The 144,179-nt window shown below is 39.3% G+C and overlaps 1 protein-coding gene and 1 pseudogene across 1 annotated transcript; both read left to right on the forward strand.

Annotated features, from left to right (window-relative positions):
- Nucleotides 1-26,964: 26,964 nt before the first annotated feature.
- On the forward strand, nucleotides 26,965-103,604 carry LOC134474320 (neutrophil gelatinase-associated lipocalin-like). Its single transcript, XM_063241886.1, has 9 exons — nucleotides 26,965-27,052; nucleotides 96,077-96,250; nucleotides 99,713-99,871; nucleotides 100,275-100,411; nucleotides 101,750-101,829; nucleotides 102,021-102,140; nucleotides 102,502-102,603; nucleotides 103,228-103,263; nucleotides 103,401-103,604. Exons 3-8 carry the CDS (start codon nucleotides 99,734-99,736, stop codon nucleotides 103,248-103,250), a joined length of 600 nt encoding a protein of 199 aa, XP_063097956.1. The 5' UTR covers nucleotides 26,965-27,052; nucleotides 96,077-96,250; nucleotides 99,713-99,733; the 3' UTR covers nucleotides 103,251-103,263; nucleotides 103,401-103,604.
- On the forward strand, nucleotides 83,210-83,864 carry LOC100722543 (AN1-type zinc finger protein 5-like; annotated as a pseudogene).
- Nucleotides 103,605-144,179: the final 40,575 nt, after the last annotated feature.

Consider the following 144,179-nt stretch of genomic DNA (forward strand, 5'->3'; position numbering starts at 1 on the left):
ACACATACAGAACAATCTTCAGAGCCCTTCTGGGTGGACTTCTTGTGAGAAATGGAACAAGCTTTTAAGAGTATGATCCCAGACTGACATCATTGTTGAAGATAAAAAAGAGATAGTAATCCTTAGGTGCTCACTCTTTTGTTTCTTCACAGTAGTTCACCCTAAGCTGTTGGGTATATTTCAGTTTTTCCTCTTATTTTACTGGGCCAAAACTATTTCTGCAGAGCCTATTTACTCCCTACCCTTCATTTTTAGCATTTGTGAAACTTTGACATTATTTATGCTTGTTTCCTTCAATTCTTTGTCTGGGACATAAAGGACCTAGAAATCATCTCTAAAAGAATGCTTTAGCACACCAAACCCAGGTAACAGTGTGACATCTGTTAGGCTCCCAGGCTCCCAGAAGTTAGGGGCTTACCTTGGCATTATACTCATGACTATGTAGCTGTCATTACCAATCATACTGAAGGTAGTGCTGTACATATCTAACTGGCTTTCTTTTGCATTCTGAATGTCGCTTTCCGCCACACCTATGGCATACCATCTTCCCTGGAACTGCAAGGTTGATGATAGGTAGAGCTTAATGGTGGTCCCAGACCCATCCCTCCCATGATGTCTCTACTGCTTCCTTTGGGCAACGCTTTGGGCTGCGAGTTCCAGGTATGTGGCTACCCTGTGCATTTGATGGGGACTAGGAAACTCCCAGGACTCAGAGTTACCCCAGGTGGGCATTATGCCTGGTTTTCAGGGATGCAATGTCCCTAGGCAAGTGTCTAGTTATCCTTTGTAGCCTTAGTTTTCTCTGTACTGAAGATATCTTGACTAAAAAGCAGTGACCCTAGTCTCTCTGAGGCCTGAATTTCCCACCCAATACTGCCCATGAGTTCCTTTACCTCTCCTCCCTTCCACTCCCTATGGTATTTTCCCCTAGGCACTCTGTAAATATAGTCTTCTAGAGCCCTTACCTGGTCTTGCTTGAAGCCTGGCTGCAGAGGAATTATGTTCAGAGGTGGGTTCACAATGGGCTGCAGAGAAGCATGAGCTTGCAGAGCCCAGAACAGGGAGAGGCCCATCCATGGGAGACCTAGGGCCATGTTTTAGGACAGCTGCTGTGCTGTCAGGTATTGGAGGAGGCAGAATATGATTTCAGTGTCCAAGAGACAGGAACTATTTATGGGCCAGATGGTGTCACACCCACTTGGGGGCTGATCCATCCTTTGCTAAGTAAAGGAAGGTTGAGGCAGTTACTATCAAATCCATCAGAAACATGTGGCCAGGTATCTGCTATTTTCTTCACCTCTGCTCATGATTGTGCAAGTCTGAGAGCAAAGGAGGCCACAGGACCCAAGGACATTGCCAGAGTTTCATAGTCTGCAGGGATAGGGGCTCCCTGTGACTCATCCATACCTTCTCTTTATCTGAAAGGCCCTGTCTATGAGTCTCAGCTGAGTCTGAACAAGCTGTCGTCTCTGATCCTGTGAGCCAAGGGAGGAGGAATTTGGCAGAGAACCCTCTATGTTCTGGCAGAAAACATAGGGTGCCCTGGGCATGGTGGTGCATGCCTGCAATTCCACCCGAGGAAGGTGGATCACTGGCATTTTGAGGTCAGTCTGGACTTACAGAGTGAGCTCAATGCCAGATGGATCTATGTAGGAAAAATATGCCCCAAAACACAAAATGTATGCAGTTTCCTGACATTTTTAGAGGTCAAGGCAATGTAGGGTACAGGCAGTGGAAATTCTGGATAGTAAAAATCAGAGGTTTTGCTTTGGATTCTCTGAGTCTCGATCCTGGCTCTCATAGTAGCTTCAGGCCAAACCCTGGAATAGGCTGAGAAACCTTGAGTGCTTTTACTGCAGCACACACTGTGACACTTCATAGGAGTAGACAACAAAGCATAGCATTCTTACAGCTTTGTCCTCTTCTGTGGCCCCAGGAGGCTGAGACCCAGAGCTACGTACATGGGTCATTGATATGGCCTCTTAAAAGATCTGAGTCCTGAATTTGCAGTCGTAGCTCGCCTCAGCACCCTGGCAGGAGACCATGCAGGGCAGGTGCCTGCTGGGGCAAGGTGGTCTTCATTGTGATGCTATGTTCAGTTGTTACCTTGGGTCAAAGTGATCCAGGATTTGGTCTTGTCCTTGACAGGTCATTCAGGTCAACTCACTGTTTTGGCCACATCCAAAGTACTAATAATGGAGTCCAGAGGCTCATGCCCAGGATCTCAAAAGTGTCCCCAAGGTTGCTGATCCCAGACTTGTTCGTGAGGAACTATGCTTGTTCATGTGGGGCATGGCAAGCACCCCAGAAACAGAGATGGACCCCAGCTCTGTGCAGTGACTGGCTGAGAAGCTAAGCCTTGTAGAAAGCAACTGTCCTGGATGCCAGTCCTGAGGCTGGGCCATGGATTTGCTGTTAGTATATAGGACTACAGGGACCCCTATTGGCACCACCTACCATACTTCTTACGGCAGTTTCTCTGGGATACCTGGCTTGCCTCCTTCTCAAGGTCCCGGGAGACAGCAAAGACCACTCATCACCTTTGCCTCTTCTGAGCTTTCCTTCATGGTCTCCAGCACATCTTCTCTTAGTGATTTCAGAAGCAACACCTGTTGCACAAGTGGGAATCAGCAGACGCATAAGCCTTAGACAAGACATGTAGGGACAGTTTGAGTTGGGCAGAGTCCCATAACTGGCCAAGGACTTGAGAGAGGTATGAAGCTCTCCCAGTTCTGTTTCTTTTCATGTGCTTCTAGGACTGTGTGACTCCACATGGAAAGGACTTGCTGTGCCCTATCTGTGCCCCATGGTGCTGCAGAGGATACAGAGGTCTCAGGCCAGGCAGGGTGCCTAGTGTGAATGGTCTTCAGTGAAACCTTAAAGACAAGGTCTAGTATATGTCCCAGGTCATGACAGGAAGGTGCAGGTGAAATGGAGCACACAGCCTGCTATTTTGGTTCTATTATAGGCAGCTAAGATAGGTAGAAAAATTATAGGCAGTAAGACAATGCTAGAACCCTAATGGAGAGGGAATGAGAACACATCAAATCTGTGGTTGGCTGTGTTGCGTGTTGGGGGCCAGGCCTCAAGGTCAAAACAAAATGACCAGGCCTACATGCCTCCCCAATGGATGAGCACTTAGTATAATTAGTATCACCTGGTCCAATAAAGTCTGCACATACTTTAGTCACTCAGGTATGTGACCAGGACCTCATGACGTATCTCTTCTAAAAAAGGTCATTGCTCTTTCCATATATGTTTGACACATGACTGCTTCCCTATTAGATCAACATTGCCTAAGTGGCTATACTTGCAATCTTATTGATTAACTACAGTTTTGTCCCATGTTGTACCCACCTCATGATTTTGCTTTAGAAAACTTGCTTTCAGAAGTGTGCTCATTGATAATCCACTCAGGCCCCCTCCTGTCTCTCAGGAGATGCTGCTCCCAATAAAGTTTTCCTACTTTTGACCTCTGTTGTTCCTTAGAATCCATTCTTTGATTTTGGGGAACAGGAACTCAGTACATCTGACCACTAGCACATAAGGAGTACATTTCCATTTTCTCATTTGAAGGTACTGTGTTAGTTCCACTTGGCTTCCATTTGTGCAGTCAATCTTATGTTCTACCTACTTGGAGTGGCAGGAGGACAGCAAAATTTGGGCCCTGTCATTTCAGAGAATGGTATCCCATTTAGATCAGCTGACTGTCACTATCTGAAAGTGAAGATCTGGAAGGGACAGGGTTTGTTGATGCTATACTGTGTCTGTGAAGGACGACTGAACTGGAATCCAAGGAATGCATGGAATAGGCATGAGAATTTGGAAAAAATGTGGACCTGGATCCTTCCCTAGGGACCTCCAGTGAGTGAAACACAGTGGGTTGTAATCTCAACCCAAATACTGTGATTCAAACTTTGACCTCCAGAAGTGAAGATTATATATGTATATTGTTGTAAGTGGCTGGTGACAACTTGTTACAGTGACAATTGGAAAGTTATGCTTCCATGCACCAAGGAAACAAGTGCAAAACTGCTTTTATGCCCCATGAGTTTGATCCTGAAAGATTTAGTGGGAGGAAGGGATGATGAGAAGCTGCCTTGCTTGGGTCAAGGTCAGAAGCTGAATCAGCTTCCCAATGTGGATCCCAATGTCCAGGGATGCAAAGCTATACTTCTGTGTCCTGGCCAGCTCGTGGGGCTTTGGTCAGCAGTCACCGAGTACCTTCCTTAGCCTAGAATTCTCTGGGTCAGGCACATCCCACATCACTTGATAGAAGCCCATCTGGCACCAGCCTGGCTCTTTCTTGGTATCTGCCGCATACTCCTGAAACCATCTAGTATTCCTGGGTCTCAGACCTGTCCATTTACCTGGGGGTAGTTGCTTCATTGGACAGAGAACCTCTCTTAGGCTCCATTGTAGTTAGGCCCAGGTTTGGAACTTTGTGTGTTTAGAAAAAACCAATGTATGGAATCTGCTACTCAGGATGGACACTAGTCATCCAGGGGCAGTGGTGGTGGCAGCAGAGTTCACTTTACCTTGTCCCTTCTCTGTTCACTCTAACATCAGGTTGGCTCTGGGGAGAGTCATCCTGGTGTTAGCCTTCCCTTTTCCTTCCTCTCCTTATGAATCACAAGTCAGGGTGGAGTGTATATAGCAAAGTCTCCTGTCTTCATCCTTAAAAAGAAAAAAAGCAGTGGGCATGGTAGGGCATACCTATAATCTCAGACTCTAGGGACTGGAGAAGAGAATGACTCCAGAGAATGACTGTGGCAAGAGAATGACTGTGAGATCCAGGCCAGACTGGGGTTCATTGTGAATGTGAGGCCAATTTGAACAACATAGAAAGGCTCCATTTCAAAGACACAGAGGCAAATATAGAAGAAATTGAAGAAAAAAAAAAGAAATCTTGTACACTAAGAAACTACTACAAAGATAACAGTGCACAACATATTGTTTGTCTATCAGACTGATTTGAAATTATTTTTTCTAATTTTCTTCTTCTCTTTCAAATAAAAGCAAATAAAAGAAAGAAAGAAATGAATGCTTTCCCAAAGAAAGCAGCATAACGAAAGAAAGAAAGAAAGAAAGAAAGAAAGAAAGAAAGAAAGAAAGAAAGAAAGAAAGAAATGCTCTGTTCCCTCAGGCCCTATCTCCCTTTCTGGTTCTTGTAAAGATCAGGGAAGTGTGTAGTGGACATTCTGGAAAGGGAAGGACATGTTTACCGAATTGAGCTCACTTAGCCTAGATCTTGGCCCTCTGCATGTCAGAGGCTAAAGCAAAGTGAAATGCCTTGAGGCCCTCTGTTCGCCCATGGTGGCTCTTGCATTTGCAGGATCAGATAAGACAGAAAGGGACCTTCAGGGACTTGGATCCTCCTGTGAGCCCCACAGCGGGGAGACTCAGTGTCAAGTACCAGGTTCCCAGTGGAGGCCAGATGACCTAGGTGGGTTCTGATGCTGCAGTCCCAGCTCAGCTCAGAGCCTGGCAGGGTGATGATGTGGGGCAGGTACATGTCTAGAGCAAGGTGGAATGTATGGTGCTTCTATGTGCACCAGTTGCTTTGGGTCACAGGGTACTAATATTTGGCCTTGTCTTTAGAATTCATTCAAACCAGCCATTTGTCCCTGTCCATATACTTGAGATGTGTAGCCCAGTGGCTCAAGTATGGATTCTCAGAGGTTTCCCAGAGAGCATTCATCTTAAACTTGTCCTAGAGGGAGCTTATTCCTCAGTGGGGGCATGGCAGAATCTTGTGGAGGCAGCAATAGTGTTGTAGTAAAAATTTTCAAAGAAATAAATTTAATATAGGACACATAATTTATAGAATTATTTTATAATAGTCACCCAAAGAGTTAAATACAGACATGCATGAAAACTGTTCCCAAACTAAGACCCAAGGAATCTAGCTGAGGACCTGAGTCCCACAGCAATGTCCTGCATCATTCTACCAGAAGACCTGGAGCCCATGACAATGCCCCCCTGCTCTGAATCAAACTGGAGGCCTAGAACCCATGACAATAACTCATGCAGATCTGTTTCATGGATCTGTTCAGGAAAGGCCAAAGGTCAGTGGTGAATGCTACAAAGTCTATGCCAGCAGGATGAAGGATCTGTACTCCTAGACTGAGGGTTCTGCACTGGATCCAGGAAATGACACTTGAAGTAAGGACCAGAACTCCTGCCAAAAGAACCACAAACATCCTCAGAAACAGTGAGGTCCCAAGCTCCTCTGATGATCAGAACAGCAAAGTTCATATTATATTAGGAAGCCAGCTTCTCCAGGAGACAAGTTTCTCCAGGAGATTGAGCAGCACAGCACCTTCCCCTCTGATGCCACGGAGCGATGCTCAGTGTAAGGACCAGAACTCCCCCAAAGTGAACTGCAGCCATCCTCAGCAACAACAAGGTCCCAAGTTTCTCTGATGGTGAGAACAGCCACATTCATAGCAGGAAAGAAGTTTGACAAACTGCCAAGAGAACCCATGGCAACAGGAAAACCAACAACATCAGGAGAATCAACAACTCTTCTTCCTCTCCCTCTTACATTGTTGGCAACAATCCCCAGGTAGGCCCCCCAACACCCTGAACCATACGGATTCAGTTCAGCTGGGTGCCACAAGTTGACCACCAGTTGTCAATCCACCACAGATGGACCCCATACCCTGTGCTGAGACCCCCTAAGATGGGACTACTCACATATGGTTTTCCCGTATACCTTATCTTTATATGGGGCTAAAGGGCCCTCACTGGACCTACTCAGCTGCTGACTGAAACTAAGCTTGGTCTCTAGGGTGGTAGTCCCTAAGAGAAGGGGGTTAATAGAGATAGGGTGCAGACTCAGACTTCTCATACCGGGCAGCTCTCCATTGTATATCACCTGCCAATGATGGATGAGGAAAATCCAGGAAGGGATGTGAGTAAAACTGTGGGCACCAGAGCCTGTCACCCTCACAGGCTCCTTTTCCCTCTCTTGTCCCAGCCCAAGATAGCCCACCTTCTTCCCTGTCTGTTAGATTGAAAAGTATCCAAAACAGCACAGGTCTGTAATTTCAGTAGTCTAGAGGTTGAGGCATTAGGACTGCAAGTCGAAGCCCAGCCTGGAAAACTTAGTGAGACCTTTAAAAAAAGTAGCAGAAGGCATAGTGCCATGCAATGGCCATAAATGAGAGAAACACCAAAATAGCCTTGTATAGTGATGTGTCCAATCCCAGGTACCATGTGTGTATGGCCCACGGAGAAACAGAGGAGTTCTTTTCAGAGATGGATTGGGAGGACAGCAGAGGCAATGAGGTTAGATCAGAGTTCTCAGCATGGCTCATCCTCTGAGCACTGAAGCCAGGCCTGTTTCATCTGCACTGGCCTCATCTCCAGCTCTCCCTCCTCATCTCTGTGTTGATCTTTGCTTTCTGATTTCTGGTGACATCTTGATACTGTTTATGATGGACTCCCCAGGTGTAGACTCTGGATTCTTGTGTATGTTGAACAAAGAATTGGAAGCATAGGTGTGAGGTTAATGGAAAAAACAACTAAATTTATTGATGTTTACAGAGATGTGCTCAGGACATTTGGGTTCATGCCAGTCAAAAGGTGGCATTTAGCTGATTATCAAGCATGCAGCTTCCAAGCTTCACCATCAGCCTTCCCATAGCTCTTAGAGTCCTTTCTCTTTCTACTTCTCTGCAGCAAGCAACCAGGATGAACTTGACCTCTCACTAGGTCAGATCAAAAGCTGTTGCTAGTTTATGAAATCCATCAGCAAACTTTCAGAGTCACTAAAACTTTTTCAGCTTTGCTTTGTGTTGCTGAATATCTATAACTGTAAAAAATTTGTGAGCTCAAACAGTACCACCTTCCCCTGTTACTTCTTGAAGGGAATGAATCGTGCCAGGCTTAGCTGTTGAGTTTCCTGAATCTGGGGCCTTGTTGTAGGCAGGCTTGAACGTAGGACTTGGTGGGCTTAGGGAGATGTCTTTATCTCCTGGGAGCATTTCCAGGTAAGGAGATAGCCTGTAAGTAAGAGGTGCCGACAAGTGGGAGTCCTTAACAGCACCAGGTCCTGAGGAAGGATTAGTTTTAGGGCAAAGACTGACCTTTGCTGAAAGGCTGTACAAGCTTGAAGGCAAGGCGCCTCTGACCATTTTCAGTTTTTCTTACAAAAAAGATCTCATTAAAATTTGATGTAATATTTTAGGAGGCCAAAATTTGACCATACCTCTTTTTCCCCAAGTGAGTATCTAGGCAGTGCCTTACCCAGAAATGTAAGATGATCTTTCTTAAATGTCTGGTAATGGAATTTTTTCAGTACCTGAAGAGATATGTAAGTAGACAATCAGGTGGAATAGATGAGGTATTTCTCATGTTGGCTCTGTAGACAGAAGGAGTAAGAATTAGGTTGTGAGAACCTTACAGGATTTTTCTGGAGTCAGTCCTCACCCAGGAAACTTCCACAGGAAATGCTCATAGTTTCCTTGGCTCCCAGGACATTCTGATAAAGCTGATAACCTTGGGGTTCTGTAATACTAATTCTACAGAGCTTTTCCTTGGTCAGTCCCCACAAGCAAACCTCATAGGGTGTCCTCTAGATAAGTCTATGACCTGCTTAGCTCCTATCAACATCCCTCAAAGTAGTGTTGAATTCCCTGGGTACAAGATGCATCTGACCTTCTTTGGGCACTTGTGCCACTTCCTTTTGCACATTTAAAAAATTATTTGAAGAGAAAAAAAAGCAAAACAGAGAAAGGGTAGAAATAATACAGAATTTAAAAAAAACAGTAAGAAATCACAGTTGATAAATTACATATTGTCCTCTTAGAAATAGTTGTTCAAGTTACAAAATTAAAGCATACAAAGTGGACATTCAACCAGTGATACTGAAAAGAGTTCTGTTCTACGATCCAACAAGAACTTAGTAATATGATAATCAATCCTACACACTTAAACATACATGCAGTTACATCATTTAGAGTGCTTTCTTTTTTTTATAATAGCAATTTCACAATTGGGTTTTATTGCTCCTAACATTTCCTATTACAATTTACACTTGAGACAAAATGTGATATTTATAAACATGATACTTATGTATTTCACGTATGAGGATAGTCTCAAGTTATTTCCATTTACCTATGAAGGCCAAATGATCACCCTTTTTTATAGCTGTGATATTCCATTGTGTAAAAATACTGTACCTTTTTCATCCACTCTGTGGATAATGGGCATTTTGGTTGTTCCCACGATTTAATTTTTATAAAGCATGCTGCTATGAACATGGGTGCACATACATCACTGTGATATGACCTTTTCAGTATTTCTGGGAAAATACTCAGAAGGGGAATAGCTGGATTGAGTGGATCTTCCAATCCTAGTTTTCTGGCAAATCTCCACATTGATTTCCATAATGGATGCACCAGTCTACACTCCCACCAACAGTGGAGCAATGTTCCTTTTCCCTGCAGCCTAGCCAACATTTATTATCAGTTGATTTCTTGATGGCAGCTATTCTTTACAGAGTAAGGTGAAATCTCATTGCTGTCTTAATTTGCATTTCTCGGTTGACCTGTGATGGTGAACATTTCTTCAAGTATTTATTTGCCATTTGTATAGCTTCATCTGAGAAATGTGTGTTTAACTCAGATGCCCAGTTTTAGTAAGATTATTTAAATTTGTGGGGCTTGATATTTTTCAATTATATGTTCTGGATATATATATTCTGGATATAAGTCCTTTGTCTGAGAGGTTGCTGTCTAAAAGTCATTCCCATTCTGTGGAATTATTTTTACCCTGTTGGTGATTTCTTTTGAAGTGCAGAAACTTTTCAATAATATGAGATCCCAGTTGTTGATTCTTTAGATCTTTGATCCATTTAGACTTTAGTTTTGTGGATGGTGATAGGTATGGATCTAGTTTCAGTCTTTGGCATGTGGAGAGCCAGTTTTTCCAGCACCATTTATTAAAAAGAGTCTATCCTTCCAGTGAACATGTTTTGCCCCTTTGTCAAATATCAGGTGGCTGAGTGTCTTTGTAATTGTGTTTGCATCTTCTAATCTGTTCCACTGATCTTCAGGTCTGTTTCTTTGCAAGTACAATGATGATTTTGTCACTGTGGCTTTGAAGTATAGTTTCAAGTCAGGAATTGGGATTCCACTTGCCTTGCCTGTGTTGCTCAGAAATGCCTTTGCGATTCTAGAGTTCTTGTGTTTCCACATGAATTTTAGGAGTCTTTTCTCTAGAAGTGTGAGTTATGTTAATGGTATTTTGATTGGGATTGCACTAAATGTGTATAACAGTTTTGGGAATATGGCCATTTTCACAATGTTGGTTCTTTCTAACCAAGAGCGAGTAATTCCATTTCTAATATTGTCTAATATTGTCTAATTTCTAATATTGTCTAATTTCCATTTTCTAATATTGTCTTCAATCTCCTTGTTTCAGAGTAGTACAAATTTCAGCATATAGGTCTTTTACATTCTCTGTTATGTTGACTCCTAAGTATTTCATTTTTTAGTTGCTATTGTGAAGGGCAATATTTCCATAATTTTTCTATCAGGGAGTTTTTGTTTGTGTACAGAAATTCTATTGATTTTTTGAGTATTGACTTTGTATCCAGCAACGCTGCTGTATTTGTTTATTATCTCTATTAGTCTTTAATGGCGTTTTTTTGATCTTATATATAGAGTATCATATCATCTGCAAATAGTGTTAAATTAACTTCTTCCTTTCCTATCTTTATTACTTTTATTTCTCTCTTTTATCTGATTGCTCTGACTAGTATTTCTAGAACTATATTGAATAGGAGTATTGATAGTGGACATCCTTGTCTTGTTCAAGATTTTAAAGTGAAAAATTTCAGCTTTTGTTCTTCTAGAATAATATAGGCTTTCAGTGCATCATAGATGGCCTTTATAAGATTGCAGTACGCACTGTGTATTCTGAGTTTCTGAAGGGTTTTTATCATGAACATGTGTTGGACTTTATTGAAAGATTCTTCTGTATCTATTGAGTGGTTTTTGTTTTTGGGTCTGTTGATGTAGTGTATTATATTTATTAATTTGCATATGTAAAATCATTCCTGTATTCCTAGAATGAATCACACTTTTCATGATATATAATCTTCTTGATGATTTGCTGAATTTTATTTGCCAGTATTTTATTGACAATCTTTGCATCAATGTTCATTAGTGAGATTGGCCTATAGTTCTCCTTTTTGGTTGGGACTTTCTCTGGTTTTTGTATCAGAGTAATGCTTTCCTCCAGAAATGATCTAGGGAGGATTGCTTCCTTTTCAATTCCATTGAAGAGTTTAAGGAATATGGGCATCAAACTTCTTTAAATTTCTTGTAGAATTCAGCCATGAACCTATCAGGACCTGGGCTCATCTTTGTTGGTAAGTCTTTAATTATGTTTTCAATTTGAATAGCTGATACTGTGTTATTAGAATTGCTATATCTTGTTGATTGAGCTTTGGTAGTTCATATGTTTCTAGAAATCTGTCCATTTGTTTCTGTTTTCCACTCTATGTGACTAGAGATTTTCAAAGTAGATATTCATGATCTTTTGAATTTCAAGGGATCTGTAGTAATTTCCCACTTTTCAGTCCTTATTGCATGCATCTGGGTTTTTTTCTTTCTTTTTCTTGATAAGGTTAGCTAGAGGTTTGTGAATTTTGTTTATTCTCTCAAAAAACCAGCTTTTTGATTCATTAATTCTTTGTGTTGTTTTTTTTTATTCAATAGCATTAATTTCTGCTTTGTTATTTACAATTTCCTCTCTTCTATGAGCTTTGGGTTTGGCTTGCTCTTCCTTTTCTAGAAGCTTGAGATGTAGTATTAAGTTGTTTATTTGTTCTCATTCTCTTTTCTTGATGTGAAAATTTATTGCTATATATTTCCTTCTTAAGACTGCTTTCATTGCAGGAGATAGATCAACTAGACAAAAAGTCACCAAGGAAATAATGGAAGTGAATCATACTTGTGTGTAATTGTACTTATAGATGTTTAGAGAGTGTTCCACCCAACCACATTAGAATATATATCCTTCTTTGCTGCTCATTGGACATTCTACATAATAGACCATATGTTATCCCATAATACATTCTTAAGTAAATGCAAAGTATTGAAATTATCCCATGCAAAATATCTGACCATAGTGCACTGAAATTTGAAATTAATGGCAAAAGAAACTGCAAATCCTGTATAAATTCATGGAAATTAAATAACAGTGTTCTGAACAACCAGTGGGCTACAGATGAAATTGAAGAAATAAAACAATATCTACAATTCAATGAAAATGCGGAAACAACATAATGTTATCTGTGGGATGCAATGACAGCGGTTGTAAGAGGGAAATATACAGCAATATATTGTCATATGAAGTAAACAGAATGAGTACAAATAAACAATCTTATGCTTCCTCTTAGGCTTCAAGAAAAAGAAGAGCAAGCTAAACCCAAAAGTCAGAGAAGAAAGGAAGTTGTTAAGATTAGAGCAGAAATCAATGCAACTGAAACTAAAATATATATATATATACACAAAGGATTAATGAATCAAAAAGCTGTTTTTTTTTTTTTTTTTTTTTTTTTTTTTTTTTTTTTTTGAGAGAATAAACAAAACTGGCAAACCTTTTGGACTTTTGAATCTCACCCTTTTGCCTCAAACTATCTCCTGGAGAGAGTCTGGAAGTGGGATGCTCTACTGGTTGCAAACCTAAGAGCCAGTTAAAAACTCACCTAACAGCACAGTATCTAGGGAGGCTTAGTAAGGGCTTCCCCCAGTAGAACTCTTTTAGTTGTACTGCATTGGCTCCTGTAGGGGGACCCGGGCTGACAGTCTTCAGTCATGTCCCAGTACCTGCCACTAGGTGGCAGGTTAAGATCAGGGACTAAAACATGTCTCCAGGAAAAAAGACCCAAACTTGTTTGAAGTCTATTGCCACTAGCAGTCCTTACAGGACTTGGCTTTACAAACTTGAATCGTTGTATAGTAACCTCACTCCTTGTCAGTCTCTTCCTCTGTCCTCAACTGCTCTGCATTTTTGCTGGCTCATGACACAAGAGGATATCCACTGACAGATGAAAATTTCATAATGAAAATTCAGGCAAATAAAAGCTTCAAAACTTCAATCAGCAACCAGGTGCTATACATTATTTTAGATAGGGACACACACACACACTTGAATTCAAAGTTATAATAATACCACAACCAAGTAGGATGGAGAGACAAAGAGGGTTAGTATTAGAGATGTAACTCAAAGAACAGATATCCATAAACTGGCTTGGCACCAACATGCACTAGGACCCAAATGAATTATAACCAGAAGGACAAAAGCAGGACTTTCACTGTGAATCTACATGTTCAAAACACAAATGCCACAAGTATCCAAGCCCATATGGGTAACAGCACTGGTATCAGGGGCTGATCAATCCTCCAATTACTCAGAGAAGTTTATGATGATGGATGAAAGAGAAAGAGAAAATAATTAAGAATTCCAGGGTATCCAGAAGTCAGAGCTCTTACCAGGCTGGGACCAAGAATCTCTGAACTCTTCACTCTTTATTGAACGCACACACATTTTCCAGGGGGTGCATGTGTGGATCCGGGGAACACAGGAGTGGAGGGCACTGACACGAGGAAGATCTAGTAAGAAACAAAATGTTATGCCATAATTAGTGGGAGAATTAATTTTCCTTTGGTTGATATTTATTTCTATAGAATTTTGTACCAGAATCAAGCGGTCCTCAGCTGAAATGCTGTCTTGCCTTCTGAGACTTCACAGCATCACAGATCATAGAGAGCTCTACTGAGATCAGTGGGAAAGGGAGTTTTGTCCTTTCATGGCATTGGCTGGCTTGTCAGGCAAGGCACATAGTCCTAGGTCAGACTCAAATTTTAGTGTAGAAATACGGCTTGTGGATTTGCAGCTCACTCAGAGTGGTTTCCATCAGTGACTCCTTTTCATTTATATAATTGCAGAATCTCAGTCAAGGTAAACTATTGTTGGATAGCTTCTGGACACCGATTGGTTCTTTTTCCTCTCTGGAAGACTATGAAGAAAATCAGGAGAAACAAGAAAATTCATCTAAGTAATCCAACATAAAACAAAAAATGTGCCTTGATCATTAAATTAATTTAATTAGTTTAGAGCAGTAGACAATTTGTGCCAGTCCTGGGCTCATTTATTAATGTTTTGAGTTTTTGTAACAGGGACAATACCTTCTTTTGGAAGGTATCAATATTAGCAGTAATATTTTGATTAATAGCTCACTGGACATGTTTTCCAATATGCTCACAGGTGTGTAAAGACTTGTTGAATGGCCATGGAATTGTACAGAAAAGGCTGATTTCATAATAACATTTCAAACTTTGCTGTAATTGTAGACTTTTGATCTAATCACCTATGTAAGAGGACAGTGATTTCTAAGGCATTTACAAATCTGTAATTTTATATCTATATAATTTTGGACTTGCCAACCTGTGTTAACAGTTGTGGTACAATTATTTATGAAGTGTGCAGTTTGAACAGATTGTGTAAGGGCCATAGAAGAGATCACCACACTGGAGGTTAGTACTACTGGGGAGACCATGCCAACAATTATTAAACTACTCAAATGTTTAGTTCTATGCACAAAGTGGTTTAGTAAGGTGTGCAATAGGTAAGAAGTAGGTAAATGAGACCACATTTTGGTCAAACTTACAGGGCTTCAAACTTCAGGCATGTGGACCCACTGTCATCAATGTTTTTTCAAGAAACAATCCTGGCATTACACAATGGATTAAGGTACAATTCATACATTCAGATAAATGATCCTTCCAAGTTACTGTGCCATACAGAAAAACATAGGAGTTAAAGGTACATATAGTATCTTGAATAGCTTTATAATGTTTAAGAATCTGTATCTTTTCTCTGTGATCGGTTATTCCAACAGCATCTATCCTTATACTTCATCCATAAAAGATAATGCCAGTTTTCACAAGGAATCCTGAATGGGTCCCAATTGTCCATTATATAATAGTCAGGGTCTAGGAGCTGTAAGCACCAGGCCAGGTCTGTTTATGTTTTATAGGCAAAGATGGCTTGGTGACATTATCAAGAAGCTTCCATTTTAAGGGTTACCATGGGTCTCTACCACCTTTACTGCCTACAAATTACCCTAAGGGCCCCAGTAAATATATTCATAGATGCATGCTTTGTTTTTTTTTTTAAAATCCCATTCTTGTCCTACATGCAACCCATAGTGATATAATTCTTTTATAAAAATACTTCCATGAAACATCTTTGGGGCCCAAGGCTAACTTAAGATTTCATTGATCAGTTGCCCATCGAGGGAAGCAGGCAGACCTCTGATTAATTATATGCCTTGCCTCGTGGGTTCATTCTGTTGTGATTCATGGAAGTGTAGCCCTTGTTATCTCTTCCTACAATGTCCCTCAAAATATTTTGGAGTGTTGGTTTGGTGTTCATGAATTTCTGAAAGTGTTCTTTGTCAAGGAAGTATCTTATTTCCCCATCAATTTTGAAATATAGTTTTGTTAAGTACATCAATTGGCTTGGAATTTGTTTTGTTTTAGGCCTTGCCCTACTTAACTCCAAACTTCTTGATTTTAGGGTTTGTGTTGAAAAGTCTGCTGTGATCCTGATGGACTTTCCTTTACAGGTGATACGTTTCTGCTCTCTTTCTGCTTTTAATATTATGTTCCTGGGTTGAATTTCTGAAATTTTCGTCATTATATGCCTTGGTGCAGGTTTATTTTGGTGATGGCTATTTGGAGTTCTACATGCTTCATTTATTTGTCAAATTCTTTATCCATGTTTAGAAAGTTTTCTGCCATTATTTCTGTGAAGAGGTTTTTAAACATCCTTTGCTCTGTCTCTAGCTTTCTAACTGCAATTCATCGTATGTTGCTCTTCTTTGCTTAATTTTGTAGCTGTTGGATTGATCTTTTCTGGTCTCTAGTGATTTTTATGATATTTTTATTTTCCTAGCCACTAGTTGCATTCCTGTCTTTTAGATCTGATATTCTGTCTTCACCTTTATTCAATCTACTGTGTTTAATTTCAGTGAAGTTTCTAGTATCCTACACTCCTGTTTGGTCCTGTTGCATTCATTCCATTTCTAGTCTGTGTTTGACATTCATGGTTATCATCACTTTCCTGAGCTCTTCTATTTGTTTACCTGTGTCTGCCTTAATGTTTCTAATCTTCATATTCATTTTCTTTTTGCACCTTAGAGATAATTTTTTTCTATGGCTTCTTCAATTTGCTTCAATTTGTTACTGTTATTTTGGAGAGTTTCATTTGTTGATTTCCAGCTTTCTCTATTTCTTTGTGTTCTGGACTTGTCCTCAATGGGCTAGGCATTTGGGACTGCATTTTTTTGCCTTGTCAATTTCTGTTTTGTATTGTATTTTGTTTTCTGTGCTGATGTCTTTAGATTTCTGATGTCAGCCTTATCACTGATAACAAGGCTTTCCTAGGAGATGTCTGTCCCTCAGGATATCTCCTCTATATGCTACTACTGTCCTGTGCAGTAGTGGAAGTGCAGAGTACAGACTTACACTCTGCTTGCTGACACCACAGTCTTGGTGTGTTTCAGGCTGTACAGAGTGCAGACTTACAGCTTCTCACCAGAACCACCATCCTGGGGCAATGGAGGAAGCTCGGAGGGTGGACTTATACTCTGCTTGCCAGTACCACTGTGCCAGGGCCTGCTGTGGATACTTTTTTATTATTTATTTAAAGAAAGAAAAAATTCAGCTAGTTTCTCTTAGTTTAGTGAAAACAAATGTCTGTGCTAATATTGTTTGGACAATGTTTCATGTCTATAACTTGTATTCTAATAACTACTATGTAGTTGTTGTAATTTTGCAATTTACTAGTTATTATTACAGGGATACTAGCCTGTTTTGAAACTTTGTTGGTTTTTCATTTTTAAAAATCAACTTTGTTAACCGTACCTACTCCAAAGGCCACACGCCAAAATAAACATATAAAAAGTCTAAAATTTGTTCATGGTAGCTAGTTGAAAGATGTTTTAACTATCAACCTTACCATATATGATTTTTTATTTAAAGAAAAAATAGAAAATAAAGGTAGAATAAGACAGAATTTTAAAAACACTGAGAAATCGCTTGCTGATATATTTCATATGGTCATTTTAGAAATAGTTGTTTAACAAATTGGGTAGAAACCTTGAAGACATAGGGATAGGTAGAGAATTCATGAACAGGACTCAAACCGCACGGGAAATACTTCCCAGAATCAATAACTGAGACCACTTCTTATTAAAAAGTTTCTGCATGTCAAAAGAAATCTCCAGCATAGTGAAAAGAAAACCCACAAACTGGGAAAAGATTTTAGTGAACTCTTTCTCAGACAAGGGACTCTTGTCTAAAAAATATAAAGAATTAAAAAACCTCAGACCCCCAAAATTCAAAGATCCAATCCAAAAATGGGCGTCTGAGATGAATACGCACTTCTCAGATGAAGAAATACAAATGACAAATAAATACATGAAAAAATGCTCATCATCATTGGTCATTAGAGAAATGCAAATTAAAACCACACTGAGATACCATCTCACTCCTGAAAGAATGGCCAGGATCAAGAAAACCAACAACAACAAATGCTGGAGAGGCTGTGGGGAAAAAGGAACTCTCCTACACTGTTGCTGGGAGTGTAGACTTTGTGGAGGTCAGTCTGGAGATTTCTCAAAAAAGCTGGGATTGTAAGTCCCATTTATTCCAGCTATTCCACTTCTAGGCATATTCCCAGAAGAACTGAAAGCATCATACCACAGTGATATATGTGCACCTATGTTTATAATAGAACAATTTGTAATTGCCAGATCTTGGAAACAACCGAAGTGTCCATCAACTGAGGAATGGATAAAAAAGTTATGGTATTTCTATACAATGGAGAATTACTCAGCTATAAAGAAGGATCACATTGAGATATTTATCAATAAATGGGCGCAGCTTGAGGCCGTACTCATAAGTGAAATAAATCAATCTTGCATGTGTGAATACTGAATAGTTTCCCTAATGTAAGTAATGATTCAAATATATAAAAGTATGTGGTAACCATGATTCCTCATTATGTGGCCTTGAAGCCTTATAAAGGTTTCACTTATTAATTGGAAAGGCTTTATTCTGGGCTTCTTGATATGGAAATATTTGAAGCTATAGTATATGAAGCTATATTCAAATATTTCAAGGAAAAAGACAGACACTATGGTTACTACTATTAAGTTGAGTTATTTGGTGGTGAAGCACTAGGTTGCTGAAACTGTCATGCTTTGACCTGTATGGTTATATTGTTATGTCCTCTTTTATCTCACTCTCTCCCTTATTCATTAAAAATTACTTAGTTATTTTTTATTTTTTTTAATTAAGGGGAAAAGTTAAAAAATAGCAGGATATATTATAGTAACTTTTTTTTGATTTCCTATTAACTTGTTTTGAAGTCCTGTAATACTCCCACTATGCTGTTTTGACTGATTAGACTCTGTTCCATTCTGTATGATAGTATTAAGTTTGAGGGTATAGGCAACTACTTTGAAGGCAATAAGATTCACTAAGATGCCCATTCTGGTTGACTATTATCTCCTTTGAAAGTCCTGTAATGTTTACAATGTTTAAGTTTTATTGGTCTTGTTTTCTACTGTTTTGTTCAACTTTATAATATCTAATGAGATAGACAATTCTTTTTAAGGAAACAAGAGGCATTATGGTAACCACTGTTGATAACCTTGTACTCTGTTTTTATATCATGTACTATGTCTATCCTTGGTTTTGACTGACAGCTTTGTTTTGCCATATTTGACTTTATTCTTTTCCAAAAAAAGTAATAAGAACTAAGGAGTAATAAAACCCAAAATGTGTAAATTTTGTTGTAAAAAAGAGAGGGAAAAAATGTGCTCTAAAGGATACAACTGCAAGTGTGTTTAGGGGTGTTAAATAGCTGACCATATTAATGTTTTTGGTTGGATCATTGAACACAACTGTTTGCAGTCTCACTGTTTGACTGTCTACTTTGTATGCTTTGATGCTGTGACTTGAGCAACTATTTCTAAGATGATAATGTGTAATCTAATAACTGGTGATTTCTTACTTATTTTTGTGGTTCTGTATTATTTGTACATTTACACCGCTTTCTTTTGTTTTGTTTTCTCTCTTTTTCCTTTTAAATAAAATTAAAAAATTAAAAAAAGAAATAGTTGTTTAAGTTACAAAATCAAAGCATAATTAGTGGATAGACACTCAAACACTGACTGAAAATCATTCTGTTCAATGATCCAATCAAATTTAGTAATATGGTCATCTACTTACACATTTATACATACAGTTATATCCTTTAGAGTACTTTCCTTCCCCTTTCATTTTTACAATAACTATTATACATTTTAGATCTTATTACACTTTCAGTTATTATTTTTACACTAGAGAGAGAATACGATATTTACTAATGTGAGTCTTGTTTATTTCACTTATGAAGATATTCTCAAGTTGCTCCATTTACCTATAAAAGCCTAAAGATTATCCTTTTTGTAGCTGAGTAATTTTCCATTGTATAAAAATACCACATCTTTTTCATCCATTTTGCAGTTGATGGGCATTTTGTTTGCTTCCAAGATTCAGCTGTTACAAATTGTGCTACTATACCATGTGTGCACATATATTGCTGTGACATGATCTTTTCAATTTTGTCTGGGGAAATACCTCGGAGGGAAATAGCTGGATTGAATGGAATTTCCAATCCCAGTTTTATGAGTTACATGAGTACATATATATCATTGTGACATGACCTTTTCAATTTTTCTGCGTAAATATGCTGGAAAAGAATAGGTGGATTGATTGGGACTTCCAATCCTAATTTTTTTTTTTTTTTTGAATCTCCATGCTGACTTCCATAGTGGCTTCATCTGTATACACTCTCACAAACAATGGATAAGTGTTCCTTTTTCCTTGAAGCCTCACCAATATTAGTTATCAGTTGATTTCCTGATGCCACTCATTCTTTCTGGGATGAGATGATATCTCAGTGTTATTTTACTTTGCATTTCTTGAATGACAAGCGATGGGGAACATTTCTTCATTTATTTGCTTGACATTTGTATATCTTCATCTAAAATATGTGTGTTCATCTCCAATTCCCATTTTTGGAGACAGTCTTTGAATTTGGGGGCTTGAAGTTTTTCAGTTCTTTATACATTCTGGATATAATTCCACTGTCTGAGGGATTGTCAGCTAAAATTCTTTTGCATTCTGTGGATTGTCTTTTCACTTTGTTGGTGATTTCTTTTGAAATTCAAAAACTTTTTAGTAATATGACATCCCAGTTGTTAATTCTTTGAAGTATTTACTGTGCACTTTGCATTTTGTTCATGAATTCTCTGCCTACTCCTGTGTTTTCAAGTTTTCTACATTGTCTTCCAGTAGAGTTATTGTTTTCTGTTTTCATAGTTAGACCTTTGATCCATTTTAAATTTGGTTTATTGCATGGTGATAGGCACGGGTCTAGTTTTAGTCTTTCAGCATGTGGTAAGCCAATTTTTCCAACACCATTTATTAAAAAGAGTCTATCCTTCTTCCAGTGAACACGTGCCTCCTCTTTGTCAAATATAAGGTGGCTTAGTGTCTTTGTAGTTGCGTTTGCATCTGTTTATCTGTTCCTTGATCCTAAGGTATATTTGTCAGTACCATGCTGATTTTATCACTGTGGCTTTGTAGTATAGTTTAAAGCCAGGAATTGATATGCCACCTGTCTTGCCTTTGTAGCCCAGATTTTCCATTGCTGTTCTAGGTTTCTTCTGTTTCCAAGTCAATTTTAGGAATACTTTCACTAGATCTATAAGGTATGTTAATGGTATATTGATTGGTGCATGCAGTAAATCTTTATAACAGTTTTGGGAGTTTTGCCATTATCACGAAGTTTGTTCTTCCTAACCAAGAGCAAGGAATATTCTTCCATTTTCTAATATAATCTTTAATCTCCTTTTTTCAAGTGTTATGTTTCAGCATACAGGTCTTTTACATTCTTGGTTAAGTTGATTTTTAGGTATTTCATTTTTATAGATGTTATTGCAAAAGGTGATATTTCCATAATTTCTCTCTCAGTGAGGTTTTTTTTTTTTTTTTTTTTTTTGGTGCACAGGACTGCTATTGATTTTTGAGTGTTGACTTTGCATCCAGCTACACTGCTGAATTTGTTTATTACATTTAGTAGTCTTTTAAATGGACATTTTTGGTCTTTTATGTAAAGTATCATGTCTTCTGCAAATAATGATAATTGATTTTCTTCTTTTCCTATGTTGATTACTTTTATTTTTTCTCTTGTCTGATTGCCCTGGCTAGTGTTTCCATAACTATATTGAATAGGAATGGTGATAGTGGACATCCTTGTCCTGTTCCTGATTTTACAGTGAAGGCTTTAATTTTTGTCCATTTAGTATAATGCTATCTGTTAGTTTGTCATAAATGGCCTTTATGAGATTGAGGTAGATACCATCTATTCTGAGTTTTTGTAGGGTTTTTATTATGAACAAGTGTTGGACTTTATCAATAACTTTTTCTGCATTTATTCAGATCATCATATGATTTTTGTTTTTGTGTCTGTTGATGTGGTGTATTACATTTATTGATTGGCATATATTAAGCCAACACTGCAATCCTGGAATAAATTCCACTTGGTCATGATGTATAATCTTGATGATTTGCTGAATTCTGATTAGCAATATTTTATTGATTATCTTTGCATCAGTGTTCATTAGTGAAACTGGACCTCCTTTTTGGCTGGGTTTTCTCTGGTTTGGTATCAGCGTGATCCTTGCCTCCAGGAATGAGTTGGGGGGGATTGATTTCCTTTCAATTTCATTGAAAAGTTTAAGGAGTATTGGCATCAAATCTTCTCTAAATTTCTTATAAAATTCATCCATGAATACATTAGGACCTGGGCTCTTCTTTGTTGGTAAGTTTTAAATCATGTTTTCAATTTTGTTAGCTGACATTGCCTCACTTAAAATTAGTATATCTTCTTGATTGAGCTTTGGTAGTTCATATGTTTCTAGAAATCTGGCCAATTCCTCTGTGTTTTTCACTCTGTGTGAGCAGAGATTTCCAAAGTAGGTGTTATGATCCTTTGAATTTTCATGGGCTTTGTAGTAATCTGCCTTCTTTCAGTTCTTGTTGGGTAAATTTGAGTTTTTTCTTTCTTTTTATTGATAAGATTGGCTAGAGTTTATCAATTTTGTTTATTCTGTCAAAAACCAGCTTTTTGTTTCATTAATTCTTTGTATTATTTAGTTTCAATTGCATTAATTTCTGCTTTGTTCTTTACAATTTCCTCTATTCTAAGAGCTTTGGTTTTGGCTTGCTCTTCCTTTTCTAGATACTTGAGATGTAGCATTAAGTTGTTTGTATGTGCTTGTTCGATTTTCTTGATATGACAATTTATTGCTATATATTTTCCCCATAGGACTACAATAATTGTGTCCCATTGCTTATGGCATGTTGTACCTGCATTTTTGTTGAACTGCATGCATTGTTTTATTTTTTATTTAATTTCACCTGTAACCCACTGGTCATTCAGAAGGTTGTTATTTAATTTCCATGTATTTAGGCAGGTATACCAATTGCTTTTGCCATTGATTTCCAATATCAGTACACTAATGTTAGATACTATGCATGGGATAATTTGAATTCCTTTGCATTTACTTAAGCATGTTTTATGGGTTAACATATGGTCCATTTGGGAGAATTACCCATATACAGCTGAGAAGAATGTATATTCTGTTGTGGTTTGCAACAACTCTTTGCAAACATTCACTAAGTCCATTTGCTCACAGGTATTGTTCAGTTCTGTGATTTCTTTGCTGACTCTTTGTCTAGTTGATATATCTTTCTGTGACAGTGGGGTGTTAAGGTCTGCTATATATATATATATATATATAATTGTGTTCTTGTATATCTAGCTTTTCATGTCCATTAGCATTTGTCTTTTATAGTTTGGTTCTCGTGTACTTTATACATGTACATTTATAATTGTTAGATTTTCCTCTTAAATTTTTCCACCAACCAGTATGTAGTGGCCTTCTTTATCTCTTTTAATCATTTTAGGTTTGGAATTTACTTTGTCTGCTGACAGAATACATACCCTTGGTTTTTTCTGGGTTTCTGTTGCATGGAATACTGTTTTCCATCCCTTGACTTTTAATCTATGGTTTTCCTTTTGAGTCAGATGTGTTTCCTGTATACAGCATATTGTGAGATCCTGTTTCTTGACCATTCCATCAATCTGCTTCTTTTGATAGGTAAATTGAGACCATTTACATTGATGGATGTAACTCATACTCACTCAACTTTGACACATTATGTTCCTATTGTTTGTTTTCTGCTTTTCCTCATTGTTCAATGGCTTGTCTTTCCTGGTCATTTCTTCCTGTTGTTGTTCTGGTAATTTTTTATCTTTATCTAGTACATCTTTCATTACTGTTTCTAGGGTTTGTTTGGTGGACATGTATTTCTTCAGCTGTTCTTTGTCATGGAAGTATCTTGTTTCTCCATTAAATGTGAAAGACAGTTTTGCTGGGTGTCCGGAGCCACTTCCGTCCCGCAGAATGGAGCACACGAACACTCAGCCTCTGCAAGCACCTTTATTGACTGGGCAGCAACCTCAATACATGTCCGTCCTCAACGGCTTCTTCCGTGTTGTGCCCCGAGCACTTCCTATGCCTAAGCTTATAAGGCTAGTACTATCCAACCATGAGATTATACGTGGGGACAGGCAATTGGGTGATAACGGGGAAGTAATCAATGACTACCATATTTGGCAGTGGCGGTGAGCCGAGCAAGAACCCGGAAGCAGGATGTAGGTGCCATCTTGGGCACACGATGGGCGGGGGAGCAGCAGAGGCGGCAGGCGGGTGCCATCTTATGAATATGCTCTCATGAATAACATGGCAGGCTCCCAACAGCTGGGTACATAAGTCTTGGATGAAACTTGTTTTCTTTTAGAGCTTGAAATACTTCACTCCAAGTTCATCTTTACTTGAAGGTTTGCACTGAAAAGTCTGCTGTGATTCTAATGGGTTTTCATTGACAGGTGAGTTGTGTCTTTCTAACAGCTTTTACTCTGTATGTTCTGGGTCTTAATTACCATATGTCTGGGTGTAGGTTTATGTTGATTGTTACTGTATGGTTTCTGTATGCCTCATTTATGTTCATATCAAATTTTTTCCTCATGTTTGGGAAATTTTCTGCTATTATTTTTGTGAATAGTTTACCTATGTCATTTGTGTTGAGTCCTGCATCTGATGTCTAGTAGTCTTACATTGTGTCTCTTCTTGTAATCTTTAAGCTGCTGAATTGTAATTTCATGCTGCTTTGTTTTTTGAAAAGTTGTACTCTTTCGTGATCACTAGCTGTGATACTGTCCTCAAGGTAAAGAATTCTATGATCAGCTTCATTTAAACAGCTTTCCCAGCTTTCAATAAAATTGTTTCTTGGATATCTCTTTGAATTTGTTTCATTGATTCTGCTTGTTTTCTATATTATTCATTAATAAGGTTTCAATCAATTTCTGATGCTCCTGGTTTTTCTTTTTTCTTTTTTTGGGGGGAGGGGGGGAGTACAGGGCATCAAACTCATGACCTTGCACTTAAAAGGAAAGCATTTGAATCACTGAGGTAAATCCCCAGTCCCAACTCATATATATTTTTTATCCATTTTTTGCTGGCTATGATGAGCAATTCATTTATAAGGTTGCTATTTCTGTCTTTACGTGAGAAATTATTTCGAATTTAATTTTCTCTATAGCCTCATGGATTTGTTTCTTTATTTCACTTGCTATCTTTTCAGAGATTTCTGATTTATGACTTTTAGAGTCCGCTATTTCACTCTCCTGTTCTTGCTCCTGATGGACTAGATGTTTGCTATGGCATTTTACTTTTTTGTTTCTTCATTTTCACCATTTGGGCTAATATTTGTTTTTTTAATCCCAATAGTCACAACTGTTGGTAGTGTGTATCTTAGGGTCCTACTATGTGGTTGATGCTTGTCTGATTATTGAGTACCACAATGAAGAGGAGGGCCAGTTACCTGAGTTTCTTCTGTGAGTCCTGTCAGGTGAGTCCTATATTCTTCCTAGGCTTAGTAGCCTAGGTGTGTTGATGTATGACCACCCTTCATCCTGCTGTTGCTATGTCTTCAGGTTATTACAGGTCACTAGATTTCCTTGTCTATAGTGTTTGTCTCCGCTGAGGCCCTTCTGTGTCACTGGGTGTCTCATAAGCCCTTTTAATTTCCTCCATGTTTGGGAAGCCCTTATTGGCACACTCCTCAATCTGCCTAATATTCTTGGTGTGGAGGAGGTGCTATGGGTACTTTCAAAGGAATTTTTATTCTTATACATATCTTCTTGAAACTTTTCTATGAATTCCATTTCTTTCCTGTGTTGGACATTCATGATTTCTATAATTTTCCTAAATCCTCCATTTATTTATCTGTACATTCTCTAAAGTCACATCTCTGTATTTACCTGAGAAATTCTTTCTAATTTGATTTTTTCTTAAGCCTCGTTCATTTTACTTGTTGTTACCATTTAAGAGAGGCCATACAACAGTCTTTTAGACTATCCCACCTCACTGCATACCAGGTGTGCCTTTGGTGTACTGCATATCTGGGGTCACATCTTGTTTAAGTGTCTTCTCATTTTTTTCCTTATGTTTTTCTTTCTTTTTAGTTTAACTCCTGGGTTGATGCTTGTAAATTACATGTGGCAAGTAGCTTTCTTGCTAGTACTTAGAACTCTTAGTAAAGGGTTATTTCTCCAAGATGTCTTCCAGGTGTAGCTGGATTTTGGGATTTGAGTCTGTTGCAAGACCCGACCTCTTTACTTCATTGGGGATGAGAAATTGCCTAATAGGCCCAGACCTGGTTCCTTGTAATTGGCCCACAATATTTTCTATGACCCACAGGCAATCTCAGTCTTGATATAACAGGAAAGAACAGCTGTTTAGGAGAATCATGTTACTTTGGCTAAAGTGGTACCATCAGTAACAACAATGGCATGAAATACAACCTAGAAAATGACAAACTGAGATAGTCATTAATTTGCCAGCATTAACTGTATTAGCTAGATTTGTGATTATTTAAAAAATCTAAAACAAACCAGGAAATTATATGTAGAAAATAAACTCTCAATATATTAATTTTACTGTCAGGGGAGAAAATTTAAAAGGAGCTATGGGAAAAATAAAAAAATTAGAAAAAGTGTAAGAGATTAAAAGCAAGGCTGGAGGACAAAAAAGGATCATGAAAACTTTGGGAAGCTGGTGCAGAAGGCAGAAATGAAAGAGAAAGAAATGAAAAAAGAGCCAGATATGGTGGTGCACATTTGTAATCTCAGCACTTGAGTGGCTGGAAGATTATTGCACATCTGAGACCAGCCTGGGTTACAAAGTGAGCTAAAGGTCAGCCTTTACTGCATAGCTAAACCCTGTATTGAGAAAAAAGAAAAACTAGAATAGAACACCAACCGCACTCACAACTAGAAACTATGTTCAGACTTATATATAAACAAGATCAAATAATGAAGAAACAAAACAAGAAAAGGGAGAGAGGGAGAAAATAAAACTGGATTAAAAGTCTACTTCAAGATTTTTCTGCATGGTCCCTGGTAGACCACATGTGGAGACAAGTCCAGATCTGTGCTGATTTACCCCGACAAGCCAGCAGTGGCTTTATGGCAATTGTGGATAACCTCAGTGAACCTGTGTCCCTCAAGTTGAGGCTGGTTTCTAGCCAGCAGGCTTGGGCCAGACCTCTTCAGCCTGCAACAGTCATTGTATCTTCTGCAGACTTGAACTCACCTGGGAAACACTGAATGGAGCCAACAGTTGTTCTGAGTTCTGAGCTTGGCCCCTCTTTAAGATAGCTCCTGGTCAATCACCATCTCCTGAAGTCTGTTTAAATGTGCCCACTCACCAGCCAGTGAAATCCATGGCATCCACTCTGTTGCACTGCTGCAACTGTTATGGAGGCTTATATGATTGCCACAAACAGTGAGTCTTGATTCAAGGAGCTGCCACCTCCTTCTTCTTTATTGAAGTTTATCTTTTTGGTCTCCACATGGGCCTAAGTTTCCACTGCAAATGTTTCCTGGATTCAGGGGACCCACTTCTCTCCTTCTCTTCCTTGCATTGCTATATTTCAGTGTCTGAACAGCAAATCTCAGAGAGGCTCTTTCTGCACTCCTTAGTATTCTATCATTTTGTAAGGTATTATATAGATTTTTGAATTTATAGGTAACAATACCCAATGTTGATCATATCCAACTTATGTCTCCTAATAATTTTGGAAAATCAGTTAAACTCTTTAGATGATTATATCTGATTTGTAATTTTGTGGCCTTAGAGTTTGGATCATCACTAGTGTTCCCAAATAATAAGGACTAGATAACTGAATCTTATCTGGGGCAATAAAGAGACTAAATGATAATAATCTTGTTTCAGCAAAAATTTCATAAAGTTGTTGTCTATTAGGTGCAGCCAATTGCATACCATCCATATAATAGTATAAGTGAAAGGAAAGATTTGTCTTACTCTTCGTAAGTCTTGTACTTTAAAACTCTGACAGTTGGTGGGGCAATTTCTCATATTTTGAAGTAGTATTACCCACTGATAATGCTTCATTGGTACTTTAAAATTTTTACTAGGGACAGCAGAGGCAAAACACTACTTATTTGACAGATAAAAAGAAATATTTATAAAGAAATTTAAAAATAAATTATAATTAAGGGACCAATCTCTTGGGACTGTGGTTGGATTGAGCAGTCCTGATTGTAGTGCCTCCATGGGTAGGATGCAAGCATTTACAACTGTTAGATCTTGTAGTAATGTCCATTTACCTGTTTTTTTTTTTTTTTGTGAATAACAAAGGTAGGTGTATTCCAGGGACTAACAGAGGGTTCCAAATGTTTCAACTACAATTGTTTTGTAATCAAATTGCACCAGCTTCTTATATTTAAGGAATCATTGAGCAACCCATATAGGTGAATATGTTTTCCATTGTAAAGGTAAAGCACTTTTAGCAGGAGAAATTACAATGGTTCCCATCAAAATTCAACATTTATTATTTTTAGGAACAGAGGTGATAGGTTTAGTGATTTCTTTTAAGTCTTTTCCCATTTCAAAAACCATTCTATTCATCATATGTTCTGCATCACACCCTGTCTCATTAGTTATCATTAATTTCCATTTCTGTAGCAAGTCTCTACTCCATAAATTGACAGAGATAGGAGCCACATAAGGTAAGAAAAGATACTGTTGTTATCTTGTCCTTAATAAGGTAGAAGAAGCATTTCATGAGACACATTATGGAGATGCCACTCCCACCAAGGATGTGGGAATGGGTTTAATTAGTCATGTATATGGCCATTGATTTAATGCAATTACAGAAATATCTGCACCTGTGTCTATGAGCTCCTCAGGTATTTTCCATTAATTTTCATAAAACACATGGGGCTTCCTGCTGATACCTATTGAGCAAAATAAGTTTCCTTTTTGGTGACCTTTTATTTAAAATCAGGGTTTTGCTTTTCTTTTCACTTGTTCTTTTTTATTTATTTTGAAAAGAATAAAACCAAATGAGAAGGAAAACAGAATGAGTTCCTTCAAAACTAAATGATCAACATAGTATGTGTTTAAAAACACAATACAAGGTGATATACAATGGCTACCATAATGTCTCTTGTTATCTTCAATAGAATTGTCTATATCATCAGGCACAGTAAAATTGAACATAGCAGTACAGAACAACATAAATAAAAACAAATATTGAGTCATTACAGGACTTCAAAAGCAGGTATTAGTCAAATCAGAATGGGTATCTGAATGAATATTATCATCTTCAGAGTAATTACCTATACTCTCAGACTTGATACTATCAAATATTACTGATTCAAATAAAATCAGTCAAGACAAGACTCTGATGTAACAAACCAAATTCAAATAAGATCAGTCATTATAATACAGTGTAAGTAATACAGGGCCTCAGATTAAGGTAATAGGATTAAGGATGGTTAGTGTAGTACAGCCTGCTATTTTTGGAATAGCTCTCTGTGCCCTCAAATCTAGTATAAGTAGACAGACTAGAACAGAATATGGCCAAACTAAACAGAGTGATGAGAACAATGTGGGTTTAAAGTCATACAATATTAACAATGTCTTCTTCCTTCCCTTTTTTGAGAACAATGTGGGTTTAAAGTCATGATACAATATTAACAATGTCTTCTTCCTTCCCTTTTTAGACAGTTCCTTCCCTTTCACTTTCACAGTGTGCATTGTACATTTTGTATCCCACTAACTCTTTTAATTTTAGATTAGGGAAGCAACCTGTTATTTACCTAAATGGTTCTGAACATTTTTACTCCTAGGATTGATCTTAAGTTGTATCCATTTACCTACAAGAGCCTCAAGGTTTTCCTTTCTTATAACTGAGTAGTTCTCCACTGCACAAAAGTGTCATGCCTTTCCAACCTATCTTCAACTGCTGGGTGAGCTTCTGTTATTTCTCTGTGGTTTCCTGTCACATAGAGAATTATTTTCTCATCTTTTTTTTCTTTTATTTTTTTAATTGGTACCAAGGATCGAACTCATGACCGCCTGCTTGCAAGGCAGGTGCTTATGCCATATTTTCTCATCTTTGACTTTCAGTCCAATACTCACGTTCAGGTTGATTGTATTTCCTATATAGAGCATCTCTTTGGACCCTATCTCCTGATCTACTCTGTTTGTGTTTCTTTTTGTTAGTGTATGAAGGCCATCTATGTTAGTGATTATAGCCAACCTTCTCTGGCTCATCTCTGCTATCCTATTTTTCTGCCATTGTTGTCTACTTTTCTCCTTCATTTCACTGGCTGCCTCATTCAATTAGGCCTTTCTGCTACTGTTCCTGAAACCATGATTTCTTTATTTTTCTCTCTAGAATGTCCTTCATTATTTTTTGTAGAGCTGGATTGGTGGTCATGAACTCCCCAGTTCCTCTTTGCCATGGAAGCATCTTGTTTCTCAATTTTGAGAGATAGTTTTGCAAGGTACATCAATCTTAGTTGGAGGTTATTTTCTGTCGGGCTTGAAATACTTCACTCCAGGCTCTTCTTGATTTGATGGTTTGTGTCAAGAAGTCTGCTGTGATTTTAATGAGTTTTCCTTTATTGATGATATGTTTCTTTTCTCTGACAGCTTTTAGTATTCTGTTCTTAGGTTGAATTTCTGGGACCTTTATTATATCTGGGTGTAGTTCTGTTTTGATTGTAGCTGGCTGGAATTCTGTATGCATTATGTATGTGAATATCATTTCCTTTATCTGTGCTTGGGAGTTTTCATTCATCATTTCTGTGAATAGCCTTTGTATTTCACTTGTGTTTACCCCTGATTCTTCACTCACATTAATTTAATCTTAAGTTATAGATCCTCTAGCTTTTGTATTGTTACTTCCTTGTTATTTGTAAGAGATCTCTCCTTTCAAGATCACACATTGAAAACCTGTCTGTTTTGATAGTCTATCTTTAGTTTCTTTCAAGCAGTTTTTCCAGCTTTTAATAGAGATTTTAATTTCCTGGTAATCTTTGAATCCATTTCATGTGTTCTAGATTTTTAAAATATTCTTCATCAAAGCTTTCCTTCCTTTTTCTACGTTCCTCTATTCTTCCATCAACATCTTCTTGAGATGTGCTTAGCATTCCTTTTATTAATCTTTCTTTTTTTGTATTGGTATTTTTGTTTTGAGTTCTTCTACAGTGTCACAAAGATATTTCTTTCTGCCGGCTGATGCTGCTTCCAATACTGCAGTTATGCTGCCCTTTATCTCTTCTGTGTTTACCTCTCCTGGACCAATATTATTTAGGTTGGAAGCTGGAGACATTTTTTTTGTTTCTTTCTCTTGTCATATTCCTGGTTTCTTCCAGACAAGTGTATAGTAGAGGTCCCAGGCCCATTCTGTATTGGTTACAATTACTCTGAAGTGTGCTGGCTGGGGATTGCTGCCCTCCCCAGAGTACTGTTGTCCACTGAGGTACAAGCAGGGGCCAAGCAGGGGCACTGAAGGCTGGCCTCTGCTCTCTAAGCCAGTAAACTACTGAGAGTTTTCATGACATTAGTGTATACCATGCAGATGGAACTGGTCTGGGACAGCTTCAAGGGCAACTTTGTCCCTGGCTATTGGATCTTGGATTGGAGGGGGGACCCAGTCAAAGCCATTCCCACCAATCTGCTCTGTGCCAGGAGTGGCCAACTGAAGCCACTACAGTTGTGCATTCAGGCCTGTCCTGCCTGACTCCAAAATGTCACTCAGCTGGTCACCTCCTCCAGTGGGAGGACCAAATTCTGAACACTCATCATGGGTTGGTGCAGATCTCCACTCTAGCTCTGTTCTCTGTTGTGATGGGTCCCCCCACTGGGGTCCTTGGGCTCGCCAACCCCTGACTTCAACACAACCTCATGGTTGAGTTCTTGGGCTCTAGTAGTGCCTAGCACACTGTGGGACCAGCTCCAGCGTGAGCACATCTGTTTCCAGCCTTCTGTCCATGTTTTTCTTTTTCTTTTCTTCCCCTTTTCTTTTTTGTTTCTTCCTGGGTCGTGAGAATCCCTCTCCTTTCATCTGGTCTTCTCCATGATGTTAAATTCTAGATTCTGAGTTGTTTATCTCAGAGAGGCTCTTTACCTTGCTACCTATTGATCTGCCATATCCCCAACTCCATCTTCTTTTCATTTGTATATATTTAACAAGGAAGTCTTCTCCAAAGAAAAGAAAACCAATTGTGCAATATAATTACCTTGTTCAAATATACAAATATCATGAAAGTGAGAAAAACCTGAATTTCATGACAACAAGCAAGATCAATAAGGCTCAGGAGAGTAGTCACTCCTTGTAAGATTGAACCAACTTTACAAAATGAATCCCATCATGCCCTATGGAGGGGGCTCTTTAACCCCATAGAGACAGGAGTGGGCTTATCTCCTCCGATGAGGATCATTCTCTGTGCTATAAAAAGATCTAGCCTTGTGGTTTGAACTGTTCCCCTACTGAGAATTTCCCTTCTGGGAGCCATGTCTATGGCTATTGAAGTTACTGAAAAGTGAGAATTGAGTAAAGCTGAGCAATAGCCTGATTGGCATTGTTAATTTCCCCTGTTTTGTGGGGCCCAGGGCAAGGCCTGGACCCTATTACTCCTCAGAAGCATCCAATCATGATATTTAGAATGGCAGTGATTAGCCCAGTGCCTCCCTTTCATGCAGTAAGGACAAAGACTAGGTGTAGGGTCTGAGTCTTCTTGGCCAGAACCTTTACCCTGTTCAACTGCTATGGCGGCAGCATTGCCTCCTTCCTAGGTTGAGTAGGGGCCTCACAGTTTTCATGAAAATGTCCACTTTTACCATGAAGGAAATATTAACATTACCTTTATTACCCTTAGTCCTTTTGCCAAAATCAACCATTACCTGGCCCATCAAATTAGTTTTATATAATTTAGTTGTTATATAAATCGTTAGTTGCCAATATTGGATAGCATTGGCATAGGCCAACTGGGGGACTAAAATATCCACAGCTTGGATATTAGGATTTTTTCTGTGCAGAGCCTTTGCAATTTTGCCACAAACAAATGAAATGTTCATGAAGACCTTGAAGAATGTGTGAAAAGGACTGGTCAGGAACCCCATCCTCAGAAACCATAACTCAAGTCTTTTTCACCAAACCAGCTAATTGTTGATACATTTCATCAGGGTACTGAGTCTGTTCCTCAATAGTACATGTTGTCCCTGTAAAGAAAGCATTTCTTTGTCTATACAGCCATGGAGATCATGGCCCATTCTATTCTTCTGAGTCTGCTCTAAATTAAGATTTTTAAATTGCACATCAAAATGAAGACATTGAGTGGGAGGCAAACATGTCATTGCTGGATGTTTGATATCATAAGGAGCCAAGAAATATGTATCTAGAACACACTCCAAGAGTCCTGCCAAAAAAAAAAAGCAGACTCTGAGTACTGTTACTGACAAATTTTGTTTAAGAACACTTAACAATTTAAATTCAAAAAGCACATAAACATGTAAGTGGTGATTTTCATTATTCAAATTTCATTAACTGCCCACCAGAAAGCAGGCAAGCATGCCCAAACTTCTTCCTGGGTAGCAGTTTCCTTGACAGTCTGCAAGTACCTAGACAGAGCTGCACAGGGAAGCTTTCTTTCAGGCTGTTCAAGATGAGATGATTTTTTCCCATATATCTCTGATGGTGGTAGTGGTCAGGGAAAATCTACTTTGCTTTGAGAGTAGATTGCATGTACTTTTCCTGTTTCTGAGAAGAGCAAGCCAGGATGGCACTAGATTTTGCATTCTGTGCCTCAGAAGGAGCATATGGTACACTGGTTACTTTTTGTTTTTTTAATCATTGGAGCTACAGCTGTCAGCAGTTCACTTTTTAGTTGGCTTAGCATTGACTGAGCAAGATTTCATGTGGTAAAGATCTCATGAGAGTCCATCTCTCCCCTGCTATGGGGTCCTTTGAGTTTTTCTCCCACATTCTCCCAGTTTTAAGTGTTTCAGATGCCTGCTTAAGGAACCACAGATTGAATTTAAGCACTTCTTGTAACATTCTGAACAAATTGCTAGGGGGTACACTGATGCCATATTGCTTTTATAAAATGAGAATCAGCTGTACATATTGTTGCTCCTCTGCTGACAAATTCTGCACCATTTTAAACTCTGGATGAAAAAGTGCCTGTTTGCAGTAGATGCATTAAATTTTCATTTCTCCTTTCTTTTTCCTCCCTCACTGAACACCTCTGTATTAGTTCCACGAAGTTCTAATGTGGAAGATCTGGCAAGAACGAAGGCATTATGTCATTGATCAATAGGAAACTTATTTTTCCCTTGGGTTAATACTTATATGGAATTTTGTACCAGAGTCAAGTGGTCCTCAGCTGAAATGCTGTGTTCCCTTCTGAGACTTCACAGCATCACAAATCATAGAGCTCTCTACTGAGACCAGTGGGATAGGGAATTTTGTTCCCTCATGGCAACTGCTGGCTTGTCATGCAAGACACTTAGGCCTAGGACAGACTCAGACTTTTAGTCCAGTTTGTGTATTTGTAGCTTAATCAGAGAGGTCTCTATCACATTAGTTTCCTCCTGTATCTTGCAATTCTCTGCCTTTCTCAGTTGACCAACATCAGAAATAGAACAAATAATTGGAGTTGTTTTTACAGATAAAAGACTGAAACAGTAAACATTGTGGCACCTACTGGGGATCTCCTTCTGAAGATGGTAGCCATTGTTAATTCCCTATTATCTTGTTTTGAAGTTCTGTGCCATTTTCATTGTTTTGTAGGGCTCAGTTTTATTCTGTTTTGTTTGATTCTGTTATATATGTTGTATCTGTATTGCCAAGAATCATACCATGCATGATGGGTTCTTATATAATAGATTTTCAGATCCTGGTGTACCTGGAGCAAATAATTTCAGATATACATTCAATGGTAAAAGAAAAAGCGGCTGCATGTATTAAAGTTGACAAGAAAAGGGTGTTCAGGGAATGCAGCTTCATGTCAGCAGAAACAAAAAGGTAGCATGAATGGGGAGAGTGGTGCTTGGAAGGTAGAAGAGTAGGAAGGAAAAAAAATAAATCATGGTTTTGAAATTAAAAATACATACCCTTGGGGCTGGGGATTTAGCTCAGCGGCATAAGTGCCTGCCTTGCAAGCAGGCAGTCGAGAGTTCGATCCCCGGTACCGATAAAAAAGAAAAAGACACATACACAAAAAAATACATACCCTAGCCCCTGGTGCCTCTCATTGAAGTGCTCTGAATATCATTTACATAAGTGATTGACAGGGTACTGAATCATCTGGAGGGCGTCCAGTGTGCATGGCTCTCCTACAATTCACCATTTTAATCACATGATGACATGCAGTCTTTATGTGTGAATCTTGAATAAAGTTCGAATGGGGGAAATGGTTACTATAGTTCAAGGTCCTCTATCTAACACACATGTTCTCTGGTCTAAAGCAGGGGATTTTTCCTGAGTATTAGTTTTTTCTTACTTCTGCTTCACTTAGGACAAGCCCCAAGGCTGTTGCTCAAGTTCAGGTGTTGATAGAAGGTAGTCTTGCAGCCCTAATTGTGGTACATGTGCTAAAATAATTACCCTCTTTCACCTGTCTACCTCCTACCTGCCATCTTATTGCAGACATGGGGGTCATACAACAGGGTGCTTCAAGATGTAGTGACATCAGAGGAACAGTGGCTGAGGGTCTGCCACTGTTCAGTAATGGGCTCCAACTGTAGTGCTTGGGAGTGTTTTGGGTAGCAATTCTTCTAGTGATTTCCTTGACAAATAAAACAAGGTTTAGGAACAGGCCGCCTTAATTTATGAGAATATATCTTCCTTTTATATTTAGAGAGAAAAAAGCAAAACATACAAAAGGGTAGTAATAATACAGAATTTAAAAAAACACTAAGAAATCACTAGGAAGGGGCTGGGGATTTAGCTCAGCGGCATAAGCACCTGCCTTGCAAACAGGTGGTTGTGAGTTCGATCCCTTGTACTGATAAAAAAAAAATCACTAGGAGATAAATTACATATTGTCATCTTAGAAATAGTTGTTCAAGTTACAAAATCAAAGCATAAAAGATGGACAGACAATCAAAAAATGAGAGTATGTCTTACTTTTTACTTCTTGCTGAGACAAAATAACTAACATCCAAAGTTAGGGAAGGAAAGGTTTATTTCTTGGAGGTTTCAATCCATACTCAGTAGGCTCCAAGTGGCAGGGTAGCATGATGGGCTGTTATTCTTGGCTGGCTGCAAATAGCAAAGCATGAATTGGCAAGAGAGAGACACACATCTTCTTCCCACTAATATATTGTACTTCGAATCCATCCCTGAGTGAGTGAAACACTTACACCACCAGTCTGAGCACTAGAAAATGAACCAATCACAAATGCTAGATTTGGTAGAATTGCATAAGGGTTGGGGCCACTCACATAAATCATGCCAGAGTACAAACCATTCTGTTTGATAAACCAACAATAAATTAGTAGTATGCTTTTCTGTCTTACACACTTAAATATATATACAGTTATATGCTTAAGAGCACTTTCCATCACTTCCTTCATTACAATATATGTTATACATCTAGATATTGTTACTCTTTCAGTTTTTATTATGTTTGAAACTAGAGAGACAATGTGATATTTACAGATATGCATTTGATTTGTTTCACTTCTGAAGATAGTCTCAAGTGGCTTCCATTTACATATAAAACCCTCAAAACATATTTTTGATAGCTGAGTAATATTCCATTGTATAAATATACAACATCTTTTTCATCCATTCTGCAGTTGATGGGTATTTTGATTGTTCCAAAGATTTAGCTTTACAAACTGTGCTTCTATAAACATGAGTGCATATATATTTCTGTGACATGGCTTTTTGATTTTTCTGCATAAAATAGCTGGATTGAACGCAACTTCCAATCCTAGTTTTTTGAGGAATCTCTATGCTGATTTGCATAGTGGTTGCACCAGTCTACACTCCCACCAACAGTGGAGAAGCGTTTGTTTTTCCCACAGCCTTGCCAACATTTGTTATCAGTTGATTTCTTGATGGCAACCATTCTTTCTGGAGTGAGCTGAAATTTCAATGCTGTTTTAACTTGCCTTCCACAGATGATCAGGGATGGTGAACATTGCTTTATTTATTTATTTGCCATATGTCTATCTCCATCTGAGAAATGTGTGTTCATTTCAGATGTCCCTTTTTGGAGAAGGTCTTTAAATTTGGTGGGCTTGATGCTTTTCAATTCTTTGCATGTTCTGGATATAAGTCCTTTGTCTGAGGGACTGCAGCCTAATGTTACCCTTCTGTGGGTTTTCTTTTCATTTTCTTGGTGATTTCTTTTGAAGTGTAAACACTTTGTAGTAATATGAGATCCCAGTTGTTGATGCTTTGAAGTAGTTCCCATGTGGTTTTTTGTTTTATTTTGTTTAACTACTCTTAGGTCTCTGAGATTCCTACCTCTCTTGTCTTCCAATAGATTCAGTGCTTTTATTTTAAAATTTAGGTTTTTGATCCATTTTGACTTTAGTTTTGTGCCTGGTGCATGAGTGTAGTTTCAATTTTTGGCATGTGGAAAGTCACTGTTTCCAACACCATTTATTAAAGAGGCTATCCTTCTTCCAGTGAACATGTTTAGCCCCTTTGTCAAATATAAAGTGGCTAAGTATCTTTGTAGTTCTATTTTCATCTTCAAATCTGTACCACTGACCCTCTGGTCTATTTCTTAGCCAATACCATGCTGATTTTATCACGGTAGCTTTGTAATATAATTTCAAGTCAGGAATTGACATGCTTCTTACTTTGCCTTTGTTTTCTAGAATTTCCTTTACTCTTCTTGGCTTCTTGTGTTTCCAAATGAATTTCAGGAATGTGTTATCCAAATCTATAATATATATTAATGGTATTTTCATTGGCATTGCATTAAATCTGTATGACAGTTTTGGGAGTATGGCCATTTTCACAATGTTGGATCTTTCTAAGAAAGAAAGGAACATCCTTTTATTTTCTACTATGTTCTTCAACCTCCCTTGTTAGAGTAGTATAGTTTTAATCATATAGGTCTTTTACCTTCTTGGTTAGGTTGATTCCTAAGTACTCCATTTTTAGATGTTGTAGTGAAAGGTGAAATTTCCATAGTTTCTCTCTCAGTGAGTTTTTTGTTTGTGTACAGGAATGCTGTTAAGTTTTGAGTGCTGTTGTAGTCAGGGGTTGTGAAGAGAATAATTAAAATGAGGACATATAATTTATTATCTTATATGATGGTTACCCAGAGTTAACAAAGAAAAGTGCAGGAAATCTGTCCACAGCACTAAAGACATAGTATATTCAGCCAAGGCCCTGAATCCCACAAAAATTTCCTATATAATTCCAGATGAATACATAGAGCCCACGACAATGCCTCCCACAAGTCCAACTGGAGTCTAAAGCCCACCAGAAATACTCACACCAGTCTCTTAAAGATCTGTGCTGGGAAGGTCCAAAGGCCAGTGGTGGAAACTGTAAAGTCTATGATAGTGTGGTGAAGGAGCTTTGCTGATAGGTTGAGGGCTCTATTCTGGAGCTGAGAAGTCACACTCAAAACAAAGACTATGGCTGTCCTGAAAAGTACCACAGCCATCCTCAGTGACACCAAGACCCTGACCTCCTCTGATAAGAACAGTTGAGTTCATGCCAGAAAGCCAGCATGACAAGTTTGTCCTGGAGATTAAATGGCACATGTCTTCCCCTCTAGAACCAGGAAATAATGTTCAATATAAGAACCAGAGCTCCCTCAAAGTGAACCACAGCCACTCTCACCAAAAAATCCCAAGCTCCTCTGATGACAGTGGTTGAACTCACACTGGGGAGGCTAGTCATGATGAGCTCCTCCAGGAGAACCAAAGGCTCAAACAAAAATATAGGAGAACCCACAAAGCCCCACTCATCTTCCCCACATCTCTGTTTATGCTGACACCTTCCCTCAGGTGGAACATCTATGCTCAGTACCATAGTGATTTAATTCAGCTAGTCCATAACAATATTGTATCCAGTTACATTGTTGAATTTGTTTATTACCTCTAGTAGTCTTAATGGAGTTTTTTAGGTCTTCTATATAGAGTATCATGTCATCTGCAAATAGTGATAATTTAAATTCTTTATTTCCTATCTTTATTCCTTTTATTTCTCTTTCTTGTCTGATTGCTTTGGCTAATATTGTCAGAACTATATTAAATAATATTAAGGTCCCCTATTATGATTGTGGTCTTGTGTATCTGGTTTTTCATGTCCATTATTATTTGTCTTATATAGTTGGGTGCTCCTGTATTTGGTACATATGTATTTACAATTGTATTCTTCCTCTTGAAGTTTTCCACTAACAAGTATACAGTGACATTCTTTATCATTTTTAATCATTTTAGGTTTGAAATTCACTTTGTCTGCAGGAAGAATAGCTACCCCTGCTTTCTTCTGGGTTCCTATTGCACAGAATACTGTTTTCCATCCTTTGACTTTTAACTTATGATTTTGCTTTTGAGTAAGATATATTTCTTATATATAGCATATTTTGGGATCCCATTTCTGATTCCATTCTTTCAATCTATTTCTTTTAATAGGTGAATTGAGGGCATTTAGATTGATAGATATAACTGATATGTACTGGCTCAACTTTGCCAGGTTATATTCCAGTTGTCAGTTTTCTGCTTTTCCTCCTTGTTTCATTGCTTGCTCATCTAGTGGTTTCTTTCTGTTATTGATCTGGAAATTGTGGTCATTTTTACCTCTAGTATGTCTTTCTGTTGGTTTGGTGGACATGAATTTCTTCATTCTTTGTCATGGAAGTATCTTGTTTCTCCATTAAAGTTGAAAGATAGTTTTGTGGGTACATGAATTTGGGTTGAAAGTTGTTTTCTTTTAGGGCTTGAAATACTTCACTCCAAGCTCATCTTAACTTGAGGGTTTGTGCTGAAAAGTCTGCCATGATTCTAATGATCTTTCCTTGATAGATGAGCTCAGTCTTTTCTCTAAAAGGTTTTAATATTCTGTTTTTATGCTGTATGTCTGGTTCTTAATTATTGTATGTCTGGGTGTAGATTTACGTTTGTTGTGACTGTTTAGCATTCTATATGCATCACGTATCTGTATATCAGATTTGTTCTCCATGTTTGGGAAATTTTGTGCTATTACTTCTGTGAATAGTTTACCAATGTATTTGCATTGAGTCTTGCATCTTTATTGATGTCTATTAGTATTATATTGTTTCTCTTGGCATCATTTTAAGGCTGCTGCATCATCATTTCATGCTGCTTTGTACTTTTAAAATTTATATAATTTCATGGTCATTAGCTAAATCCTGTTCTCAAGGTCTGAAATTATATCCTTAGCTTCATTTAAACATTTTTACCATTTTTCAATAGAATTTTTATTTCTTGGATATCTCTTTTACTTTGTTTCATGCATTCTGCTTGTTTTCTATATTGTTTCTTCAAGGTTTCAATCAGATTCCCATGCTGTAATTTTTAAAATCTATTTCTTTAGATATGTTGAGCCACTCCTTTACTAAGATTGTTATTTCTGTCTTTACATGAGAAAATATTTCTAATTTGATATTCCCTATAGCCTCTTGGATGTGTTTCTTTATTTCACTTGCTATTTTTTCACAGATTTCACATGTATGGCTTTTAAAGTCCTCTATTTCAATTTCCCCTGTACTTGCTCCTGATGGACTAGATGTATAAGATTACATCTTCCTTTTAATTTTGTCTTTTTTACTGTTTCAGCTAATATTTGTTTTTTCAGTCTCACTAGTCTCAACTGTGAGTAGTGTGTATCCTAGGGTCATATTGTATGGTTGATATTTGTCCATTTGCTGGGTATCACAATGAAGAGTAGGACCAGCCACCTGTATTCCTCCTGCAAGACCTGTTGGGTGGGTCCTATATTCGTCCTAGACTGACTAGCCTAGGAGTGTTGATATACATCAATGCTTAGTTCCCGCTCTTACTTTGTCTTCAGGTCATTTCAGGTCACCAGATCTCCTTGTCTAAAGTGTTTGTCTTGGCTGGGACTCTACTGTGTCACTGGTGTTTCATAAGCCCAGTTTAATGGTTTTCAGGTTGGGGAGGCCTTATTGGTACAGTTCTCTGTCCACTTGATGTTATGTGTATGGAGGAAGAAGTCACCTACATTCTTGCCAAGTTGGCAAGGATCCTACTGCTGCTCCTGTTTATCCACTGAAGACCTCTATTTCAGGGGCAAAATCACCACACTGACAGAATCCTGCTGAGGTCTTCTGTTTGGATGAGGGGTTACTGAGTCTCACATCAACCCAGCACAGTGAATCCATGGCAGTTCAAGGTTCTGGGAGGCGGAATGGTATTTAAAGATCAACAGCAATACGAGGTCCAAGAGGTGGGTAGTTTCCCTGAGGGTGGGACAGTGTGTGCAAACATGGATTTCCCTCTGCACTGGAAGTCAGGGGTCTGAGGGTGGGACAGTGGATGTGGAAGTGGCATGACCTCCATGCTTGAGGCTCTCCTGCTGTTTGAGAATATATCTTAAGGTGTCCTTTTTGGCCACATCAAAAGCAGGTCTTTGTTGTTCCTCCTAATAGCTGAGTCAGACATGATCAACTCCAAGAGCCTCACTCTATTACTTATCCTTTTTCTTTCCCTCTCAAAGTCTTAACTATAAATTACTGCTATAGAAGTTTGGACCAAATCACTCATGGTCTTCTCTGGCTCCATTGCCACCTTCTGAAGGTTTTCCCTGACATCTGCGAGTGACTGAGTAAGGTGTTTATCTTGATAAGGATCTCTTCCTCAACTATTCTGGGCCTGATGGCAGTGTATTTTTCTATTGTGTCCCTTAGGTACAACACAGTTTTGCAGGGGTCTCTCTTTTCTCTTGGTAAGTGGAAGCCAATTGAAGATAAATCATTTTAGTTTTAGCCCTACTTATATGTAATATAATATAAAAAGTGTTCCTTAGCCTAGTTCTCATAAGTACTTGGAGGTTCCACTCATAAATGATTATGGCTGCAGACCAAAGTCCAATAGGGATTCTAATCTTCTGGCCAAATATCTCATGATTGCCTCTCCTGTGAGTCAGACCATATTCATTCCCTTCCCACATGCCTTATCTACAACTATCTCGCTTTCCTCTGCTGCTAAAGTTTGCTTTGGGAGAAGTTGTACATCTATCCATGTGAGGTCTTACAACTGGTTCAATTTCTTGTAGTCCTGTACATATTGGTCAGGATGATCTTTATAGTTGCCCAATTTCTTTTGAAGTTGCTTTAGCTCCAATTAGGAAAAGGAACCAGATGAGGGTAGGAACACCCAAAGGTTCCAGGCCAATTCTAAGTGAATAAATTTTTATAGGGGATGAGGATTTTGGAGAGGCAGGAGTTGAGGTGCAGAAGATTGTTCAGGACATTCATGAAACTGTCTATTTGACCCCCTCTTTCTTTTAGGAAATATCTATACAAGGACTATGTGGAAACTTCATGCAGAATAGATGATCATTGAGGTCTAAACTAAATTTAGTAATGTCTCATTTATAATTTTTTGCCAATTAAGGAGGACTTTGGGTATAGGAACTTGAATATACAAGGTTTCTCTGCATTTCCTCCATTCCTACAAAAAAAGATGGTGCTGTGATTAAAAGAATCTCCAGGAGGATAGATCTCACTGTCTCCCAAGGTATATTGTGACCCTGTCTAAGTACAGAAGAAAATGGAGGCCTTCTTTCAATGAGTGTGGGGGTCTAGTTGGTAACAGTTTTAGGGTTCAGGATAGAAGGAAGTTGGGTGGGATATTGGCAAAGCTGGGCTCTATTTACAAGAGATGAAAGAATAAAATAGAGACAGGGTCTTAAAGGCTTTTGCAGTTAGCCTGAGGTCTCTGCTAATCCTGAGCATCCTTGACATGGAAGGGGGCTCATTTAGTATGACCTGCTCTTTCTTTTAAGGATATGGCTTGGTACATTACTGTGTAAGCTTCTCTGTGCTCCAACGGATGGGTCCTTAGTACTTTCACCTGTACTCTAAATACTTTTTATGCCTCTGGTTCTTAAAACTGGTAATCTCACAGACCAAGGGGCCCATAAACATGTTCTATTATGACCTTGAGAGTAAGGAGAGAAAATGATTGGATTGGAAATTGTTTACTATCTCATCTATATTCAATTAATGAGGACTTAAAGCACTGTGGAGTACCCCCCTCCCCCAACAAGAAAACTATACCTCTGGTTTGAAAGGAATGTAGCCTGTACTAGATTCAAGGATTAGCTTAAGAAGATAAGGGGTGAGAGTAAGAGAGCATTCTTCTTTATCCTACAAACTGGTTTCTTTCTACGACAATCTAGTAGGCACTTGAATTTTAAAAGGTCCTTAGTATACTTTTTTCACCTTGTCTTAAAGTGAGTTGACAAATAGTTATATTCTAATTATGACTGTCTGCCCATATACTCCAAGTGGTCCTGAGTAATATCCTTTTCATATTCTGGGACAGAGAGATCCCACTAGTTTAACATGAGGCCCTTATTCATTAGATCACCGGAGCCCTGGTCTTAGACATTGTGTCCCCATTCTAGGTCATGGCTTTTGTTATCCCTCAGTCCCAGGCTTCACTTCATGTTATCTTGTCCTTCACTGGGTTGTCTTGATTTCTTCTGTGCTTGGATTTTCTCTGACTGCTTGTGCCTGATGAACTCCTTTTGCCTAGAAAAATCCTTGCCCTCATGGACTAGCATTAGTTTGGGAAATTTTCTGATCTCACAGGGCACTAATCATCCTCAATGCTTTCTAATGCACACCATGTTTTACTAGAGCTGATTGTTTAAGTCACTCTTGTGTGCCTCTTTTCATGTAAAAAATACTTAAACCTTAAGAAAACAAAACCTAAGCACAGCAATGCATTTTCAGTACACTAGCATTTCATCTCCTCCTGGTTGTCTGACATTTTCTAGTTTCAGAAAGGATTTGGGATCCTTGAGATGGATTTTTACTAGGCCGTTATTAACTGGCTGTCTTCTTTTGAATTTTAAGGGGTTTGATGTGTATTTGTAGTTTTTTTTTTTTTTGAGTTTTTTAGGAAGGTGAAAACTTTTTTGCCACTCTGTGTCATAGCTGATAGTTTACAGCAGTTTAAAAATTTGAAATGAGTTTCTTTTTAGGCCACAAGGACACAGGCCTGGAAATGTCTGCAATTTCATTTGCAGGGAGGGCAATCTGGGTCTCATGCTGGTCTCTCTCTCTCTCTCTCTCTCTCTCTCTCTCTCTCTCTCTCTTTTTTGTTTGTGCTGGAGATCCAACTAACAACCTGGTGTTTGCCAAGCAGGCACTTATGCCTGCTGAGCTGAACTCCTAGCCTCATGCTGGTCTTTTTGTGTACCCCTTACCTCCCACTCAGATATTTTTTTCAGTTCCCCCCTCCCTTTCTTTGTTGTACTGTGACCTGTGGGATTTTTTAACTAAGAAGAATTTATCTCTGAATTTATCTTGGTTACTTGTAAAGCAGCATTTTTTAAAGAAAGACTTAGAATTTGATTTAATAGAAGTAGTATAACTTTTACACCAACTTAAAATTCTGAATGAGCCCAAGAGATGTATTAATGCATCTATCTGTGATATATAAATTAAAAAATGAAGCAGTCTTGAACTGTCTATGATCCATGAGGGAAAAGGGCATTTGTACTGTTGTAGTGTCAAATTCTCCTCTGTTTTGCTCTTGTAGAAGAAGCGGGGAAGAGGATCCCACTTTGAAAGATGGTAAGACCAAATTTGAAGGAAAAACTGGTTTGACCTGAGAGTGGATGGTTGAAGTCTGTTCAGACTGAGCCTTGGATTTCTTCTCTGGATTCTTGTGAATTACTAGAACCATCAAGTCTAACTTACATTGCTGACATAACTTTAAGTTTTCTCTCCAGACAAAGAAAGCCAGTACAAGTGCTTGACCTAATGCTTTTTAGTTATCTGACTTTCATCCATGAAACAGTAATCAGAGGATGAAGGTAAGATAAGATATATCTCTTGCCCTGGCTTACTAAGAAAGGGAATCAGTATATAGAAAGGCAGGAATTCTCCCTCTAATGCTTATGGTGACTAAAAGGAGAAATATGTTTAAGTACTGTCAGAAATTGAGAACCAAGAGCTCCAGGGGGAACACCATACTCTTATCAGTGGAAGGATGTAATTGAAAAGAATTGAGGAGATACTATGCCAACATTGTTTTCTACTTGTGTTAGCTCTGCCTGAATCAATAAAACTTGTCCATATAGACTTTAAATTGGGTGACCATATTAATCATTTTTAATTGGGAAGTACATCCTAATTCTTTTCTTTCAACAGAAAACCATAAAGTGAATGCAAGGAGCGTAGGAAAGCATAGACTATCTAATCTTGGAATCCCAGATGAGCCCCCTAATATGACACTAGAATATCCAAATTGCATCTCATAGTGAGCACAAATGAAACCCTGGACATAGTAGGGAGTCCTCCATAGGATACCCATGAAGGAGTCCGTTTAGGAGTTTTTAAGGAGTCCATAGTGAGCATGGGCCATTGTAAAAGCTATATGACATCTATGCTATAGGATACTTTTCAGGGTCCAATCTGCAGTGTTCATACTGTACGGTAGAAGCCACACTGACTCCATTTTGTCCCGGACACATCTAGTAGACAATGTTATAGGAAAAAGTGCAGGCCATGAAACATTGCCCCCACCCCAAGGTAAAAACATGAGGTCCTGTAAGGACAAGAAGCAAACAAGTTATATAATGTAAGCTTGCATAGTTTGAGTTTTTTTGTTCTTTATTTCTGTAAAAGCTGCTTGTTTAGGATGGCCAGGCAGCAGCCAATTTGGTGACCCTTAGTGTGTGTGATCCATTGTTTTTCCATTTCTTGCAGAACCCAAACACTGTACCCATGCCTTTGTGCTTATGGGATGCCTTGTCATCCCCTGGGAAGGTCCCAGACAGATAAAAGGCGACTAGTAGATATTTTCAAATGATCCCTAGTAGGTGGTTACGCAGGAGACTTAATTTTGAGCTCTCCAATTCCATTTGAGTCTACTCTCCTTCTTGTCTAATAAAATTATATCTCCTGTCTTATTAAGTCCTATATCAGTGGAATCTGGGCCATTGTAGAGCTAAAAGTATGGAACCTATTTTTAAGAGACAGGGTGCATGCAAATTAGTGAGCAAAGAAGACAAAGAGATCTGTTCAGAAAGACAGACGGAAATGTCAGAGCAGTGATATAGAGACATAAACATGCATGTGTACATGGCACTGGCCTTTAGGTCAGACATCTATGGAGGTGTTAATAGGTGAATGGTAACAATCCAGTGAAGAACACAGCCAGTATTGAATTTGGGGTTTCTGAGTCAGATCTCGTGGAATAACTCTAAAGGACTGGCTTATTGAGCTGAGTCTTTTCTACAACAGGGTTAGGGATGGATAGTGGGACAGGTTTATATGAGGTGTGGAGAAGGGGGTGTGTTATAGGGGGAGTGATAATGGCTGAGTTTGTGGCTTTGGCAATGGGTGATGTGACCTAGCAGTTAGGCTGGGTGAATTGTATCCTAGCAGAGCAGTCATTTTTTCCAAGCTCAGTCAGTGGGCTGTAGGATGTAGGAATGAGTGGTGATTGTTTTCAGGCTTGAGAATGTGGGGAGTCTGTGGAGGGTTATAATCTCCTGAGTGTTAGGGATAGTAGAAAAAATGAGGTAAGCGGGTGGGTATGGGGTTATTGGTCTCCATCAAGCTGAAAACTGAATAAGGCAAAGTTGTGGGGACAGTAGGGACAATGGGTGAAATATGGCAATGGTCACTTGAAAAATGAAGTGTGACATCTGTGTTTGGTTGAAGCTAGACAGGATCTGAAAGAGACAAGGGGCTGTTGGGAGACCATGGCTGGAAGACTGACTCAAATGCATGAAAAACTGATGGGAATCCTGAAGCAACAGAGCAGAGCTCCTGGAACACATGGTTAATGATTAGAGATGATCATTAGGACAATAGAAACAGAACTAGAAACAATGTTAGTCCTGGAAATGTTTATTCTAACCACCGTGTTCCTCACACCCCAAATAAAGTTGCTTAGCCTCACCATCCTGTTCTTTCCTTTTACTATAAAAATTTTTTTCTTCTGTACTTTTGTTCTCATGCCTGGGATTACAAATAAAAGGCCAGGGGTTTCTCAGATCTGCACTATTTTCCTGAAACTTTCTCATGCTGATGACTGCTGGTGGAGCAGTCCATCTGGATTTCTTGGAGCTAAAGCTGAATTTCAACTCTGAGTAATTTTTCATTCTCTGTACTACCACAATACTGGCACACTGCAGCAAGAGGCAAATGTTATTAGGAGATGTACTGAAACAATGGGCCCAAGAAAGGGTATGATCCAGGGGGCAAGCTCCAGGAAGTTGTGAGGCAGCCAAAAAGGGCCCAGGATGAGATCTGCTTTGTAGGTAATCAGATTGACCATGTAGCCTATTGATACTACTTCATATGGGTATAAACTTCTGGATGAAGACAGAGCAGGCCTACTGAAGATAGGTACAGAACTCACCTTTTTCTGTGGTTAGCAAGTTTAGGCCTTGGTGGTTTGGGAACACAATGGTAACCAGTGAGTCAATTTATTCTTGCAGGTTAATGAGTGAGAGAGAGAGAGAGAGAGAGAGAGAGAGAGAGAGAGAGAGAGACAGTGAGAGACAGAGAGAGACAGAGACAAAGAGAGAGAGACAAAGAGACAGAGAGAGACAAAGACAGAGAGAGAGAGACAAAGAGAGAGAGAGGAAGAGAGAGAGAGAGAGAGAGAGAGAGAGAGAGAGAGAGAGAGAGAGAGGAGAAATGGTGGGTTGGAAGGGAAGGGATGTTTAATCTAGCAAGTGGATGACTGGGCAGTTAGGGAATTTGGGTTAAGTTCTGGGCAGTAGCGGGTCTCTGTGCAGCAAAGTTGGGAATTGAGGGTTGAATCTAAACCTGGAAAGTCACTTTGGTGTTAGGAGCACTGTGGTTATGTAGTTAGTTTGATCTTAAATGTTGTAGAGTTTGATAGATATCTCTTTGGAGAGAGCTGAGAGATGGTGAATGGAAACTTGGTTTGGTTGGTATGGTGCCAGTAGTGATGGCTATTTTGATTCTTGTCAAAAGGGAATTAACTGACCAGCCTGACAAAAGTCATTGTTTGTTACTCTGGCTGGGTTAATAAATAGAGAGTAGAAGCTAATCTGGTTTGGAGTGAATTCGATGAAGGTATCCTTGAGCCAGAGGTCAGTGATTATTTCAGAAATGAAGTTGAAGTCTAGCAAATAATGTTAATTCAAGTTTGAAGGAGAGAGTGCAGTGAGTGAATTCAGAGAGCAAGTTAGTCCTGAGGAAGACAGGTAGCTTTCTGGGAGAAACTCGCAAGAATGAGGCACAGAGAAGTCAGGCCAGGATGGGCAGGACAGCAGGAACAGGGATGATAAGGAGGACCATTTAGGGTCTCTCCTGTGTTGTTTAAAGAGTGGTCTTTTTAAGGTATTTGAGCTGAACCTCTTGGCCAGGAAAGAAAGGGAGGGAAATATTGAGTGTAAAGTCTGGGGAAGGAGACAGTCAGTGTATGCTCATAGGAGGCCTTGAATGGCTTGCAGTGACTGGGAGTAATTTTCTAGGGAATGAGTTGGAGAAGGGGAGAAGAAAGGGACAAACATTTGTGGAGAAAGATTTGTCTGTGAGTTGCTTTGACAGGGTTCATATATGGAAGAGAACTGAGGTAATAAGTATGGCCAGGAACAGTGGAGTTTAGTGGCTGAAATCTGAGAACAAGAGTAGAGTGGGGGTAATTGGAGTCTTTTAGAGTTTGGGTGAGAGAGTATGTTTGACTGGTTTTCCAGTTAGATTGTCTTTTAGGGTCACAAGGCTCAATGAGGAAGGCAGAGGAGGACAACCATCTTTCTTGATAGAGAGGCTGTCTCTATAAGAATTTTTATGTGGCTGCTGAGAAACCTGGGAGGATTCCAGGGTAAGTATTTGGGTTAAGGATGAGTGTTTTGTCTTTTGTGAAGTGGTCTTGGGGAAGTAATTGGAATCCTAATCTGGGGAAAGTATGAGTAAACTGGTGTTTTTTAGGAGGTGATATGAAGAGGTCTGGCTAAGAAGCTGAATTTGAGAATTAAGAGGCAGAAAAATCCAGCTAGGTTGAGGGAAGAGAGCAATATTTATTTGTGGGTAGGGCAGTTAGTTAGATGAGAGCTTTGTGATCAGTTGTGTTGGCCCATAAAGTGAAGGTAAGGTGGAGCCTCAGGTAGTGAATGGTAGTCTGCACTAATTGTGCTTTGGAAGCTGAGGTGCAATATCTTCAGGAAGATAAAAGGAAACAAGGAGAGATGTGTCTGAGTGACAGCCTTAGATAATAGGGCTGCAGATTAAGATATCACTAACATAAAGGAGCATTTCCCTGTTTAGAGGTAAAGCCTGGTTGAGGTTGTGGTTGAAAACCTGGGTAAATATAGGGAAACTGTGACTGAAGTTTTGGGAGGAGACTGTGCAGGTAAGCTGAGTGGCATAGTCTGAGGTAGGGCTGTGAATGGGAAAAGGTCTCATGGACCAAGATAAAGGTGAGACAGCGGAGAGAGCAAGGAGAAGAAGAAGGGTACAATGTGTACGGAGGAAAGGAGGAATTTGGAAGGTGTTGCTCAAAGCTTAAGAAGGAACTCCCATCCAGGAGGGGAATGGGGCTTTGGGGAATCCCCAGGTGTGTGCTGTTGAGTAGGCATAGAAGGGTGGCTGCAAACGCTTACCGTAGATACTGAAGATGAACTGTGCTTCCTGAGAATGTTGACAAGGGGGGAATAAGCGGCACCGGTGTGAGGAGAAATGAAATAGGCTTACCCTCAACCAGAAGAATTACCCTTGGCTTTTGTGTGGTGATGGGCTGGCAGTGCAAGAGCTGTTGACCCTCATAGTCTTTGTTTTTTTTTTTTTTTTTTTTATTTAAGAGGAAAAAGAGAAAAACACAAAACAAAACAAAGCAGTGTAAGGTTACACATAATACAGAACTACAAAAAAAAAAAAACATAACAGTAAGAAATCACCTGTTAATAGATTACATAATATCATCTTGGAAATAGTTGCTCAAATCACAGTATCAAAGAATACAAAGTAGACATTCAAATGGAGAGACTGCAAACAGCTGTGTTCAATGATCCAAAAACATTAATATAGTCAGCTATTTAACATCCCTAAACACACTTGTTGTTATATCCGTTAGAGCTCTTTTTTTTCCCCTCCCTCTCTTTTTTATAACAAAATTTACACATTTTGGATTTTATTACTCCTTAGTTCTTATTACTTTTTTTGGGGGGAGAGAATAAAGTCAAATATGGCAAAACAAAGCTGTAAGTCAAAACCAAGGATAGACATAACACATGATGTAGAACAGAGTACAAGGTCATCAACAATGGTTATCAACATTGTCTCTTGTTTCCTTAAAAGGAATTGTCCATCTCATTAGATATTATAAAGCCGGACAAAACAGTGGAGAACAAGACCAATAAAACTTAGGCATTGTGAACATTACAGGACTTCCAAAGGAGACAATAGTCAAACCAGAATGGGCATCTTTGTGAATCTTATTGCCTTCAAAGTAGTTGCCTATACCTTCAAACTTGCTACTATCGCACAGAATGGAACAGAGTCTAATCAGTCAAAACAAGATCTTGGGAGTATTACAGGACTTCAAAACAAGTTAATAGGAGATCAAAAAGAGTTACTACTATATATCCTAATTTTTTAAGTTTTTCCCTTAATTAAAATAAACATAAGAAATAGCTAAATAATTTTTTTAAAGAATAGTAGTTACCATAGTGTCTGTCTTTTTCCTTAAAATATTTGGATAAAACTTCATATACTATAGCTTCAAATATTTCCATATCAAAAAGCCCAGAGTAAAGCCTTTCTAATTAATAAGTGAAAATTTTATAAGGCTTCAAGGCCACATAATGGGGAATCATGATTATCACATATTTTTATATATTTGAATCATTACTTACATTAGGGAAACTATTCGGTATTCATACATGCGAGATTGATTTATTTCACTTATGAGTATGGTCTCAAGCTGTGCCCATTTATTGATAAATATCTTAATGCGATCCTTCTTTATAGCTGAATAATACTCCATTGTATAGAAATACCACAACTTTTTTATCCATTCCTCAGTTGATGGACACTTGGGTTGTTTCCAAGATCTGGCAATTACAAATTGTGCTGCTATAAACATAGGTGCACATATATCCCTGTGGTATGATGCTTTCAGTTCTTCTGGGAATATGCCTAGAAGTGGAATAGCTGGAATAAATGGGATTTCCAATCCCAACTTTTTGAGAAACCTCCAGATAGACCTCCACAAAGGCTGTACCAGTCTACACTCCCACCAACAGTGCAGGAGAGTTCCTTTTTCCCCACAGCCTCTCCAGCATTTGTTGTTGTTGGTTTTCTTGATCCTGGCCATTCTTTCAGGAGTGAGATGGTATCTCAGTGTGGTTTTAATTTGCATTTCTCTAATGACCAATGATGATGAGCATTTTTTCATGTATTTATTTGCCATTTGCATTTCTTCATCTGAGAATTGCGTATTCATCTCAGATGCCCATTTTTGGATTGGATCTTTGAATTTTGAAGGTCTGAGTTTTTTTAATTCTTTATATGTTTTAGACAAGAGTCCCTTGTCTGAGAGAGAGTTCACTAAAATCTTTTCCCAGTTTGTGGGTTTTCTTTTCACTATGCTGGAGATTTCTTTGTTTAGAAGAACAAATTTCGTAAGTCAGCAGGGGGAGGACAGGAGACTGGATGGTTTCACTGTCATGTTGGTGATGGAGACAGTCCATCTTCTAGTGGCTCTTTAAAGTGCATAGTGGGCAGGATTTTGTGGGGGGCTGTTTTGGACGATGTTTTTCCCAGTGCCCTTTTCTGCCACATTAAGAAATGTGAGGCTCACAGGTTTAGACTTTGATGTGAGCAAATGGCCTGGAATATTGTTGTGAGAAGCTGAAGGGCAGATTTACTGGATACTTTTGTGGAGACTTCTGTTAGGTTCTTAGTTTTGATAGACCCTGAAGGCAGTGGTTGTGGGATCAGCCACAGAGATTTGAGAACCATCTTTGAACCTTTTGAGTTTTGCATTGATACTGCCTAGGAAAAGTAATGTCTTGAGAAAAGGTTGTCCCTCTGCTGAGGATGGTTGTAAGTGGATGTGGGTTTTTAGAATCTTTGAGAACTGGGCCATAACCTGGGCTAGCTTTTTTGGCAGTCTTGATAGGTTTTCTGGAGTTTGTCAAAGTTGATGGACTTCATGGAGGTCCTGTCTAATATAGGTTAAAGTATTATCAAGCATTTCCTAATCTCTGAAACTGGGCTCATTGAGCAAGTGAGATGAGGGAATTTCTTAATGCAATGTGAGGGGTTTGATGAGAAGGAACAAAGCTGAGATTTAGTTGTGAGAGATCACAGAGGGAGAGTGGGTTGTGAATGTTAGCACTGGAAACTTCTTGCAAAGGGAAGAAGGAGTTTGGAGACTCAGTGGATTCACTAAGGTTTTCTTGTAGGAGAATGCCAGAGTGATGGGAAACAAGAAAGAGTGAGGGTTTTGAGGGGGAACTTTGTTGTGGGATCCAAGTGTTCTTTTTTTTTTTTTAATCAGTACCAGGGATCGAACTCACGACTACCCGCTTGCAAGGCAGCTTATGCCGCTTATGCCGCTGAGCTAAACCCCCAGCCCTGGGATTCAAGTTTTTGTTTGAGGAAAAATCTGAGGTTAAAGACTGGCAAGGATAATATGTAAGTTATTATTTGGTGTAAAGTAGAGAACAATGAGCAGAGTGGGTGAGGAGAGCAGAGGGCAATCAAGGCCTGATTTTGGAGGACCTTTTGCCATTTGACCAAACTCTGGGGAAAGTGTTTAAGGTTAGAGGGGTCCTGAAAATTGTTCAAAGATAGCCCAAATCTAGCTTGTATTGTCACATGACCATATTACAGAGAAGGACCAAGTTGATAGAGGTTATTGGGGAGGCACTTTAGGGTAAGTTGTTCTTAGGAGAGGAGGGGGAAGTTCCTCTCTTGGTGGGTCAGTGCTCAGACTGTCCAACAGTGTCCAACAGGAAAGAAGGGCAGTCTGGATTGCAAGGAGCATCCCCAGATCAACACTGAAGGCAATAACGAAGGTCAAACAGTGATCAGTATCTAGGTATGTCTCTTATTTGTGGACCAAAGCTACACTGGATCTAATTAGGACTTGGATGACTGAGAGGAGGGACAGAAACTCTTGGCCTTTTCCTTGGGAGAACTTAACTCACAGCCTTGAATGGCAGGATTTATGCAGAGGAGATACTGGGAAGAGGTCTCTATTGGGCTGGAGGCTATGAAATCATTGGTTTTGTCACCTTAAAGGGGTTGGCAGCAAGCTGCAAGCCCAAGCAGTCAATATAGGCTACCACTTCCCAGGTTTTAAGCATCAGATATTAGGTATATAGTGTATGACCCAGTAAAGAACACAGCCAGTCTGAACCTGTAGGTTCTAGGCCTTCTGGAGTAACTCAAAAGGACAATCTAAGCTCAGTTTGGGCTGGGTATGGTGGTATGCACATCTAATATCAGCAGTTGAGAGACTGTTGCAACAGAATTGCATAGAGTTGAAAGCCAGGCTCAGCTACATAGTTAGTTCCAGGCCAGCCTGAATAATAGCAAGGCCCTCTCTCAAAACAAAACAATCAAAATGAAAGTGAAGAAATTGAAAAGAAGGCAGATGATTGACGCTTTTCTAGTTCTTACTAGTGCATTGCATCAGCAGGTGGCTTTTCAAACAGGTCACACCAACCAAACCAGGGGTGTGTGTGTGTGTGCATGTGTACATGCGTGCGCGCGTGCGTGCGTGCATGCGCGCGTGTGTGCGTGTGTGTGTGTGTGTGTGTGTGTGTGTGTGTGTGTGTGTGTGCATGCACTGGTTCACCAGGAAGAGAGATACAATACAGAGCCAGTCCTTCCTGTAAAGCCATGCTGGCCAAGGTCTGCTTAGTCCAGTTCAGGTATCTTCATCTTATAAAGGCCCAGGAAACTGAAATCTAAAAGACCTGTATGGATCTCTGAAGCTTCCTCAGTTTTGTTGTCTATAAACCAGAGCTGGTTGCCCAATATTCTCCAGTGCTATGGTTTCCAGAGACCCATTTTCTGGTGCCTCCCCTGCACCTCAAGGACAACTCAGGGATCCTGCTGGTGGTTTGAAGGGGTCTGTCCTATCCTTTCCAATCATTCATCCTAGTCCTGACTCCCTTTTGATGTAGGGCACTCCTATACAGCAAAGTCCTCTCAGCAGCCAACTCTGTAACCTATTCCCTTCAATGCTTCAGCCTTGCCTTCAGCATCCACCTCTTATGGCTCACTTGGGTCCTAATTCAGATATCACAGGCTCAATTTCTGCAAGGACATCTCCATGGTCAAATCCCACAATCATTCTTCTATAGTTGAACCAAGGTGGAAAGCAGAAGCAGCAGCTGGAACTCCAGGTCAGAAGGGTGGAATGCAAAGTCCCAATGCAGTCTGGAGGCTCATCCCTTCCCTGTGGTAGAGTATTGAGGCTTAAGTTCTGCCTATGTCCTATCTCTGAATCAAAATCCTTGGGCGTCACCCTCAAGTACTATTACCATGGCGTGTTATGTTACATGGCACTGTTCAACTCTGCCCACTGACCTGGGTATCCAGACTCACTCAACTCTGGGCAGAAGACTAGGGCCTCTGTAAAGATTTCTGACTAGAATCCAATGTGGTAGAAGCTCTGGCCTTTGATAAGGCAACTTAGAACAATAGAGACCAGAAGAGCAAGAGGCCAGCCTGAATTCCCTACCCTGTTCCATCCTTCTACTTTAGCTTCTCCTGAAGCAGTTCTTATAGAAGAAGAAGCTTCCTGACACAAGATGATAGGAAATCAGCAATGGCTGCCACAATTTCTCTTGTTTTCTGAAAAACAGCTGCCCATACCCTCACACTGTTTGTGATGGTGTGAATAGCTACTTTGAAGAAAATGAAGCATTATGGTAGCCACTGTTGATTTCAGGTAGTATTGTTTTGAAGTCCTGTGCTGCTTGCATTGTTCTGTTCTGATCTACTTCATGTTATTTTGTTTTGTTTTATTTTCTTCAAAATAAAATTAAAAAATAAGCTTCCTCAGCTTAAAATATTTTCCCCTAAAACCATTCTCTTTCTTATGTCTGTAATTCTTTGTTCTGCTTAGAGATAAGATTTGTAACTACGTGCCTGTAAGCAAGGTGTGTGTCATTACAGGATCTCCTTTTCTTTTGGGAATACAGATAATGGTGACAATGACTAGCACTGTAAACCAAGTCTTGTGACATCCTGAAATATGCCTTTTTACAAGGATAGATTAGAAAACTATCTTTGTCCTGTTCCATGTAAACTTACTTACCTGCCTACAAGTTCTGGTTTGAAAAACACCCCCGCCCTTTGTCCAAATGAATAAAACTTGATATTTTCTTTGTTCTGATGCACACCCTGTAGGATATGAATCCTCTGGGCTGGTGTTCACCTAAAACCGCCCCCCACCCCAAATCCTCCTGTTTCTCTACTGGTCTCTCTGATCTCTTGGATTCTGCAACATTTCTAGAGACAATGAAGGGACTGGAGATTTAATGTCTCCTTTGCCATCAGGCCTAAGGAGCCTGAGTGGCAGGAGTCCTGAGACCTCTGGTGCCATCAGGTGAAAACTCCAGTTCAGAGAGGAAATGGACCCTCTTATATACCAGCAGTCTCTCTCCTGCTAACACAGTAGACTTAATGGGGCTTCAGGATGATTGTGGAACAACACACTACATGACTATGGTAAGGCTGTGGGGCTCAGAGGAAAACTCACTTAGTAAGGAAAGAAGGGAAGCCTGATCTCTATCCTTAGGTTTAGTGAGTAATCTGATGCAGATTAAATCATATAAAACCTACAAGTCCCCAAAAGAATGGAGGAGAGGCCCTCAGTGACAGTGACTGTATCAAGTAGTCAGCCTCAAGGGTATTCAAATGAAATTTACACACAGTTTGAAAAGAAATGTAATAAGGAATTAAATGATTGTATGTAAACAAATAGAGTAAAAAAATGTAAAAGTGACAGAAAGCTTAGAGCAAGAGAGTGCAAGGGGTGCACATAGTGTTGGGAGACCCCAGGGCTAGCACTTGCTTGACATCACCAGCCTGGTGCCAAATGCCCAAAGTCCTGGTGAGTCTGGTTAGGTAGGCCAGCAGGCATCAAATTACAAATTTTAGCTAATTGGAAAAGGTGCTGTTGGTTTCCAGTTTGAGCTGATGTGCTTGAAATCTTGCTTGCGCATTGCAAATTCTTTTTTTTTTAATTTAAAGAGAAAAAAGGAAATAAAATAAGAAAAAACAAAGCAGTAAAAGGGTACAAATAATACAGAATTTCAAGGAAAAAATACAGCAAGATATCACTAGTTAATGTTACATATTGTCATCTTTGAAATAGTTGTCCAAATTATAAAATTAAAGCATGTAAAGTGAACATTCATACAATGAGATTGCACACAGTGCCAATCAATGATCCAACAAAAGTTCAGTAATATGAATTTATACATCCTACACACTTAAACATACATGCAGTTATATCCCTTAGACCACCTTCCTTTCCTCTCTTTTTAATAACAATTACACTTTTGGGGTTTTTTTTTAGTCCCACAATACTTAATATTTTTTGGAGAGAATAAGACCTAATGTGGCTAAACAAAACAGAGTCGGTTAGAACAAAAGGATGGGCATAGTACATGATGTAAAAATAGAATATCAGGTGATCTAAAATGGTTACCATTTTGCCTCTGGCTACTTTCAAAAAAAGTTGCCTATATCATCAGGTGTAATAGAATTGATCAAAACAGTACAGAACAAGACCAATAAAACCTACACTGGAGATCTTACAGGATTTCAAAAGAGGATAATAGTCAAACCATCATGGGCATCTTAGTGAATTTTATTGCCTTCAAAGTGGTCGCCTATACCCTCAAACAATAGAATATCAAACAATAGAATATAGTATCAAACTATCTAACAATAGAATCAAACAATATGAATATAGTAAACAATAGAATATAGTAAACAATATCAAACAATAGAATATCAAACAATAGAATATAGTAAAATCTGACAGAACAAGATGGGGAGAGCAGTACTGGGGATCATATCAGGTTAATAGGAAAACAAAAAAGCTACTATAATATATCCCACTATTTTTTAATTTAGTTTTCCCTTAATTGAAAAAAAATGTATGAAAAAGTAGATTAATTTTAAAAAAGGATGGGATTGAGGTAAAAGAGGAACATTGTATTAGAACAACACAGGTCAGAAACGAACTATTTAAGCATCATTGTGTTTCATCCCCAGATAATCTAACATAATAGTAGTCCCATAGTGCCTCCTTCCTTGAATTATTTGAGTATAATTTCATATACTATAGCATCAAGCATATCAAGTCAGTCTGAAGCTATTCAAGAGAATGAAGAAATTACAGGGTATTTAGAACCAGTTAACAGAAAACGAACAATGGTTTCTATATTATCTCTTTGCCTATAAGAAATTTTGTTTATACTATCGCATATAGTAAAATATAGTAAGATACCACATGTTAAAACCAGTAGAAACAGATGTACAACAGCTTGATGGGACTTCAAAACAAGATGATATTAAATCAGCACTAGCTTTCATGATGTGTTGTTTTCTTCAGAATAGCTAGTTGTACTATCACTGATACTAAAATTGAACAACCCAGGTTAAAACCATTGCAACTAATAAGTGATAACATTATATGGATTAAAACCAATATGATTGGGAATCATGATTACCATATAATTTTATATATTCTTATCATTTCTTACATTAGGGAAACTATTCAGTATTTATACATGTGAGTTTGATTTATTTCACTTATGAGTATGGTCTTAAGCTGCATCCATTTATTTATAAATATTTCAATGTGATCATTCTTTATAGCTGAGTAGTACTCCATTGTATAAAAATACCACAACTTTTTTATCCATTCCTCAGTTGATGGACACTTAGGTTGTTTCCAAATCTGGCTATTACAAATTGTGCTGCTATAAACATGGGCATTGCAAATTCTTAAGGTGAAATTATGGAGTTAACTTTCTCTTTGCTCTCTGATGGTTTAAGACAATCCCATTGATTGAAGGTTAATAGAGGTCTGTTGCCAGTGAGCCAAATGTAAAATGTAACAATCTGAGAAGATAAAAGGGAGAAAAGACAGAGAACTATGCTTTAAAGTACAACTGGGCCGAGGGATGTGACTCAGTGGCACAGTACCTATCTGACAAGCACGATGCCCTGAATTTGATTCCAGGTTAAAAAACAAACAAACAAACAAACAGATAAACAAAAACCTTAAAGAGTATCTTCTTTGGGGCCAGGGATGTAGTTCAGTGGCATAAAATCTGCCTGGGAAGCATAAGGTCCTGAGTTCTATTCCTGGTACCAAAAAAATTACATAAATAAGCAAAATCCAAGTGGCTACTGCCAAGTTTATTGTAGAAGGAATATATAAAGGAAAATATTTAGAGAGCTACAAGTATGGGATATACTTTTGAAATGAGAGGATTTTGTATGATAAATTTTGTCCTGATAGAGAGACAAAAAGAAAGATAATGACAAAAATAGAAAGCTTATGAATGTCAGGGGGAAAGAATGTGGAAGTAGTTTGTTTAAAAAAAATGTATGATTACTTGTTAGTTTGGTGGGGCTCAGGTTGTTTCTTCTAATAAAACTCCTGCAAGCAGGATGATCAAATTGGTCTTAAAAGTGCTTGAGAGTGTGGTTTGTGTCACAACAGGGTAGATATGGAAGGATAAGCATCAAAACTGACCCCATTATAATGTATATTTAAAAATTTAAAAGATGCTATAGCGGGGACTATGGGACAAACTTAATTCCCCAGAGGTTGAGAACTCTTTATAAGATAGTGTGATCTTCCTTTAGTGCTGGACAATAGATAAAAAATGATTGGGCATGTATATCAGATGATAAAAATCCAAAAACTAGGAGACTGACTTCAAAAACTATCAAGTCTAGGGAATAACCTGATGCTGGCCTAAATGGACTGGCCAGAAATGAAGCTTTTAAGGACTAGGTGAGATCAAATTCCATTTCCTTAAGCCCCAAAAGTCCATGATCACAATGAAAATGGGGGCCAAATGATGAACATGATGGTAGATAATGGAGCTGAGCACTTGGTAATGATGCAACTCATTGAGCTGCTATCCTAAATAGATAAATAAAGTGACTACTGCTGGAGCCACTGAGGTCTTAGGAAAGAGGCCATATTGCTGTCCAAAAGTGTGTGTCATAGAAGGGGTGAAAGGCCCAGCATGAGTTTCTATGTCTCCAAACTACCTGGTTCCTCTTCTGGGAAGGTACCAGCTCTACAAAACACAGGCCCAGATTACCTTTGTGCCACATGGAAGTATGGCTTTAAGTCTACCTCAACCAGGGCTAGGTTACTCCTTACTGTCCACAAGAAGAGGACACAAACTGCATTCACACAAGCCATGAAAGCCCCGGTTGTGGCCAAAGAAAACTCACTGAGGCTGGCTGTAAATCACATACCAATAATAATGTAAATAAAGAAGGAGGTGACACAAGTCCAAATCTGCTAATATGCTCTCTCCTGAGAAGGCATACAAGATTCTCAAGGACATTTAAAACAGCTCTGAAAATATAAAATCTTAGCTAGAAGTCAATCCTCTTAGGATACCTCTCTTTTGCCAGTGCATGACCAAAAGATTTATGAGTGCAGACTGGTGCAGGACTCACATACTATGAACCAGGCCACTGAGAACATTCATTTCATAGTATCAAGTCTATATAAATTGATAGGACTCCTTCCAGCAAGTGCTGTTTGGTTTACTGCTTTGGTACAAAGATGCTTTTTTTCTGGCTCCACCTTGCACCAATGAGTCAGCCCATCTTTACATTTCAATGGGAAGGTTCTGTCACAGGCATAAGGGAGCATCTCATATACACTAGGATTTCCCAATAATTTAAGCATAGTGACATATGGGAAAGGCCAACTGGACATAAAATGGAAATAGGCTTTTCAATACCCTCCCAATCCCAACCATGTCGTACAAGATAAGGGCCAATGGGATTCTGTGGTATTTGGATTCCAAACTTCTCATTTATGTCTAAGGCCCTATATAAAGCATCAAAGAGGGAAAAAGGAGCCCCTAGTCTGTGGAATAGCCCAGAAAAAGACATTCAAGCAAATCAAAGGTTCCCTAAGTCAGGCCTATAAACAAGGTATTTCAGCTTCTACCTGCTGGAACCTCAGCCCAGAAGACAGAGCTAATAGCCTTCACAAGAGCCTTTTCCAGGCAAGAGACAAAGAGGGCATTATCTCTACTGACAACACTCCAAATAAAAATGTAAAGTTTGCCTGTAAATCTGGAAATTACATCAAGGGAGGTTGATAAAATACTCTGATGGAAGATGGCCATCCCCAAAATGATGGCCCCTAGATTTGTAGGGCAATTCCATCAAAAGACTCTCATGGGAAAAAACATCACTAAAGATGCTACTGGGGGTCATTTCTATGTCCCATGGCTAATAGTCATCACCTGAGGCCTTTGAGAACAGTACCTAATTTGTGCCCTCAATAATCTAAGACAAGGGCCCTCGGGTCCCTGGGTGTCCCAGAAATGGATGCCATCACATGTGAAATTTTGCTTGTAGACTATTCTAAACTGCCTTGATCCAAAGGCTGTCAGTATATTTTGGTGCTTGTTTGCACCTCCTCAGGATGGGTAAAAGCTTTCTCCATCTGAACCAAAAAAGGACGAAAGTGGGGATAATTAAGAAATATTGTTCAAACATTTGAACTGGCCCTGACTTTGGGTTCAGACAGGGACTGACATGTGTCACTGACATAGTCCAGGGGTTCTCCTGGTTGTTAAAAACAAATTAAAGACTACACACAGCCTACCAACTATAGATCTCAGGAAAAATGGAACATGTAAATTGAACATGTAAACAATTGTTAAAAGTATTGTCAAAAAACCAACTTGACAACCTTTTCTGAATCTGTTGCAACCCCACTGAACACATTAACTACTCCTCTTACAAAATCTTGCTTGGCCAGCCACCTCCCCAACCAGAGGCAAAATTAAATTTAAGTAGTTGAGTTTAAGAAGACAGGTATGGCAAGTGGCTGTGATGTGGCAGGCTGCAGCAGCCCCAGGGGAGAACCACCAATGTCTCCAGAGATCCACACCATATTTGAAGTTAAGACCCTGGGAAACCAAGCAAGCAGCTCGCCTCCCTGGTAAGTGGCTGTGGTGTGGCAGGCTGTGGCCCCTCCAGGGTGAGAACCACCAGAATCCCCTGAGATCTGCACCATGTTGGAACTTGGGATGCTGATAAACCAGGCAATCAGCCTGCTTCCCTGTTAAGCAATAGTGAGCCTAGTGGTGCATGGGCTTAGAGTCAAATATCCCACTTCCCCTGTTCTCCTTTAGCAAATGGGAACCAGAGATCTGAGCATCTCTTGGGAGGTTGACCATATGAAATATAGCAAATAATGGGGATTTCCTTCTATCCTCTTTTTGAAGGCAAATATTTTTACTACTGTTTTACTTTATTCTGATTAACAGTACTGTTACATTCAATATTGTTTTGATAAGTTCCATAATGTTCTGTACTTCATTTTATTTTGCTATATGTGATTGAAAGAACAACTATTATTATGATAATGAGCTATACTGTGATACCTATTGCTGTTATCCCAGTAACCGGCTGTGAAGTTCTGTATCAATTTCACTACACTGTCTCAATTGGCTTTGTTCTGTCTTATTCTGTTGTATTTTACTACCTTCAAGATAAGAAAAAAAAAGGCAAGGAATAAATGGAAAATTATTAAAACTCTCCATGAAGCATTTCAATTAGGAAACAAAACAAAACAATATACTAAGCCTGGATACCTGAGTTCTGCACTCCTCACACAAACTACCCCACATCTTTTTGCCTCTCCTTTGCACTGTCTCACTCTGCCTATCCACTCTAACTACCCTTCAAGAACCCTCACCTGGACATCCTTCAAGTCTGGCTGCAGAAGTATCTTGCACATGGAAGGGCTCAAGTTTAGGGTCACAGTGGAGTACTGGGCTTGAGGCTGCAGGGCCCCCAGCAGGCTGGGGCCCAGACACAGGAGACTCAAGGACCTAGCTTTAAGATGGCTGCTCAGTTGGCAGATGTTGGAGGAGGAGGAGGGCTGAGTTGGCCAACAGATAAAGCTATTTATGGACAACCTGTTTGCTGTTCCACTTAGTGTGGGCTCATCCATCCTTTGCTAACCCCAGGAATGGTTAACCAATTTAATAACACCTTAAGAAACACATAGCAAGGTACCTGCCCCTTTTATCTCCAATCAGATGATATGAAATATAAAGAGGGACAGATGAAATTGAATAGGTAGGATCTTCCTAGAGCTATACAATGTGTTATTGACAAGGGTGATGTCTCATGGCTTACTGTGACTTTTCCTTTCATCTGATTGGTGCCATGTATGGGTCAGACATTTGGGGCAGACAAGCTGTCATTGCTTCACCCTGTGAGCTGAGAGTAGGGGTGTGTGTGGTAACATCTCTCTCTGTAGCTGCAAGGAAGATATCATGTATAGGTGTAGTGGCATGCACTAGTGAGCTCAGCACACAACAGACTAAAGAATGATTGCCACTAGGTCACTATGTAATGACATCACTAAGTAGCTTGGGCTATACAATGAGAGTAAGGCCAGCCTAAACTGCAGATAGGAATGCTGTCTCAATACACTCATAAGCAAAAATAAAAATAAACAAGAATAACAGAATGCAATTAAAATATACTCTCTATTAAGAGAGTATGCTGCTTCACAGTTCCTGTACAGAACAGAGAAAAGTAGGATGGATGACAATTGGAAATTCTGGAAGATGGGGCAGGGTGTCTGCTCTGAGCCTGATGAGCCCTCAAGGAGCCCCAGGGCATGCCCTAGAATAGAGTAGGGTCTTTGTTTCTCTATCATCACATAAAATTCATGTGTAGGAGCAGACAGCACTGTGAGGGACACTCCAGGGCTTGCTATCTCCTTTGAGCACAGCATGCAGACCCTCGGGCCACAGACTTGGCTTCAGGGGCACAGAGCAGGGCAGACCTCTGCCTGGGACAAGATGGGCTCCACCCTGTACCTGTGTATACTGGTTGCTTTGGATCATGAAGTTCAAGATTTGGTCTTAACCTTGAAAGGTCATTCAGCCCTTCATCTCTGATCATTTCCTTGGGTCATGAAGCCCAGACACTCAAGAATTGCCCCTGTGATGGTTGATTCCAGACATCCCTGAGAGAGTCAATTTCACTACTAGTAGTTTTCCCTAAGATGGCTCACCCAGGAGGCCTGACCTGGTTCTGAACTGAGTATTTTCTGGTTTTTAGTCCCATAGGACTAAAATGGCTGTCATTGGTGCTACTCACCTGCTGCTTAGGCTCCAGGCCATAGTCCAACATAGGTAGTGGCCCTAGGGGAAGGAGATCCAGGGGGAATGCTGAGCTTGTGGGTAGGGTACAGCTTTAGCACCCCATTCCAGACATTCTCCACCATGCCCACCATGGCTAGTTGTTGTAAAAGAAGTGAAACTGAGTGATACTGTGGCCACTGAATCCTGCTGCCTCTCATGCTTCACTGTTCCTTGCATCTCTCATTCCTAGAAGTTCCTCATCCACGATCCTAAATGACCTTGAAAGGTATCCCCAGCCAGGGGTGAAAACTGAGGCAGAGGATTGGAAGTCTGAACCAGCCTGGACAGTGTAGGGCACATTGCTTCAAAATAAAACTAAAAGGCACATTCTAACTCCCCTTTGGCAGGAATGAATCCTCAGGGCGCATACTTAAAATCACAGTGGGGACAGTACAGTAACAATTAAGGAATCAAGTGCAGACCCTTGATATTTTGGAAAAATCTATTTAACTCTACTCTACTATCTGTTTTTTGTTAAACTATTCAGTTAGTTCAGGCAGGTGTAATCTACCATAAAGCACAGAACTTTACACAATGAATATTTTAAGCTGGAAAAAAAAGTGTGGAAATAATCTACAACACAGAATTTTTAGCTGGGGTAGGAGAGGTCTCCAAACATGAACCTCAGGTTGATGAAGAGCTTTCAACAATATTCACTGTTGGACACTAAAAAATAAAGCTTAACAAAAATAAAATAATACAACAAAAGAAAAATTAGATTTCACTCATGTTTTCTACATTGAATAACCAAGATCTGACAAAATAGGAGATATTTGTCAAATGAGGAAGGATCACTGGATGTTGGAGCCAGAACACAGTTGGGTTTCACATTTTTTTGTTTCTATTAAAAAAGCACTGAGATTCCATCTTACTTCAGGAAGCATGACCATCATCAAGAAATAAAAGAATAATAAATATTGCCAAGACTGTGAAGGAAAGGGAAACTTTCTACATTGTTGGTAGGAATGTAAAGTAATACAACCACTGTGGAATTCATGTAGAGATTCTTCACAAACTAAAAATAAAAATCCATCCAATCCAGCTATTCTCCTCCTAGGTACCTCTTTGAAATATTTGATGACACCATAGTCCAGTAATTTATGAATACCTATGTTTCTAGTGGTACAATAGCTCAATATGGAAGTGGTCTATCTGTCCAAGGACAGATGAATGGATAAGGAAAATGTGATATTTATATACAATGGACTACTAAATTGCCATAAAGAATAATGAACTTGAAACTTTTGTAGAAGCAGGGCTGGACTTTCAGATAATAATGTTAAGTTAAATAAAACAGATTCACAAGCTTAAATATTACAGAATTTGTGTTATATGAGAAAGCCAAAATATAAGAAACATAAGGTAGAAAATTGGAAATAGTAACACACATTTTTTTAAAAACTAAGTTTATTTGTACATTTCAGATATACACAGTGACCACATTCATTGTAGGGAATTGTTTCCATTTTAAACTCTTTTTCTCATTTTTTTTCTTTCCCCTTCCTTCCTTTCCATGTAGATCCATTTGATTACTCTAATTTACCACTTGTGAGACATCAGAAATGTAATGACTCCATATAAAAAAATTTTGAATATCTTTGGCAGAGTAGGAAATATAATGATGCTGGATGGTTGGTCCCTGGACAAACTAATGAGGGAAAACAATGAGCTCAAAACATCCATGGAAAGTATAAAGTCTTCTAGCTTTGAGGACAAATAAATAAAGGGAAACAAGGAAGCCAAAGATTCAAATTCCCATCTACAAACATAGGTAAGGAGTTTATAAACCTCTAAGTGTGCCCTGAAAGAAAATTTCTTTCAGCTGCAAGCCTGAGATTGCAGAAACCCCAGTGCAGTCCCTCATAATTCGCTTGACTGAACTACAATGTAAATTCAATGCTCAGTCTCTAAGGTTATCTGAAGCCAAGGTGAGAGCACTGATTGGAAAAAAATGGGATCCCATAAATTGGGAAGGAGATGTATGGGAGGATCCTGAGGAAGCTGAGGATATTGAACTTCCAGATGCTGATGAGATTATCTCTCCCATGGAAGACACTTCCCTCAGCCACTTTGGCAGAGGCAACACTGCCTTCACCTGCTGTGGTGTTGGTATCTCCTAGTGTAGCTAGGGAAACTTATCTTGTGTTGACAAAGCAGGATCATGCTGATGCTCCTCTGGACCCACTCTCACCACTGACTTTTGCCTTGAGACCCATAACCAGGGTCAAACTTCAGAAGGCACTTACGAGTGAGGGACCCAGTGTGACCATGAGGAGATCCACTATTCTTCCAAAGAACTTCTTGAGTTTTCTAACTCTTATAAGCAGAGACCTAATGATCAAATGTGGGAATTGATTTTACAAGTGTGAGATAATTATGGCAAAGACATACACCTGGATCAGGCTGAATTTCTTGACCTGGATGTATTAAGTAGGGACTTTGAATTTAACACTGCAGCTTGTTGAGAAAAAAAGGCATTTGTAGTTTATTTGGCTACTTGGCAGAAGTATGGGTCAAAATATGGCCCACTGTGTATAAGACAGAGTTGCTTGACATTCTATGGTTTTTTATTGGTGAGGGGAGTCAGAGGCTTTGGGAAATGGGAAAAATGGATTGGGTCTGTCATGTTAAATTTAATCCTCCCTGTTTTCTCTTGTTGGTTTTGCTGTCTTCTGCCACTGTAACCTATTGCTCCCATGCTATGCCACCCTGCCTTGGAGTCAGCTGATTATGGACTGAAACCTCCACTGTGAGCTACATGAATCTTTCTCTTTTTAATTTGGGCATCAGGAATTTTGTCTCAGCAACAAGAGAAAAATAACTAAGGGTACCAATGATTTTGAATGTTTTTTCATATATTTATTTGCTATTTCTACTTCTTCATCTGAAAAGTGTGTATCAAGCTCAGTTATCCATTTATCTTTAAATTTGGAGACTCTGAGTTTTTGAGATCTTTATATATGCTAGATATTAGTCCTGTGTCTGAGAAACAGCTGGAAAATATTTTCCCATTCTGTGGATTGTCTTCCCACTAGTAATTTATTTTTTACGCTCTAAAACCTTTTAATAAGAAGATATGATAGTTGTTGATTCTATAGTATTCCTTGTGTGATTGGGGTTTTGTTCATGAAGTCTTTGTCTACATTTACATCTTCAAGTTTTCTACATATTTTCTGTTCCAGTGCATTTAGTGTTTTTTTTTTTTAATATTTACATCTTGATCCATTTTTATTTTAGTTTAGTACATGGTGAGAGATATAATCTAAATTTAGTCTTTGAAAGACTAAAGTCAGGTTTTCTAGCACCATTTAATAATGAATTTATTTTCCAGTGACTGCACTTGGCCTTTTTATCAAAAATAAGGTGACTGAGTATATATTGAGTGTATTTGGAGTTGTTTCTACATCTGATAATCTGTTTCATTGACCCGCAAGTCTGTTGGGATTTTTTTTGGCCAATATCATGTTGTTTGATCACAATAGCTACTGTGTAGTATGATTTCAAGTCAGACATTGTGATACTCCCTGCCTTTCCACTGTTGCTTAGAATTGCTTTTGCTATTCTAAGTTTCTTCTATATCCAAATACATTTTAGGACTGTTTTCTCTAGTTCTGTGAGATACACTATTTGTATTTTAAATTGGGATTTCATTAAATCTGTATAAAATTTTGAGAGTATGGCTATTTTCAATTTTGGTTCTTCCAACTCAAGAGAAAGTGATATTTTCTATTTTCTGATGTCCTCTTTGGTCTCTTTTTTCAGAATAGTATAGTTTTCAGTATAAAAATTGCTTAATTCCTTTATTAGATGGATATCTAAATATTTCCCTTTTTTGATGCTATAGTGAAATGTGTCATTTTTCTGATTTCTTTCTCAGTAATTTTTTTATTTGTGTAGAGTAGTTATATTGATTTTAGAGCATTGACTTTCTATCCATTTATATGACTGAATTTGATGATCAAATATGGAAGTTTTTCCAGTAGAATTTTTGGGGTCTTTGACATAGAATATCATGCCATCTACCAATAAAAATTTAAATTCTTTCTTTCCTATCTGTATTTTTTTTCTTTCATTCGCTTGTCAAATTGCTCTGGATAATATTTCCAAATCTATATTGAATAGGAGTTGTGATAGTCTTGTTTTTGATTTTAGAGTGAAAGCTTTCAGTTTTTGACCCTTTGATATTTTTCTTTTGGTTTGTCATAAATGGCTTTATCATATTGAGATAAAGACCATCAATTCCAATTTTCTGTAGAACTTTAATCATGGATTGATGTTGGGCTTTGTCAAATGCTTTTTCTGTGTCTATTGAGATGGTCATGTGATTTCTCCTTGAACTTGTTGATATGGGGTATTACATGTATTGATTTGTATGTGTTGAACTATCCCTGTATTCCTTTTTTAAAAAAATTTTATTTAAGAGGAAAAAGAGAAAAACACAAAACAAAACAAAGCGGTGTAAGGGTACACGTAATACAGAACTACAAAAAAAAAAAAACATAACAGTAAGAAATCACCTGTTAATAGATTACATATTATCATCTTGAAAATAGTTGCTCAAATCACAGTATCAAAGAATACAAAGTGGACATTCAAACAGGGAGACTGCAAACAGCTGTGTTCAATGATCCAAAAACATTGATATAGTCAGCTATTTAACACCCCTAAACACACTTGCTGTTATATCCGTTAGAGCTCTTTTTTTTCCCCTCTCTTTTTTACAACAAAATTTACACATTTTGGATTTTATTACTCCTTAGTTCTTATTACTTTTTTGGGGGGGAGAGAATACAGTCAAATATGGCAAAACAAAGCTGTCAGTCAAAACCAAGGATAGACATAGCACATGGTGTAGAACAGAGTACAAGGTTATCAACAATGGTTATCAACGTTGTCTCTTGTTTCCTTAAAAAGAATGTCTATCTCATTAGATATTATAAAGTTGGACAAAAGAGTAGTGAACAAGACCAATAAAACTTAGGCATTGTAAACATTACAGTACTTCCAAAGGAGACAATAGTCAAACCAGAATGGGCATCTTAGTGAATCTTATTGCCTTCAAAGTAGTTGCCTATACCCTCAAACTTGATACTATCATACAGAATGGAATAGAGTCTAATCAGTCAAAACAAGATCATGGGAGTATTAAAGGACTTCAAAACAAGTTAATAGGAAATAAAAAAGAGTTACTATTATATATCCTAATTTTTTAAAATTTTTCCCCTTAATTAAGACAAACATAAGAAATAACTAAATAATTTTTTAAAGAATAAGGGGGAGATTGAGACAAATTAGGAAGAAACCTTGGAGACATAGGAGTAGGTAAAGAATTCATGAACAGGACTCAAACCGCATGGGAAATACTTCCCAGAATCAATAACTGGGACCACTTCTTATTAAAAAGTTTCTGCATGTCAAAAGAAATCTCCAGCATAGTGAAAAGAAAACCCACAAACTGGGAAAAGATTTTAGTGAACTCTCTCTCAGACAAGGGACTCTTGTCTAAAACATATAAAGAATTTAAAAAATTTAGACCTCCAAAATTCAAAGATCCAGTCCAAAAATGGGCATCTGAGATGAATACGCACTTCTCAGATGAAGAAATGCAAATGGCAAATAAATACATGAAAAAATGTTCATCATCATTGGTCATTAGAGAAATGCAAATTAAAACCACACTGAGATACCATCTCACTCCCGAAAGAGTGGCCAGGATCAAGAAAAACCAACAACAAATGCTGGAGAGGCTGTGGGGAAAAAGGAACTCTCCTGCACTGTTGGTGGGAGTGTAGACTGGTACAGCCTTCGTGGAGGTCAGTCTGGAGATTTCTCAAAAAGCTGGGATTGGAAATCCCATTTATTCCAGCTATTCCATATTCTAGGCATATTCCCAGAAGAACTGAAAGCATCATACCACAGTGATATATGTGCACCTACGTTCATAGCAGCACAATTTGTAATCGCCAGATCTTGGAAACAATCCAAGTGTCCATCAACTGAGGAATGGATAAAAAAGTTGTGGTATTTCTATACAATGGAGTATTATTGAGCTATAAAGAAGGATCACATTGAGATATTTATCAATAAATGAGTGCAGCTTGAGACCATACTTATAAGTGAAATAAATGAATCTTGCATGTGTGAATACCGAATAGTTTCCCTAATGTAAGTAATGATTCAAATATATAGAAATATGTGGTAATCATGATTCCCCATTATGTGGCCTTGAAGCCTTATAAAGTTTTCACTCATTAATTAGAAAGGTTTTATTCTGGGCTTCTTGATATGGAAATATTTGAAGCTATAGTATATGAAGTTTTATCCAAATATTTCAAGGAAAAAGACAGACACTATGGTAACTACTATTAAGTCGGGTTATATGGTGGTGAAGTACTAGGTTGCTGAAACAGTCATGCTTTGACCTCTATTGTTATATTGTTATGTCCTGTTTTATCCCTGTATTCCTATGATGAGTCATTTGTGGTGGGTAAACTTCTTAACAATTTGCTGCATTGTGTTTTCTAAGTTCAAAAAGGAGACTGATTTGTAATTCTCTCTCTTTTTTTTTAGTTGGGTCTTTCTCTGGTTTTGGTATCAGAGTAATACTTGTCTCTAAGAATGAGTTAAGGAGAATCACTTCCCTTTTACTTTCATTAAAGAGTCTGAGAAGTAGTAACGTTGAATGTTCTCTGAATTTCTTGTAGAATTCAGCATTGAATCCATTAGGAGCTGGGATTTTCTGTGTTGATAAGTTTTTAATTTCATCTTCAATTTCTTTGACCAATGTTAGGGTATTTGGATTTTTATATGTTCTTGATTTAGCTTTGTTAATTCATATCTATGTAGGCATATTTCTGTTTCTTCTGTGTTTTCCATCTTATTAGAATAATGATTCTCAAAGTAGGTATTAAAAAGCTTCTGGATTTCTTCATAATCCATTGAGATTTTACCCTATTGATTTCTAATTTAATGAAGTTGAATCTTTCCTCTTTTCGATGTTTGGCTAATGTTTATCAATTTTATTTAATCTTTCAAGGAACCAATTATTTAGTTCATTGATTCTTTTTGTTGTTTCCTTAGTGACTGCTGTATTAATTTCTGCTGTGAGCTTTATAATTTTATCCCTTGTACAACTTTTAGGATTGACTTGGTCTTTTTCTAGAAGTTTGACATTCAGCATTAGGTTATTTGTTTAAGCTCACTTGCTTTACATGATATGAGATTTCATCACTATAAATTTCCTTCCTAGAACTGTTTTCATTATATGCCATAAGTTTCATTATGTTATATGATATTATTAACTGTAGAAACTGTCTAATATCTTTTTTAGTTTCATCTATGACCTATTGGTTGTTCAAGAAGGTATTATTTAATTTCCATGTGTTTATATAGCTTTATTTTTTATTTTCAAGAAGATAAAACCAAGAAAAATAAATCAGTATAAATGATACAGGACTTCAAAATCTTACAAAATAAAAAATAGTTACCATAATACCTTTTTCAAAAGGGTAAAACAAAACATATCAAAACAATAAAGCATATCAGAACAAAACAATGCAAGTGCCACAGCATTACAAAGGAAGACAACTGGAGATCAATAGTGGCTACCACAATGCCTCTTGTTTTCTTTGAACAGTTGTCCATAACTTTACACACAATGAATTCAAACAAAATAAAATAGTATAAAACTGATTAAAACATAAAAATTAAAGTGTTACAGGCCTACAAAATCAAACAACAGGAAAATCAACAATGGCTACCATAATATCTCTTGTTCTCTTCAAAATAGCTGTCTATAGCTTATATATTGTCTATACCATATATATTGAATAAAATAATACAAAACAGACTAAAACCTATCTAAACAAAGAGTAGAAGCATCACTGGACTTCGTAGCATGATGATAGGATATCAGCAATAGCTACCATTATAACTCTTTTTCCTCAAAGCAGCTGTTCATATCATCCTGCATAATACAATGAATTCCTGAAAACTTTGGAAGTTCTACATATGTATATGCCTCTACATGTACATCTGTCCTTTCTGTGTTATACAGAAAAACAAAACAAATCAAAATAAATTACTAGAAAACATGAAATAAATAATAGTAAAAAAAGAGCCCCAAAAAATAACAGTGTGGGCTTTCAAAACAAGGTGTTAGCAGCATAACTAAGGTTGCTATTTTGCATAGTAATCTTCAAAAGAATTTTTCAGATTACCCAATATAAACATGAAAAATTGATCCAATTCTAGAAATGATAACTTTTCTTCCAAGTATTAATGGAGTTAGTAGCACAATCATCTTAGCTATCTTGAGTATGTATGTACAAATTTATATCTTTGTTCTTTTCCTTTTCCCTGAGTTTTTTACCCTTTGAGAATATTCTTATCCGGGGACCCACCCTGTTTGGGACTGCTGCATCTTGCCATCGGTGTGCAGAGGAGGGACTGGGTGGATCTGGGGCACCTGCATCAGCCTCCCTGTGTGTCTGGAGGACTGTGGATATCTCAGCAAGCAGGGGAGGATCGCAGATTCCAGAGGCACTGCAGCCTGTGGTGAGTGCTCAGTGCACTCTGCCCAAAGCCCAGACTGTTCAGGACCCTCCAGGCTTCCGGGAGCAGTGAAGTGAAGTGGGTTTGAGGCCTCTACATCCGCCTCCCCATCCCAGCTGCACTTGGAGAACTGTGGAGCTTCCAATGGGTGGGCGGGCCCACGCTATCCCCAGAGCCCAGCCTGTTTGGGACTCCCACACCTCACCATTGGTGTACAGAGGAGGGGCTGGGCAGATCTGGGGCACCTGCATCAGCCTCCCCGTGTGTCTGGAGGACTGTGGAAATCTCAGCAAGCAGGGGAGGATTGCAGGTTCCAGAGGCACCATGGCCTGTGGTGAGTGCTGAGTGTACTCTGCCCAAATCCCAGACTGTTCTGGACCCTCCAGGCTTCTGGGTGCAGTGAAGTGGAGAGGTGGGTTTGAGGCGCCTACATCCACCTCCGCATCCCGGCTGTGCTTGGAGAGCTGTAGAGCTTCCAACAGGCAGGTGGGCACACAGTGTCCCTGAGGCCTAGCTTATCTGGAACTGCAGAGTTCTGAACAGGCAGAGGAGGGCCATTGGTTCTGCAGGACCAGTGGCTTGGGGTAACGTGGTGCCAGAGTCTCAGGAGCTGCAAACATAGAAGGGGATTTCCAACAGACCCTGAAGAAACTTTCAAATAACACCTGAAACACAGAAATATAGGAAAATGACAAAACGAAGACCAAATTACAACCTCAAACCTCCAGCCCATGTCAAGAAACCCTAGGAGCAATGTATATAGAAGAAAATATATGCCATTCACCTCAAATATCAGACACAATAGCTACTGAAATTAACAAGCAACTCCAGGAAGCTTTAAAGAAATTCAAACTCGAAATAATCTCCCAGGTAAAAGAAGAAATGATAAGAGAAGTGAAAGAGATTCTGAATGTATCTAAAGAAAACACAGATAAAAAATTGGAGGAACTAAACAAAAAGATAGAATCCCTAGACGAGCAATATAAGAAACAAACAGAATACATAATGCAGATGCACAGAGATATACAGAAAATAAAAAAACTCCACTGAAAGTTGTAAAAACTGCCTTAATGAAAGTGAAGATAGAATTTCAGACCTTGAAGACAGGATTGCAGCTAGTGAACAGGAAAGGAAAGATCTTTTAAAAATAACAAGGAATCAGGAAACAACAATTCAACAACTGCAAGATGATGCAAAGAAAAATAACATAAGAATGATGGGGATTAATGAAAAAGAAGGAGACAACATAAAGGATGTCAAGAGGATATTTAGAGAAGTAATAGCTGAAAATTTCCCAAGCATGAGATCAGAAACCAACATCAGGATCAGTGAAGCATATAGAACTCCAAATAGTCATAACCAAAGTAAAACTACACGCAGACATATAATAATCACCATCCCAGAAATCCAACACAGGAATAGATTCTTAAAAGCTGTCAGAGAGAAAAGACAGATCACTTATAAAGGAAAACCTATCAGAATCACAGCAGACTTCTCAGCACAAATAATACAGTCAAGAAGAGCATGGAGTGAAGTATTCCAGATCCTAAAGCAAAATGATTTCCAACCTAGACTGATGTATCCTGCAAAACTATCATTCAAAATTGATGGTGAAATGCGATACTTCCATGACAAAGAACAGCTGAAGAACTTCATGAACACCAAACCAACCCTGCAAAAAATATTGAAAGACAGTTTAGATACACAAAGGAAAAAAACACTAAGCAAAGCAGATAATTAAACAGAACAGAAAGATAAAGATGCAACAGCAGAGAGATAACATGCCAACAATAAACCAGCATTTAACAGTAATAACCATTAATGTAAATGGTCTCAATGCACCCATCAAAAGAAACAGACTAGCAGAATGGATCAAGAAACAAAATCCAACCATATGCTGTTTACAGGAAACCCATCTAACCCAGAAGGATACTCACAGACAGAAAGTCAAAGGATGGAAAACAATTCTTCATGCAGCAGGAATCAAAAAAAGGCAGGAGTAGCCATTCTGTTTGCAGACAATGTGAACTTTAAACCAACAATGACCATAAAGGACAAAGAAGGTCACTACATACTCCTAAGGGGAAAACTCCAAGAGGAAGAGATAACTATCTTAAATATATATGCACCAAACTCCAAAGCACCCAGTTATATAAAACAACTATTAACAGAAACGAAAACTCAAATTGTCAGTAACACAATTGTAACAGGAGACCTTAATATGCCATTGACACCAAGGGACAGATCAACCAGACAGAAAATGAGCAAAGAAATAACAGAACTGAATCACACCTGCGAACAAATGGATTTGATAGACATATACAGAATGTTCCACCCAACAGCATCAGAATACACATTCTTCTCAGCAGTACATAGACCATTCTCTAAAATAGACCATATATTAGCTCACAGAACATATTTAAACAAATGCAAAAGAGTTGAAATAATCCCTTGCATGTTATCGGATCATAGTGCTCTGAAATTAGAAATTAATGACAAAAGATACTGCAAAAATCCTGCAAACACATGGAAACTGAATAACACACTCTTGAGTAATCAGTGGGTCACAGAAGAAATCAAAGAAGAAATTAAACAATACCTAAAAGAAAATGAAAATGCAGATACAACTTACCGGAATTTGTGGGATGCAATGAAAGCTGTCCTCAGAGGAAAATTTATTGCACTGAGTTCGCACATCAGGAAAACAGAATGAATACAAATAAATAACTTGATGGTACACCTCAAACAGCTAGAAAAAGAAGAGCAAGTCAAGCCCAAAGCCAAAAGAAGAGAGGAAATTATAAAAATCAGAGCAGAAATCAATGCAATAGAGACTAAGAAAACAATCCAAAGAATCAACGAATCAAAGATTTGGTTCTTTGAAAGCATAAATAAAATTGATAAGCCCCTAGCCAACATTATTTAATAAAAGGGAAGAAAAAGGTCAAATTCATGCAATAAGAAATGAAAAAGGTGAAATCACTACAGGCCCAATAGAAATACAGATGATCATCAACACCTATTTCGAAAACCTCTACTCTCAAAAGTTTGATAACACAGAAGAAATAGACAGATTCTTAGAAACATATGAAGTACCAAAGCTAGATCAAGAGGATGTAAAACTGTTGAATAAACCAATCTCTGTTAATGAAATTGAAAATGTAATTAAGTCCTTGCCTACAAAGAAGAGCCCAGGCCCAGATGGATTCAGAGCAGAATTCTACAAGAAATAAAAGAAGACCTAATGCCGACACTCCTCAAACTATTCAATGAAATTGAAAGGGAAGCAATTCTTCCTAAGTCATTCCTGGAAGCAAATATTACTCTAGTACCAAAACCTGAGAAAGACCCAACTTAAAAAGAGAACTATAGACCGATCTCCCTAATGAACACAGATGCAAAAATCCTCAATAAAATATTGGCAAATAGGATGCAGCAAATCATCAAGAAGATTATACACCATGACCAAGTGGGATTCATCCCAGGAATGCAAGGATGGTTCAACATACGTAAATCAATAAATGTAATCCACCATATCAATAAAGCCAAAAGTATGAATCACATGGTCATTTCCTAAGATGCAGAAAAAGCCTTCGATAAGGTCCAACATTTATTCATGAGAATAACTTTACAGAAAATTGGAATAGATGGTCTTTACCTCAATATAATAAAGGCCACTTATGACAAACCAACAGCCAGCATCATACTAAATGGCCAAAAATTTAAAGCCTTTACTTTAAAATCAGGCACAAGACAAGGATGTCCTTTATCACCACTCCTATTTAATATAGTACTGGAAGTACTAGCCAGAGCAATTAGGCAAGAGAGAGAAATAAAAGGGGTAAAGATAGGAAAAGAAGAAGTTAAATTATCATTGTTTGCAGATGACATGATACTCTACATAGAAGACCCCCTAAACTCCATTGAAAGACTGTTAGATACAATAAATAAATTCAGTAATGTGGCTGGATACAAAATCAATACTCAGAAATCAATAGCATTCCTATACACGAATAACAAAATCACAGAGAGCGAAATAAGAGAAACTACACTCTTCACATTAGCAAGCAAAAAAAAATGAAACATTTAGGAATTACTCTTAAGAAAGAAGTGAAAGATTTATACAGTGAAAATTATAATGCACTGAAAAAAGAAATTGAAGATGATCTCAGAAAATGGAAAGACATCCCTTGCTCATGGACAGGAAGAACAAACATTGTGAAAATGGCCATTCTCTCAAAACTGTTATACAGACTCAATGCAATCCCAATAAATATACAATCAACATACCTTATAGATCTAGAGAAATCACTCCTAAATTCATCTGGAACCAGAAGAGACCTGGAATAGCAAAGGCAATTCTAAGCAGCAAAGACAAAGCAGGAGGCATCACAATCCCTGACTTGAAGTTATACTACAAAGCAACAGTAGTAAAATCAACATGGTATTGGAATCAAAACAGAGACGAAGATCAATGGAATAGATTAGAACATATAACCACAACTACAAACACACTCAACCACCTTATCTTTGATAAAGGAGCCAAGCAGGTTCACTGGAAGAACGACAGTCTCTTTAATAAATGGTGCTGGAAAAACTGGCTCTCCATTTGCCCAAAACTAAAGCTAGACCCATGTCTATCACCATGTACTAAATTCAAATCTAAATGGGGCAAAGACCTGAATATTAAAACAGAAACACTAAATCTATTGGAAGACAAATTAGGAAGAAACCTTGGAGACATAGGAGTAGGTAAAGAATTCATGAACAGGACTCAAACCGCATGGGAAATACTTCCCAGAATCAATAACTGGGACCACTTCTTATTAAAAAGTTTCTGCATGTCAAAAGAAATCTCCAGCATAGTGAAAAGAAAACCCACAAACTGGGAAAAGATTTTAGTGAACTCTCTCTCAGACAAGGGACTCTTGTCTAAAACATATAAATAATTAAAGAAACTCAGACCTCCAAAATTCAAAGATCCAATCCAAAAATGGGCATCTGAGATGAACATGCACTTCTCAGATGAAGAAATGCAAATGGCAAATAAATACATGAAAAAATGTTCATCATCATTGGTCATTAGAGAAATGCAAATTAAAACCACACTGAGATACCATCTCACTCCTGAAAGAATGGCCAGGATCAAGAAAACCAACAACAACAAATGCTGGAAAGGCTGTGGGGAAAAAGGAACTCTCCTACTCTGTTGGTGGGAGTGTAGACTGATGCAGCCTTTGTGGAGGTCAGTCTGGAGATTTCTCAAAAAGCTGGGATTGGAAATCCCATTTGTTCCAGCTATTCCACTTCTAGGCATATTCCCAGAAGAACTGAAAGCATCATACCACAGTGATATATGTGCACCTATGTTTATAGCAGCACAATTTGTAATCGCCAGATCTTGGAAACAACCCAAGTGTCCATCAACTGAGGAATGAATAAAAAAGTTGTGGTATTTCTATACAATGGAGTATTATTCAGTTATAAAGAAGGATCACGTTGAGATATTTATCAATAAATGTGCACAGCTTGAGACCATACTCATAAGTGTAATAAATGAATCTCACATGTGTGAATACCGAATAGTTTCCCTAACGTAAGTAATGATTCAAATATATAAAAATATGTGATAATCATGATTCCCCATTATGTGACCTTGAAGCCTTATAAAGTTTTCACTTATTAATTGGAAAGGCTTTGTTCTGGGTTTCTTGATATGGAAATATTTGAAGCTATAGTATATGAAGTTTTATTCAAATATTTCAAGGAAAAAGACAGACACTATAGTAACTACTATTAAGTCGGCTTATTTGGTGGTGAAGCACTAGGTTGCTGAAACAGTGATGCTTTGACCTGTATTGTTATATTATTATGTCCTGTTTTATTTCAATCTCTCCCTTATTCATTAAAAAAAACTTTAGTTATTTCTTATGTTTTTTAAATAAGGGGAAAAATTAAAAGAATTAGCAGGATATATTATAGTAACTTTTTTTGATTTCTTATTAACTTGTTTTGAAGTCCTGTAATACTCCCACTATCTTGTTTTGACTGATTAGACTCTGTTCCATTCTGTATGATATTGTCAAGTTTGAGGGTATACGCAACTAGTAAGATTCACTAAGTTGCCCATTCTTGTTTGACTATTGTCTCCTTTGGAAGTTCTGTAATGTTTACAATGCTTAAGTTTTATTGGTCTTGTTCTCTACTGTTTTGTCCAACTTTATATCTAATGAGATAGACAATTCTTTTTAAGGAAACAAGAGACATTGTTGACAACCATTGTTGATAACCTTGTACTCTGTTTTACATCATGTGATATGTCTATCCTTGGTTTTGACTGACAGCTTTGTTTTGCTATATTTGACTTTATTCTCTCCCCCCCAAAAAGTAATAAGAACTAAGCAGTAATAAAACCCAAAATGTGTAAATTTTGTTGTAAAAAATAGAGGGAAAAAAGAGCCCTAAAGGATACAGCAGCAAGTGTATTTAGGGGTGTTAAATAGCTGACCATATTAATGTTTTCGGTTGAATCATTGAACACAACTGTTTGCAGTCTCACTGTTTGAAAGTCCACTTTGTATGCTTTGATACTGTGATCTGAGCCACTATCTCTAAGATGATAATATGTAATCTATTAACTGGTGATTTCTTACTGGTTTTTTTTTTGTAGTTCTGTATTACTTGTACCCTTACACTGCTTTGTTTTGTTTTGTTTTTTCTCTTTTTCCTTTTAAATAAAATTTTAAAAAGAGAATATTCTTATCCTTTTACAATATTTATTGAGGATCTTATATTTTGTACTCTTCTAGTTTCTTTCACTAGGAAGACAATATGGTATTTATACATGTGAGTTTGATTTATTTCACTTATGAGTATGATATCAAGTTGTATCCACATACCTACAAAAGCCTCAATGTAATCCTTTATAGCCGAGTAGTACTACATTATTAAAGTACCACGTATTTTTATACATTTCTCAGTTGATGGGCATTTAGGTTATTTACAAGATTTGACTATTACAAATATTGCTGCTATAAACATGGGTGCACATATATCACTTTGACATGATGTTTCAATTCTGGGAATATGCTCAAAAGTTGAATAGCTGAGTCAAATGTGATCCCCAATCCTAGCTTTCTGAGGAACCTTCAGACTTAGTTCTGCAGTGGTTGCACCAGCCTACACTCCTACCAACAGTGCAGAAGAGTTCCTTTCCCCCCACAGGCTCTCTAGAATTTGTTATTATTGGTTTTCTTGATCCCGGCTATGCTTTCTATAGTGAGATGGAATCTCAGTGTGGTTTTAATTTGCATTTCTCTAATGACCAATGAAGCTGAACATTTTTTCATTTATTTATTAGCCATTTGTATTTCTTCATCTGAGAACTATGTATTCATCTCAGAAGCCCATTTTTGAATTGGGTCTTGAATTTTGGGGGTCTGATTTTAAAAATTTGTTATATGTTTTAGACAGAATTCCTTTGAGGAACAGTTGACTAAGGTTTTTTTTTTTTTTTTCTTCTTCTAAGTTTTGGATTTTATTTTTGCTCTGTTGGAGATTTCTTTTGACATGTAAAAACTTTTTAATAAGAAGTGATCCCAATTATTGATTCTGGGGAGTATTTCTCATACTGTTTGATTTCTGTTCATGAATTCTCTGCCTATCCTTATATCTTCAATGTTTCTACTTAATTTGTCTTTCAGCATGTTTGATGTTTCCATGTTAATATTTAGATCTATGATCCATTTTGACTTTAGTGCATGGTGATGGGCATGGGTCTAGTTTTAGTTTTCGGCAAATGGAGAGCCAGTTTTTCCAGCACTACTTATTAAAGAGGCTATCTTTCTTCCAGTGAACATATTTGACCTCTTTGTCAAAGATAAGGTGGCTGAGTGTGTTTGTCGTTGTAGTTGTATCTTATAATTTATTTAATTAATCTTCAGGTCTGTTTTTATTTCAGTACCATGCTGATTTTGTCCCAGTAGCTTTGTAGTATAACTTTAAGTCAGGGATTATGATGCCTCCTGCCTTGCCGCTGTTGCCCAAAATTGGCTTTGCTATTCTAGGTCTATTGTTTCAGATGAATTTAGGAATGATTTCTCTAGATCTGTGAGGTGTACTTATGTCATTTTGGTTGTAATTGCATTATATCTGTATGGCAGTTTCTTCCAAGTATTAATGGAGTTAGTGGCACAATCATCTTCGCTATCTTGAGTATGGATATACAAATTTACAAGGTTTGTTCTTCCTATCTGTGAACAAGGAATGTTTTCCATTTTCTGAGATCCTCTTCAATTTCTTTTCTCAGAGTGTTGTAATTTTCACTGAATACATCTTTTAGTTCCATTGTTAGATTCATTCCTCAATATTTTGTTTTTTGGATGCTATTATAAAGGGTGTGGCTTCTTTTACTTCTTTTTCAGTGAGTTTGTTGTTTGTGTATAGGAATGCTATTGACATTTGATTGTTGACTTTTACCCAGCTACGTTAGTGAATTTTGTTATTGTACTTAGAAGTCATTCAATGGTCTTTTGGGGATCTTTTATGTAAAGTATCATGTCATCTGCAAATAAAGATAATTTAACTCTTCCTTTTCCTGTCCTTATTCCTTTTATTTTTTTTTCCTCTTGTCTAATTGCTCTGGCTAGTATTTCCATTACTATATTGAATAGGGATGGTGACAGTGAACATACTTGTCTTGTTACTGGTTTTAGAGTAAAAGCTTTCAGTTTTGACCATTTAATCTGATTCTGGCTTTTGGGGTTTGTCATAGATGGCTTTTATCACATTGAGGTAAACTTCATCTATTCTGATTTTCTGTAGTGTTCGTATCATGAAATTAGTGTTGGACCTTATCAAAATCTTTTTCAAAGTCTATTGAAATGATCATATGATTCTTATCTTTGGCTGTATTAATATGGTGAATTACATTTATTGATGTGCATATGTTGAACCATCCCTGTATTCTTGGAATGAATCTTACTTGTTTGTGGTGTATAATCTTTTTGATTATTTGCTGCATTCTGTTCACCACTATTTTATAAGAATTTTTGCCTCTATGTTCATTAGGGAGATTGGCCTGTAGTGCTCTTTTTTAGTTGAATGTTTCTCTGGTTTTGGTATTAGGGTAATGCTTACTTCCTTGAATGAGATAGGGACAAGTGTTTCCCTTTCAATTTCATTGAAGAGTTTGAGGAGTGTTGGCATTAGGTCTTACTTGTATTTCTTGTAGAGTTCAACTGTGAACCCATCAGGACCTGGGATTTTCTTTGTGGTAAAATTCTAATTACATTTTCAATTTCATTAACTGAAATTGGGTTATTCAGCAATTTTACATCTTCTTTATCAAGCACTGGTAAATCATGTGTTTCTAGGAATCCTTCCATTTCTTTTGTGTTATCAAACCTATGAGAGTACAGGTTTTTGAAGTACATATTGATTTAATATTCTGTATTTCCATAAGGTCTGTAGTGATTTCAACCTTTTCATTCCTTATTGCATGAATTTGAGTTTTTTCTTTCCTTTTTTTTGGGCTAGGGGCTTATAAATTTTATTTTTTCTTTCAAAGAACCAACTCTTTGATTCATTAATTCTTTGTATTGTTGTTTTAGCTCTATTGCATTAATTTGTGCTCTGATTATTGTAATTTCCTCCCTTCTTTGGCTTTAGGCTTGACTTGCTCTTCTTTTCCTAGATGTTTGAGGTATAGCATCAGGTTATTTATTTGTCTTCATTCTGTTTTCCTGATGTGGGAATATGCCACAATAAATTTCCCTCTGAGGATTGCTTTCATTGTATGCCATAGGATCTGCTAAGCTATATTTGTATTTTCATCGGATTGTAGATATTGTTTAATTTCTTCTTTAATTTGATCTGTGAACCACTGATTGCTCAGGAGTATATTATTTAATGTCCATGCACTTATGGAATTTTTGCAGTTTCTTTTGTTATTAATTTCTAGTCTCATGGTAGTATGATCAGACAACATGAATGGGATAATTTTAATACTTTTTCATTTACTTAAGCATGTTCTATGGGCAAGTATATGGTCAATTTTAGAGAATGTGCCATATGCAAATAATAAGAATGCATATTTTGACATTGTTAGATGGGACACTTTGTACATATCCACTAAGTTCACTGGTTGACAAGTGTGATTTGGTTCTGTTCTTTGCTGATTTTCTGTCTAGTTGATCTGTCTTTTTGTATCAGTGAGTGTTAAGGTCTCTATTTATAATTGTGTTATTGCTTATTTGACTTTTCATTTCTATTAATATTTATTTTATATAGCTGGGTACTTCCAAATTTGGTGCATGTATATTTAACATTGTTATCTCTTCCTCTTGAAGTTTTCCCCTAGTTAGTATGTACTGACCTTTATCTCTATTGATCATTCTTTGTCTGAGGTTCATATTGTCTACAAACAGAATAGCTAACCTTGATTTTTGTGGGGTTCCTGTTGCACGAAGTGTTGTTTTCCATATTCTGACTTTCAGTCTATGAATTTGCTTTTGGGTTAGATGGATTTGTTGTATACTGCAAATGGTTGGGTGTTATTTCTTGATCCATGATGCCAGTATTTTTCTTTTAATTGGTGAATTGAGGTCATTTACATTAATGGTTATAACTGATCATATTGATTTATTTTTTCATGTTATCTTTCTGCTGTTCGTTTTTTCCCCTCTGTTTAATTGTGTGTCCTTCTTAGTGTTTTTTTCTTTTTTTTTTTTTTGCTGTTGTTTTTGAGATCCTAATTAATTTTTTGTCTATCTATAGCATGATTTAGTATTTTTCGTAGGTTGGTTTCATGGTCCTGATTTTCTTCAGCTATTTTTTGTCATGGAAGTATCTTATTTCTCTGTCAGTTTTGAAGGACAGCTTTGCAGGGTACATCAACTTGGGTTGGAAACTGTTTCCCTTTAGAATCTGAAATACTTCACTCCTGCTCTTCTTGACTTCATTGTTAGTGTTGAGAAGTCTATTGTGATTCTGATGGGCTTTCCTTTAGAGGTGATCTGTCTTTTCTATCAGCTTTTAATATTCTGTTTTTCTGTTGAATTTCTGTGATGTTATTATATGGTTCGGTGTAGTTTTATGTTGGTTATGGATATTTGGAGTTTTATGTGCTTCACTTATGTCAATTTCCTTTCCCATGTTTGGCAAATTTTCAGTTATTACTTCTATGAATAGTCTTTTGATATAATTTTTGTTGCAACCTTGTTTTTCATTTATACCTATCAATCTTATGTTGTTTTCCTTTTCTTCATATTGCAACGGTTGAATTGTTATTTCCTGATTCCTTGTTGTTTTTAAAAGATCTTTCTGAGGAACAAAAGGACCCTTAGGCAGCAGCAGGGGTGGTGGCTCCGGGGTTCCCAGATTTCCCTTCCCAGAGGCCTCAACTTGATCTCGGGAACCTATCATCATGCATAAGCTTGACGTGTGCATCTGGGGCCTGCAGGCAAACAAGGATGGCTCAGGAGACTAGTCAGACTCCAGGGCCCATGCTGTCTAGTACAGGATGTGGCTTTTATGGGAACTCTAGGACAAATGGAATGTGTACTGTTTGCTACCAAGAACATCTTCAGAGGCAGCAGAATAGTGGCAGAGTGAGCCCAATGGGGACAGCCAGTGGTTCTCACAGTCCTACCTCAGATTCTGCATCTGTACAGAGAGCAGACCCTAGGTTAAGCAATTGTGAAGGTGCTGCTGGCAGCACATCTGAAAAATCAAGAAATATGCCTGTGGCTGCCTTGCCTGTAACTCAGCAAATGACAGAAATGAGCATTTCAAGAGAGGACAAAATAACTACTCCAAACATAGGTGTCAGAGCCAGTTGTTACTCAGCCCATTCTATTAGTTTCTCAGCCCAGTACTTCTAAAAGTGAAGAAAAAGCTCCTGAATTGCCCAAACCAAAGAAGAGCAGATGTTTCACGTGTAGAAAGAAAGTTGATCTTACAGGATTTGACTGCTGATGTGGGAATTTGTTTCATGGACTTCACCATTGCTCTGACAAGCACAACTGCCCATATGATTACAAAGCAGAAGCTGCAGCAAAAAGCAGAAAAGAAAATACAGTTGTTGTGGCTGAAAAAAATCCAGAGAATATAAATTTGTACTTGTGAAGAGACTGAAACTTTGTTTTTATTTTAATATATCATAGGAAATAATTAAAGAGCAGATGCATAGCTATTTTTAAAAAAGATCTTTCCTTTCTTGTTCACTAGCTGCAGTCTTGTTTTCCAGACCTGAAAGTCTTCCTTCACTTTTGTTGAGGCAGTTTTGTCATCTTTCATTGGAATTTTTGATTTCCTGGATATCTGTTTGAATCTGCTTCATGCATTCTGTTTCTTACATTGTTCATTCTAGGTTTCTATCTTTTTGCAGTGTTCCTCAATTGTTTTAACTATGTTTTCTTTTGATGTGTTCATTATTTATTCTATTAAGTTTATCATTTCTTATTTTATCTGGAATATTATTTCTGATCTAAGTTCCTTTTCAACTCCTTCCTGGAGTTGTTTCTTTACTTCAGTTTCTATCATTTCAGGAGTTATAAGTGTATGACTTATGTTTTTTTTTCTATGTCAATGTCTGCTGGGGTTGTTTGGGATGGGCTAGAGGTTTGAGATTGCATTTTGCTCTTTTGTTTTGTCATTTTTCTGTGTTGCTCTGAGGAAGCAGAAGGCAAGGTCTCAGTTGTTTCCTGGGTTGAGAATATCAGTCCATACGTCAGGGAGTTACAGGCAAGGCAGCCACAGCCAGTTATGTAGAGCTCATTTGTTAGGCCTTACCAGGTACTTAATGGCACATGTAGGCTCCTCAAATGTAGGACATACATTTTTCAGGCCTTAGGCACACCCCGTGTGAAGCTTCCTGTCTGATTGAGGTTGCTAAGTGGAACTCTCCTAGCTGAGTGGCACACCAAGGCACACAGCTAGCTAAGTACGCTATGCAGTGGCCCACATATGGCACTGGCTTCCAGGTAGGTTTCACCTCCTGGTGAGGCCTAGTTCTGTCCCTCTACAGTCCACAAATGACTTTTTATATAGCTTTTGTGGTTTATTTTGCCATTGATTTCTACTTTCATTGCACTAAAGATCAATGATATGCACAGGACAATTTCAACTTCTTTGAATTTAATGATGTATGTTCTATGAGGTAGTATGCAGTTTATTTTGGGGACTGATCTATGTGTAGCTAAGAAGAATGTGTATGGAACACTATAGATACGTACTAAATCCATTTGTTTACAGGTTTTGTTCAGTTCTGATATTTATTTGTTGATCTTTTTTTGTTTAGTTGATCTGTCTCTTTGTGACAGTGTGATATTAAGGTCTCCCATTAAAATTGTGTCAGTGCTTGTTTAGTATCTTATGTCTGTTAATATTGTCTTTGTATAGTGGGGTGTAGCAGTATTTGGTTCATGTATATTTATGATCATTATATCTTCTCTTAGAGTTTTCCCTTAAAAAGTAGTTTTTGTCTCTTTTGATTAGTTTTTGCTTTATGATCATTTTTGTCTGTAAATAGAAAATATACCCCTGCTTTTTAGAGGTTACTGTCACACAAAGTATTGTTTTTCATTCTTTGACTTTCAGGCTATGAATTTCTTTTTGAGCAAATATGTTTCTTATATGCAGCATATTGTTGGATATTGTTTGTTGACCCACATTTTCAGCCCCTTTTTTGATTGATGAATTGAGACCATTTGCATTGACACTTATAACATATGTATTAATTTTTCCTTATCATTTTATTTTCCTATCTTTTTCCTCTGTTTGTTTGCCTTGCCTAGTGGATTGTTTTTCGATTGATGTTCTTGGAATTGTAATCTTTGTAATCTGCTTTAAAATTCTTGTCAGAATATTTAGGAGATCTGGTTTGGTGGTCATGAATTTCTTCATTTGTTCTTGGCAATGGAATTATCTGGTTTCTCCATTGATTTTGAAAGGTTTTTGCAGATTGCATCAATCTTGGTTAGAAACTGTTTCTTTCAGGACTTGAAAGACTGCACTCCAAGATCTCCTTGATGAAAAAGTTTGTGTTGTCAAGTCTGCTATGATTCTGATGGACTTTCCTTCATAAGTGATTTGTTTCTTTTCACTAATATCTTTTAATAGTCTGTTCTTGTGCTGATTTTCTGGAATCTTGATTATTATGTGCCTTGGTTTATTTTAGGTTTATTTTGGACATGGCTAACTGGAATTTTGTATTCTTCATTTATGTGTTTGTCAAATTTTTTTCTGTGCTTGGGAAGTTTTCTGGCATTACTTCTATGGACAGATTTTTGTGTCATTTGCACTGTCTTCACTTTTTCATTGCCTCTAGTCAATCTTATTTTGCTCTTCTTTGCATCATCTTGCAGATCTTGGATTGACGTTTCAGGGTCCTTTGCTATTTTTGTTAAAGAAATATTTCTTTGCCTAATTTCTACTGCAATTTTGTTTTCTAGTCTGATATTTTGTCTTCACCTTGGTTTATTTGGCTGCATATATTTTCAATAGAATTTTAATTTCTTTGATATCTTTTTACCTTGGTTTCATGGATTCCATTTCTTTCCTATGTTGGGCATTCATGGCTGCCATTATTTTTCTAAGCTCATCCACTTTTTAAAATGTGTGTCTGTTCTAGGTTTATCAAGGTTATCCTTCTTTCAATCATCTCTTTTTTACCTGAGTGACTATTTCTGATCTGATTGTCTCTATACTTCATGCATTTTTTTTTTTTTTACTTCTGCTGCTATCACTTCAGAAAATTCATATGGCTGGCTCCTGATTTTTTTTTTTTTTCATTGCTCTCTGGACCTGTCCTGGCGTGGAGGTCTGGAGTTTCATTTTGCTTCTGTGTCTTGCCATTTATTTTTTTTTTTTTAGATTTTAACTTATTTTCTGTGTTCATACCTGCAAATTACTTATGGTAGGTAGATTTATTACCAATATTGAGGCTTTCATAGGAAATTTCTATTCCTTAGAGGTGTCTTCCAGGTGTAACTGGCTCTTGGTTTTTGTGTCTGCTCCAAGATCATATATTTTCAGCTTATTAGCAATTATAAGTTGATATCTATTTGGCCCAGCACCCAGTCCTTTGGTTCTGGACTATGATGATGATTATGACCCCAGACTATCACAGTGTTGTCATACAAGGGAGAACAACTGAGTACAATGATTATGACATTCTGGATAAACTAGTACAGTTAGCAATAACAATAGCATGAAGCATAGCCTAAAAACTGACAAATGTTGATAAGTACTAATTTGGTATTTTTAACTATAGGAATAAGTATACAGCTATATAATGAAATCTGATATAAACCAAGGACTTACATTCTGTGAGTTTGTCCTTAGTTTGATCCCTTGTGTGGAGGCTTACAGTTTGTAGGGGAAAATAGCTATATAATTTAAGAAAAAAAAATATAGGAAATTCAAGGCTGAAGGACCTAGGATGATCACTCACACTTTGGAAAACAGGAGAAGAGGACAGGAGAGAAAGGATAAAGGATAAAGCAAAAGAATATTGGAGCAACTCAGAAAGATAGAGACAATGTACACTCACATGAAAATATCAAAAATCCAAAAAATATAAGTGAGGAAAGATATAAAATAGACAAATAAGACAAATAATAAAAGTAAAAGCCTAAACAACCAAAAAAAAAAAGACTGAAAAAGGAAAACAAAACAAGCAAATAATAAAATAACAACAAAACAAAAACAATAAAATTCCTTTTGTACCCTCAGTTCTGTACCAATGTCCAAGTCATTGGCCAAATTTGTTCTGTATAACTGTATCAAGTCTGCAATAGGATTAGTGCTGGGTTAGGGACTGGGTCCAGATTCTTCTTCCAGAAATTTTATGAATGTCTCTTAATGTGTTTGTGTCACTCTTCCTGTTGCTGTGGTCCTTTTAAAGGCTTCCAGTCCCATGTACAATTGGGCCCTTCTGGCCTTTGTACAGCCTCCTCTGTTCCATTGTGCTGTGTCTCTCTCCTTTCTACTGGGAGAAAGGTATCAGGGAATGCTGGCTTCTCACATGTTGATCTACCATGGTCCAAGGCTGCTTAAATCATTTTTGTGAAAAGGAAGGAGACCAAAGGATTGAGGAATGTAGGAGAGAAGGGAGCACAAAGAAATGGAAAAAAATTAAGATGAGTTAGATATGTGTTACATCTCCCTATGAAGAATGTTATCATTTTGTATTCCAAAAAACACTAAGAAAATACAAATGTAAAAAATAAACAACTAAAAGCAGTAGAATGCATTAAAAATAAATAAATAAAACAGAAAAAAATGCCATCTTAAATTTGAATGCTTCTCTTTCTATGGTGAAGCATCATTGATATCTATTAGATAGATCTCTAATGATTTTGCTTTTTTGCTTAAATTTTACACAGTGTTAGGGCATTGCTTGTATCTTACATGTTATACTCTGGCTGAAGTGGTCTGCTTGATGGTGGAAAGATATACTAAAAATAGAATTGTAAATTGCTTTTATTTAAAAGAATGCCTGAAAATTCAGTTTTGTATAGAGAACACCAAAATAAACAGCACTGGGTTATCAACCTAAACCTAGCCTGTTAATATTTATGGATATTTATGGAGTTGGTAACTGTGTCACATGCACATTGGCCCACCTCCATGTGATCATTGTGGACTTGTGTTACCATGACAATGTTTAGTGACAGTCATTGGTTGAGTGATTGGACTGGGTCTACTTTATTTGATCTTTGTGTCTATTGACTGTGTGATGGGAGTCCTTGGAAATACTGCCTTCAATTTTCTTCTACCCAGCCTCCTTTTACCTCTCTGTTTTGTGATTTACTGATTCTATGTGTTCTAGAGTGACCCATGAAAGACAGTGGAAGACTGTGTGGATAAAATAGAGGAATAAGAGAGAAGAAGGGAGAGAAGAAGATTGACTCATTGTTGAATGTTTAAATGAATGACAATATCCCTCACCGTTAGTCACCTATTGATTGTGTCATAGGGCTGCCTCTCAGACTCCCAGGAGGTAGCGGTGGTTAAATTTATGCTTATTGGTAGTACTGTAGGTGTCTAACTTGATTTTATTTTTGAGCCACATTGCATTCTCTGTGACATCAATAGTGTGCTACATTCCCTGGATCTGAAAAGGGCCACTGACAGGCAGAGCAGGGATGTCTACAGAGCTACCTTTAATATTCTATCTTTGTCTTACTACCCATTGGATATATAATAGGGTAGGGCATTCTCAGGTATGTGTCCCAGCTGTTGACAGGAAGGTAGAAGAGAGGTAGACTTTTAGCCTGCTGTAGGGATACAAGAGGCTTTCTTTTGAGAAGATGTTGCCCTCATCTTCTCCATTAGCCAGGTGAGTGGCAGTGAGGACCAATGAATTAGTGCCCCCAAAATAGCAAAGAAAGATCTTTATCTAGGTGGGGTTGCCATCCTTGACCAGAAATAAGGACCTCTGTAGGAATGGGATTTATTGATCTAACTTCATTTTTGAAGAAGGAAGAAGAATCTTCAAGTCAAGGAATCCACAGATGATAGCTCAGCATCTGAAAAAGGCAGGGAACTGGGGTATTCCTTAGGGACTCCTAGGGATCAGAGCTCTGGGTGCAGTGGTCTCAGCCCAGTGACACTTAAATAAATTTTATGGACATGGAAGAGATTACATGAATGCTGTTTTAAGCTGGTGTTTGAAAGCATGTTGTTGCAGTGGTAGTAGGAAACTCAGATCTATTGACCAAAGAAGGAAAATAAAGCTTCTTTGTTCTCTGACAGTTTGATCCTCAAAGATTCAACAGAACCAAGAGATGACAGTAAGTTTCCTTGTTTGAGCCAAGGCAAGAAACCAGATCAACTGTCCTAAGTGGATTCCAAAGCCAACGTGTGCAGGATGAAGATTCTGTCTCCTGCCAGGTTGTGGGACTTGGCCATCAGCCCTCATATTCTCATCTCAGTGTGGAACCTCTTTGGTTCAAGCACAGTAGTAAATCCTCATTAGAAACCCACCTGACATCAAGCTAGTCCCATCCTGATGTCTGACCCTGGGGCTTAGGCCTGTCCTGCTGCTTGGTGGGCTAAGTAGGGGGCAGTAATTATTTGGAAATCTTGTTTTCCAGCCAGAATAAAAGTAATAATGTATTTTTTCTGGAATGGTGGTAAGTCTGGATTATTTTGCTCTGGATGCTGGTCTGACAAGAGGGGCAGAAGCAAGAGGGATTCTTGTGTGTCCTGAACACCTGGAGAAGCTGCCATATTGGCCAGAGGAGGATTAGGGTTCTATTAGGCTGAAAACAAACCTAGCCATGTGAATCTTCTCCCAGGTGGATAGAATACTTTCATCCCCTGCATCCCTCACCAGGATTTTGAATGGCCCTTTAAGTGATCTGAGCATCACTGTGGTATGAGTAGCATGTGAATAGTGTCAGGATGGACATAGTAGTAGCAAGTAGGTGGACACCAAGCTCATAGGTGGCCAGTGGAAGGAGAGAACCCACTTCCAGTCACAGTTGGCCTGGAATAGACCTTCGTTACAGCCCCACCTACTATACATCCTGCTGTGTTGCCCATATATTGCCATGTATCCAAAGGGTCTAGGTGAGCTGGTGGTAGCTTACCCTTTATACCTAACCAGGTCCTGATTCCCTGATGGGACTGCTATTGTGGGACCCATTGCAAGTGGCAAGAAGTGTGTGACACTATCAATGTTTCTGTTGAACAGGATATCTCACTTTGGATGCTCTTCAGGTGGACCCAGGTCAGTAACTAGGAGTACCTTCAAAGTAGGTGTGAGTAGGGCATCCTTATGCCAGAAAGTCTCCATGTCCAGTGGTGGTAATGGTAGCAGGGACCATGGAGTCTTCTTTTCCTTGTGTCTTCTCTCTGCACCTTGACATCAGGCTGATTTCTGAGGACAAAAAGCTCTAGTAATGATTCTGGAGTGAGCCCTCCCTTTACCTTTCCCATCCCTGCTGCCTACAGAACAAGGTTGCACAGCCACAGACCTGACAGCTTATGGGACAGACATGGGGGTGTCCATCAGCTAGGGGCATTTTGGGGCAATGAGAGCCAGAACTATACTATAAGAAGAGTCTTCCAGTCATTTAAATGAATTTATTCCAGGTTTAGGGCATCCAGATGGTACCTTGGACAGAAGAAACAAGAACAGGAGATGGCTTATGGAAGGCATCAGAGAAGGAATGGATGGGAGAGTACAGATAACTGTGGTTCTTAATGGGGAAAAGTTAGGAACAAAGGCAGCCCTGAGACCCCCAAACCCACAATGCTCTGGCCTCCCATCAGTCCTCTGTTCAAATGTATTCACCACCCATTTAGTCATCAATGCATTCCTCTGGGAAAACATCAGAGCAGATGTGTGTGTGTGTGTGTGTGTGTGTGTGTGTGTGTGTGTGCGTGTGGTGTGTGTGGTGCCAGGGACTTTATAGAGCACCCGATTTCCTCAGGCCTAACTTAGCCTAGCTGCAGAAAATTTGATGTTCTGTCAATTCACAGCCCAAAATGGGCTCCTCAGGGTTAATTGCTGCTTAGGAACCAAGTCTGGACTAGGCATTCCCTCACTCTGGCCCAGATTGGCCTGGCTAGAACCTACTGCTCACACAGGCCACAGTAAGTTATGACATCTCCTATGTCAGGAATTAGCATGCTTCTGGGGGATGGGGAAATGGCACAGTAGGTGGCCCAGGAGAACAAATCCAAGGAGTGGGATAAAAGGTGGCCTTACTGTGTACTGCAGGATGACTTTAAGGTTGCAATCCTCCTGCTTTGTTTCTGGGTGCTCACTTGGCAATGTACACTACTAAACCTGACTTAATCCCTAAGTACTGTTGAATGAGTGAATAAAACTTCATACTTTTCCTTATGGAGGATGTGAAAAGACCTCCTTCGCAAAGGGAGCTAGAAGTGGAGAAATGTTGGGATCTCTGGAGATAGGGCTTCCACCCCCCATTTGTGTTTCTTTGTTTACTTTTTTTTTGCCAGTACTGGGGATTGAATCCAGTTTTTGGAGCATGATAGAGAAGTTAGGGCCCCAAAGCACCTACTACTGAAGATGGTCTAGAAAAACAACTTGTTTCCTGTTATCTTTTAGGCCAACAGTATAGCAAACTGACTGGAATTTGCAGCTGCTTGTAATCATTCTGTAGTCCATGGGAACCAGCAGTGGAAATGGCAAATCTTTGCCCTTGCTGGAGAGAAAGGAATGTCCCCTTCTTTCCCTACTGGTCAGTATGGGGCATCTCTCCACAAAACAGCATCTAGAGGGACAAGGATGCCCCTCACACAAAACTCCTGTGTATTCTTTATCCAGGATAAACTGCAGAGTCTGAACATTTGGGGAAAAAGTGCTGGTATGATGTTCACAGAGCTGGACTATATGAGAATGAGAGAAGGTGAGGACAGAGCAAAGAGATAACATGATCTTTGTCTCCCTGGCTTTGGTAAAGTGAGGCCAGGGCAGCAGCAGGGTCATGAAGGCCTAGTCCAGCACAACCTATAGCCTGATGCTCCTCCCCAACCATAGCACTAGCTCTTCCCAGCTCACCCCATGACCCTGGGCCTTCCCTTCAGTGTCTCTACCTCATCTGCTACAGGGGATGCTTGACTTTCCCTTCAGCACTCACTGTCTCTTCCACTAACTTCCTTAGGTAGCCTGTCATACTCACAGACCTCAGGCACTGATTCATGCTCTTTCTTATCTTGCTGTTCCTGTCTCCCATCTCTCTTGAAATTTCCTCTGAGCTTCCAGTGTGCTCCATGCCAAGCACTGCCCCAGCATTTTGGCCCCTGAATCTAGAGCTAACCCTCAAATTCGACTTCCTATTCCTCTCAATCCTCAAGCTCTCCAACCCCAGTTCTCCCAGTTACTGTAGTTAGAAACTGCAGCAAGTGAATGATCCATGTTCCCTGTCAAGAGTTGTCATCTGATTTACCTCTGTCATCTTCTTCCTGGAACTTTCAGGTTTTAATTTCAGGGTTTTCCCCACCTATGCTGCTGCAGTTGTCCCCAGATACTAGCTCTTGCAGGAATCATAGGCCAACTTTTATCTTAGGGTGACATCACCACATCTGGTTTTATTTTTTTTTTATTTTGAGACAATTTCTGCTTAATTTGTCCTGGCTATCTTCAAACTTGAAATACTCCTGCCACAGCCTCTGGTGATGAGCCTGCTAGGATTACAGGAAGTTTGGCTCCTTTAAGGTCACTTTCCTACAGGTCCACATGATCCTTACACGTGGTCTTAGAATGGGTCCAGGGTTCTTCTTTCCCTTCTGGGACACCATAATCTGCCTTGTTTCCTACTCACTGTGTGTTTGTACATGAATAGTGATGGAATGGAGGGAGGAAAAGGCAGAACAAAGAAAGGAAGGAGGAAGGGAAAGAGGGAAGAGGAGAATAAATGGGGAAAGAAAAGAGGAAGGAAAAGATGGACGAATATTGATTTATTCCAGGGCAATGAGATGACTGATGTTATCCCTCAATTTTGGTCTCCCTGACACTGACATAACTATGCCTCTTAGAAGCCCAGAAGGTGGAAGATTCCTTGAACCAGAGAGGAGGTGTTTTTGTACCTATGGTCATTATTCCGCTCATGACTGAAGCTCTGCCCTACATGTCAAACTGGATTTATTTCCTACTCTAAATGTGTGCTCTGCCTCTTCCACTTCCCCTGGAACTGCACGGGGCTGAAGAGGGAGAGGCCAGCATTTGCCCCAGAACCTCCCTACTCATATTGTCCTTGCTGTTATCTCAGTGTGTCACTCTGAGTAACAGGATCTAGAGATGGTTCTGTCCTGAGAAGCTGGTAGGAGGTGAGATCCTCCAAGGCCAGGAGAGTCCTTAGGTGAGGAGTTAGTATTAAGTTGTCAGGGATGAGGTGACCCTGGGCAATTAAGTGTTTGGGAGCCTTTAAGAGTCTCACTTTTTCAGTCTGTGTAGTGGGACTGAAGATGTCCCCATCAGGCATGGTCTGAAACCTTGAGTCATTCTTCTACCATGAAAACCATCCTGAGTCCCTCTGCCTCTCACTCTGTTCCCACTGTCTCTGTCTCTAGGACCCTCCCTGCATCCTTCCAGTGTCCTTTCCTGGTCAACCTAGTAGTGTGACCACAAGGGAAATTGCTCAAGTTGTTCTGGGGGTCAGGGATGATGTGGATTCATGGACTTGGGTCTGCAAAGCTCCAAGCAGTGTGAGACCCAGCCACAGGAGACCCAGCACCCAAGGTTTTAGAGCAGCTACTATCCTAACACATTTTGTAGGAGAAAGAAGATGGCTGAGGTGATCAGCACAGGGGAGCTATTTATGGGCCACCTAGCTGGCTGCTTTCCCAGTGTAGTAGACAGATCCTCCCTCTAATAAATCGATAAAGAGTAAGAAAATTGCTGGCAACTGTTTCAGAAATAAGAGAGATAACAGGTCATTTGTCCCTGGTCGGGATTGTGCAAAGTAAAGAGAACAAAAGGTGACAGGGAACAAGAGGAATTTACCCAGAACTCCAAAGTCTGCCAGGGAAAAGTGTCCCTCTGAGCGCTCTTGTGTCTCTTCTCTTCATCTGATTTTCCCTGTCTGCAAGTCAGAAGGTTAGGTATAAACACCCGGTAATTGATGTCCTTGTGTGTCCGGGTGGGTGTATGGATGTTGAATTGACCTTACTGTACCTGGAGAAAGCCAGAAATGCACTGGGCATAGTGGCGCACAACTATAATCCCGGACTGTAGTTTCAGGCCAGCCTGGACTACATACTGTGTTTACAGCTAGCCTGAACTGTATAGCAAGAACATATTTCAAACACACACACACACACACACACACACACACACACACACACACACACACAAAACCTCCAGGAAACAGAAAGAAAGAAAGAAGGAAGGTAGGAAAAAGTTAAAGAAATGAAAATCAAAGGACTCTCTGCTTCCACAAGCCTTGTGTGGTTTATTGGTTACTGTATAGTTCATGCGAGGAGACAACAGCAGACACTGGACATTCTGGAGTGGCAAGGACAGGATATCTGCTCTGAATCTGCTCAGCCCAGTGCCTGGGCCTCACAGGAGCCCCAGGTCAGGCCCTGGAGCAGAGTAAAGTTCTGTGAATCCTTCCACAAACCCACAGCTCAGGTTCCATTTGCAGGATCAGAATGAACATCAGGGGGCCCTCAGGGACTTGGCTTTTACTGTGAGATTCATAAATAATTCTCCTGTGCTCCCAGCGGGTAAGAAATCTTGAGCCAGGAATAGGGGCTGCAGTTGTGGCCACATGACCTAGCTGATTGGTGAGTCTGCAATCTTGGGTCAATTTGGATCCTAGGAGAGGAGCAATGTGGTACAGGCAACTGGTGCTATGTGTGCTGCACTTGGCTGCTTTGTATACTGTCCTGAGCTGGTGTGCAGAGTATAGGTTCAACCTATATACAGGAGACAACTCTCCCCTGTACTCCATTCACTGAGGTAGGATGATGAAAATGCAGGAAGGGAAGCTGATCAACATTGCGTCCAACAGAGGATGTCATGGTCTTAGTATACTCTCCCTCTGCCTTGCTATCACTAGGGGCTCTACCTCTACTATCTCTATGAATCTGAAAACATATTCAAGTTGGGAAACTGGTAAAAGTCTTTAATACTTGCTCTGTGGAAGGTGAAAGCAGGAGAATTGCAAGTTGGAGCTAAGTCTGGACAGGTTAGCAAGACTCTGTTTAAGATAAAAAAAAATAAAAATAAACAAGAGCTGAAAATATAGTTCAATGGGAAGGCCTAACTTCAATAACTAGTACTGATGGATAAAGTTTTTAAGAAGAAAAACATAAAAGAAAGTTGAAGGAAGTCAGACACAGCCTTGCATAGCAACCTGAGTACCAGAATTCATTTGTCCTTGGACCCCAGAGCAATAGATGCGTTGTCTCTCCTGACGTTAGGAGTGGTCAGAGCTGGTGAGTGTAGGGAGGAGATCCGTACAGGGCCTATTCTTTCTGTACTGATAGCAGAACTGTCTCAGACTCTCTGTCCTCATCTCTAGAGCTCTATTGTCATCCCTTTGTTGGTGTTTCCCTTGCTCACACCCAGTGACATCTCATTACCCTCCTTTCACAAGCTGTTTCCAGCCTTTAATCCTAATCTAGGCATGGAGGTCAGAACTGTGAAAGTTAACTGTGGTGTCAAGTTGAAATACCCATCTGATTGGCTTAGCAGAGTTCTGGTGTAGATGATGGACTCACAGGTGTGGATGACAACAACCAATAGGCTTGTAGCCTGGATGAAATAAAAAGGAAATGTAGAAGGAAGTTTCACTTCTGCCATTTGCAGGAGCTCGTCTTCACCATCTGCTTTGCACATCTATCTCCAGGCTTCCAGAGCAGACCCTTCAGTCTTCCAAAGCAGACAGTAGCTTCCAGATATAGAATTCAACAGAATTCTTCAGTGAGCTCCAGATCATCCACCTTTGACTGGATCATCCAGCTATCTAGCACGGAGACAGCTCTTTTATATTCTTCCACACCTGCCTCTACAGACGGTCATTGTAAGTTTACTTTATAAATTCCACATCTAAATAGAGATCTATCTCTCTGTAGATGTTTATAATATTAAATTTGTTACTCTAGTGAGCTCTAATTGGGATTTATAGAAGAGAATTTTACAGGGACTGAGAAAACAAGATGAGGACCAGTGAGGCTTTGTACTCCAAAGGGGCTGTGTCTCAGACCAGATCTAGGTGTGAAGTATCTGGAAACCATCATGGTCATGACTGAGATAGAGCCCAGACCACACTGTCACCGATGCTTGCCAACGGGAGCCTGAGCTGGAGCTGAATTAGTCTCACTAGGGAAGTTCACAATCAGGCTGTGTACTTTTGCTCAAATAGGCAGGTCTGCTAGCAGTCTCAATGTCATCATATGGTATTAATAATGGTTCCCACTTCAATCTGATGGCCATTAATGTCTTGTGATGCCTTTTACTGACTATTGTAGGCTTACTCTACCATAGCTGATCTCTGCAGCTATTCTGCATGGGTTGATGTGTCTGAAGCTCTTAGATATTAACAGCTCTTAGTGTTTGTTGCTCTTTCTTTTGAAATGTTCACTCTGTGCATACTACTCCATAGAAGAACCTGAAGTAGATTTACAGGACTTATGGAGGCCACACTACATTGGAGATAATTCACAGACAGGTTGACAGAAACACCAAAGTAAGTCTTTATGTAAATAGAGTCTGGGCTTTAGCATATGGGGTTCAACACTGGATGGAGCCCTCCTAGTAAAACCAGAGAAGTGGGGGACTACTCAAATGGAAGCTGCAGGCTTGTAGCTTTGAGAGTTGGGGCAGAAACCATGGAATCCTCTAGATGGCTAGTGGTGGGAGATGTGAATGTTAGAAATGAGCCTAGAATTATACTTCCCTGATCTTACCCACATGATCCCTTCTCCCTTGTTCAAAAGTAAACTGTGGCCTCTGAATTGGCATCATCAGATATGGACATAGAGCTGACTAACTCCTTGCAGTCATGTTGGAGTGGAATGGAGGAAACAGGATGCTAGATAGTTAGAGATTAGAACCTAGATCACCAGGGACAACACAGAAGTAAGTGCAAAGTCTATAAGTATGGAACTGGGGAGGGAAGCAGAGGAAAATGAATCTAGGTAGAGGGAAGGAACAGCCTCCAGCCAAACTACCTTGGCATCTAGCACTGGAAAAATAGAAGATGCAGGTACTTCTAAGCTGTCTCAGGGATCCTGATACCAGCATCCTGCCTTGGGAATGCAGGTGTCTTGTAGCCAGGTTCGAAGGGACAGATCTTCCATAAATCTCCCCTAAATGTGATAAGACTATGGGGAGAGTATAAGCTCCACACACCAGCTGTGTGACTCAGCACTCAGGGGTTGAGTGAGGACCACGGTGCTGTTGTCCTGATGATCCCTGGGCCAGTGCTCAGGATCCACTGTAGATAGTACAGACAAAGTTCTTGTCTCTACCTACTCCCTTAACACGGGGCACTTGGCTAGCTAGTGGACTCCAAAACCTACTCTGCCAAGATCTGTGGCACTTCAAAGTTCTGTAGCATGTATGGAACTGTGCACTGACACACCAGAAACTTACTCATAGCCCTTGGGCCTCTTTGCTCATTTCCATGGTGATCTTGGCTTATTCTTGCAAGCTATCACACCAGCTCCCAAACTGTATGTGTATGAGCTGCAGGTCTCCCAGGGGCCCTCAGTAAGCCATGCAGAAGTTTTACATCAAAGGCACTGCTGAGAGGAGACTATACAGGGCTCTGAGTCCTACTTTGTATCTTCTTAGCAGCCTCTATAGACAGCTAAGGTTGATGCATGGGTTTTCTGTGAGCAGAAGTCAGGTTTCTGGCTGTTCTGACCCCAATCCTCAAGGGGCTCCCTGGAGGTAGACCTACGTGGCTGTTCTTAGTGGCAGGCTATCTAAAACTTAGTGTAATCTACCGGAGAGAAAGAAGAGGTCTCCTGGTGTTTGATTGCATCTCAGGACTACAGTCTGCTCTCAGTGTGGCTTCTAAAATGACAGCATATGAGCAGTATCTGGCCCTACCATGAACACCACTAAAAACAACAGTTAGGGCCAAAAGGAAAGGAGTGAGAGGAAGTAAGATGGACAAGGAGTAGAGAATGATGTCGAGAAAAATCCCCAGAGATTTTAGACCTTGGACTGGCATGGCCTCTCTAGATCCCCACATTCAGGAAGCCCAGATCAGTTTTCTAGAGGCAGGGTGAGCTACTGAGGACAGGATGTGATAGCACAGATATTTGGCCAGAAGAGCAATCACTCCTTGTTCCTTCGTCATGGCTGTCAGAATCATGTCTCATGGGTTTCAGGATGTGTGGCAATGTGGCCATCAGGTAGGACAAAGGTCACAAGACAAAGGCTCTATGATCCTCTGGGCTCTGGGTCCCTTGGTAGGTACAACCCTGCCCATCATCACTGAGGCCAGAGTATCCCTCCCTAAGAACTCTCAGGTCAACATCAAATCCTGACACCTGGTGATCCAAATCAACGGTTGTACTAGTAATAGAGTACAGCAGACTTGGTCCAGGTGAGTGACTGCCCTTCCTGCTGCCGTAGTCCAGACTCTCATGTGAGTTGGACCTGAGCCTCAGCACCCTATCCCGTCATACTGTCACATCTATACGCCATGTATTTTTCTACACATCTGCATAGGGTGCTTATAGGAGAGGCCAAATCACTGATGGTGCCATGCTGTACTGTGTCCCTCTGGGAAATGGGGCACATATGTGGGGGAAAGAAAGGAGTTCGGTGCAACTCAACTATGTAAGGACCTACCCCAGGGTTCCTGTGAGGGCCAGTATCTGGGCTCAGTAGGCTCAAGGTAAACCCTGTGTCCTTCCCTGTCCAGAATGTTCACTGTCAGCTACACTGCTCTTGCCTAATTTTACTAAACTGAAAAGTATCACAGGGAGTCTTTACGTCATTTCTTCTAAACAGAGCCTCATTCTTCACTTGAGGCTAGTCTTTTCACTATGTTGCTTGGGCTGGCACAGAATTCACAGGTTGGGATGGCAGGTGAATGACTCCATGCCTGGGACATTTTGTGCTTTCTGCAAATACCGGAAGGGGACCTTGTACAGACAAATCCACCATAGGCACCCAGGGTCAAAGATGACAGCCTCTCTAGCCATGCTGCTGACACCCAGAAAGGACCAGTCAGAGGAAAGGAAGAGGCACAGTGAGCATGGAGATGGAGAGATTTCCCTCCAGCACTGTGGAGTTTTGGGAATGTCCCCCGGCACCTTCTGCTCTCTCTAAATTGCACAATGCTGACAGGGGGAATGGGAAGGTAACTTACCATATGTTTTCAGGATAGATGCAGGCCATTGGTCAACCTTCCTGGATTTAGCAAAAGGTGAACTAGCCAACGATTAGGAGGGCAACAGTCAGAGGTCCATTAATAGTTTCCCAAAATTAAGCTTCTCAGCACTACTTTTCTTCTGCACACCAGCCTAGGAGATTTACAGAAGCCATGACCCTGGATCTCCTGTGTCTGGGCTTCACCTTGTTGGGGATCCTACAAGCCCAAGCTCAGGATCCCCCTCCAGCTCTGCCCATGAAACCATCTCTGTACAAGGTTCCCCTGAAACCTAACTTCCAGGATGACCAGGTAAGTCACTGGAAAGGTACCTGCACTAGTGTGGGGCCAAGGAAAGAAGTAGCATATGGAAGAGGCCAAGTGACTCAGGGGCTGTTTGGGTGAGAAGAGCAGGACTTAGGGAGTCAAGACCCAATGCATGCCATGTGGGGACATCATCAGTCTTTGAACATAGAGGAGGATACTGTGACTCTAGCGGACACCCACAGGCCCTTTCCCAAGGCCATCTCATAATCAACAATTCTACAAAAATCTTCATGCAGGGCCCGACCCCGCATGTTTGTATAACCTGCCAGTTTCTCTGTGAAGCCCCACCTGTACCAGAAAACCCCTGAGTGCTACCAGAAACACAAGGTTAGAGGGGTGACTCTAGGGCGATCACTAGACTCTGTCATTGATCCCCACCCCTTTTCAGTTCCAGGGGAAGTGGTACACGATAGCTGTGGCAGACAATGTAATGCGGTTTGAAAATGTAACCCAGATAAATATGTACAGCACCATCTTCCAGCTGAAAGATGACCATAGCTATGATGTGAGCTCCATTATGTTCAGGTAAAGTGACCACATCCCAGCACTTCTAGAGCCTGACCAATGTCACAGCTGAGGGTTGACCAAAGCTAACAGATACTGTAATTCTTCTAGCCATTGTGTCCTGAACTGTTCTTTCTTTCTCCATCCTTTCTTCTCTCCCTCTTTGTTTCCAACAGTCTTCATGGGTGGCTCTAGAAGAAATTAGGAAAGAGGGAGAGAGAAAGAAAGAAAGAGCGAGCGAGAGAGAGAGAGAGAGAATGTAGGGTATCCCTAAGGGCAAAGACTTCATCTCAGGCCTTATAAGGAAGTGACAGTAAAGGGGCCAAACTTCATGTAATTCTAGAAGGGTAAGCCCCAGAGGGTGAGGCAGGTTAATTGGTAATTTGGTGCTAAACTGGACAACTTTGTATGATCTGTATCAAAATTAGAAATTACAAGGCTGAGGAGACAGCTCAGTGTGATTTGCAGTGGTTCAATTCATACTACCCACACTGAAATTAAAAAAAAAAAAAAAAAAAAAAAAACTAAAAAAGGTTCAGGATCCTAGCTGGGTCAAGTGGATTCTGAGTCAGCGAGCCTCACTGTGGGAGGCTCAAAAATAACTAGACATCTGTGAGGGCACTTGACCAGGAACTGATGAACAGTCAGATGGGACCACACCCAGCCCAGTCTCTGGGAGCATCATGCCCTGAGCCAGAGCCTGAACTGGGGGGCAATGGCCATGTTTAAGGCCCAGCTGTACAGATGATTTATGGAGAACCCCAGTGTAAGGTATTAGTTAGATAAGGTTAATGAAAGGGGAGCTCAGGCTCAGACAATTGCCATGAGTTCTGGCTTCTTTCACTGGGTGAATTATAATTGGAGCATTGATGAAGCAAGAAGCACAAGGCAGTTGGGGTTCTATTTGGGATTCATGAGTAGGGTGGATGGAGGCGAGAGGGCAGATATGTTCCAAGGGCTGAGTTAGTGTTTGTCACACAGCACACTGGAGGTTCAGGGAAAACTGACAGCAGAGATGAGAAAGAGAACAACAAAATAAATGTAGGGGTCAGGGTCCAATATCTGAGTGTTGGACAGGCTGAAATGGGGTGGCAACAGAGGGGACACAGAGTACTAGCATGAGGATCTAGCAACGCTTGCTCAGACAGGCAGAATCTCAAAGAAGAATGTCCAGGGAATGGAGTGAGCCAGGTGGAACCTGAGCCACAGGGCTGACAGGATGTCATGGGCAAAGCTGGCCTGGGGCCTCAGAAACTTGCCTGAGCCCTGAACCTGAGCCCTGCACCCTCCTTGTCTAGCTCAGGGGACCAAACTTGTATTGTGGCTCTGCTCAGATTTCCATGCCTCTTCATTCCACAGTGGAGAAGATTGCCAACACTCATTCAGAACTTTTGTCCCAACTGTACTGCCTGGCCAATTCACCCTGGAAAATATGACAAGTGAGTCCTCACTGAGGAGGGGCTCTGGGATTGTGATTGGTACGTAGTGTCCTCCCAGAAGGGTACAGGCTTCCCTGACCCTGCTGAAATGATGTTCAGTTGGAGGGACATCCTGCTCTTTGGTACAGAGCAGAGGGACAGTACCTACCTCCTGACCAAACCAGGAATGACCCTTGCTTTCAACATTGCAGGTTTTGATGGAGTACAGAGCTACATGGTGAGAATGGTAGCCACTGACTATGATAGGTTTGCTGTCATATTCCTGGAGACCATTTATAAAAGCAGAATATACATTGAAATCATCCTCTTGGGTAGGTCTCCACCTCATCCCCTGACAAACCTGGCTCTTAGCAACCTTTGAAGAGGAAGGTCCTATACCTAAGATACCAAGTTTTGAACTAGCTCAAACCCCCTTTCATGGGAGAGATTTTCCCATAGTCCTTCCATGGGAAAGGCTCTGAGGCCTCATTCAATCATTCAACATGATTCACAGAGTGAGGTGGGAGGGGTGCCTCATGCCTTTGATTCCTGGAACTCATATGTCTGAGGCTAGAGATTTGGGAGTTTAAGGCCAGACTGAGCTACAAACATATCAAGACCCAGTCTCGGGAAAATTTATAAAAAATTCTGATGCTCTCTCTGCTGTCTACTCACCATATACCTTGACCACAGGGAGAACCAAGCAGCTGAGTCCTAGATTGAAGAAGAGCTTCTTCAAATTTTCCAAATCTTTTGGCCTCACTAAGAAGGACATTATCTTCACTGACCCTATCGGTAATGTCCAGTGGGGAGAGGGGAGTGGGTTGTTCAGTCTTTTGTAGCCTGGTGCTGTCTACCTGGAAAGGGAAAAGCAAGACTCAGACCCCTGATCTAGTATCTGGAGTCATAGTGTCTCCCACTCTGGTGTTTATGAGTCTTGGTCCCAATTGCTCATTGTGATAATGTAGCTAAGACTAGCCCAGAAAACAATTTCAGGCCCAAGATTGAGTCTTCCAGTCTCTGTCCCCTGGGGCAATTCCTACCTATATGTTGGGTTTCTCTCATGGGCCACCTCATTCCATTAATTTGGATTATGTTATACTGGGCCATAAACTCTAAATACCTGGGTATGCATTGTGCTGAACCATCTCCTACATCCCCTGATCAACAGAAAAGAGACTGGAAGCTTTGGTTCTGGGCTATAGGGCCAATACGAATTCTTGGAAACTCCAGATCTTTTGGGGCTTGCCAAGTATGGTATGAGTTAACCAGAAGTACCACAGGGGTTCTGGAAGCCAGAGATCACACACACACACACACACACACACACACACACACACACAGACACGCACGCATGCACGCACTCACACACACACGGCCCTGCCTGGTTTGATGTCCTGTCTTCTTTATTCCCCACAGAGCAGTGCATTGATTTTCTCTGAAAGAGAAAGAGAAGTGAGTATGGTTAAGGGCAGGGGGCTGAGAAGAGGCTAGGGTGGGCTGGGCTGGAGGTCTCAGTTCTCCCTTTGTTCTTCATTCCCCCACTCCAAATCACAGCCCCAAACCATTTGTATTTTGCTTTCTCCCCTCAGGTGTCTCCTCTGTCTACATCCCATGCTCATTCTGACACTCACATGCAAGGTACCATCTTACCAGCCAACCACCTGCCATGACAGTTGGAGAACTAGAAGACCTAATAGTGCAGTATTGCTTCTCCCAACCCCTTGCTGGCCACAACAGAAAGTCATACCTGATGGGACCCCTGTGGTCTGCTTATCTGCTTAATAAACACAAAGCCCCTGGATTTCAAGTGTGAACTTCTTGTCTCTTGCATCATTAGGAGGGAAAGGACCAAGGGTGGGCTTACACCAGCAGCTGTCTTGGCCTGATGTCTCCAGAATCCAGCCTAATGTTAGGGACAAGTAAGAAGGCAAAAGGCAATTAAAACTCCAGCTTCCCTAACACCATCATTGCCTCTGGCTTCCTGAAATCCTCCCCATGCAGAGCACTGCCATATCATTTTGCCATAACTCTGTACTCTTCATTTCAGCCCTGTGCCCAAACCCAGAACAGTCTAAGAGGGATACCCCATATAACAAAATCTCTAATCAAATCAATCTTCTTGCCCACACTTGGTGACTTGCAAAAGGTTTATAGAAGCATGCACAATACCGAGGGGCAGCAGAAACATCCTAGAAGGGGTATAAGGGGCAATCATTCCAGTTCACAGGACCCTGTGGATGCCAAGAGGTGGTAACAAAGATAGGATGGTACACGGTGGGTGGGTCAGAAGTACAGGGCTATTCCAGGACATCTTATGCAGTATTGGGCCCCTGCACCTTTGTGCAAGGAGCGGGTACTCACCCTCTTCTCCAGTAGAGTGGAGATTTTCAGATGCAGATGCTTTCAGTTGCTGCTCCTACCATAATGATGTCCAGAACTAGTGCACTTGTATTCTGAAACCAGGGCAGGGCAAGAGGAGGTTGGGAATATGCTTTGGGAGCCCAGCTTCTTGTAAGAAGATTCACATGGCTAGACCTGTAGACAGCCTAATATGTCACTGTCCTCTCACTGTCTGCAGCAGGAACTAGTACAGTTATGTACAAAAGACAGAATTCTCTTCTCCTTTTAAGGAGAGCAGCCATTTTAGTGCTAAAATACTTTGGCTTTACAACCTATTCTGTTACCCTTGCTTGAGTACAGGGAGGTTGCAAAGCAATAACAGCCCTCACCCCAGCCCCCCAAGAAGCAGGCCATACCTGATAAGGTCACAAAAGTTCATAAGTCTGAGCCAGATCCAGGGAAGAGATCACCTTGGTGATAGCTGTACTTCAAATGAGGCATGGGGTCTGAGAATGACCTAGAGAAGTTCAGGCTAAGAGGGCAACCTGGGAGTTTGGTGGCCCATGCCCTATTAGCTGGATTGGGGGACCACTTTACCCTGCAGAGCTAGGTTTTACGATCCACTTTGGGAAACCTGTCCAGTTTCTACCTTGGTACAATTAAGGCAACTTCCAGTTATCAATTCTTTAGCCGGGCCTTTCAAAATCAAACTCTTACAGTACAATTGGGTCTTTGTGTTACTTTTCTGAGTGGTTGGAGGCATGAGTTTACTATGACCAACTTAATACAGCACCCATGTATTCTCTTGTGGTTCTGGAAGGTAAAGTTGGAATCAGATTTGCTGGACTGAGACCATAGTTACCAAGGCTGTGTTCCATGGGGTTTCCCAGGGTAGAATCATTGTCCCTGTTTTTGCCATCTTTTGGAGCTATCTCTCATGTATCTTTGGTTTGTAGCTCTTTTGTCCTTTTTTCAAAGATGTGTTGTGGCATCAATGAATCTCTGTCCCCACTGTGTCCTTACTTTCAGTCAATATTAGGCAGCTTGTCTGCATGAAGACTCTATTACTAAAATTTTGTTGGCACAAATTCTGTAGCACTATTACCCCTCCACCTAAGTCAGGGAAAAGGTAGGGCTGTTCATAAGCAAACCAATTCTGGTCACTAGAGCAGGCTGCCAGCTCCACCTCACCTGTAGGGAGCAGCTGAAGCTGAAGATCAGTCTTATGTGGGGACTAGAGCAAGGCCAGCCCTGAGAATATAGAGCACCCAAAGTGAGTCAGGCGAACAAGTTGTTTCAGCTCTGAGAACAGGAGGTACCCAAAGTGAGTAATTTCACCTGAATCATGTATAAATAAATGCATTGTAGTCATTGAGCAGTTCTTTTCTCCTGCCAGGAGAGGGGCTCTACGTGACCTCATCTTTCTGTGTTCTGACACTTATCTTTGTTTCCTCATCTTCCACTGTCCTCTTCCTGGGAATTTCAAGAGCTGGGCTGGATAAGGCATTTTTGGTGCCTGAACAGGGACCCAGGGAATAGGGAAATTCATCATAAAGCAAGTGAGTAAACTCTTCTAGCTATGTGCACAAAAGGGGGAGGTACATTGATATCATCAATATTGGTCCCATACATATCATCAATATTGATCCCAGAGGTATATGATGCCATAAATATTGATTCCATCATCGGGTGTAAAACGTTAGGCAAGCAGGTTCTTGAGAATGACAGCTGTATACAGAAATGCATGCTTTATTAATGAAAGCAGATTATAAAGATTTCTTAACTGACTGAATTTCTCAACTTTGTGCAAGAGACATTTCCATGGTTCCCAGAACAAGAAATTGTGAACCCTGAGATACAGTAATGTGTAGGATAACAATTGTATACTGCTGAGGGACTGTGGTGTATTCCCATATTTAGCTTTTGTTTGTGGACCTTTACCAGGGAGCACCTTGATGACTGAGATTCACAGAGATGTGACTTGGAGCATTATCTTAAAAGTAAGCCTCAAGCAGAAAGAGGATAGTGGAGCAGCAGCTCTCCACCCCACTAGAACTTTAACCCTCTATCTTTGCTCAATCAGATAAGGAAGGTGTGGTGGGGGGCAAAGAAGACCTTCCTCCTCTAGAGAAGTGCTTCATTGTGACTTCTGTTTCACAGCTACCCAAAGCAAAACTGATGACCTTAGCTGTGCCACAAGTAGCTACTTCTGCTTTCTCAGTTTGGAAAAGTTTTGCTGCATCACAAGCTAAGACCTTCATAGAAGTGTTGTACTTTTTTTCTCCTTTGCCACTGGCACTAAAAGTAGCCAGGTGTGTGTGTGTGTGTGTGTGTGTGTGTGTGTGTGTGTGTGTGTGTGTGAGAGAGAGAGAGAGAGAGAGAGAGAGAGAGAGAGAGAGAGAGAGAATTCCTGGAGGGTTTTCAACATGTCTACCCTGTTGAAGCCCAAAATCCCAATAATCTGGGGCAAGTTATATGTCTCATGAAGCTGTGCTCTTTAAAATCTTAAAAGAACTAAAACAAACAACTGCTACCTATAGCCCCACAATATCTTTTACCTTGAGTTTTATAGAGCTCATAAGACAACAAGATATGGACCCAAATAACTAGAAATGAATAGCTAAGGCGAGTTTCAGTCTTGGGAATTATTTATTGTGGAAGGGAATTATTTGAGTTGTGCATGGATCAGGCCACTTACAATAATGCTCACAGCATGGCCACTACAAAAGACATGTTAACTGGAGGAGGTGCCCTTAATTCTGCAAATATGAACTTTGGAATTGCAAACATATGAACCAATTAAAATAGCTGCCACAAGGGCTTGGAGGGAGCTTCCTTCAAAGCGTGAGACATCTCTTGATCTGACCTTCGTTCACCAGGGTTCTGATGAACTGAAATGTGGATTTTGTGGCACACTTATTGCAGGCAAGTGGGTGGATTATTGACAGTATAGAGGCTGAAAAGTTAATTGTTCAACAACTGGCCTTTGAAAATGCAAATAAATGGTGTAAAGAGGCTTTACAAGCCCACAAAAATGCTGTCCAAGTTGATTTCAGTTTGCATAGACATTGGCCTCTTGTATGTTCAGGGATTTGACTAGGCAGCAGCTATCACTCAGGCTATTTATCCACAGCCTAAAGAAAAGATAAAGAACAAGGTTACTTATTTCTGCTATGGATTCAGGGGACATGTTGCTCAAAATTGCTCTGCTGCAGCTATAAGAGCAGCACGACCACTATCTTCCCTTTAAAGGAAACCTTCTAATATGTATCTGAAGTATAGACAAGGATGTCATTGAGCTAAAAGTGTTAATGCAAGACTGATGAGAATGGCTGACATATTCCAAAAAACTTCCAGCAAGGTATTTCCTGGCCCTGCTAAACAGTAGGGGCACCCTTTCTAATCCCCTCCTCCCACCACAATTTCCACCACCAAGTATGTTTCTGATTGCTAAAGGCTTGGACTCCAGAAACAGAGTGGAAGCTTGAATTTCAGTCCTGCCTCCAGATTTGTTCCTGAAATGGGGCACCAAGCTATTCCTCCTGGTTTATGCACCTTTGCCCCAGGGAACAAAGGACTCCTTTTAGGCTACAACAATCTCAATTTAAGAGGCCTCCAGTTTTTGCTTGGATGCTGATTTTTTGCATCAATGCTGATTATACAAGGAGATCAAATTTATGGTTGAAACTTCAACAACAATGGTTGTGGCAATTTTTCTCCTCTTATCAAACCACATTGGCTAACTTGCCTGGTGTTATTTTTAAAATTTTTTAAATTTTTATTTTAAAGAGGTTAAGACAAAACAGGACATAACAAAGCAGATAAGAACAGAACAATGTAAGCAACACAGTATTTCACCACAAGCCAACCTTAATTAACATTAATTACCATAATGTCTCTTTCTTTGAAATATACAGTAGTATCAAACTTCATATACAATAGTATCAAACATAACAAAATAGTATAAAACTATTTCAGAGAATGAAAGAACCAAATAACAGAGAATGAACAATGGCTACTATATTATCTCATTTTCCATAGAAAATTTGTTTATAGTATCACACATGATAAAATCTAATAAGATACACTATGATAGAACCAATGGAAACAGAAGAACAAAAGCATGGTAGGACTTCAGAGTAAGCTGATATTAAATCAGCACTGGATTTTATAATGTCTTTTTTTCTTCAAAATAACTGTTCATATTATCACAGATAATAAAATAATAAACCAATTGCCTGGTGTTATTGATTGTAGTTATCCTCCAGGAAAATTAATTCAATTTTCTTCTTTCACACCCTTTATCTTCTCTTCAAAAATAAGCTCAGTTCTCATAGAAGGAGATGTCCCCATTTTTATAGATGAATCTTCTTCAGGCAGAGAAGACTATTTGTGGCCTCCTCTTCCTAAATACAGGATATGGGTTTTTATTCTTCACAAAAGAGTGAGTTGCAGGCTGTTATATAGGCCTTGCAAGATCATCCATCCACTCCCATTAACCTCTTTTCAGACAGTGCTTATGTTTGTAATATGGTGCACCACATTGAAACTGCCACTATACACACTGGCCAGTAAGATCTTTTTCACTTATTTCACACTCTCCAATGTATGTCAAGCCATGTCCCCTGTCTTATCAGTCACTTGTGTTCTTATTCCTAATTGCTGGGGCCTCTCACCGAGGGAAATGCTGCACTAGACAGATGGCAGCTATGCTCACTTACTCCTTCAGATGCTGTTTGGAAAGCTTCTCCCTCCCATGCCACCTTCCATGAAAATGCTTCTGCCTTGTTCAGAGTTCCTTTTAAGCCAGAAACAGGCTTGAAAAATTGTTAAACAATTTTCTTCATGCATAATACATCTTCCCTCACTCCCTATAGGAGTTAATCCCTGAGGGTTACACCATAATCATCTTTGGCAAATGAATATCTCTCACGTTATAGAGTTTGGGATTTTGTGCTAGGCTTATGTTTAAGTGCACACCACCTCAGGGTTTATTTTTGCCTGTGCATGCACTGATGAAATGACTAAACATGCCATTATTCATTGCTTGGATATTTCTGGTACCTTTGGCTGCTTATGGGCACTCAGTACTGATGATGTCCTGGCTTATATGGGTGCTGCCTTCCAAATTTTTTGTACAACTTTTCACATTTCCATTACTGCTAGAATTCCTTATAACCCTCAAGGCCAAGGAATTGTTGAACATGCTCACCATATGCTCAAAATTCAACTACAAAAACATAAAGGGGAATAGTTCCTTTAAAAAATTCATACTTTGAAACAGACTTCAGTCAGCATTAGATATTATTAAATTTTTAAATCCTAGTAAGAATGGGACTACTGCAGCAGAAAGACAATTCAATCCAGTAAAGGAAAAGAAGCTATAAAATGTCCTTTGCAAAGATCTTTATACTGAACAATGAAAAAAACCCAGTGCAGTATTCATGTGAGGCCAAGAATTTGCTTGTTGTGTGTTTCCAGAAAATGCTGAATGATTTGTCTGGGTGCCAGACCATGCTGTCCAGCTATATCATGAACACAAGCATGGAGAAGAAGTTGGCTCTACCTTTCAAGAAGCTGATAATCAATCGTGTGGCAGTTGTGCCTCAGGGACTGCACCATATCCAACAGACAAGAATGAGGCTAGACTCAATCTGGGGCCAATTATAGAAATCGACACAAGATGCCCTGGACATGGTAATAAAAAATGGAATCGAAGGTGTAAGTAGGTGACAGATTGTATGGAGATATTTGTGCTTGAAGCTACATGAAAAAAAGGGACATGAAGATGGCCAGTATTCTAAAACAAAATTTTAAAAATTAGATAAAATATTTTGTTCCCTTCAAATTTTTCTCATAAGGGATCTCTGTTAATAGAACTACAAAAATTTTGACTAGTCTACTTATAATTTCAAGCTTCTAAAACTGTAAAAGAGCTATCATAATTCAATTTGGCCAAAAATATATTTGATTTTGCAAGAAGATTGTCTGTATATTTGTTTCTGCTCAATTTGTTAACAGTTGTTTTTACTGGAGCTCAACATTTTTTTGTTTCCTCTTTCTTTTGCATTTTTGGATCATTTTCTTTATAATTTAATTTGGCTTATAGTTTTAAAAAGTATGTGTCCACCTGAGTTGGCAGCTGGTCAAAATGGTGTCAAAATTAGCTTTCTTTAAAATAGACCATATATTAATTCACAGAACATATGTAAATAAATGCAAAAGAGTTGAAATTATCCCTTGCATGCTATTGGACCATAGCGCTATGAAATTAGAAATTAATGAGAAAAGATACTGCAAAAATCCCACAAACACATGGAAACTGAATGACACACTCTTGAGTAATCAGGGGGTTACAGAGGAAATTAAAGAAGAAATTAAACAATACCTATAAGAAAATGAAAATACACATACAACTTACCGGACTCTGTGGGATGCAATGAAAACCATCCTCAGAAGAAAATTTATTGCACTGAGTTCCCACATCAGGAAAACAGAACAAAATACAAATAAATAACCGGATGCTACACCTCAAACAGCTAGAAAAAGAAGAGCAAATCAAGCTCAAAGCCAAAAGAAGGGAGGAAATTATAAAAAACAGAGTAGAAATCAACACAATACAGATTAGGATAACAATCCAAAGAATGAACAAATCAAAAAGTTGGTTCTTTGAAAGAATAAATAAAATCGATAAACCCCTAGCCAACCTTATTTTAAAAAGGGAAGAAAAAGCTCAAATTCATGCAATAAGAAATGAAAAAGGTGAAATCACTACAGATTCTATAGAAATACAGAAGATCAACACCTATTTTGAAAACCTCTACTCTCAAAGGTTTGATAACACAGAAGAAATACACAGATTCTTAGAAACATATGAAGTACCAAAGCTAGATCAAGAGGATGTAAAACTGCTGAATAACCCAATCTCTATCAATGAAATTGAAAATGTAACTAAGTCCTTACATACAAAGAAGAGCCCAGGCCCAGATGGATTCACTGCAGAATTCTACAAGAAATACAAAGAAGACCTAATGCCGACACTCCTCAAACTATTCAATGAAATTGAAAGGGAAGTAATCCTTCCTAAGTCATTCCTGGAAGCAAATATTACTCTAGTACCAAAACCTGAGAAAGACCCAACTTAAAAAGAGAACTATAGACCAATCTCCCTAATGAACACAGATGCAAAAATCCTCAGTAAAATATTGGCAAATAGGATGCAGCAAATCATCAAGAAGATTATACACCATGACCAAGTGGGATTCAACCCAGGAATGCAAGGATGGTTCAACATACATAAATCAATAAATGTAATACACCATATCAATAAAGCCACAAGTAAGAATCACATGATCATTTCTATTGAAAAAGCCTTCAATAAGGCCCAACATTCATTCATGATAAGAACTTTACAAAAAATTGGAATAGATGCCCTTTACCTCAATATAATAAAGGCCATCTATGACAAACCAATAGCCAGTATCATACTAACTGGCCAAAAAGTGAAAGCCTTTACTTTAAAATCAGGCACAAGACAAGGATGTCCTTTATCACCACTCCTATTTAATACAGTACTGGAAGTACTAGCCAGAGCAATTAGACAAGAGAGAGAAATAAAAGGGGTAAAGATAAGAAAAGAAGAAGTTAAATTATCATTGTTTGCAGATGACATGATACTCTACATAGAAGACCCCCTAAACTCCATTGAAAGACTCTTAGATATAATAAATACAGTAATGTAGCTGGATACAAAATCAATACTCAGAAATCAATAGCATTCCTATACACTAACAACAAAAACACAGAGAGAGAAATAAGAGAAGCCACACTCTTCACACTAACAAGCAAAAAAAAAAAAGAGAGACATTTAGGAATTACTCTTATGAAAGAAATGAAAGACCTATACAGGGGAAATTACAATACACTGCAAAAAGAAATTGAAGATGATCTCAGAAAATGGAAAGACATCCCTTGCTCATGGGTAGAAAGAAGAAACATTGTGAAGATGGCCGTTCTCCCAAAACTGTTATACAGATTCAATGCAATCCCAATAAAAATACCATCAACATACCTTATAGATCTAGAGAAATCACTCCTAAAATTTATCTGGAACCAGAAGAGACCTGGAATAGCAAAGGCAATTCTAAGCAGCAATGGCAAGGCAGGAGGCATCACAATCCCTGACTTGAAGTTATACTCCAAGGCAACAGTAATAAAATCAACATGGTACTGGAATCAAAACAGAGGTGAAGATCAATGGAATAGATCAGAAGATACAACCACAACTACAAACACACTCAACCACCTTATCTTTGATAAAGGAGCCAAGCAGGTTCACTGGAAGAAGGACAGTCTCTTTAATAAATGGTGTTGGAAAAACTGGCTCTCCATTTGCCAAAAACTAAAACTAGACCCATGCCTATCACCATGTACTAAATTAAAATCTAAATGGATCAAAGATCTGAATATTAAAACAGAAACACTAAATCTATTGGAAGACAAATTAGGTAGAAACCTTGAAGACATAGGAGTAGGTAGAGAATTCATGAACAGGACTCAAACTGCACGGGAAATACTTCCCAGGATCAATAATTGGGACCACCTCTTATTAAAAAGTTTCTGCATGTCAAAAAAAAATCTCCAGCACAGTGAAAAGAAAACCCACAAACTGGGAAAAGATCTTAGTGAACTCCCCCTCAGATAAGGGACTTCTGTCTAAACATATAAAGAATTTAAAAAATTCAGACCTCCAAAATTCAAAGATCCAATCCAAAAATCAGCATCTGAGATGAATACACACTTCTCAGATGAAGAAATACAAATGGCAAACAAATACATGAAAAAATGTTCATCGTCATTGGTCATTAGGGAAATGCAAATTAAAACCACACTGAGATTCCATCTCACTCCTGAAAGAATGGCCAGGATCAAGAAAACCAATAACAACAAATGCTGGAAAGGCTGTGGGTAAAAAGAAACTCTCCTACACTGTTGGTGGGAGTGTAGACTGGTACAACTTTTGTGGAGGTCAGTCTGGAGATTGCTCAAAAAGCTAGGATTGGAAGTCCCATTTATTCCAGCTATTCCACTTCTAGGCATATTCCCAGAAGAACTGAAAGCATCATGCCACAGTGATATATGTGCACCTATGTTTATAGCAGCATAATTTGCAATCGCCAGATCTTGGAAACAACCCAAGTGTCCATCTACTGAGGAATGGATTAAAAAAGTTATGGTATTTCTATACAATGGAGTACTACTCAGCTATCAAGAAGAATCACATTGAGATATTATCAATAGATGGGCGCAGCTTGAATCCGTACTCATAAGTGAAATAAACCAAAGTCGCATGTGTGAATACTGAAGTTTCCCTAGTGTAGGAAATGATTCAAATATATAAAAGTATGTGGTAATCATGATTGCCCATTATGTGGCCTTGAAGCCATAAAGTTTTTACTTATTAGTTGGATTGGCTTTATTCTGGGCTGCTTGATACTATTGCCTGTGATGAAATGAACAGCTGTTTTTTTTTTTTTTTTTTTTTTTTTTGTCTTTTCCCATTTTTATCAGTACCAGGGATAGAACTCATGACTGCCTGCTTGCAAGGCAGGCACTTATGCCGCTGAGCTAAATTCCCAGCCCCTATGAACAGCTATTTTGAAGAAAACAAGACATTATAATAGCTAGTGCTGATTTAATATCATCTTGTTTTGAAGCCCCACCAAACTATGGCTCTTCTGTCTCCATTGGTTTTATCATGTTGTATCTTGCTGGATTTTATTATATGTGATAGTATAAACAAAAATTGTTATAGGCAAAGAGATAATATAGAAATCATTGTTCATTTTCTGTTAGCTGGTTCTAAATACCCTACAATGCTTTCATCCACTTGAATGGTTTTACACTGTCTTGATATGTGTGGTGCTATAGTATACGAAGTTATATTCAAATATTTCAAGGAAAAAGACACTATGGAATTACTATTAAATCAGTTTATTTGGTGCTGAAGCACTAGGTTGCTGAAACTGTCATGCTTTGACCTGTATTGTTATGTCCTCTTTTATCTCAATCTCTTCCTTATTCATTAAAAAAAATTATTTATTTTTTAAAATTTTTAAAATAATTTTTTAATTAAGGGGAAAAATCAAAAAAATTAGCCGGATATATTATAGTAACTTTTTTGATTTCCTATTTACTTGATTTGAAGTCCTGTAATACTCCCACTATCTTGTTTTGACCGATCAGACTCTGTTCCATTCTGTATGATAGCATCAAGTTTGAGGGTATAGGCAACTACTTTGAAGGCAGTAAGATTTATATGATGCCCATTCTGGTTTGACTATTATCTTCTTTTGAAGGCCTGTAATGTTTACAATGTTTAGGTTTTATTCGTCTTGTTCTCTACTGTTTTGTTCAACTTTATAATACCTAATGAGATAGACAATTCTTCTTAAGGAAGCAAGAGGCATTATGGTAAACATTGTTGATAACCTTGTACTCAGTTTTTACATCATGTGCTATGTCTATCCTTGGTTTTGACTGACAGCTTTGTTTTGTCATATTTGATTGTATTCTCTTCCAAAAAAAGTAATAAGAACTATGGGAGTAATAAAACCCAAAATGTGTAAATTTTGTTGTAATAAAGAGAGGAAAAATTGCTCTAAAGGATACAACAGCAAGTGTGTTTAGGTGTGTTAAATAGATGACCATATTAATGTTTTTTATTGGATCATTGAATACAACTGTTTGCAGTCTCACTGTTTGAATGTCCACTGTGTATGCTTTGATCCTGTGACTTGAACCACTATCCCTAAGATGATAATGTGTAATGTATTAACTGGTGATTTCTTCTGTTTTTTTGTAGTTCTGTATTACTTGTACCCTTACACTGTTTTGTTTTGTTCTGTTTTTTCTCTTTTTCCTTTTAAATAAAATTTTAAAAAAATTAGTTTTCTTAAAGGTCATCAGAGATTGGTAACGTAATTAAATAGGGACCCTTCAGACTTGGGGAATTGGTCAGAGATCCTGCTGGTGGATAAAGAAGCAATTAGCAATTGGTTCATTCATAGTTGTTCTCATGATCGCCATGTCCTTATGGGAGACACCTCAATAAATGTTATTAAAATCTATTATTGAGATATGTTTATATTGGTCATAATAAAAATATTAGGTTTCTAGAAATGAGTCAATAAGGTTTTATGATGTAAAGATGCTCTAGTACAAAAACTAAGTCAACAAACAATAGTGTTCATATGACTATGACAATTGATTGTTTTTAATCTCATGGTGTATTATACATACATGTATTTAGATGTACAGGTTTACCAAAATGTAAAACTGGGATTTTTTTATGGTGATATCCCTTTTCTTTCAGATTTAGACTTCTGCCTTTAACAAAATTTATGTGATACGTGTGCTATGAATGTGCCACCATGCTTAGATAAGCCTAGATGTTAAGCATTCCAGACAATGTCACAAATTTCTTCAGTGACATTACATCAAAAGCTAATACATTAGGTAAATGTTTCATAATGAACTAGATAGAGATATTGACTAAAAAGCTATTCTACACCAAGATGGGGAGTTTAAGTGTGTCACAAAAATGTCACCATTACTGCCATGCTCAGATATTATGTATGACTTTTGATCTCAATTTTTCTACATAAAAGTATGTAACTGTTGTCTGTTAGCATTCTACAGGGACTCAACTAGAACACCCATTGTTTGTAGAAAACTATGGTTCTACTTTGTGTCTCAAGGTGCTTTATATTCAGATAAAATCATAGTATTAAACTCACTGCTCCCATTACAATATAATGCCATTATCTTTCTCTTCTATATGTTCAATACCTGGGGTTTGGAGAGTAAAAAGTAGAAAGGTAGATGTAGATAAGCTAACAGGACAACAAATAGTTTGTTCCTGGCCCTCAGTGATCAATAAAGATCCAGGCCATAAGAGAACTTCTGCTGTGATGTCCTATACCTTGGTGAATCCCCACTCTCTTGACCAAGGATATTGTTGGATCACAGAGGACTGAGATCAATTGTGTATAGTGTGCCTAAGGAAAGTCACCAAGAGATAAAAGTCTCCCAAGCTTTCATAGAAAGCAACTTGATCAGGCAATAGCTTTGACTTATCCAATGGCTGATGCTGACAGAACTGGGAGACACTACGCATGATTTCAAGGCAAATTCTGAGGAGACTTAAATGACCCTGATAGATATCAAGAAATTAATTTAATTAATATAATATATAGGTGTCACTTTAATTTGGTCTTGAACATCCAGTAGAAGAGAATAATAACCACAAGGTATCTAAAACAATGCCATGGTAATATGATAGTAATAGGAGAAACTCCAATCACTAGCATCTTCTGAAAATTACCAATACTGGTAACTGACTACTATTATAGTGTTAAATTTCTGAACTCAGGGACATGAAATACTTGGACTGGGAATCGTTATCCTAAATGAATAGGCCCACTCAGTATGGAAAGTGTTTGAGAAGGAGAAGGTCTACTTCAGAGTCCTCTAAACACAGTTCCTCCAACTCCAACTGACAACCCATCCCTTGAAACTACAAAATGAAAAAAGGGGAAGATGTGGGAAGCACCTAAAGCTGAAGATCAATCACACATGTGGGCTAGCCAAGGCCAACTCTGAAAACATGGAGCACCCAACGTGAGCCAGGTGAGCAAGTCGTTAGGCAGAGGATTTCACCTGACATCAACTTGCTGAGTGTATAAATAAACATGCTGCAGTGATTGGACAGTTCTTTTTCTCCCATTAGGAGAGGGAGGCTCCACCTGACCTCAGATTTTTGCATTCCAACTCTTGTGTTCATTTTTTCTTGCTCCACTGCCTTACCACCAGGAATTTTAAGAGCTGAGCACTCACCTTCACTTTTATCTTATTGAGTAGGACATACTCAGTGTCTTGATCCCCAAAACAAGCATGACCAACCCTATCAGGCATCCAATTATAGAGGAGGGCATTGATGCAGCCATAGGAAATCTTGGCCACTACAGAAGTTCCAAGAAATGAGCTTCTATCTCTTAGGATGTAAACTTGATTCAGTTGGAAATCTGGTAAGGTTCACATCTCTGGGTGTCATGCAGATGTAAGTTTATTGGTTAGGTGACTTTTTGCAGGATTACCTTTCTTAGTAAATACATAGGAATGGGGAGTGATAGCAGCTGGACTACATTATCCTTAAGGCTTGTCTGATGACAATCCCATCAGGCATGCTCCTTGGCTCAAAGACCTCCACATACACAGCAGTACTTAGAAGATAGGGGAATCAAGTCCTTTCTTTATTGATGTCAGGACACACAGTCATGGAGTCACCTGAGAACAGCTAAAAGTGGATAAAGCCTTACATCCCTTTGCTGTCTGTGCCAACCTATAGGTCTGTGCCTAATGGGAATTGTTCCTGGTTCTTTTGTCTAGGGTTTAAATATGGGATGTTTTCTACCTGTGCACAAATGTAGCTAGTAAGAGCCCTGAGAACAGTACTGAAAATCTGGAAGGCCCACTCAGGCCTAGGTAAGGGTGATGGATGTTCTCTGATGGGGTGGTGGAGATTTGGAGAAAGCAGGCAAGAGGTTTTGGGGGGCTATGAACAGGCACATGCAGAACACAAGGAGTCAATGGAAAGCTCATGTCTGAATTTTTTAGGAGTGGCAGAAGTGTCAGTATGCAATAGAATAGGACCTGTGGGCTGCTCCACTCCTCTTCTGTGCACTCTTGGGTTCACTAGCCTTAGTCAAGGTCCCAAGTTCCACTGCCTGTGTTTCTAGGCAGCCAGACCCCAATGATCTATCCCAGAGGAAGGGTGGAGGGACTAGGAACCTAGACAAGTGTGAGGAGCTTCACAGTGGTGTGGGGCATTGTGGGAAGGGAGACTGATCACTGGGAAGCTCCAAGTCTGGGACGTGGGGAAGAGCTTTCCAAGGGCTGGCTGATCTGGAAGCCTGAAGCCGGCTTTTTCTTTCAATGGTTCCTGTCCTGCATTCCATCCATTGATTGCATTGTCCTCTAGGTTCCTGCCTTTGATAGGAAATTTGCTAATGTGCTTCATAGCATCACCCCTGTAATGCCTGAGTTCTAACTCAGAAATGAACGTTCAGGTGGAACATCATGCAGAGGGAAAGCAGATGGCTTCAGGGATGGAGGTGATCTTAGTGGGATGCAAAGAGAACCTGTATTTTTCAAGATATACTCTTTTGGAAAATGGTGGTAGGTTGGGATGGATGATTGGAAGAGATCAAAGAGCCCCTTTCACCTAGAATCTTTGAGCTCTCCTGCATCCACCACAGAGTACCACAAAACAGATTAATAGAAATCTCAACCCAGAGAACAGTGACAAGTGGCTGAGACTTACAGAAGGGGCAATCACAGGTACCTCAAGAACCTACTGGTATTTGTTCCAGTCATTTCCTTCACCCTTAATAAATGAAGACTCATGAAGGAACTGAAAACAAATTTCCTGGCTTGCCTGGGGAGGAGGACAGGCCTGGTATCTGACACACCATCCAGGCTGAGTTAGGCCTCATCCCTACCAAATCCTATCTCCACTTATGCCATACCAGACTTCCGTGATGTAACATATGTACAAAATATCCTGTTGCTGTGCATCACCACTGAGGGCTGGAGAATCATTCACTGTCATTTACTTTGTCATTTTCTCCAACCTCACTTTCCCATCTGTAATATAGGAATGATAATAGGCATTTCTGGCACTTACACCTCTTTGAACACATAAGGAAATAATGGAAAAATCTGGAATACTAGTGAGGCTGATGCCTGGAGTAAATATTTTTTTTTTTAATCTGCACACTAGTGAGTCCTAGCATAAGATGACTCATCCTAGGTTAATCTAGGGAGAAAATATCCTGATCAAACCTTTTGCCCAAATATTTGTCATAGTTCTTCTCTTGTTTTGGTCAAGATTAGTCTTGTCTTGTTGTTCAGTGTTCATTCTGTCCCACTGCCTTTAGTCCATGCAGAGAGACCTTCAAGCTGTAGCCAGCACTGGGCATATCCCTGCTTAATGACCAAGAGTGCAAGAGACCATAAAGTGGAGAGTTATTTGTGGCTGGATGATAAGGTCCTAGTCTGAGCAAATCTGAAATGCCAGTATAGGAGAGGGGTGCTCATCTTGGGCTATGAGTATCCTATTCTAGCTCATCTCTTGGGCCTATACAGCCACCAGCCCTGCCCTGCCCCCATCCTTTGTCCTTCATCTGTCCCTCTCCAACCTCTATTTGTTCCTACTCAGCCTCTCCTTCATCTCCTTCCTATTTAAGGGCCAAGCCAGTGGACATAGGACATAGCATTCTTCTCCTGGGGCCCAGAGAAAGAGCATAATTATCCATCATGTATGGCTATGGCTGTTTCTGTGGTTTGTATGTGTATGTCCCTATGCAATCCATATATTCACACCTAAGACACCCTACATGCTAATATTCAGGGGTGGGGCTCTGAGGAGGTAGTTAAATAAGGTTTATGAAAGGGATAAGTACTGTAATAAAAGGGTTGCTGTAGGAAACTAGATAAACTCTTTCTGCTTCCAGGTCTTCTACCATGTGTGGACAGCTAGACAATGCAAACTATGAGGAATAATCCAGACACAAAACTTGCTGGTGCACTGTGGACTTTACTGTCTCCAGAAGTGTGAAAAATAAATTTAAATCACTTATAAATTATGTAGCCTGTCGTGACTTTTGTTAGAGCATGAATAACAAACAACTGTGCACTGCTCTCTTGTAGTAATGACTGAGATCAGGTAGTCAGGACACCAAGTACTCACACACAGGAAAGACAAGGCCCTCTGTGTAAGAATAAGCCAGATGCTGCAAGCCTGTGACTGCTATTCTGGGTTCAACTTCTGTTACCACTTCTTTTAATGTCTGAACCATACCTGGATCTACCCTTAGTATTTCACAGTGCTCTGAGTTTCTCACATAGGAACCACAGAAGGACACTCAAATCACACTTAAGCCATAAATGTCACCCCATGTATTTTGGATCCTCTTGGTTATGGCAATTTCTTAGACTTCCCTTGGTTTTGAAGACTTTAGCAGTGCTGCATTTATTTTTGCGAGCTGGCTTTGAACTTACTCTTTGACTACAAGACAGATATTCTAAACCAATGACCAGTCTGTCTCATTTTTCTAACTCCTGTGTATCTTTCTTTCCTACTTTTCCCATTATTGTTCTTTTAAATATATTGATGATTTGACATGGGAAGATTATTGTTTATTATCCAGCTAAGTTATAAATTTTATCTCAAATGCCTTTCTGTGACACTGGTGGAGGGAGATTAAGCACAGAAGAGAAAGCCGTGTGGAGCCAGAGGCAGGAGACAGACCCAGCAAGCTGAAAGAGGCAAGGTTCATCCTTGGAGCACTTGGCGGGAGCAAGGACCTGCCAGCATGTTGATTCTGGCACATAATGAATTTCAGATACTGAGTGTCTGGCCTTTTGGAGGTGATTTTGAGCCACAAGTTTGTAGCACTTTTTGGTAGCAATTTGCAATTTGGAAGGCTCTCAAGTTACCCAGATTACAGATGATGATGAGAGTAGGAAGTGCACTGTTAGCAAAGTTGGCTTTGAGAGGCTGTGTGGCTTTCAGGGGGCCTGTGGACATGGGTCAGAGGTTGACCAACATAGGGTCTCATAGAGAATGGGAGGAAGGGACCTGAATCAATGGAACCCATCATGGATCAGGAGAACCAAAACTGTTAGGAGGAGGTGGCCCAGGACTCAGGCATATTGCTAGAAGGTGGGGACAATGAGCTCCTCCAGTCCTGGCAGAGCCAGCCTGAGATTCTAGGAATGGACACCTAGGGCTGCAATATCCCTTGGCAGGTCAATGTCTACCTGAAGGACCCTTTGCCCAGTAGGAAGCATCCAGTCTTGGATCTTGTAACCTCCATCATTTTTCACTGCAGAATGTGCCTCCCAAGAAAGGTGATACTGAGAATCATGGGAATAGTAGGATATAACTGTCCCTCAAAGCCAAGGTCTGGCTCTAAAGCACTGTCCTTAGGCTCATATTTATTTTCAGATCCAAGATCTGGCTTCCTACTTATGCCATTTTAGAGGTTTCACAGCCAGGCCAAGGGTAAGGACTCATTGGCAGTTCACAACATTGCTTTACTCTGTTCGTACCCACCTCCCATTCTTTTAAGCCTTCTTAAAAGAAAGAAGGCCTAGGTAAACCTTGCTCCTTGTGTCTCTCATGGTGGGGCTGTGTACTGATCTTGAGCTGTACTTCTGGAAGCCAGATGGTGGTCAGTGTGAATTCCTGAGTTGTAAGAACTGACTCACCAGGGAGTGTTCCCCTACCTGCAGGCAGATTTGACATAGTTGAGTCCAGAGTTATCTCTAGAAAACTGGACCAACAGGATCATCATCCTAGGAGCCTCCAGAAGGCTGGGCATAGGTCATCCAGTTTCTTCCAGGTTCTGGCCACTGAAATCTTGGGTGTGGATTTAATTCAGTTGTAGCTGCTGCTAGGCAGAAAAACAGTGGTATTCTATGTTACCAGCTCTTGTTTCTGCTCTCAAAATCTCCCTCTTAAATCTTTTGTAGGTACAGTGAAGGGCTTTCTGACTTCCTAGGGATCCTCTTTTTCTAATGCGACAACATGGGAGCCAGTGGGGCACCCCTGCAGTACTTGCTATGGGCAAGCAACAGAAACCATCAGAGGGGCCCAGAAAGGCAGATTAGTTCATGGTATCCCAATGCATGGTGTCACATATGCAGTATGGATCATTCAATGTGCCATTTTTCCAGGTAGTATGTATCATTCAAGTGCCTCCTTGACCAGTGGCCCAGTGTGATGGGCTTGGACTGGAACTGGAGCCTCCAGTGTCTAGTTTACCTTGAAGCCTAGAAGTCAGCACAAGTCTCATTTGAAGGTCTATATCAGTAGCAGTGAATCTGGCATGTGTCACTGCCAGACTGTTTATATCACTGAAGGCTTTGAAAAGTTCACCATCACTGATGGTATCCGTGGACCACGGTCTCCACCCAAATCTATAGTGCAGAGTATTAAATTTGCTGGATGGTGTTAATTCCTCCCCAAATCCCTGTTTGACTCTGATGAGGGTACACAGATTTTTTAAAGAGAGAACTGCCTGTGGTCTTCCACAGTACTTACACTGTGTGTCATGCATTTGAGAGGCAGATTCCAGATTCATGTGTATGATAGACAAATTTCAAGCATACACCCAATGATAAAAGGAAAAGCATCCATATTTGTTGAAGTTCAAATGGTAAGTATACTTGGGTTTGTGCCAGCAGAAACAAAAAGGTGGCATGGATGGCAAAAGTGTTGCTAGGATGGCAGAGGAATAAGAAGCATGAAAATAAATCAGGCTTTTGTATCTCAAAAGAGGTGTGTCCTACCCTGGCTGTCTTTCATTGGAGCTCTCTGAACATGATTGCCAGAAATGACTGACAAGGTGCCAAATCCCCTCAGAGACTTCCAGTACATAATTTCCAGGATTAAGCCTGTAATCATATGCATGATATTTGTCCCTAGTGCATGAATGTTGAATGAAGTCTGAGAGGGGAAAATGTTACTGAAGGTTAGGATGTGAGGGCATTCTTAACCCTCACTATTTACTTTCTTTTCTCTGTCTTTTTTCCGTTTTTAAATCCCTCAAACCCTAGCCTTAAAATCTTCACTTATTTTATGGCCTATAGATTATAGTTTAGATGCCTAATTAGCAGTGAGAACTTAAGCAGCAAGCAATCTTTGGCCAAATCCCCCAAGTCCCTCTTCTTCTCCTTTAATTGGCTATAAAAACTATGGCAAATGAAACAAATGATTTTATCTCAAGGCACCAAACTGACTGGTGCCTTAACCAGATGTATAAGAAGGTCTTGTAATTTTCCAAAGCGAGGATAGTGCTGCATAACGTGGTATCCATGGAAACTCTCTGACCTTGTGAACTCATATAGAGGTATATAACAGAAGAGAACAAAGGAATTGGTGCCAGCCAGCCAGTAGTCAGCAGTTTCAATGGCAAAATCTGATTAATCCTGTGGTTTGAAATAAACTTCACTTGTCTGTGAAAACTTTCCTATGGGTAAATTTCCTGAGCACATGATAACATTTGGGAGGCTCCCAGTGAGACTTGCCCATGGGCACATCCTCCTTTGAAGATGGCCCCAGTGCCTTCTTGCCCAGCAGCCAATACCAGGTGGCAGGGTGCCCCACTGATTTCAACAAGCCTTCTGGGAGTGCCTGAGGGAACAGAATTCTACACCACAAGATGAAAACAACTGAGTACCTACCCCTGGACCAAGGTAAAAAAAATTTAATTTGGTTTTGGTTTCCTAGTTAGGCAAATAGCTCATGCCTCACTCAGGAATTTGTTTTGTTCTGTGCTAGCATTTGGATGTTTGTGAACCTGAGAAGAGCCTAGCAAAGCATGTGTGGTAGTTGGCCTATTTGTCAGGGAGCTTCCCTTAGTTTGCTCCAAATTTTGATGTTGGAGGGAATTTCTCCTGGAGTCATTTGTCTTTTGTGGATCTGTCTCCATATCAAGAGCATGCGTTTCTAGCTCATCACCAGCAGAAGTCACTGTTGCCATCCTTTTAAGCTTCCCTAGCTTTGAATTTTCCCTTTTGTTTCTAGCTGGGCTGGCTGACTAAAGAAAGAAGGGGGCAGGGGACTGAAGAAACATAATGCAGGATTCCTGATGGTAACTGTGGTCTCAGTAGGATGCAATGGCAGTAACTGTACTGTGAAGCATGCTCAGCAATTTAGATAAATTCAAATGTGGTGGAGATTGTAGCATTAAAATGAGGATTGAAACTTGGCTTCTAGGCTGCTATGAGGACCAATATCTTGAAGAACCTATTCTTAGATCCTTAATTTAGAGAACATCCCAATCTTCTGCAGCAGAGCAGATGCAAAAGGAAAAAAAAAAAAAGAGAGAGTAAATTCTGTAGTTGAGGAGATCTGGAATGACCCAGCATTGTCTGTGGAACAAAAAGCCTCATGTCCAAAATGTCATGGCTTATACTGGTATCAATCAGGTAGGTGGGTGGAGGGTGGGTCCCAGCAGAATGAGAGGCAGGCATCAGCTGTAATGAGAAACAGCAATTTTGTATCAGGCACAAAGGTTCTCCAATTAGCAATATAAGAAGATTTAATGTGTAAGGCCGATCCCTTTAAAGCCAGGAAGGTATAACTCTTTTCAAACCCCAAGGCCTCAGCCGAGCTGTTATCTCATGTCTTAGTCCTAGAATCTCAAAAGCTCTTATTTGGGCTTCCATTTCAGCTATTAACTTTGGTACTATTCTTGCCTGAGTGTTGCCATTTTCTTATAAATAAGACTACCAGGGCCTTAGCCAGATTCAACAACATTATTTTAGACATTTAAAGGAACATCTGCTTCAGTATAGCCAGATCTACATATCACAAAGAACAGAGGTGATGGAGAGATTAGGGACAGAGCAAGTTTCTCTGGAGAGTGCAACTTGATAGTCTCCCACAAACTGGGAGGAATAGTTGTTTAAATTCTTCACATGGTTGCATGTAGGTAAAGTATAACTGCCGGTATTGTTCAGGATATATTAATGTGAGAGATTCAACCCTGAACCCATAAATTCAGTCTAGCTATGTTTTTTTTTACTGAATGTTATGTTACTTTTCTATTATTGGTTAGACAAAATACCTGACACCAAAGACAAAGGGAAAACATTTATTTAGCTTACAGTTTTTAGAAGTTTCAATCCATAGTCATCTGGCTCCAAAGCAGAGTGGCATTGCAGACAGGCACTGTAGAAGAGAAATGTCTCTTTAGGGTCTTATGAAATGAGTAACAGTGATCTGCTTGGGAAAATAAGTTGCCTTTAAAAGATGTATAATTTCTTGCTTGTGCTTTTTAGATACTTATTTATTAATTAGCAAGCTACTTTTTTTCCTGAATGTGCAATGGGCATGTAGCATCAGATAGGAAGATTTGGCTTAATATCAATGCCTGAATAAAGGCTTTGGACTCTGTTTTTTGGGGGGGGGAATAGGGGCTTGGATGGGGAAATGTGTCTGACCCCAATAACCTGTTATGTACTGACAACTCTATCATTTGCCTTTTAATATTTTTCTTGTATGAAGCTACTTCCATCAGTGAACCACACCTCCTCAGGGTCTTGGAGTGGAGGGTCATTGACATCCTGCTTGCTTGCATAGCTCTGTGAAATCACTATTTATCAGAGGTTAGCACCTCTGAGTGTATAGGGTTCAATGTGGCAGAATTTAGAGTAGTGTAAGTCTTTATGGTAACCTCAGGAGTATCTAGAGGCTTGGCCTAGTATAGTCCCAACACAGAGATCTTTGAATTTTTTCATAATGGGAGAATTTTCCCCAATTTTTCTAGTAAATTTTTTCCCAATAAGATAGAGGACCTGTGAAACAATTAAAAATTCATGGTTGAACATCTGACCTTCAAAGTAACAAGTCAATACAGGAATAAAGAAACACTAACATGGGGTATTCTTGATCCCAATTGTGGTTATAGGTACAGAGAAGTGGTTTGATATGTCTGACCCCATCGTCCCCTCAGCCTAGTGACCCATCGCCCTGAGCTCCAAGAACAATCACAGCCTGTCCCTGCATCCTAAAGCACCCTGTCTCGGAGTCCCTACTCTGCTGAAACATGGCACACCTGCTCCACCTGACAGATCACAGAGGCCATTGCTATAGCCACAGGTGCAGTCATTTTCAGTCCCTCAATCTCATCATCCCCTCTCTGCCTCACCCCACATAAGCATTGCCTTATGCATAAGATATCCAATTCAGTAAACTGGAGGCAGACTTTCCCATTCCACAGCCTCCAACTGTAGGCTTGCTGTATTTATGGGATTGTCACTGTTTACCAACATGTGGTACCAAAACCTGGCAGGTGGTGGCCCAGAACCCTGTGCTCCTTCATGACTTTGCCCCACCTCACTCCTTTCTGGGCTTAAGGACCAGTGGTTTCATTGCTTCTGGTCCACCAGAGACTTCTTACCAGCATCATCCCACCTAAATCCTGCCACTGAAAAGAATGGGGTAAATTCTCCTGGGGAGCAGTTGAGGGTGACTGGCCACTTTCTTTCCTTGTGGGGGACAACAAGTTTGATGATGACTGTCTGCACAGCTGATGAGGCAAATAAGACCAGGTTTGACAAATTCAACCAAACACCACCATCACCACCACCAACGACAACAACAAGAACCAAAAAAACAAAAATACTAAAAGTACAATAAACATAACATCCAAAAAAACCTATAAAGTCACCCAAGAGTACCCAGAGAATTTATGCCTGACTCACAGAAGTACTACAAGCCTACACTTAAGTTAGTTACAAGCGACAACTAAACTGAGCGACAACTCTGTCAAGAATTAATTTCCCCACACAACCCTTAACATCAAGACAAAGTTCAGGCATTCAAAGATGGTCCTTAATCTCCTATGGCTAATCTCTTGCCCGCTCCCTTTAGGGTCTGCCAAAACCAACAACTTGATTAAAAAAAAGGCTCCAACAAATCTTCAATCAAGCTTCTTGCAGTATCACTCCAGACAGGCCAGTTATCCAAACAAATTTCTAAAGCCTCTGGATCTTGCATTTCATGTGACAAAATAAGGATTGGGACAAAACAATGCACAGAACAACAGCACCCCACAAAATCCTGTCCCATATGCAATTGAAATGACTACTGGAGTGTGGACTAACTTGATTCCAACATGAGAGTAGGGCCATCCTCTCTTGCATCCTGCAACTGACCTAATATGATATGTTCTAGCCAAAGACTGGTGGAGCCTGTTGCTTGTGTGCATCAGCCCATCACCACACAAGAGTTTGGGGATAGCTCTGCTTGGTGAGATTAAGTCTACCTCATTTCTTCTCACATGGTACCAGTTATTTCTCTTCATCACCATTTTCAGGACCTACAGTTAAATCTTCAGCATCAGCAGTGAAATTTGAGAGCCAGTCTTTTTATCCCTCCAGACAGCACCCTTACATAACTCATGCACTCCTGGTGATTACCCACTGTCCCATTCCCATCCTGAAATGAGACCTTCTTCTCAATCTCTGTAAAACTGTTATCATCTAAAATCCTTGTCTCCCCACAATTCTACCTTTGTCCTCCTTACTTCTGCTTCTTCCTTCATCTCCATCCTGATTTCCAAGCCCTTTTTGCCATCACTTAGACTGACCCTGCCTTGGGTTATGCCACTCAGATCGCCTAGATAGCCCTACTTCAAGAATTTAGAGACAACCCCCCACTTATTCATCCTGATTCTCAGCCAGAATCTTGACTGGACCCCCTCTCTCAACAATGAAGTTATTCAATATGCTGAAAATATCTTGATCTTCAGCTCCTCTTCCAAGACAGTAATTTAGATTCATCTATCTTTTTCTTCTGCAGATACCATGCCTTCCCTTATCCAATCAGTCCAAACTAGCATTCAATACTTGGAGTTTGCTATGCTTTTTATCTAGTTGTTCCCTAAGACTCATGTCCTCACAAACAGGAAGTTTTAATGGTGGCTAGATTAGGTTGTGTGAATATGAATTAAAGGTGTGATTTGGGGATTAATGGTGTGGATAATGGAAGTCCCACCCTGGGTATCAGTGACACCAATCAATCAGATTGTAGCCTGGATGGAATGTAAAGGGGCAGAGATAAGATAGGCTGTTGTGCCATAAAACCTCTGGGTCCTAAACTTATTCACCACAAAAATGGGGAATGTCTTTCTCCAGGGGAGACCTGCTGCTACTTTACAACAAAAAGTCTAGGCTCATATGAAGTGGCATCAAAAGATTGTTTGATGAGACCCCACCCTATAAAAACAGGCCTTATCCTGGAACTTTCCTATCATGCATGACCACTTCCTGGGTCTTCAGGCTCTTATCTATTCTTGCCACTATTGTTTCAATGCTCCTCCTAATGATATTTGCCAATTTTATCTTTCAGACACTGTATAGCCTAATTCAAACACAGGTCGTTTTTTTTAACTTCTGAAGTTGGCACAACTCTGTTTCTTACCAGCAACCTCTACTTGCTCCCAAACTTAGCTGCTACTCAGCAAAAAGTACCTCAGTGACAATTCATGACCGCCTATCCCATTTTATTCTTTGTTATCCTGAATGCACAAGAAATGATAGTTTTGACAACAAATTACTCCCATAACCCCCTCCCTAAGTTTCTAAATTCCAAAACAACCACAACCTATTCCTCCTTCCTACAGCCCCTACCTGCACCATGGAACAATGCCTGCCATGGAACAATGTCCACTCTGCTAAAACATGACACTACTGCCATCCCTGCTAGGTTACGTTGCTTATTTCTATAGCTACATACTCAGTCATTCTCATTCTCCCCATCTCCTTCCCTCATCCTTCCCTCACCTCACCTCAGCCCATCCCACTAATACCCTGGATCTTATCCATAATAGACCCAGTTCTAAAAACTGAACTCAAACATTCATTTGGAATTATGGCTAGAGGTCCCTCCAAATTCAGACTGGCTGAGTTCTTCATTGGCTCATCACCAGTTACCTAACAAGTTTCTTAGAGAAGGCAGCTAATGAAGATGCCAAAGGAATTGAAAATGTTCAGCTGTGATACCCAGAATTTCCTAGGTTTTCTCACAGATTACATCTATAAACAGGAACATTGTAAGACGCCCTATGCCTCCTCAGTTCTCAGTATTAGAGTGAAAAGTGAGGGTTTTATATGACTTATTCTCACTCTGGGAGTGTGGACAATCAATACCCCAGTGTCATGAGTCAGGCAAATCAATCACCTGATGAACAGAATAGGGACTGGGGAATATATTGGTTGGTAGTGAGACATGTGGCCAGTGTCCAGTTTTTCTCAGGCCATTATTGGCCCTGTATTTTCTCTTGTACAACTCAGGTATATGCAAAGCATTGTAAATTGGAACAGCTATAGTTTTCTCTGCCTTTTTTATTTAAGGAGAAAAAGAAAAAAAATAGAAAAAGGGTACAAGTTATACAGAATTTCAGAAAAGATAAACAGTAGGAAATTGCTAGTTAATAGATTACATATTGTTATTTTAGAAATAGTGGTTCAAGTGACAAAATTAAAGCATATAAAGTGGATTTTCAAACAGTGAGACTGGAAACAGTTTTGTTCAATGATCCAACAAAACTCAGTAATGTGGTTATCTATCTTATACACTTAAATATATATGCAGTTATATCCTTTAGAGCACTTTCTTTTCCTTTCTTTTGTACAATGACAATTACACATTTTGGGTTTTATTACTCCCACAGTTCTTGTTACTTTTTTTGAAGAGAGTAAACCAAATGTGACATAACAGAACAGAGTCAGTCAAATCAAAAGGATGGGCATAATAGATAATGTAAAAACAAAATACTAGATGATCAACAATAGTTACCATACTGCCTCTTGCTATATTAAAAATAATTGCCTATATCATCAGCTATAATAAAATTGAACAAAACAGTAAAGAATAAAACCAAAACATTGGAGACATTACAGGACTTTAAAAGAAGATAATAGTCAACCGGGATGGGCATCATAATGAATCTTATTGTCTTCACAGTTCTGCCTATACTTTCAAACTTGGTACTATCAAGCAAAGCAGAATAGAGGAAAATCAGTCAAAGCAAGATGATGAAGGCTATACAGGGTTTCAAATCAAGTTAATAGGAAGTCAAAGTGTGTTACTATAATGTATCCTGCTTTTTTATTTCTCCCTTAATTAAAAAGATAAAAAAGTAAATAATTAAAAAAAGGAGATTGAGATAAAAGAGGGCATAAAAACAAACCAGCGCAGGTCAAAGCATAACCCTTTAAGCAAAATAGTGTTGCACCACAAGATATACAGACAGAAAAGTAGTTACCATAGTGTCCTTGAAATCTTTGAGTATAATTTCGTATACTGTAGCACCAAACATATCAAGACAATGTAAAACCATTCAAGAGAATTACAATATTATAGGGTATTTAGAACCAACTATCAGAAAATGAACAATGGTTTCTGTATAATCTCCTTGTGTATAAGTTTTTGATTATATTATCACATATGATAAAATCCAATAAGATACAACCTGTTAAGACCAATGGAGACAGAAGAATAAAACTTGATGGAACTTCAAAGCAAGGTGATACATAATAGCAGTAGCTATTATGATGTCTTGTTTCTCCAAAATAGCTGTTCCTACCATCCAATCTTCTCTGCCTCATTTCTGTTGGGCTCTTTTTCTGTCGTTTGTTGTCAGTTTGTCTTCTTCATTTCGCTTTCTGCTCCATTCATTGTGGCCTCTCTGCCAATGTTTCTGAAGACTTGGTATTTTCCTTTTTTAGAATATGCTGCAGTATTCTCTGTAGAGTTGAATTGGTGGTTGCAAATTCCCCTAATTCCTCTTTATCCTGGAAGCACCTTGTTTTTCCATCAATTTCTAGGGACAGTTGTGCAGGATACATCAATCTTGGCTGGAGATTGTTATCTTTCAAAGCTTGAATTATTTGCCCCCCATGCTCTTCATGATTTGATGGTTTGTGCCAAGAAGTCTGCTGTAATTCTGATGGTTGTTCCCTTGTAAGTGATCTGTTTCTTGTCTCTGATGGCTTTTAGTATTCTGTTCTTATATTGGATTTCTGGAATTTTGATTATTATATGCCTGGGTGTAGCTCTGTTTGGGCTGTAGGTGGCTGGGGTCCTGTATGCCTCATACATCTAAGTATCTTTACCTTTTGCTAAATTAGGGAAATTCTCTTGGATTATTTCTGTGAATAGCTTTTGTAGTCCATTTGTTTGTGTCCCTACTTCTTCTTTTATGTTCTTAATTCTTAAGTTATAGATCCTCTTATCATCTTCTAGCCTTTGTATTATTGCTGTTTGTTTTCTTGTTGTTTTTAAGAATTTTTTTTTATTTCCTGCTCCCATATTATAAATCTGCCCTCCAATTCAGATAATCTATCCTTAGTTTCTTTCAAGCTGTTATGCCAGCTTTCGATAGAATTTTTAGTTTCCTGGTAATCTCTTTGAACCTGCTTCACGTATTCTATGTTTTCTCTATTTTCTCCATCAAACAATTCTCCCCTTTTTTTCTATTCTTCTATTCCACCATCTGTTTTGTCTTGGGCGATGCTTAGCATTTATTTAACTACTCTACTTATATCTTGCTTTATTTCATTAAATACTTCATTTTTAAACTCATCTATGAGGCTCTGGAGATATTTATGTCTATTGGTTCTCTGTCTGATATTGCATGTTTTCTGTCTTCCTTTGCATTTCCCTTTCCTGTATCAGTGTTCTCAGGATTGGGGACTCAGGACCCTTTCTTGTTGCTTCCTCTTCCTGTACTTTTTTGTTCCTTCCATACAAGCAAATGTAGGAGACCCAATTTTTTTGTCTTTGTCAGTTACAGTTTGTTTGAATTGTGCTGACTAGGTGTTCCTGCCCACTGCAGTGTACTAGGGAGACACAGACCTTGGCATCCTCTGCTAGGCCTGCCCTCCAGGTCAACCTACCAAAGGCTTCACCTCTAGGGTGCACCTCTAGGTGCTGGGACCTAGTTTTGGCTAGGCTACTGGGTCTTAGTCAGCGGCATCATGCAGACCAGGCACTCCCCACCAATCCTGCTTGAGAGGGGAATATGTGGCTAATGTCACTGCAGCGTCCTGTTCTGGCAAGTCTGCCCAGACCCAGTATGTCCTTTGCTGGAGCCTCCTACTCTATGAAAGGGTCACTGTTCTGCTCATTCACCACAAGTCGATATAGGGCTCCCTGCTAGTCCTGCTCTCAACTCTGTTCACAGATTCCAGCTCTCAGAGCTTTAGCACATCTTGCTCTCTGCTGTGCCAATTTGGACGCAGCAGTGGCAGCAGAAAATTCAAATTGTGGCTTCCAGTGGGGCAGGTTTTAGCTTCCCACGCTGAGATTTTATCTGTTCCTGTTATAGCACCAGGATTGGATTTCCAGTTGGTTTCTCTTAGCTTAGTTCATTCCTGGGTCAGCAGGGTGTATCTCCCCTTGCTCAGGACTCCTCGTACTGCACCATTCCTGGATTTTAAGCAGGGTATCTTAGAGAGCCTCTGTAGCTGCTGCTATCTATCCACCATGTTCTCCCGGAAGTCTTTTCTGCCTTTTTAAATCAGGCTTTTTCCTTTCAGCCTCATCCAGATCTTGATTTTTGAACACAGAAAAGGCAAAGTTTCACAATTGGGTCATATTTGAAAATATTGGGCCTTTCTGGGACCCCAGAATCTGGTGAAAACCATTGAGGCCATGATCAAAAATCACTGTAAACTGAGGCAGCCATAATTTTTCTCAGTCCTTCGTTCCTCCTTATCTAGTTCTCAGTTTTTGAACACAGAAAACGTAGTATGCTGCAATTGTGTTATATTCAAAAATAGTGGGTCTGTCTTATGCTCTGGCCTTGTCTTAGTTACTTTTTACTCATTGTTAAGACAAAATACCTGATGCCTAAAGTTGAGAAAAGAAAGGTTTATTTCTTGCAGTTTTTGGAGGTTTCAGTCCATACTCAGTTGGTGGCAAGCCAGAGTAGCATGGTGGGGTCACATTTCATGGTGGCTGCAAACAGCAAGGCAGCAACTGGCAAAAGAGAGAGACACACACCTTCTTCTTGCCATTACATTGTATGCTGGCTCCACACCTATGTGGGTATAGCACTGGCATCATCAATCCAAACTCTAGACAATGAACCCATCACAAAAGTATATTGCAAACATATGAGGCCTGGGGGCCACCAACATAAACCATGACAAGCCTCTAGTTGAAACCACTGTGACCATATTTTTAAGTGCAATAAATTACACACATATGTTTAAATATTGCAATGTTTCTCTTCTGTGAGAAACCCAAAGGGTAAATAAGGACCAAAATGGATGATATATTGGGAAATAAGAAGAAAACATTCAAATGTGAAGGGGTAGAAGGAAGGAGCAAGGATAAAGTGAAGCAAGAGAAAATGATAAACAAAATAGAAAAAAATTAGAACTAAAGTTTTGGTAAGCAAGAAGAGGAAGAAAGTTTGAACATAGAACAAGAGAATGGAGAAAAAAGAATAATCCATATATATACAAGTACAAACTCCCTATGAGGAATGTGGTCATTGTATATATCAAAAGTGTATAAATTTAATTAAAAAAGAAAAAAATAAAACCATTGGGGAGGTCCATACCAGTGAGGCAGGTATCACAGGGCAGGATTATCAAACACATCAGTTTTCTAGTAGCCTTTTTAAGTACATGGCTTTTGGGCCTTTACAGAAATCAAAAGCTAAAAATCTCTGAACATAAGGGATTTTATATTGTTTTCCTTGTGTTTTGCAGAAAAAAATCTAGCTGAGGAATAGTACTGCAATTAGATGGGTGCCATTTTGTACCAATCTCTTGCCATTTCCTATTTTATACTTGAAGCAAACTGCAGGCTAGGATAGAGCCACCGTGGCTTGAACTAGCCCTGTTCGTGGTCATACTGTTTTCAGTTTTTAAGGATAGTGTTCATGTGGCTGGACAGTGCAGGGTGTTTTCCATGTTGTGTCCTGGGCCCTATGGAAAGAGAAAGCTACATATGGGATTCTTATTATGGCATCCTTTTCAGAAGTGGATAAGTTCTTCATTTTGTTCAAAAAGCATTGTTTGTGAGTCTCAAGTACTTCCTAAGGAGTTACTTCTGCTTGAAATTCTGATGGAGTCACTGGTACCTAATTAGATAATTGGAGGCTTCTTGGTGGCTCTGGCCTTAGGACTCTCCACACTGTAGCCTACTTCCTGCTTAGGAGAAGAGTTGAGCCACCTATGGGCTAGCATGGAGACTCCTCTAAGATTAGGGTGGAGACCTTTACCCAGGAATTCCCCGAGCCCTTGAAATGTAGTATTCTCTATACAGAAGTGTGGTGCTTCCTGGATGCTCCTATAGACCATAGTTCACTTACTTTCTAGAGAGAAAGATAGAGCTCCATCCTGCAGTGATTACCTTAGAAATTCCCAAAAGACTGGAGTGGAGGCCTTTAACCAGAGGGTTGTCTTAACCAGTTTATCCAAGGAGATCGAAGTGGATACTTCTCTGGAGCACCTTTACCAACCATAAAATCTCAAGAGATCAGCATGGAGCACTCCATGGGACTCTCTTATAACACTGTGGAGCCCCACTGTGGGGTTCATTTAGCTATGTGAGAAACAATATTCCTTGCATTTATCACAATAGAGTGATACTTCTGTTCAAAAACAATTCTTTCTACAATCTGTTGGCAAAGCAAATTAGAAAAATAATGACTGAAATTTCCCCAAAGGGCCCTATTCAACCTAAGCATTCAGTTTGATTCATTTCACTAGCAGTTTGATTTGTGGAGAAAATTAAGTTCATCAGTCACAGGGTGCCACTGTAATAATACTTGGGTGTTTTAAAGTATCGCACCAAATTTTAAGAATAAAGACAGCTCTACTTTTACATGCTCACAGTCACTTGAGCAAACATTTTATGACTGTTTTCATCAGGTGCCACTAAATGCAATGACTAACACAGACATGAAGACAGAGATTTGGAGATGAGGCTGGTGTGTTGGTTTTCACAGTATGTCTCTTTCTAACATAGGAAGAGGAAGAGAAGGTAGAAGACATGAAAAGCAAGAGTAAAGTTTAGTGACACAAGAAAAAAGATGCAAAGGCATTTTGAGGAGGGGTCCCTTGGGGCTGGGTAACTGCTGAATATGGCCCATGTTGATCTATTTATGAGATTCATGTGGTAGTTCTTCCCTCTGGAGATGGCCTCACCCATGTGATTGGTCTGTTCTGTTGGTAGAGACTTGGGTTCAATACTGCAACAATTAGGGAAGACAATGTTACAAAAGCAAGATTGAGGATTGCCTATTATTTATGTTCTTGGAACACTGCAGGATTATTTTTCTTCTGAAGTCTAAACAGTTTGTGTCCCTTTTCTAGCCATATCCACAGGGTCCCATTTTTCTGCACCCCTAGAAGCAATCAATCATCCATGTAATGTTGAGATTAAGGATGACAACCACTGCTTTTTTGGTTCAAAAGGGATGCTGGCTGGGGCAGTGGGTGGTTTCCATTGGCAATGTGGTCTAATAAGCCACTGTAGAAGGAAGGAGGAGCCTTCACGTTTGGCTCCATCTGAAGGACCACCTGCATTGCAACAGCATTGATATGACAGGAACTGAATGAGATAATGAGTTTAGTATACAAGGTTAAACAGGCGAGATGTTAAGATAGAAACTAAGAGTCTCAAGAGAGAAATGAACAAGGTGAATATCAAAGGGAACTAGGTTTTGATCTGAGAGAAAACATGGGTCAACAGAAAGGTGCTGACTTCCTGACCATGGAGTTACTTGACCATACCCCTAGTGACAGAAGTCTGAGTCTTGGCCTGTTGGGAGGTAGAAACATATAGATTCAGGAGGTTATGTTAAGAATCACATAAATATCTCTATGTTGTGCAGGCATCCAGTCCAGCATTTACCTATGTTCAAAGTCATTCCTACCAGGGAGTCCAGGGATCGTTAGAGATCCTGAAAATTATTTCTAGTTGAGTGGCTTGCCTCTGCTGTACTGGAAGTAGGGTTTGTCTGAATTGGCAGCTATTTCATAGTTAGTCCTGTGAGGACTGCTATGAGCAGTATGATCCATAAGAAAATCAGAGTGATGGGCTTCCATGTATTTTGAGTAAGTCTTCTATTTCCCAGTGGCCCCTGAGGTTAAAAAACCTGCTTCCCACAGGCCTAGTTTATAGGGTGCACACTACTTGGGGATAGTCCTGATTGCATTGAGCTCCAATTTCCTGTACATTGATGGGAAGGAGTCATTGTGACACCCAAGAATGATCAGAAGTCCAATGACTGCCATTTTCCATAAAAGAGGAGTCCAGGATCTCAAGCCAGGGAGGTGCTGCATTTTGAGTTAAGTAGCAGACCCATCAATCAGCGTGGCTAGAAGACAGAGTCTCCACTAACCATAAATAGTGTTATATTTCCAAGCAGAGAAGGAAGAGCACTCTCTAAAATGGGAAGGATAGCACACCACCATAAACAACCTCCACATAGTCAGTTACTATCACAGTAGGAGTGATTCTTTCTCCAAAGGAGAAAACACTTTAACTGAAAAGTCAACCAAATTCCCAACAGAATTCACAATCCCACACACACTCAGAACAGAGGACATTTTATATCCTTCCCATTATTTTGCCTACTTATCTTACTAGCTTTTAAAGAGAAATTTGAGATCTTACATGGGCTCAGAGGTGTAAGTGAACTCAAATGTTGTCTTGGGTTGCAACCAATGGGGATTATTCTCTGGTCCTTCAGAATCAGTCCACTGTTTCACCTTGAAATTGTGAATCCAGGCTTCATGTCCTATCACATTAACTGAAGTAGACATTGGAAAGGTCACTGTGTGACAACTTTCCCAGTGTTTGGTTGTATTCTCTGTGTTTAGAGTCTCAATAAGTACCAATGTTTCAGGGCAAAAGAGGGGCTTACAATGTGGATTAAGTCTAGGGTTTGTTTGCCTCAAGTCTGAAAAAAATTCCTGAAAATTTGCTGTGGACTCTTAAGGGTAATTGGTCTCCTGTTGAACCAGGATGTCATTTTTAATAAAGGACTGGACTCCTGTATAAGAACTTAAAGTGAGACAGCTCCTGAAACTTGGGCTTATTTCTGGGTCAGACAATGTCCACAAGTAAGAGCTGTTCTAAAGGGTCTTACATTCATTTTCCAACTTGAAAAAATAACTTTTGAGTATGTTGTTAATCTGTTAAGCCCATTCTGATGACTGTGGTTGCCAGATACCGTACAAATAGTAAATAATACCAAGGAACTTGGAAATGTCTTGAATAACCTTGGAGTGAAAAGCAGGGTAATTTTTGCTTTGGAAGCTATGTAGTAACACAAACCATAGAATAATTCTTTTGAAGAGAATTCTGATCACCACTGTTTCCATTTTGACCTGGTGGGGCAGGCCTCTATCCACCCCATGTGTATGAATCAGACCCAAGACAAAGTGGCTGTGATAGCCTCCTGGAATGTGAATGAAATCAAGTTGCCAGAATAAATGCATCAGTACTGTTTTACTAGTGCTTGCAGTTGGGAATTTTGTGGGTTTGTCTTTTAGCACATTTCAAAGACCCAGCCAGATCTGCCTCCACTTGTTAGCCACCACCATCAGAAGGCTTGCTTCCCAGAGGCAACCAGCATGAGCAGAGACACTCATCCAGGTAAGCCCTGTGTACCTGCACGCCACCCTTGCAGACACCTGCTTCCTTTGGGCAGTGATTACCCATCAGGAGAATCATACAAGCACACCCCTGTGTGACAGTCAATATCATGGGAGTCCTGGTGTAGACACACAGGCTGAAAGAAGCAGCCCCAGCACCATGCATTGTTGTTGAGGAAGCTCTACTGTGGCTGCATGGGTGTGCCTTGGTATTTCCCTGGGAACCTGGGGTCAGAGAAACCCAGGTGCCTGTCTCATTCCTCTACACCATGGAGGGGCAGCCAGTGTGGTAAATGGCTGAGACCCCACAACCAGCTTCTTGGGAGGAACCCAGGAGAATGTCAGATGAAGAAGCAAAAAGCAATCTCAGACCTCTAGCCCACATGGAGTAAATCTTGGAGATACAGTCATGGAAGAACAGATCTGTAAACCTCATGCAGAGATGGTGTGGGGAAGAGGAGCTGAGCATGGGCCAAGAGTGGAGAATCTCTCACTGTCCTGCATGTCACCTCCAGCAATGATGCTAAGGCACAGGTTCCTTTTTTGCATGTCAGGGGTAAGCAGTTACAGAGAAACAGTCAAATAAGGTAATCAAACATCAACAGTTGACACAAAAGTGAGGTGTGTCAATGCCCTTCTGTGTACATTTCAGTGGAGATGCTCCAGGTTCTAGTTAATTCACTTAATTACCAAGCAACAGAAATGTTTCACTGAGTCTAGTATCTGAAATCCAAAAGAGGGAGACACTGATATATGACACTTCAAAATAATCACATTATCTCAAAGATGAGTGAAAAGGGTAGTAGACCTGTTTCCATGAATTTTTCTAAAACATGTGTCACATATTCCAAAGAGAAAAGAGAGGACCCAAATCCTTATGTCTGCCACAATCAATTCACATGGCAATTTGCATGCATTTTTCATTGTAAGTTTCTCAGAAGACTTCCAAATCCAGCCAACTTAATTCATATTAACCTGACATTTAAAAGTCAGATTTATACACCAGTATAATGGCACATGTTTCTGATCCCAGCACTCAGGAGGCTGAGGCAGGAGGATCGCCACGCTTTCAAGACCACCTTGAATTACCTAGTGAGTTCCTGTTAAAAAGGTCAGCTTTACGCAGGCTGCAAGCATCATTCCAGTACAAAAATATTTCATTTTAATACACAGATTTGCATGGCAATGGAATAAGAACATTATGGTATTCAAGACAACTCTCTGTTCATCTTGAGGGAAGATAATCTTTACTTCTAATTTGGTGTTTCAGCTTGTGTTCAGATGTCTCCCTAATACTTATGTAATCATAGCTATGTAGCTTTTCAGAGGAGGTTAGATCAAGAGTGTGTGATGCTGGCATTAAGATGCAATGCTGGGATTTATTCACGGTGTAATACTAGGATTTAAGGTGCACCACCCTGAGTGTGAGTGCCACCTGTTAGGTTAGGTAGTCTGGGTAGAATATAAGAGACAGAAAGAGAGATGCTGCTGTTGTCATTTGTTGCTTGCTACTTTGTTGCTTTCCACCTGCCATGAACTGTTTCTCCTCTGTGATACCACTCTGTCACACCACCCTGCCTTGAAGCCAGTCAACTATGAACTGAAACCTCTACATACTGTAATAAACTTTCCTTCCTTTAACTTTGGGTTTGGGGTATTTCTTCTCAACACTGACATTTGGATTCATTCACAGAGGGTCAACCACAATATCTTTTCTGAAGAGAATATATTTTTCAGTGATTTCAATTTCCTGATCATAATTTCCTCACCTGAATTTACTAACATAATAAGCCATCTCTGTCAGTGAAGAAGGATTATTACCTGCTACCTGCTTCAACTCTTCCTTAAAAGTATCAGAAGTGGCATTAGCTACTCCACTGGAGACTGAGTTTTAAGGCATTTAAATTTATTTTTCAGATAAATATCAGATGGGAACATGAATTCTTTCTTACTGCATCACTAGAATATAACAAGGGCATGGAACTATGTCGCTCATTATTTCATAATGACAATATGACAAGGCTGACTGAGTAAAGGAAGCTCCAAAATGCATCATCCCAACACAGAATTCCATCCAGTCTGATTGGCATTTTTCAATTTTAAATGTTTTACTTGTCCACACCATAAGATACTAATAAAACCAGAACAGCAAAGATGAAAGAATTTGAGGTTATTTTAGACCAAAAATCCACTGTGTTCTTTCTTGACATTACATTCTTCATACTTTGTGCCAAATTATAAAAATCCACCAGAATAAGCCACAATGAATGAGATAAAAAAGAAGGATGGCCAGAAGATAGATATTAGAATCAGTCCCTCTAATGAGTTTCATCATGCCTTCAATAGCTGCAAAGATAAAGCAGTCCCAGCCCGATCACCTAGTTGGTGATTGATCATAAAAATGGCTTCACAATGTCATCATAACCTGCAGTCCCAACAATCACAAGGATGCAAGTCACTTCAGATACCAAATATCAGTGAACCTTGTAGCGTTGTTACTTTGGATTAATTTGGAAATCTTCATTGAGAGGTATTCCTATGAAAATGACATTGACAACCCAGAATGTGGTTTGTTTTTTGTATTTTAAAAAGCAAAACAGAAAAAAGGATAGAAATAATACAGAATTTTAAAATATAGTAGAAAATTATCACTAGTTAATATATTACATATTGTTATCTTAGAAGAAGTTGTCCAGGTTATAATATCTAGGCATAAAATGAACAAACAATGAAGCAATGACAACACAACCTGTCTTTTTGATGAAATAATAGGGATTAGTAGTATAGGTATCTATCTTGCACATATATATTATACACATACACTTACATATGTATATCTAAATACATATAATCTTTTCTTTTCTTCCTTTTCTCCTTTCCTCTATCCAGTTGCTCTTTCCTTTTCATTATTACAATATCTATTTCACACTTTGGATCTTCTTACTCCCTAGCATAAAAATATTTATAAAGTTTACAAAAAGTGAATACCAGAGTATATTTTTAATATATATTTCTAGTAACAGGCAAACCGTATCAACTAGAGTATGCCACATAATATATAAATGATACACAACATCATGTGAAATGCACAAAGAAAAAAAAATACCAAGGGAAAATCTTTTGGGTATCTGTAAAGCTTCATAATTGAATGAGAAATAAATTCTACCTGGAATCCAATTTTGCATATTATTCTATTTAGTTTTTAATGTGTTTCCAAGTCTTATTTTTTATATAAAAACATTATTTTGTTTTGCTTTTTCAATTATTAATTTTGTTAGCAATTTTTTGTAATACATAATTAATACATACTTTTTAGGGAATTGGTACATGTACATAACATTTTAACTCTTAAAAAATCCCTCTGGCCTCTAATCCTTCCATTTATTTGGTCTATTCCATCTGTCTCCATATTTCTTATTATCTATATACTATTTTGCTCTTAATTTATATTTTGGGTTTTTAAAAAAATTGAACCCATTCAATATTTAAGCTAGTATGTCTAATTTACTTCATTTGATATAATAGTATGAAGTTGCATCTATTTTCCTTCATACAATACATTTATTGCTCTTTATGATGAAGCAGCACTGCACTATAAGTTAATGCCACATTTTCTTATCTATTTATTTGTTAATTGATATATAGGATGTTTCCAATATTTAGAAGTTAAGAGTTGTACTGTTATAAATGTGGTGTGCATGTATCCTTAGACTATGATGTTTTTAACTCTTTCATGAAGGTAAACAGAAATGCTGGGTCAGAAGGAATTTTTAGTTTTAGTTTGCTGAAAAATCCCCCTACTGATTTCTGGCATGTTTACACTGCTTCACATTCCTACCACCAGTATAGGATTCCTTCCCCCTGCATCATTCCAGCCTTCGTTATCATGCAATGTCCATGAAGGGCATTCCTTCTGGAGTTAGAATCTCAGTGAAGTTTTCCTTTGTTCATATTTTCAGCTCATGCAGTTTAAAATCATCTTGAAGAGTAGGCACATACATAATGCAGCTTGGTCCTGTTTTTAAAACTCCTTGCTTCCCACTACCTCCCACCTTCTGTAAATCCCTATTTCCACTTTCTTTCCTGTTGTTATGATTAATCTTATCTCTTATTTGTAGCATAAAATTTTCATTGAAGTTATTAGTGCAATTTTCAAATAGAAACAAAACCCTTTTGAGGCACAACCTTTTGAAGTGTTAAGACTATAATGTCTGCATTGATATTTCCTGGTTTGAGCAACTTCTGCTTCTTACTGCTTTTTATTATTCAGTGAGAAAAACACATGGAAATCCCTATCACAATTTGTATTTTCAGTTTCTTTCATTTTTGTAACTATTCAGTTTTTACTGTTCAACAGTCAATGCTATTGAAAGAAATCACAAAAGTCAACAGCACATGAAGTTCACGTTTTGGAACATCTACCCAATATAAAATTCTATGTTTAGAAATACAGCTACACTTATTTTCTTCCACTTTAGAATATTCCCTGTGACACATAAGATACTTCAAATGTGTCTCTTTGTAGACTTCACAGGGCTGGAAATTTAAATGTCTTAGCAGAAAACATGATCTCTGTAAAGTGAAAATAGTCTCACTTTCACAAAATATCAAAGGCCCTAATTTGCTTCTAAGTTAATGTTAAAACAAAGGAATGGATAATCGTCTTTGGGTCCTCTTGAACATGCCCAGCACCTTCCTTCCTTCTTAAGGGGGTGTTCAGTCCCCCTTCTCTTTTTATATTGAGTCAGTCTTCTTCAATTATTCATACTGGGCTCAAAATTGTAATTTTTTGCCACATTCTCTCAGAATGCTGTTGTTAGAGATACAAGCCACCATCCCTGGCTGAGGATACCTTGCAAGGTCATAGAGAAGAGTGGAGGTAAAGCCTCAGGGCTAAGAAAGGAGATGAGATGGGGGCTGGAATGGTGGCAGGATCTGGAGGTCATAACTTTTGCTTAGCTTCACTTCCTGCTTTTTGTTTTTGTAATCTAGCCTGACTTAGTAGCCTGTCTTAGTGGAAGCCATCTGGTTTAGGAGGGGAAGGCTACATATTACTATGCTATCACAACTATGCCAAAGCCTCTGCCCTTAGGGGATGCCATTTTAGAACCACAGATGGAACCCAAAATGCAGATGGGTAGAGCCAATGAGGGCCATTTTATTGCCACAGGAAGTCAGAAATTTTCTAGTCCAGCCTCAGGTCAGCCTTGAAGGAGAGGTGCCACCTTGACAGGTAAGCCATCTCAGGGACAATAATCAGAATCTGGGGTTTATCATCTTGTCCCCAAGATGCTGGCTGGGTTTTTAGTGAGGAAACAACCTCCCTCTAAGGGAAGTCTCAGAACAGCAATTTCAAGGGCAGGTCTGAGACCACACCTCTGTCACTCGCCTTCATATTCCTCAAAATGTGGCCACAGATATTGCTTTTTTAAAAAATGAAATCCAAAGGACAAGACCAAATCTTGGTTCTCCACAACACAAAGTACATGTAGCAGCAAAGGGCAGCCCACTTTGTCCCAGGAAGGTGCCTCTCAGATGATCACCCTGCCATGATTTGGTGGTGAATACAATTCTAGACCCAGTATTTGGCTGGCTATGTCAGGTAAACATACCAAAGGCCCATGTATTTTATTGAAGTTGTCTGTTTGCCTGTTGCACAGGACAGGCAAAGTCCTTGTGGGTTCCTTGTTATCCTATTTGCTCCTATAAATAGGAGGAGGTATGGGGGAAGAGAGGAGTTCAGTGCATCTTACCCTGTGTCAGGGCCTGTCCTGGGGCTACTGTGAAGCCAGAAACTGAGGGCAGTGAGCTCAGAGAAGATACTCTTCCTTATCAAGATGTCCTTCTTCTTCAAGAATGTCCACTGTTGGCCCCGAAGTCATTCCCTAATGTTTATAAGAATGACACAGCACAGTTCCTGTAGGAGTGGAGCATTCTTTGCTTTCTTTCTTTTCTTTTTTGGGGGAAGTGGTTCTTTTTTCTATTTAGAGAAAAAAAGCAAAACAGAAAAAAGGACATAATACAGAATATAAAAAAAAACAGTAAGAAATCACTAGTTGATAAATTACATATTGTTACTTAGAAGTACTTGCTCAGATCACAAAATCAAAGCATAAGAAGTGGATAGTTAAACAATCAAAGTGCAAATCACTCTGCTTGATGAACTAACAAAAACAATAGTATGGTATCTACCCTGCACATTTAAACATACATACAGTTATATTCTTTAGAGCACTTTTCTTCCCTTTCATTATCACAATATCTATTATACATTTTGGATCTTATTTCTCTTTCAGTTCTTTATTATTTTTATACTAGAGAGACATATGATATTTACAAATCAGTCTGATTTATTTCACTTATGAAGTTTACTCCACTTACCTATAAAATGATGTTTCCTCCATGTACCTATAAAAGCCTCAAGTTCATTCTTTTTATACCTGAGTAACATTCCATTGTATAAAAATACCACATCTTTTTCATCCATTCTTCACTTGGTGAGCTTTTGGGTTGTTTCCAAGGTTTATCTATTACAAATTGCAGTGCTATAAACATAGATGCATATATATCACAGAGACATGAGTTTTTTTCAATTTTTCTGGGAAAATACCCAAGAGGGGATTAGCTGGATTTAGGGGACTTCCAATCTTAGTTTTTTGAGGAATCTCCATACTGATTTCCACAGCAGCTGCACCAGTCTGCACTCCCACCAACAGAGAAGTGTTCCTTTTTCTCCATAGCCTTGCCAACATTTGTTATCAGTTGAT

This window comes from Cavia porcellus, unplaced genomic scaffold, assembly GCF_034190915.1.
Source record: "Cavia porcellus strain 051 isolate PalLab524CR breed Dunkin Hartley unplaced genomic scaffold, mCavPor4.1 scaffold_1, whole genome shotgun sequence".
Classification (NCBI taxonomy): Eukaryota; Metazoa; Chordata; class Mammalia; order Rodentia; family Caviidae; genus Cavia; species Cavia porcellus.

What these genes read in the sequence shown, in the direction of transcription:
- LOC134474320 (XM_063241886.1), top strand. Translation starts at nt 99,734, where the DNA reads ATGACCCTGGATCTCCTGTGTCTGGGCTTCACCTTGTTGGGGATCCTA. An exon ending in GTGAGCTCCATTATGTTCAG is followed by an intron (nt 100,412 to 101,749) that starts GTAAAGTGACCA and finishes TTCATTCCACAG; the next exon opens with TGGAGAAGATTGCCAACACT. An exon ending in CACCCTGGAAAATATGACAA is followed by an intron (nt 101,830 to 102,020) that starts GTGAGTCCTCAC and finishes TCAACATTGCAG; the next exon opens with GTTTTGATGGAGTACAGAGC.